We start from the raw sequence: 139,718 nt of genomic DNA, 5'->3' as shown, positions 1-139,718 counted from the left end.
CACACACACACACACATGCCTAGCTCATGGAAGAGCAATGGAAGGACCACGCAACAAGACCACAGATGCCCCATCTAAATGCCGCCGGGCCAGAATGTGGATCCAGCGAATATCGGGCCCCCCAGTCATTCAAGAAAATCTGGAAACCACAATTTTAATGTTTAAAACTGTGTTCAGGGCGCCTGGGTGGCTCAGTGGGTTAAGCCGCTGCCTTCGGCTCGGGTCATGATCTCAGGATCCTGGGATCGAGGCCCGCATCGGGCTCTCTGCTCAGCAGGGAGCCTGCTTCCCTCTCTCTCTCTCTGCCTGCCTCTCCATCTACTTGTGATTTCTCTCTGTCAAATAAATAAATAAAATCTTTTAAAAAAAAAAAAAACTGTGTTCAGATAGCTGGTGATTATACGTATAGTGAGCACTGAGTAATTTATAGAACTGTCAAATCAATACATTGTATCTCTAGAACTAATATAACATTGTGTGACAATGATGCTTCCATAATGAATTTAAAAATTAATTCATTAAAACCAAGAGGTATAGCTCTAAAAATATTACTAATGAAAGAAAAAAGCAAGACTGATTTTTTTTAAAAAAAAGTATTCAAATACCTCCTAATTTTAAAAACTTTGCATGAGCTAAGAAAAATATCAGTGGGCCAGATTTTGCCCCTGACCCTATGGGCTTCATAACAGCCAAAGTCTCTGCTGATTCTGATCTCTGAATAAGAAAGAGGACAAGGGAGGTGCTGTCCCCAACTCCAATTTAACCAGACAGAATTAGGATGAGTTGCACAAAACAGAAAATTCTAAAATAACAGTAGCCACAACAAGAGAGAAGTTTATTTCCCTGTCATGTAAAAGAAGTCCAAAGGTGGGCAGTGCAGGCTGGTATGGCAACTCTGTGAAGACAGCACCTTCCACCTCTCTGCTCCGCCATCCCTAGCATGTGGCCTTTATCCTCATTGTCCACCATGGCTGCTGGAGCACTGGCCATCACATCTGCAACCCAGAGAGCAGAATGGAGGAAGAGCTCTCCTCCTCTAAAGATAATTCCTGATTTCCTCACAACCCTTTCACTCCTATAGTCAAATGGTCACACCTAACTGAAAACGAGACTGAGAAATGTCCGTAGCCGGGAGACAAAGTAGCTAGCTAAAAAGCGAGGTTCGGTTACTCAAGAAGAGGATAGTAGATATTGGGAGGCAATGAGCCGTTTGAGCCACATCAAAGAGCCTGAAGTGTGAGGAGGGCGTGCGGATAGGCAGAGGGGTGTCCTCAGGTGGCCAGACTCTGCGGTCCACTTCACCTCTCCCTCCTCCTACATCTTTGAGGCTCTGTCTGACCGAAAGAAAATAAAAGGACCAGCCCGAAAGAGGCCAGCTGAATATAACAGTGAGAGCTACAGCTTCCAAGGACAGCTCGAGTCCAGGCCGGGAGCGGAGCCCAGCACAAACACGACCTCAGATTCGCAGCGTCGGGGCTCTCTGCTGGGTGAGCCTCCTGTGGTGGCAGGGACGGTCCTGTCCTGCCTGTGCCAGCCAGGCAGGGAGCCCCGGAAACCCGCTGTCTTCCCGACGGATAATCACCCACCTTTCTGTTTCCCATCCTGCCCCTCACCTCGGTCTGTGGAGGTTTTTTGTCTCCCTCATGCCTGAGCCTACCGGACGGTCTTCGGTCGTCCTGTGTCCTGATGGCTCCCCGGAGCAGTCAGTCAGGTTGCAGCTTTCTGGTTTCTTCAGTTAGCCCCCACTCACCATCTGCTCCAGCTTCTAGAATTTGGTTGACTGCTCTCGTCTGCTGTTAGCTCCTCACATGGTCTCTTTCTCCCAGTGGATAGGTGTGCATTTTTTAAAAATGCTTTTTGGGGGGCGCCTGGGTGGCTCAGTGGGTTAAAGCCTCTGCCTTGGGCTCTGGTCATGATCCCAGGGTCCTGGGATTGAGCCCCACATCGGGCTCTCTGCTCAGCAGGGAGTCTGCTTCCCCCTCTCTCTCTGCCTGCCTCTCTGCCTGCTTGTGATCTCTGTCTGTCAAACAAATAAATTTTTTAAAAAAATGCTTTTATGCCATTTTATTATAATTTCAGAGAACAGGGGAGGTAAATGCACGTGTTCAGTCTGCCATGGGAAGCCAGCAGGAGCCTCCGGCCTGCATTCTTGACCAGGGACACCCCAGCATGCGGGGTGATCTCTCCCTCTGTTCTGTCTCCCTCTCTCCCTCCTTCTGCTCTCTCTCCCCCTCTTTCCCTCCCTCCTTCCCCCTCTCTCTTTCCCTCTCTTCCTCCCTCTCCCTCTCTCTGTCTCTGTCTCTGTCTCCCTCTGCCAGGCACGTGTTTCTCTCCCGCCTCCATAGCCCAGACCTGCTTGTCAAGGGCAGGCGCCTTGCCTCCCTCCACTTTGCACTTGGACAGGACTGGGCAGGCCTACGGCAGGTGGATAAAAGTCCTGCGTGTGGCTCCTTCCTAAGAAGTCAGGTGTGGGCTTTAACAAGCTGAAATTAGAAGGTAGGGGTGAGAGCTAGTCATTTCTGAATGTAAGTACCAGAGTAAATCTCCCTGCAAAGGAATATTCCCACTGTGTTTACAATGGCGTCCAAAGTCAGTGCTTAAGGGGAAGGCCGGATAGAGTCACACTTGTCCTTATAAACCCCGAGGCGGGTGGCAGCCTTGAAGACAGACACCCTGCTTCTCGGTGAGTCTGACGTAGCCCGCGTTTCCTCCAGAGTTTTCTCCCAGTGTCTTGGTTAAGTGCCTGCAGGAGATCCTGGTTTGGGTTGAGAAGCCATGTTATGTGAACATACACATCTTCAGACCCTGGGATCCCCCTCAGTGGATCGGACGCTTGGGACACTTATAAGAGGGGAGACACGTGGTCCCCAAGAACTAGGGTGACCAACCATCCCAGTTTGGTGGGACTGAGGGTTTTCCAGGGACACAGGATGGTTCCAGGGCAAACTGATGGTTGGCGGCCTGGAGTACACCTGGAGTATGGGTCTACTCCCCACGCAGCCTGCGGGCCGCTTACTTGCTGCGGTTTACCGCCCTACCCCAGGCAGAGGGGGGCATGGTCCAGGGAGTAGGCTCTGGAGCCAGGATGCTGGCGTCCAAGCCCCAGCTCCAACGCTCACCAGCTTTGAGGCAAGTCACTTCACCTCCCCCTGCCTCAGGGTCCTCGTCTCTAGAATGGGAATAATAGTAATAAGGAGTTCTCCTCCATAGGGGTATTGCGAGGAATAAGCGAGTTCATAGATACATAGCACCTAGAATGTACACAGGCCACAGTCTCTTATCTCAACCCCGATACCTCAGGGCCTTCACATGCTTTGGGATTTTGGAAGTTTGAGGTTTTTAGAAATCACATACTAGGGGTGCCTGCCTGGCTCAGTCACTGGAACGTTTGACCTCAACTTGATCTCAGGATTGTTACATTCAAATCCCATGTTGGGGGTAGAGATTACTTAACAATAAAATCTGGAAGGAAGGAAGGAAGGAAAGAAAGAATGAGCAAGAGGGAGAGAGGGAAAGGAAAGAAAGAAAGAAAGAAAGAAAGAAAAGGGAAGTAGGGAGGGGGCAAAGGAAGAAGGAAAGAACACACTATATGTCATGTAACACATCAGTGGGGTCTGGATTAACATCCCATAATTAAACACATTAATATTCCTGCAGAACATAATGAGTGAATATTTACATACCTGTTCAGGCTAGATTTTTTTCCACCCTATGAGTTTTGGTGCTAATCTTCAATTATTTCATTCAGAATTTCCTGGATTCACAAGCGCAAGGAAGACATTGTAGACACAGGTACGGGTTTGCTGGGTCATTGTTTAACACACCTCTGGTGTAAGTGCCGCATAATTGCTTCTTAAAGACAACTCAGGCTTTTGTGCCCAAGGTCTCCGTGGGTCTGTGAACCTTCGTAGTAGGACCTTTGCACAGCAGCTCTGAGAGGATACGCTCTTTCCTTCTTTCTCTACCCAGATCCTCAATGTAGTAGTTTCTCTCTGTTCCTGTCAATATGCTGACAGTGGGTGGTGGTTGGCTGCGGGGTGTTGGGTTATTAGCGGTGATTGATGGTAGTTGGTGGTAGGGTTTTTGGTTGTTGTTGGTGGTGATGGTTGTTACTGGTGGTGATGGTGATGGTTGGTAGTGGTCGCGGTTGGTGGCGCAGTGTTTGGCGATTAGCAGTGGTTGGTGGTGGTTGGCGGTGGGGTGTTTGGCGATCCGTGGTGGTTGATGGTAGGGTGTTGGTGGTGGGTGGTGGGATGCAAATTCAAGTCTCCAAGTGCCTTTCTTGGTCTGAGCTGGGGAGCCCGCTGGGCCCAGTGGCCATGTTGAGGGGTGGGGGTGGTCATAAGCTGTGGGGAAGTGAGGAACAAGCTGAGCTTCTGGCAAAGCTTCCGTGGATTCCAGGCCGTGGTCTGGTCTGGGCAGGTAACGGCAAAGCCGAAGGATTCATGGCCCTTCCACAGCTGCTGGGCGTCTACAAACACCTCATGGCAGGCAAGTGTCAGAGGGGACTCTGGGAGGTCCCCAGATGGGGTAGGACTTGGGCCCTCCAGGAAATGCATGCCTTGGCAGGTGCTGGGGTACTAGGGAGTTCTAGTGGCTGCAAGGGGGCAGGGAAGTGTCTCCCCTCCTCCCCCACCCCTGCAGAGCCGCTGGGAGGGGCTCACCCAGACCATCTCTCCAGACCTCACAGAGCACCCTATCCCGCTCCTGGCATTCGCCAACTCCCTCGACACAGGATTGTAAATCCTGATTGTAAATCATTTCTTTCTGGATTGGATTGTCTGGAAAGGCAAACTGTCTTCTGCTTCTTTGTAGTGGAGGTTTGGCAACGAAGGGCATCGGCCCTTTCCCAAGAGGGACAGAGAAAGGGAGGGTTGGGGTCAGGCGTCCACACCAGACGCAGGTCTAGCCCCTTGGGGAGGGGCGTAGTTTTGCCTGCTGAGCATTTCCAAGCCTTCTGCCAACTGGCATCATAGAGCAGTTACGGTTCCCCCATCTTTCCACCTCCTTCACCATCTGGGGTGCCCCTTCCCTTCCTGGTCACCTTGCTCTCCCTTCACCCCAAAAGGGTGCTAGACTCTGAAGCTCTGCCTCTTTTCCTCACTTTCTACTCAAACCTCCTCTCCGCTCACAAGTGAGAAAGATCTTGAGAAAAACCTGGAGTACTAGCTAGGAGAACTTCAGTCCAATACACCGTGACCTTGAGCTGGCCCCTTATCTTCCATGTGCCTCAGTGTCCCTGGATACTGAGTCGGGCAGATTGAGATCAGGGATTAGGGGAGCTAAAAACCCCAGCCAGGCTGAAGGGTGCGACAGCTAGAAAATTCCAGCTCATCGCTGCCCCCGGGAAAAGTAAGCCCAGCGCTGCACCCTGCCCCCACCACCTCTGACTTTTCAGAGGAAGCCACATTAGTCAGCAAAAGCTGCTATAACAAGCAGCCCAAAGCTCAGGGCTTTACCACTGCAACGGTTTGTATCCTGCTCCCACCGCAGTCCAGCATGGGCCAGCCCTGGATGGGCCCTGCCCCACCCCCTCCTCAGGCCTGGGAGTCCTCCCCATGCCCCCCCCCCCCCCCCGCCCACGCAGGGTCCTCCCCCTGGATCTTCTGTCTCTGGTAGCAGGCAGGAAAGAGAGGGTGCAGGGCTGGGAGGGAAGTTTGGGGGCCCAGGCAGGAAGTGGTGCCTATTACTTCCACCCACCTTCCATTGGCCGGACTCTTGTCACACGGTCCCGACTACCTGCAAGGGAGGCTGTGTGCCTGGAAGAAAAGGACATGGGTTTGGTGAAAGCTAGCCCGTCTCTGGCCACAGACTGGAAACCGGGATCCTGTGTGAAAACTTCTAACCTTTACAGATAAGCAAATCATTCGAACTTCAGAAAGGTATCGTATAGAATAAAGAAATCCTGCGTGTGAGCTGGGGGTCCCCCAGGCCTGTGACCTGGGGCTGAGGCAGCCTCCTCCTACAGCCGGAGCCGTGATTCTCCGCGGGGCCAGGCGGCGGCTCTCACCCTCCTGCCTCAAACGGCCGCTGCAGTCCTGCTCCACGCCGGCCCCACGACAGGCAGTGAGGACCTGAGAATGGCAGAGGAAACCATGCCTTCCCTGGAGGAGCTCACAGCTGTTTTTATCTCTGGGTAGAAAATAGTATTAAATTTTTAAAGCGAAATGTTAGAGTGGTTTGCCATAGCAGTACATTTTGGCAGAGGAGTGTTCCTTAATGGAAAAGAATGATTCCCTGAGGGGGAAGTGCCAGGCATCTCCATTTCCGGAAGAGCAGTGGGGACAGTCCCCTCCGGGCTCTAGTGCTCCTTGTGGGGACAGGTTCGGGCAAGTGCTTTGTCCTGGCTGAGCCTCAGTCTTCCCCTCTGGGAAATGGGGATAATGGCACCTGTCTTGCAAGGCTGTGGGGAAACAAGAGAAGCCCGTCGAACAGCGGAGCAGGGCCCGTGGAACACTGTAGGCACGCGTCCCACGGTCCCCAGTGGCCACTGTGGTGAGTCAGGGGTGACTGCCTTGGGGGGCAGGCCATGTGTCAGCCTCCTCCCTAATTCCCAACCAGCGTTGACAGGGTGTGGCCCTGGACCAGTCCCCGGGCTGGGTGCTGGGGGCAGGTGGTGAGGGAGGTCTGGCCCCACTGAGAGGGCTCAGTCTAGGGGCAGCTGCCTTCTGACTTCTGTGGCGGGCGGGGAGCGGGGTAGGATCCTAGCCCTCCCCTGACCCCTGGTGGAGGTGAGCCAGCCCTTGCCCTCCAAAGGAGAGGTAGATGGAGGAACGCATGCGGATTCCAGAGTCCCTTGGCTATAACAAGCAGGTTGGTATCTTGGTTGACCTCAGCAAGGCAGCATCTACAGAAGCTTAGGGAAGATCACTGGGCTGGGTGTGGGGGCGGGGGAGGGAGGAGGGAAGAGGGAAAGGCTCCTGCTTTGGCCTCACCTCGCAGAGCTAACGCTGCACAGGCTGCCGCTGCTCCAGGACCAGAGCACTTCTGCTGAGTTCACATTATCTACAGTCCCCTCACTCCAGGGGAGGAGGTGCAGCCATAAAACCCATTTTACAGATGAGGACATCAAGGTGCCAAATGGTGAGGCCAAACTGCTCAAGGCTACGCAGCTGCTAAGGAGTGGCCTGGAGGTTCAGACCCAGGTCCGCACTCCCAGGCACGGCTGGAGGGAGATTTCCGTGGAGGGGCTCAGAGGACCCGCGCTCCGGGTTCCTGATCAGCTGTGCAGGAAGGAAGAAGGGAAGCCGGCCAGCGAGGGCTCCGAAAGCATCTGGCAAGGAGCGTATCTCTCTGAGGTCCGCAGTTCATCTGGGAAGCGGGGTTCCTCCCTTTCCTCCTTCCTCCCAGGCTGACTCCCGGTTCTGGCGGTTACCCTCTGGGTGACCCTGGCAGGTCACTTCCACCTTCTGGGCCTGGGATTCTGCTGTGTACCAGGCACTGCTCAGAGGAGACTAAGGGCGCCAAGTGAGCCAGACAGATTGGTCTCCCGCCTCCTGGGACAACTAACGGGCTCTGCAGGCCTCCTAGAAGAAGTGATGCGTGAGTGGAGGTGGACCAGCTGTGCTGCCCTCGCACCCATGGTGGGGGGAGAGGCATTTCCTGCCAGGGAGAGGGGGCAGTGGATTCCCAGGCTTACTGGGAAAGTCACAGAGCTTAAGCCCTGGAACCCCTCACTTGCTGGGCATCCTCCTATGACTTGGGAGAGGCCACGCTCACTCAGGATCACGTGCCGTCCGAGTGGGCCAAAGTAAGCTATTCTCACTGCCTCTCTCCCCTGCCACTTCCTCCCTGTCCTACATGCCCTCCCTTTGGACGCTGCTGGAGCTGCTGTGGCATTTGGGGGACTCTAGCGAAGGGGAAGTTGTCACAGAATGCGACATTGATGAAAATCTAAAACAAAACTCAAAATGTAAACAGGATGTTGGCAACAAGCTGGTTGGTAGAGGCTTCCATTCAAATGCTGTTTAAGTTTCGTAAATCAAGGAAACATAAAAAGTCTTGTGACTGTCTATATAAGATCCTCGATCCGGATCGAAGTTTTTCTAAATAGGACAGTAATCCTAAAGCCTTTCACGCTACCAGTAATGAGTTATGAAGTTGAAAGAAACCTTTTGAAACTATTAACAATGGTGGGGGGAGTGTTGGGTCCACTGTGCTGGAGAAAATTGAGATATCTTCTTATTCTCTCTAAAGAAAATGACAGTACTAAATCAATGTCAAGTGAAGAGGTTATCCCAAAAGTACATGACCCAAATGTAGGAATAAAAGTATTATGGAAGCATATAAGGGGGTTAATATAAGTATAATATTGTTTTTCTGGACACTGTATTGTGTTTGTCTGCTTTTTATATGTTGTGGTTTTGTTTCTCATTCAAAATACTCACATTTTTATCTGATTTTGTGTTTTCCTTTTTTTAAAAAAAAAAATTTTATTGATTTATTTGAGAGTGAGAGAGAAAGCATGAGAGCACACAGGTGGAGAGTGGGGAGGAGCAGAAGGAGAGGGAGAAGCAAGCTCCCCACTGAGCCTGAAGCCTGAAGCGGGGCTCCATCTCAGGACCCTAGGATTATGACCTGAGCCAAAGGCAGATGCTTGACCAACTGAACCACCTAGGCCTCCTTTGTGTTCTTTTTTCTTAAAGAAAGTCTCCCAGCTTTATAAGTTTTAGGCCTACAAAATCTGGATGCAATTCTATGGAGAGAAGGTGGCATGTGCAAAGGCCCAGTGGCAGTGGGGTAGAACTTGGCTGTGTTTGAGGAATAGAAGCAGAGAGAGGACAAGGAGAGAAGGAGAGGAGGTTATTTCCCATAATCCTACTGGACCTCTCACTGGCTATATGGCCAAACAGGGAAAGGAATTTGGGGATCATTATCCAGAAAGAACAAGGACAAAGAAACGACCCTCATAAGTCTTTCTTCAACCTCCAGCTAGTGCAGGAATCCTCTCTCTGACAGCTGCCCACTTGACTATCTCTACAGACTTCCTGCAAGGAAGAGCTCATCCCCTCCCCTAAACCCTAACTATGGGAAGTTCTTCTGTCAATCTTCTGTCACCCTAACCACTAACTGTCTTCAGTTCCTCCTTGGGTCCTCATCTTCCTTCAAGCCCAGAAATAACTGGTGGCTCTCTACTTCCTTTTTCTTTTTTTTTTTTTTTTTTAAGATTTTATTTATTTATTTGACAGAGAGAGAGACAGCAAGAGACGGAATACAAGCAGGGGGAGTGGGAGAGGGAGAAGCAGTCTTCCCGTGGAGCAGTGAGCCCGATGTGGGGCTCAATCCCCGGACCCTGGGATCATGACCTGAACCCAAGGCAGACAGTTAACAACTGAGCCACCCGGGCCCCCTGGTTGCTACCTACTTCTGCCCATTCATTTTAGCTCTCGGGACACTTGAGGGCGGTGCTCAAGTTCTATTCTTGCCCAAGATAACCTGGCTTCCTTCAAAGATTTCTCTTGTAACTTGACTTCCAAAGTCTTCCTTATCCATTAACTCAATGGTTTCTTAGCCGCTCATACGCATATGATGATGAGATAAGAGGGAACACGAGTCAAGTGCCCCGCTGTGTACGAGGCTCTGTGCTGGGTGTTTGTTTATGCCTCATCATGAAGGCAGTCCTACAAAACAGGTACAATTATGAAACCCATTTCACAGACGAGGAAACCGCGGTTCGAAGAGACTAAATGAACAGCCTAGGTTACAGAGCATGAAGGTGGTGCCATCGGGCTCTTTGACTTCAGAGCTCATGTTGTGAGTCGCATTAGATGGGTAGAATTAGGGGCTCCGGGGTGCAGAGGAGAAAAACTCTGCTGCAAGTCTGTAAAACAGGGGCGCCCGGGTGACTCAGTGGGTTGAGCATCTGCCTTCAGCTGAGGTCATGATCTCAGGGTCCTGGGATGGAGGGGAGGCCAGCATCAGGCTTCCTGCCCAGTGGGGAGTCTGCTTCCTTACCTCTCCCTTTGCCTCCCCCTCTACACGTCTCCCCCCGAGATAAATAAATAAAATCTTAAAAAACGAACAAACAACTGTAACACAGACATCCTGAGTGTCCAGTCTGTTGACCTGTCCAATGGATTGTGGATGGACTTGCCTTATAACTGTAGGAGCCAACCCTTAAAACCCGTCTCTGTCCTCCACCTTCCTCTCCACTCTCTATATACACACCCATAGCCCTACACACACATACATACCCACGTGCCCACACGCATCCACACCTTCTGTTGGTTCTGTTTCTCTGGAGAACCTGACTGGCAATGGTCCTGTCTCCCCACCTCCAGCCTGCAGGTGTCTTAAAGAGGCATCTGAGCTCACCCAGTCCTATCAGCACAATATCACCAATAGATTAGACCAGTGCGGTCCTTGTGGGATGGCGAGAGGGTCCCACGGAGCTGGAGCACTGACCCGCGGAAGAACGGTGGTCACCGAGCTGCTGTCCCCACCAGTGACATCAAACTGATGTAGGAAAAACGCTGGGGCTCAAAGCTGATGGCCAAGAAAGAATTCTTGAGATGTCTTTAGTGTGAAACGTGCTTTTATGAAAGCCCAGAACAGGACCTGTGGGCAGAAAGAGCTGTGCTGGGTCATGAGGAGTGGCTGATTATACTTGCAAGTTGGGAGGGGGTTAGGGATAGTGTAAGTCTCTAAGGAATTTTGGAAACAAGGTTTCCAGGACCTGGAGAGGGCTAGCTATGGTTAGGAAAATGTCACTTATTACTGTCTAATAAAACCTGAGCCATGAGACCCTTCAGATGTATATCAGTGGGCCATATGCTTGGAGAATGATTGCCAACATGCATCTTGGGGGTTAGAGATAAAGGAAGTTTCCATAGGACTTTTTATATGTTAACGTAGACTTGCAGGATCCTGGGGTATATGTGTGTGTGTGTGGGGGGGGGTCAGGTTAAGATTGCATCTTGCCCTTAACAAAATATTAACGTCGAGGCAGCTGAGTTCCAAGAAGAATGTCACTCTGCCTGTTTCAAGGACTTGTCAGTGGGCTGTAAGAAGTAAGGAAATAAGTTAATTTTTCTTTGGCTTTTGTTTCCCAACAAAAGTATGGGAGTATTAGTTCACCAACTGTGTGATCTTGGGTAAGTTCCTTCCCTTCTTCCAGTCTGCTTTCTCCTCTGTAAAATGGGGTTCGATGACCTTCAAAGACCTTGTTATTCCTTCTAATCCTCAACGGGTGGGCAGGCCCAGGGGCTGTGGGCTATTGACAACCTGTCAGTTTCTCTCAGGTTTTTTTCTTCCTTGAGAGACGGAGCTGGTAACCCAGCCCTTGGTCAGCTGTGCCGCTAAAATGCAGCCTGAGGCGGTGAACACCACAACGGAGGGCACCGACTCCAGCAGGTGACTGGACTTGGACTCAGCTCTCGGCTGTGAGCGCACCTCGAGCCACTCCCTTCGCCTCTCGTAGCCTGTGTCCTCGTCCGCTCAACGAAAACCAGCATCCCGGCGTCGAAGGACTGAGGATGAGCTTAGATTCTAGTTCTAAAGTGCCTGTCGCATCTTACCTACCTTTCTAGGTCTCCTTTCTCCCGGAGTCAGAGCGGTCACAATCTCGGAGCTCCACGGTCTTCACACACGGTCCTAGAACCTCCTAGTGACCTCACATACTGCTTTGATTTACTGCAAGTGTATCTGCAAGACAAAGGCTCACAATCTTCTTTTCCACTAGGGAAACAGGAATGAAATGAAGGATAAACACTCCAGTCCCTTAAGCACTGGGTGGGGGTGGGGGTGGGGAGGGGAAGTTTGGGCAGGAATGGTCCAAAAGAGCAGAGGGGAGCCCCTGAGGACTGATTTTTGGAGCCTCTGGCATCCTATTGTTCCCTGGGGTCCCTTCTGGGAGGAGAGAAATGAAGTTTGTAGCAAAGAGAGACTCACAATAGGAAAGGCACCCGGGTTGGTGGTGCCCCGCCGCCTGACCCAGGCCTTCCTGGCTCCGACACTGACCCCGTGGGCAGCCCCTCCCAGCCTCAGCCGGGCTCTGCTAAAGGCCAGGCTGCACCGGGAGGCAGTGAGCTCAGAGCAGGGCCTGCAGAATCTAGCCAGGTGCAGCCTGGGGCAAAGTGGGAACCAGCCTGCCTTTGTGTGCCTTCCTCTCCTGTGCCTACACCTCCTGCTCCCGATGGGAGCTGAGTCTCACCTGCCACCGCAGCCCATTACAGCAACTATTTACACCTGCTCTGCCCCTGCATGCTTCCCCAAACATGCTTCCTGCCCTGGCCCCACAGGACCCTCTAATGGCCGGCAAGGGAGGAGGCAGAGCAGGGAGAGACTGGCAGATGGCCACCTTCATCTTATAGTTGAGGTGAACAGGGCCCAGAGTGGGGCCAGTGTATGTGTCTGCCTCCTTCACCAGAGCAACCTGAGGTGAAGAACCAGGTCTCCATCCATGGGTCCTTGATCCCACGCAGAGGAAACAGCAGGTGCAAAGGTCCTAAGGCAGGCATGTTCCTGGCAGGTTGGAGCATAGTCTCTGTCAGTAAGCAGAGAGCTGTGAGAATTACAGGCGAGTTGAAGAAGTGGGCCCTAGCCAGGTCACATGAGGCCTTGCAGACCATGAAAACAAGTCTGGCTTTTATTCCAGTTGCTGAGGAATTCACTGGAAGGTGCCTGCTCTGAGAGTAGATAGATACTAAGAAGACAATAGCCAGGAAGACAATAGCCTCATGTTCCGGCCTCCAATGTCGGAAGCAGACAGTCCCAGAGAGTGTGACCACGTGCTGATGTGGGCCTCCCTGGGGCTGTGGGAGCACAGAGGGGGCCTTTCCCAGCCGGGGAGCCAAAGAGCACTTCTGGCAGTGGGGGCGGGGATGGGGCGAGTGGAGAGGGCGCTTCTGCTGAGACCCGGGGCTGAACCAGAGTCAGCCAGTTGGAAAGAGAATGAAAGGGAGGGTCAGGAAGGGACGTTGCAGGCAGAAGGAGAGGCAGGTGCCAAGGACGCCCGAGAAGAGAGAGGGTGGCGGGGGCTTGGGGGACATTTGGGGACCTCAAGGAGTTAAGTGTGGCTGGGCGGTAAGATGCAGTCTGGGGCTGTCTGGGTGGCGGGAGGACAGTGGGGGCGGCTAGCAGGGGTCTGCGGCCCTCACCGAATGTACTGTGAGCCGTTCTCTATGTCCGTAAGCCTTCTACTGCAAGAGCTCCACGGGCCGCCTCTGATCCCTCCACTGCCTGTCCCCTTGCATAGTGACCAGTCCCTGAGTGCTGGGCCTTTAGGTTCTCTCTGGTTTTTCTCTTACTACAAACAATGCTGTGATGGGGCGCCTGGCTGGCTCAGTTGGTTCGGTGGCCAGCTCTTGGTTTCGGCTCATGATCTCAGGGTCCTGGGATGGAGCCCTGCCCCAGGCTCCACGGTCAGCGGGGAGTCTGTAGGAGGATTCTCCCGCCACCCCTGCACTCTGTCCCCACCCCTGCTCATACGTGTGCATGTGCATTCTCTCTCTCAAATAAACAGATCTTCAAAAAAAAATGTTGTGACAAACACTTGTCCTTATATCTCTGAGCACGTGTATGAGCACGTGTATGAGCACGTACAGTCTCTGTACAGGAAAGATGGGGGGAAGTCTTGGGGGCTGCCCCGTGGACAGATCTGTTTGCCAAACTTGTCCCGGGGCCCCTCGGGCTCTTTGATGGATGTGATGGGTGTCCACTTGAGGGGTCCTGGACAGGGCGATGCTACGGAGAAGGCTTGAGGCAGTGATAAAGGACCCAGACCATGAATGACCGCTGGTGCCCAGGTCAGATAAAGGGCAGGGAGGAGTCCCCGATCCTGGGTCCCCCATGTCCTGTTGCTCTACGTTTATCTGTCCAGCTGGCCCGGTGCACCAGCTCCTGGCCTCTCCCGAGCAGGCAACAGAAGGACTCCAGGTACTGGTCTTAAAAGTTGGGGTACCAGATGTGGGGGTCACCTCCCTCATTCTTCAGGGAAAAGCTCGGAGGTCTTGAGTTCCCTCTCCTTTGTGGGTCTACTCACCAGGGGTGAGGTCTGTGGCGAGAATCTGTCTTAGCATCTATATAATAGGGAAGATAACCCAACAGGCTTATCGTGGAAGTTAAGCGATATTAACAAGTACCCGGCCCATGGTCCAGGCTCACAATAAATGACAGTATATATTTCCATTGTGGCCTCGGGTCTCCAGCCTTTTTGAAAAAGCTGTAACAGCTTTATAGAGAGAAAACTCACATGTCTTACAATGTACTCATTAAAGTGTGTGCAATTCAATGGTTTTTGGCGTATTTTTCACAATCACTTTTGGAACCTTTTCATCACCCACCCCCCCCAGAGAAACTCGGTACCCACTGTTAGTCATCCTCTAGCTCTCTTGCTGAACTCCCTCCCCCTCCAGCCCCAGGCAACACCAGTTTACTTCCCATCTTTATGTACTTGCCTATTCCGGACATTTCAAATAAATGGAATCCTGCACAATGGAAATCTTACTAAGTCTTTTGTGATTGGCTTCTTTCACTTAACACAGTGTTTTCACGGTTTGTCCGTGTTGTATCACGAATCCGTACTTCATTCCTTGGTTTTACTGGCCAATATTCCATTGTGTGGCAAGACCATGGTTCATACATCCATTCATCAGTTGAAAGACACTTAGATTTTTTTTTTCCCCCTTTTGGGTCTTATGAATAATGCTGCTGTGAGTATTTATGTATGAACATGTTTTCATTTCTCTTGGGCACAGACCTAGGAGAGGAATTGCTGGGTCATATGGTAACTGTATGTTTAACCTTTTAAAGAATGGCCAGACTGATGTCCAAAGCAACTGCATCACCTTCCATCCCTAGAAGCAGTGTATGAAGGTTCTAATTGGTTCTAATTTCTCCACAGCCTTAGCAACACTTGCCGTGGTCTGTCTTTTTGATTTTAGTCATCCTCGTGGGTGTGTTGTGGGATCTCACTGGACTTTGGGCATACATTTCCCTGATGGCCAATGTCTCCATCTTTTTCAACGGAATCTGCTTCGTTGCCAGGGACAGATAATCTTGGAATATCCCTTTCCTGATTTGGAAACACGAAACTGTCCCCTGAAAAGGAAAAAAAATCTTCCATGGAAAGAGCTGTCCGTTAAGACTTCATAACATTCCTTAGGCTGGCTCTCCATAAAAGGGTTATTTCCCTGTTTGGGGACATTAGATAGTTTCTAATCTTCTTCTATTATCTCCAGTAATGATAAAGACGGGTTGTCACCTGGGAAATGCTTGCAAGAAGTAAACAAAGGCAGGATTACAAAAATACTCAGTTTAGTCATCATCGCTGAAAACAATGTATGTTGGTTAATTCATCCCAATGTGTTTTGACCACCATGGTGGGCTCCAAGCCCCAAGCGAGATGACAGATGGGCAAGGTCTGGAAAGGAACAGCAATGATGCAGAGACTGCTTGTTGAGGCGGGGATGGGGGAGGGGGGAGGGGGGGAGGGGGGAGGGGGGAGGGTGGGACCCTGGGTGACGGATTCCCCACCCTTCCCCACCTCTATTTCTAAACCTCTCTTGACGCTGTTGCAGTGCCCGTGCAATGCTAAGACTGAGGGAAAGAAGATTGAGCTGAGGATCATGGGTGTAATATTTCTTGAGCCAGATCCTTCAAAGCTATTATTTTCTGGAATCTCCAGCAACTTGGGAGGTTGATAATACAGTAGTAACTATTATGGCACTTATGGTATGCCTGGCGCTGTCCCACCAGCGAGGTGCCACTGTTGTCCCCACGTTACACGGGAGGAAGCTGAGGCAGGGCAAGGAGATGCAAAGCCTTCTGCTTTGGAGGTCTGTCTTTGTGCATTACCCCTACATGTGCAGAGCTGCACAGAAACTCAAGTTCACACCCAGGTCGGCATCATCCGCACCCTGGGCCACACCCAGATTCCCACGTGCACTCACATGCAGGATGGCTCCTATCCATAGGCGTGACCACGGGAGCCCCACGCACACATATGTAAATATGCACCCTGGCCCTACACTTTTGGACTCAGGTCTTAAAGTGGGAAAAGGAGTGCAGATAAAGGGGTCAAAGTCTAACTCTTGTCTTTTTTTTTTTTTCCCTCCACCCTCAAAGCACCAGCTGCTGCTAGCGGTGTAGACAGGACGGGGTGAAGCATAGGCTATAGGCTTTGAGCCTGTCTACAGGCTCAAAGGGCAGCGATGACCTTGCACTAGAAACCAAGGGCCACCTACTAACTTCTAGATGGGCTTACAGCAACCAGAGGACCTTATCTGCCTGGCGGGTGGGGAAAGGAATGCGGCCAGAGGGCCTGAACTGAGGGCCTACAGACAACACGCCTCACCTTGTGCCAGGAGCTCCAAGGACTGCACAAAAGAAGGCACAATCCAGGCCCTCCAGGGGCCCCCAAGGAATCAGGAAGGCAGGAGTCCCACCTAGAGGTGGCTTCACATAGTTGTCAATGGCAAGCATTTTAGTGACAGACTGCAGGGCTTAGAATCTTGGCTCTGCCATTCACTGGCTGTGTGATCTGAGCAAGTTAGTTGACTGATGGGGTCCTCAATTTTCCTGTCTATAAAATGGGGGAAATTCTAAAACTACCCCTTAGGATTGTGGCTTAACAAGTACTACACATACTATATAAGTAGGAATTTGCAAAATAAGCTGTTTGGGGCAAAGGGGGTTTGGGGATCAAGGACAGGCACTGAGTATAAAGAAATTTCTCGGGATATGGGCCCTGCGTCCCACAAGTTGGGTAATCAAGGACAAGTCACAAAACCTCTCTGAACCTTAGCTCCTCATTTGTAAAGTCTGCAGAAATCACTTTTGATCACTATAAAAATATTTTTTGGAGGACCTACTATGCGCCACACACAGTGCTAGGCACAGAGAATACGGCAGCGAGCAAGGCAGACAGTCCCTGGCCACAGGGAGCCTATGCATTTGGAGGGAGGATAAAGGAAAAATATCCAGTGCATAGCAGGTGCCCGTTCCTTCTTTTCACCCTTGTCTACTGTTGAGAAGACAATGCATCAACATTGTAGAGAGTTTGGAGAATACAGAGGGGCCAAGGTGGGGGAGACCTAACACCCAGAATCTCACGACCCCTAGCAAAACTATTAATTTCATTTTGCTAATCAGGCCAGTACAAGGCTTGCCTCACAGGGAAATGCTTTAAAAGCATATGGAGTAATCAATCCATCGCATTTGTGATCAGCAGAAAACAGCTGATTACCCTGTAGCGTTCTTGATGGAAAGACACAGAAGCAATTATGACCCGCCCTCTGCACACAGAGGCCTTTCCCTTCTAGGCTGCTGTCACATTTCCATTTTACAGAAAATGAAGCTGAGGCTCAGAGAGGGCAAGTCACCTGCCCAAGAGCACACAGTCAGATGTGAAGAGTCAGCTTCAGAAGCTGGCGCTCTTTTGCCCACACGGTCTTGGGCTGTGGGATGCAGCCAGGGAAGGATGGTAGGGCTTTGGGCATGGTGACTGCGCTGCCCTTCATTACTTTACTGAAGCTCAGTTTGGGGTTTGGGGAATCTTTGTGCACCAGGCTTAGGAGCACAGGATAATTGCCATGCTCTCAGATGGTCTTAGGGGTCTCTTCTGAGCCCAGAAACCCCTCACTCTTACCTCCTTGGGAGCCTGGGGGCCTGCTCAGCCAGGGTCAGAGCCCTGGACAAGTGCCTGATTTCTGGTGCCCTCTAGTGGGCAAAGAGCGCAAACCTCTGGATTCCCCAGGGACCTGGGGAGCCTGCGTGGGGAGGTCAGCAGCTCCTGCTGCTGCTAATGATGGTTGCCACCAGTGCTTACCCGGTGCGGGCACTCTGACACCTAATCTCCTGTAATTCCTGCACTCACTCTCTCAAGGTGGGAATCACTGTCACCACTTGATAAAAATAATCTGAGACTTGGGAAAATGACTTACCGAGGACACATCGCAGGACAGGGGCAGAGCCGGGAGGTAAGCCCTCGGTGCCCATAGGAGAAAGCATCATCAAAAAGGCTTCCTGCACAGAGAGACCAAGTTTAGGCTACAGTGGCCTTGAATGTCAGAGTGGCATACAAGCTGGATTTCTTTGCCAGGCGGTGGGGGCGCTGTGGGAAGTTTTAGAGCAGAAGGAGGATTTGAGTATAATTGTCAATTACACAGGAGTTGAATGTCACATAGGACGGCAGAGCCCTGTGGAGAGGTGGCAGGGGTCCGACTGGCTCAGGGGGAACCGCCCTCTCCCAACACCTCCAAACAGCTGGTGCTCAAGCGATGTGGTCGTGGGAGTGCCCCCCTCCCCCATCCCGGCACCCCCCCAACCCCGTTCGGGTGATCCTGTCTACAGGGACCCTGGGAGGGAGGGCCCAGGCTAGGAGCGTCCAAATGCCTCGGTGGGTGCCCAGCTTGGGTTTGTTCAACATTCTTGTGTGCCCAGACCCGTGTGGGAACAGATGGGGGTCCAGGTTAGGTATAGAATGGTACGGATGTGAGGGTCCCAGGCATGGCGGCTCGTCCCAGCCTCTTGCTCTGAAATGAGGTGGCCATTCCCCCGAACAGGAAACAGGCCGTTCCCCATGAATGTCCAGCTGCACCTGTGCCTCCTTTACTGGGCTCCACGTCACCCTTTCTCGCTCCTCCAGGAGCAAAAACCTACCAACCCCCACCCCTCAGTACCTTTCATTTAGTCCTTGGACATGACACACCCTGGGAATCTCCTTCATGTCTCATCACTTGAATATCCCCCCAGCAAACCTGGGATCAGAGAAATGGAAGATGATTTCCATGTTACGCGCAGGAGGTGCAGCTCCCAGAGGGGTGCGGTTGCTCACCCAGGTCACAGGGCAGTAAATGGTCGTAAATGGTGAGATGGAGCCAGGCTCCAGCAGCCCCGCCTCTTCTGCTGGTCCAAGCCGAGGCGGCAAAACTCACCACGGCCAGCAGAGGGAGCCACGTCCTCAAAGATAAACCCGGCGTCCCAGGACCTGGCAGGTAGAATTCTTGCAGGAACAGGATTCTGAAACACCTGGCCGCGGGCGCCCCCTGCATTTCAGGTTCAGGTGGGGCCTGAGGAATACAAAACAGTCCTCAAATGAGGAGAGTCTGTGGTTCACAGAAAAGGAAATACATGGCTTTTTAATATAATAAAATAAAATAAGAGATGTTTAGCTCCTTCCTAATCAGAGAAACCTGAGTTAAATCCACAGCAAGCAGGCTCTTGTGATCTATCAAACTGGCAGGTGGGCAGACGAGAGAAATGCAACCGCATACATTGCCAGGGGGATTAAAACTCAGTTTAAGGGGCGCCTGGGTGGCTCAGTGGGTTAAGCCTCTGCCTTCGGCTCAGGTAATGATCTCAGGGTCTGGGGATTGAGCCCCGTGTCGGGTTCTCTGCTCAGTGGGGAGCCTGCTTCCTCTTCTGTCTCTCTCTGCCTGCCTCTCTGCTTACTTGTGATCTCTCTCTGTCAAATAAATAAATAAAATATTTAAAAAAAAATAAAATAAAATAAAACTTGGCTTAATACCTAGGGAAGGCAACCTGGCAGGATCTCTCAGAAGTGCAAGTTCAGGGCGCCTGTGTGGCTCCTTGATGAAGGGTCTGCCTTCAGCTCAGGTCATGATCCCAGGCTCCTTGCTCTGTGGGGAGCCTGTTTCTCCCTCTGCCTGCCTCTGCCTCTGATTGTGCTCGCTCTCTCTGACAAATACATTTTTTAAAATCTTTAAAAAAAGAAAAGAAAAGAAAAGAAAAGGACAGTAAGATCACACGCATCCAACAGGAATGCCTTAGACATGAATAAAGACGTGTACTAGCCCTGCAGTATCCAACATGATACCCACCAGCCACCTGTGGTTATGGGGCGCTCAGAGCTGGCTAGTCCGGCTTGAGACACGCTATAAGTATAAAACACACACCAGATTTTGTTAGTGTGCAAAAAAAAGTGAAATAACTCTTCAATCGCTTTTTAAAAAAATATTGATGCTGCGTTGAAATCATATTTTTGATAGATTGGGTTAAATAATTTTTCAAGGTAACTATACTTGTTTCTTTTTACTCTTAAAACACGTCCGCTAGAAAAACTTAAAGTTACATCGGTGGTTTGCATTTGTGGCTTCAAATTTTCTTTTCTTTTCTTTTCTTTTTGTGTGTAATAAAACACACACAATATTAGATTTATCATTTTCACCATTTCTAACGGTACAGCTTAACAGCATCAAGTTCATTCACACCGTCGTGTAACCATCGCCGCCAACGCCTCCAGAACTTCTTCACCCTCCTCTACAGCAGCTCTGCCCCTTTAAACAGCAGTTCCCCATTCCCTCCTCCGCCGGAGTCCTGGAAGCCACCATTCTAGTCCCGGCCTCTCTAAATCCGACTGCTCTAGGTAAGTGAGTCGTACAATATCTGTCCTTTTGAGTTTGGCGCATTTCATGCAGCATAATATTTTTAAGGCTTATGACGTGCAGCACACGTCAGAATTTCCTTCCTTCTTAAGGCTGCACGACATTCCATCGTATTTATGTACCCTTTTATCTACTCATCAGCTGGTGGATCTTGGGGTTGCTTTTTCACCTTAGGGCTGTTGTCAAAAATGCTGCAAAGAGCGTTTATGTACAAATATCTATTCAAGTCCCTTCTTTTGATTCTTGAGTATATATTGGAGGAGAATGTGGATGGACAGCACTTCACAAGTACTGTTCATAGCAGCCCTGTTGGAAATGTCCCCAAACTGGGAACGGCCCAAATGCCCAACAACGGTAGCAGGGATAAGCAATTTCGGTGTATTTGCATGCAACAGTGCCGTGAGAATGACCGTGTGTCCGCTGCGGTGCGGACGAATCTCACACAGAACACCGTAGGTGCCATGTGTGTCCACTTACACAAAGTTCAAACGAGGCAAAGTGAACCTGTGCTGTCAGAAGTCAGGGTGATGACCGCTCCTCTCTGTGGGCCACGAGGGGGCTGCTGCGGGCTGGAGGGCTCTGATGATCAGGTCCTGGCTGCTGGAGCCCCAGTGCTCTGTGAGAAGTCGCCAAGCTAAACACTCAGGATTGGTGCTGGGTTTCGTGTATAGGTTAGGCTGTTATAAGCTTCGCAAACAATGCACAAACTCTTTGGTCCAACAATTCTAGTTTTAGGAATTAAACCATAGATATGGGTTTACATGCGTGAAATAAAGTGTGTACGAGATGATCCACAGCCGTTTCTTACCGTAGCAAAACACTGGAAGCACGCCAGCTCACACCTCTAGGCTGGCTACTGTCAAAACAGTGAAAATGGGGGTGCCTGGGTGGCTCAGGGGGTTAAGCCTCTGCCTTCCACTCAGGTCATGATCTCAGGGTCCTGGGATCGAGCCCTGCGTGGGGCTCTCGGTTTGGCAGGGAGCCTGCTTCCCCCTCTCTCTGCTTGCCTGTCTACTTGTGATCTCTCTTTCTGTCAAATAAATAAATAAAATCTTAAAAAAAAAACCAAAACAAAACAATGAAGATGGGACTCCTGGGTGTCTCAGTCAGTTAAGCCTCTGCCTTCGGCTCAGGTCATGATCCCAGAGTCCCGGGATCGAGTCCTACATCAGGCTCCCTGCTCAGCGGGGAGCCTGCTTCTCCCTCTGCTCTTCACCCTGCTTGCATGCTCTCTCTCTCATATAAATAAATAAAATATTTAAAAAATATACTTAGTGTTGGCGAGGATGGGGAGAAATGGAACGTTTGTGCCCTGCTAGTGGACAGAAAATGGAGTCGCCAACTGTGGAAAACAGCATGGCAGTTCCTCAAAAAACAGAAGTCGAGTCACCATATCATTGGACAATTCCACAACTCCCGAACGACTCGAATGTCAGCTCTTACGCAGATATTTGTACAGCTGTGTTCTTAACAGCATGATTCTTAGGAATCATAAACGTAGACGCAGCCCAGGTGTTCGTTCACGGGTAAACGAGCAGCATGTCTGTAAAACCACGGAAGACCACTCAGCCATACAAGGAGAGACAGTGTGACTACAGCACCGGCGAAGCTTGAGTTCACTGTGCTCAGTGAGACGAGCCCGTCGTGGGACAAATGGTCCCACTTGGAAGCAGCACCCAGGGTGAGGCACGTCACGGACACAGGAAGCAGAAAGGGGGGTACCAGGGATCGGGGGACACGCCGGGGGAGTTGTTCAAAGCCTACAGTTTCAGTATTACAAGAGGAGAAGGCTTCTGGGGATGGATGGGGTCAGGGGTAGGGCCACAGTGCGAATGTACTGAGTACCACTGAACCATACACCGAAAAATGGTTAAAAGGGCAAATTTTATATTACGCATGCACATTTTGCCACAATTAAAACTTCCAAAAAGGGAGGGGTCTCTAAGGAAAGGTGAGAGAAATATTCGAGATACAGCGGGTAATAAAAGTCAAGGGGAGAACAGATTGTACGGGGTGTTCCCATTTGTTTAAATATATCAAAATGTTAAAGAGAAGACAGAGGGATAGGACAGAAGTGACCTTCCAGACCAGATCACCACGTACAAAGGAGTCCCAAAGGAAGCGGCTGGGACGCGTCTCCCCAGTCTTCACCCCTCGTCACTTAGAGAAAGTGGGGGGGACTTGGTGAGGTGCTGCATGGGAAGAGAGGCCTGAGGGACCCCCACCCCTAACTGAGAAGGCCAGAGACTGTGCATCCAAATGCCAGGCCGGGGACCTGGAGGGATTTCTGGATCAGATCGGGCTGGGGTTGGGGGAGCTGGCAGGGGGTCATCTTGGGTCCCAAGAAGTTGGAGATGGACTTGGGATTCCTAGGGTTGAGCAAGGAGTGGCAAGTGACCCCCCAGGAGGAGAAGAGCATCCACCAAGGTCAAGAGTGAGAGGAACCTGAAGCAATGACCAAGTTCAGGGAGCCCCCAACACCATCCCACGATGGAAAAGGGGCAGTTTGAAATGTCTTCTGCTAGAGCACTGGAGGTCCGCCAGGATGGCGGCAGCTCTGGAAAGATCTTTCCTCTACCCTGGCCGCCTCCGCCCAGTCCCCTCCGCCCCACCTGAAGGGAAGGGAAGAAGGAATGGAGAAGGAGTCCCCACCCCACCTCCCACCGTCCCCAATACAGGGAAGAAGCAGGGAAGAAGGTCTAAACCCAAATCAAATGGGCAGTTCCCCTGAGTATCCTGACTGGACATTGTAGATTTGAGTGGAGACCATGTTTGTACCTGAGAAAGTCAGAGAACTGTCTGTTACCCAAAAGCTGTTGAAATAACATGGTTCCAGTCCATGTGCTCTCCCATTGTTCGGGGGCAGGCAGAGGAACGAGAGGAAGCAGAGAGAGGGAGAGAGAGAGAGAGAGAGAGAGAGAGACGGAGAGGGAAGCGGAAAGGTCTCTTAAGGCCACGTCCAGAACCAGCACAAGGTTGCTTCGGTCACATTCTGTTGACCAAAGAGAAATCCAAGGCCAACCCATATTTGAAGGAAAAGGGGGAATAGGGGAGCTAGGTCAAAGTCACATTGCAAAGGGGCATGGGAAGAGTAGGAAATGGAGACTTGAGTCCACTCTCATAACTACTCTACCAAGAAGGCCTTGCTTCCCTTGCAAGGGAGGCTGGGAAATGTAGGCCGGATGTGTGTGCACAAAGAGCCCTGCGTAGGCCAGGCTTACTTGTCTCTGCCACACCTGCCCCTTCCCTTGCTGATGCCCATGTAGGCACATGCCTGTGTAGGCACACACCTCCTGTGCTCTCTGCCCAGCTGAGGGCTTAGTGAGAGCCTCTCTCCTCCGGGCTAGATGTCCTGACTCCCTGCTGTGCGACCACTCACTTCTGCTTCCAGGAGCTCCATTTCCTCATCTGTAAAATGGGGATATAACAATCACAGTTGCCTCCCCTTGACATGATGGTGATGAAGGCACACTTCAGCTCACGAAAGCCTCATATTTTGCAAAGAACCGGACAACACTGTGCCCTCCAAAACATTAGGTAACTAGAGGACACAAGAAATCAAGACCTGTGTGCAGATCTGGGGAGATGGGTTACCAGGGCCTGGGGGAGCGATCAGAGGAGCTGCTGCAGAACTGGTTTCTGCAGCCAAATCTTGACAGGTGATGAGTAGAATCAGAATAGACCCAGGAGACAGAGCAAGGCATGGCAAGGAAGAGGAACGGCATATGCAAAGGCGTAAAGGCTAGGACACACGTGGTAAGTTAACAGGTCCCATGCCCTACTATTTAAAGCAGAAATTCCCAAAGGGTGGGATGTTGGCTGGGCCAGGAGCTGACGCACACTTACATGCTTGTTCCTTGGCAGGATGGGTTTGAAAAAGGGGGGAAAAAAGATCGAGAGATTGAAAACAGATTATTGGAGAGAAAAGCATTTCAGGCTTGAGACAACTGTCTCTGCAGCCTCTGGCTCCTGTCCCACCCATTCCCCAGCCCTGACACAAGGCCGGCTGGAAGAAGGTGTTTCTCCCGGGATTATTCAAGCCGAGGGCCTGGCTGGCAAGGGCTAACGCCTACCCCATTCCTGCCTGGGTGCCAAACTCTGCACGAGGCTTATATAAACCCACAGCCTGACAGCGTGCCTTAGGCCACGTGGAACGCTCCTCAAGATATCTTCTGTTACTGTTCCCAGTTCCCAGATGAGTACATTGAGGCTTAGAGAGGTTAGCTGGCTTACCCACCGCCACACAGCCAGCCAAGGTTGAATCTGACCAATTCCATTGCCTTATCCTGGGCTTGGGGTGTAGTCAGAGCAGGGTGATGTCAAAGCAGTGAGAAAGACTGTTGCAGGGGGTACAGGGTATAGTGGGCAAGGCGGTAATGTTCAGTGAGTGTTCAACTCAAAAGTCAGATTTGGGGGCTGTTTGTTACAGCAGCTTGACTTAGTTTATCCTGACTGATACACATCATGATAAACAAAGTTACATGTAAGTCATAAAAAGGTTAGGACTTCCCCATCTTCCTCGCAGAAGCAGCATTATTTTTAAAACTGTAGTTTAAATTTTATTTATTCTTTTAAAGATTTTATTTATTTATTTGACAGAGAGAGATCACAAGTAGGCAGAGGCAGGCAGAGAGAGAGGGGGAAGCAGGCTCCCTGCTGAGCAGAGAGCCCGATGCTGGGCTCGATCCCAGGACCCTGAGATCATGACCTGAGCTGAAAGCAGAGGCTTTAATGCACTGAGCCACCCAGGAGCCCCCAAACTGTAATTTAAATAAAAAAAAAAGGTTTGTTTATTCATTTGAGAGAGAGAGAGAGTTGGGGGAAGGGCAGAGGGAGACAAGCAGACTCCCCACAGACCACAGAGCCTGATGTGGGGCTGGATCCTAGGACCCGGGATCATGACCTGAGCCCAATCAAGAGTCAGACACTGAACTAACTGAGTTACCCAGGCGCCCCTAAAAACTTAACTTTTGAATGTTGCCCAAATACATGCAACATAAAATTTTCTGTCTTAACATTTGAAAATGTCCAGGCCCATGGCATTAAGAACATTCCCATGGTTATGCTACCATTGCCACCATCCATCCCCAGAGCTCTCTTCATCCTGAGAAGCTCAGACTCTGTTCCCATACATGGACTTCTCATTCCCTTCCCCCAGCCCCGGGCCACCACTCTTCTACCTTCTACTGCCCTAAGTACCTCACGTAAGTGGAATCGCACAGCATCGGTCCTCTTGTGGCTGGCTCCCTTCACTCAGCAGAAGGTCCTCATGGTTCATCCATGGCATAGCCTGGGTCAGAGTGTCCTCCTTTTTTAGGGCTGAGTACTATTCCGTTGCATGTATAGACCAAATTCTGTTTATCCATTCATCCGTCTATGGACACTTGTACTGCTTCCACGTTTTGGCCTTTGGGAGCACAGATATCCAGGGCAGCATTTTTAAGCAAAGTTGTTGGGGGGATACATGCATTGACCAAGAAGCCAGGAGACTTGAGGACTCCAGGCTCCACCACTAACTTGCTGTGTTGCTTTGGACACATGGATTTCTGCATCTGATTCAAACTTTCCTCACTTTGCTGCCTACCTTACAGTAGCGAGCGAGCTGAGACCCAGTGAGACGGTGCCGTGTGGACGCTCTCTGTGAAGGGAAGCCACAAGGGACCGTTCCTGCTGTTACTCAGTGTGGGGGAGGGCAATGATTTCCCAAAGGCATGAGTCACTCATGGTGGAATTCCAGGCATCAGGAGATGCTGTTCTGGGCAGCAGAGACGAGATTCCACACAGAGCCGTGATCCTGACCCTGACCCTGAGCCTGCCAGGGAGCCACACCCTTTCTCCTTGGCTGCTGGCTGTCGTGAGGAAGGAGTCCGTGAGTGTCGTATCATACGGTCCATAGGGTAGAGCCCACAGTCCCATTGCCTCATATGATTGTTAAGGAGGCTCAGAAAGGCTGATATACTTGCCCAGGGCTACACAGCCAGAGAGCAGTGGAAGCTAGGCTAGAACTTGAAGCTCCCGACTCCCAGGCCTGCACCATACTGGCTCCCACGTGGTTCCGATTCTAGGAAGAGGGCATAGGAGCTGGAGTCTGGAAGAACAACTGGGGCAGGGGAAGAAGGGGACTGAAACCCGGCCTCCAAGGGAAGGTGGAACTTTCTTCTTTGGTGTCTCATGGAGATTGACCTAAGAAACTTTCAACTTACAGCACTCTCCGGACTTTGCAAAATCCTGAGACCACTAGTGATATAATAGCTGCTACTATTGTCTGAACCCTTCCCAAGTCCCAGGCTCAGAGCTGAGCATGTCACATGCCTGATCCGCTTTCATCTCCCCTAGGAGCTAGGAACCAGCATTATACCATTCGAAAGCCTCCCTAACCTTAATTCAATGGTATTCTTAAGGTCATAAAATGCGAAGAGGCCACCGCTGGCTTTGAACCCAGGGCAGGGTGCCCGTGGACTCTCTGTACTGAGGCGCAGTGATTGGGTACAGCTGTGAGGTGGAGGCAGTGGAGACCTGACTGCGCCCATTGTTCAGGTGGGAACATGGAGGTTTGGAGGAGATGAGTGGCACGTGGGCAAGAGGTGGACTCGGGGCTGGGCCAGGGCAGGCTTCTGTCCAGGGTGTCCACTCCGGGGAAGAGAAGGCTCTACCAGGAGTGCCTGGCCCCTGCCAAGCCTTGGTAAGATGGGGAGGGGGCAAGGACAGAATGTGGTCCCCCGCCACCCAGCAGTAACCGCAGCGGCCAGATGCAAGGAGCGCCAGCTGGGCTCGTGGTCTTCGGCTGGACACTTTACCTGGATTATTTTACTCCGTCTTTACCCATGTTGAAGGAATCCACTTTCCTTCCCCTGATTTGAGTTCGGGAGGGGAACTCATTTGTCCAGCGGACCAGACTAGAGGTTGTGGAACTGAGGTGCTAACGTCGGGCCTCTTCATCTGTCCTGCAAGTTCCCCTCCCCAGGCTGAGGCCCCCAAAGCAGCCCGAGCCACCCCTGCTCAGCCCGCTAGGCCCGAGGCTCTGGAAAGTCCATTTGCCAAGGGTCCCCAAATATATGGTTCTCAGAAACCCACATTGCTCGGGTGGATCTGATGGCCTCCCCGGTTCTCTGCTGGCCACAGGATGATCCACAGGGTGTGGCTAGAGGGCTGAGCCAACAGGGGGGCCGGTGACCCCGCTGACAGCAGGTCAGCCCAGACAAACGTGGATTTCTACAGAAGCCTTCCCTGCCCTGCACATGCTCCTCTTAGCAGCAGCCTAGGAGGAAGGCTGTGTCTCCCAGGCTCCATCCTTCTGGGGCTCTGGAGCCACCTCCAGTCCATAACCCATTGCCCATTCGCTTTCCTGCCTCCAATCTTCTCTCCACAGCCTTGCCTCTGTTCTAGTATGGGGTGGGCAGTGTGCCCAAGAAATCTCTCCTCCAGCCCCAGGGGCTAAGCCGTTCAAGCTTCTCCAGTCCCGTTGGCTGGTTTTCAGGGACCGGCATGTGTATTGGCTGGGTTAAGTCATGTTAGCCGCTGTAACAAATACCTCTAAGATTTCAGTGGCTTTCTGCCACAGATGTTTGATTTTTTTCTCCCATAGTCTTGGCAGGAGGACCGTGCTCTCTGCCACCATTTAGGGACTGAGACTCTTCCTTCCTCATCTGTCCGAGTCCTCTCCATTCAGCGGGCAGATGGGGAAAGAGCAAGGATCATAGGCCAGACCTGAAAACAATGCACTTATTTTTGCTCCTATCCCATGGGCCAAACTCAGTCACATGACCAAACCTAACTTCAATGGAGGCTAGGAATTGCAGTCTCACTGTGTGCCCAGAAAGAAAAAGGCTATTGGTGAGCACTAGCGGGCTTCCATGGGAATGTAACCCAGTTCTTGCCAAGGAGACACAAAGTTTGCTGGGGTTTCTGAGCAGGGCTTGCCTCAAGTTTAAGAAGCCATGTAGGGAGAAGTTCCTCCATTCTTCCCCTTTAGGTGGTTGTGTGAGGAAATGACGTCTGAAACTTTGGCAGCCGTGTTGAGACCATGAGGTACCAAGCCTGAGCACTAAAGCCAGTACACCAAGGATGCTGGAGCTGTGGTATGCTTCCTGGGTGCCATCACTTGGCCTCTGGACTAACCAATCCTGGAATGACCCAACCTGCAGATTTCTTGACCCCAAAGGTCCTCACAGTTGAAGTCAGGAATATTGGGTGGTTAATTCTATCACTTAGATCTCAAATCTCCTACCTGACCTATGCTCGGGAATGAATGCTGAGAACACCTAAGCCATTCTACACGGTATTGTGCTTCTTTAGGGGAAGGGATGGGGAAGGTACAGCAGTTCAAACACAACATGAACAACTACGTGCCGGGCCCTTGATATACAAAGGGTCTGTCTATGTCTGGATTCCAATCTTGGCTCCATCACCTCACCAGCCCATGACCTTGGGCAAGTCACTCAACCCAACCTCTCTGTGCCACAGTTTCTCCATGACTAACACTGGGGTGCTTAAAGACAGTCCACCTACCTAGTAGAGGAGTAAATGTCCAATTCCGGTCAAGAGTTTACCACGTCGTCAGTGAACATGAACCAAACAATCCTGACCAGACCCTGGGAGGTGTGAGGAATATCAACCCCATTGGAGAGATGGAGGATCTGAAATTCGTGGAAGTGAAGCCCAAGGGCATACACATAAGGAGATGCAGAAGCTGGATCTGCACCCAGGTCTAGCTGAGCACCTACTATGTGCCCAGCATGGTGGTAGATGTTAATTTCATTAGCCCACTGGATGAGCACAGGAGATGGCATTCTTGTTGCTATGACTACTTATTCCTACCGAACACAGGGGAAAACCATGGCTCAGGGAGGTGAGGAAACTTGCCTGCAAGCAGGGTCTAGAAGTCAGCATTTGTACTTGGGTCTGGGTCCAAAGGTTTCTGCTTTTTGCTATTTATAAGCCTCCCTCACGGGGACCCACAGACTGTGAGAGTGGAGTCTCGGGCATCAGACGAATATTACTATTGGCCCCCAGGGCTGTTCAGGGTCTCCTGAACTCCTTCCCCAGAGCTGGCTGCCAGTCCAGCCTGTCTCCAAGGTTGCCCTGGTGATGGCTGTAGGAAAATAACCGGGATCTGGAGTTGAAGAGCCTGCAAAAGGGAAAGTTTGACTCACTTTATAAAAGCAGAACTTTTTTGAGCTGATCCGTAACAGAATAGGCTGTCCTGGGAGGTGATGAGTTCTTCGGTCCTGGGAGAATACAGGCAAAGACTGGCGGCCAGTCTTCTTCTTCTGTGAAGAAGGTTGTAGAGGTAACTCCTGCTTGGAAAATGATACTGGATTCAAAGGGCTCTCGGTTTTGAAAATCTGTGATGGTCAGATTCTCAGACTCCGGTCTAGGATGGCACAATACTCAAATCTAGGAGTCTTGGATGGCATTGTTTTCCCCTTTTGTGTTTTCTGTTCCCCCTTTAGATGGTTGGACTATGGAGCAGCTACTGACTCAGGAAAGGGATGTTCCAGTGAAAGCAGAGCATCGCTTTTTAGGTTTCAAAAGCCTTTGGGACTGTGGCTGTTCCATCGGTCTGGATCCTGGGGTGAGGGGCCACAAAGCGGCAGAGGCCTGAGGGGGCACGCAGCAAGGATAACTGAGAAACAAGCTTTGGGGGTGGTTGTTACTGCTCTGTGACCTAGCTGACCCTGACAGATACACATCTCCCCCGACCCTGCCTCCTGTCCTCCTCCCAAACAAGCAAGCCGGGAGGGGAGCCAGAGAAGAAGCTATGAGTGAATATTTTTTGAATTGGGTGGGTCAGCCTGACCCCAGACAGCTTTGAGGACTCCAAAAGCAGAGTGAGACATTGAAAGATGAACTGGTCATGTGGTGTGTCTAAGCCACGGCCCGAGACACCCTTGCACGGAGACACAGCCGCGGGGGAAATGCACGCACTTCCTCCCTCCCCACCACCCCTTCTTCCCTCCTGTTCTTTCTCTATCTCACTTCTTTTTCTTTTGCACTTTGTAATTATAAAATATTTCAAACACACAGTTAAGCACAGAAAACACCCATTTGCTCTTTGCCCATCCCCTAGTTTAACTGCTGGTAATGTTTTACTATATCTGCTTCATATTTTCTTTATAACCAGCATTTGCTAAAGTAAATAATATTCGTCATGATATTTCCTCTTTAAAATCTTGAAGGCAGAGAGTTTTGTCTCCTCTATTCATTGCTTTATTATTTGGAGGCCCATGGTAACGGTTGAGTGAATGGGTCTCATTTAATTAATCCTCATGGGGGACGCCTGGGTGGCTCAGTTGGTTGGACGACTGCCTTCGGCTCAGGTCATGATCCCGGAGTCCCGGGATCGAGTCCCGCATCGGGCTCCCAGCTCCACGGGGAGTCTGCTTCGCTCTCTGACCTTCTCCGCTCTCTGACCTTCTCCTCGCTCATGCTCTCACTGTCTCTCTCTCAAATAAATAAATAAATAAATCTTTAAAAAAAAAAATAATAATTAATCCTCATGCAAGTTGTTATTATCATCTGCAAACAGGCCCAGAGAGGCAAAGTGATGTGTCCGAGGACACACAGCTAGGAGGCAGTGAAAGCGGGACGGGAGCTCAGGCAGGCTGAGTCCAGAGCCCAGGCATTTCCTGCGCTAGAACTCTCTATGGGGCTTCCTCTACGGGGATGTTCCTTTGCATTCTCTATCCACCAGTCCCATCTAACCACCATCCACAGAGGAGACCCAGGGGAGGCAGACCAGGGTGCACAGACCAGGCAGGAGCAGGTCATCCCCATCCGGGCACCTGGGTGGTCTCCGTAAAAGCTGGAGCCCTCGCTCTTGCCCAGGGGTGGAGACGGAACGCTCCTTCCCAGATGAGTGACCTTTGGGGTTTGTTATGAGTAGAGATTCTTTCTGGGGAACGTGATGGCTGATGCTGGGAGCCTGGGTCCCCAGACTTAACCCATAGGAATGTGGGGCGGAACCTTCAGGCCTCTGCCCTGCAGGCCAGCTCTCTGGGCCGCCTTGGGCCGCCTTGGGCCAGCCAGAGGAGGGCGGTTCCAGGCAGCGGTCCTCGTCGCTGGGCCTTCTGGGGAAGTGAATCGGGACCTTGGCTTCCTAGGCTAGAAGGCAGCTCCTTAAGGTAATAGAGGTCCAAGCTTCAAAATCTAAGAATCCTGGGGTCTGCCTCTTCCTAGTTGTATGACACAGGACAGGGGCCCAGCCTGGCTTGGTTGGTTTTGACATCCATCAGACGGAGCTAATCATTATCTCAACTCACAGCAGACCTGGGACTAGGAAGAGGCGGGCCGAGTGCCCAGGACGTGACATTTAAGGAGGCAGGAGAGATTCCGTGCCTCGTAAATTAGGTCCCTCTGTCATCTGACTGCCAACCCTAATCCCGGCCCTTCCTCCCAGGGCTGTCGTGGGAAAGAAATGAGCTTTTCTATGCAGAGCCCACGAGCACCGCGCCTAGCACACGCCTCGGGCACATTCTGTGAGAAATGCCGCTGCTTGTTTGTTATTCTTTCTGACTGGTCTTCAGAAGGAGGCTGGGCCGCTTCCCAGCCGCGGCCCCGTTTCCCGGCTGTCTCCATGGCCAGCGTCTTCGTGCACCTGTGCATACAGCCCAGTTTTCAAGATTTATCGCCCCTTCTTCTGGAATTTAATTGCTGTGAATTTCCTGACCTTTCTTGTCTTATGGCTCCTGCTTCACAATGATGGTTAATATTTACCACGTGCTTAGCACGTGCCAGGCCCTGTGCTAAGTGTGTATATACCCCCACTCCTAATCTTTTTTTTTTTCCTTTTCATTTGAGAGAGAGAGAGAGAGAATGAGAGAGAAAGTACAAGCAGGGAGAGGGAGAAGCAGGCTCCCCGGGATCAGGACCTGAGTTGAAGGCAGACGCCCCACCCAATGACCGCATGAGGTGGGAACTGTGATATGTCCATTTTGCAAGGGACATTTTGCAATGCAAAGGAGCCAAGGCACTGGAACGTGAAGTAACTCGTCCTGGGATGGACTGTGGAGGGCGGGGGCTCAGGGGAGGCCAGGGTGGTCTAACCGCACAACCCGCGTGATAGAGCCCAGACATGAGCCCTTCTGCCTTTCACCAGCCTGTGCCCTACGAGGTGCAGGCACATGACTCAAGCCAGGGACCGCCATGCCCGCTGGGGGAACGGACTTCCCTGAGCTAAGTCACAGGGGGATGGCCCAGATGCCTTCTGGGCCTCACCAGGCCACAGCGGGCAGCTTCTGAGCTCTTCCCAGACCAGACAGCGGCTTCTGCCTTCAGGCTGCTGTGGTCATGACCCTGAGTTCGCAGGCATAGAGCATTTGCCCTGAGCCAACGGCGTGCTCCATGCCCCACATCCAAGACCCCAATCAGTCCTCACAACATCCCTCTCATTCATGACTGTCTATGTCATGAACGAAGGAGACCTCCAGGCACCTAGCCGAGGACACAGCCCACATACATGACAGGTCCAAGAGTGAACCCCCATGTGTCTGAATTCCAGGTGGGCTGGGAGGGGGGTGAAGACTTGGCTGCTGAGAACCTTGTAGACAGCTGCCCCTGGTCACACATTCCGGGCCCCCTCCAGCTGCTGGCCGCCACGGTGAGCAAAGTGGGATTAAGCCCAGGAGTCATTCATCGCTGGGGCTAGGGCTGAGGCTGGGCTGGAGAAGAAGACATGTTTCTGGGCTGCAAGGACTCCCGGGCTGGCCACTCCATGCCCTGGCCCTGCGCCCCAAAGGCACACACACGTTGCTTTGGATGAAATGGAACACGGGGCAGGAAAGGTCTGATCTGGGCGAGATAGCTCGTCGCCAGCAACAATGCTGAGGTTTGTCATTTGCACCAATTGGTCCCCCCCGCCCCCCGTATCCTAACTCCTTCCTTGGTAATTATCTTTGATCCTGGCCACCCAAGTGGGCATCCCATCTGGTCACATGCAAACTCTGCTCAGGACTGGCCCGGGGTTCACACCCTGCAGGAGAGTCTGAACCTTTCCCTGGCATTCTAGGCTGTCTGCAGAGATCCCTCAGTCCTCCCCGCTGTTGCTCGCGCCACTCCCACACCCCGGCCCTGCATACCGCAGTCTTTGCTAGTGCACAGGCAGCTCATGCTAGTAGTACGGTGGCCTGGGCCTGTCTCTTTGCCTCTCCACAGGCGAGTCCCTCTGCCTAAAGGGTCCTCCCTCCCCCACAAGGCTTCTGGATGTTCTCAGGCCAGGCTGGGCACAGCTCTGAGCTCCAGGCCAGAGGGCTGCTGTGCAATTTAATACCGCACTGATGATGGGGAGCTTAGTGGTTAAAAATGCAGGCTCTGAACTTCGGCATGGGTTCAGACCTGGCTTTGCCACTTACCCACTGTGGGACCTTGGGCTGGCATCTCTGAGCCTCTGTTTGCTCCTCTGAACATAGAAAGAATGACACAACCCACTCCATCTGGGAGCTGAGGAGCTGGAAGGGTTTCACGCTGGGCTCAGGGCCTGCCACCCTCCAGCCCTCAGAAAGCATGGGTGTTTGTTTACCAGCCTCCGTGCCCGGTGTAGAGGTAGAGGCTCGTGTGGCCCCTGCTCCCACAAACAGAGACAGAGAGGGAGATGTTCACCCTTTCATATCCGTTGTGACTATGGTCGTTAGTCCCGACCCTCTCGCCCCCGACCTCCCAACCCCCCAGATGCTCACCTTGACCTTGAATCTCGCTGGGGCAGGAACTAACTCAGATTTCTCTCCATAACCTCAGCATCTCAATCCCGGTAGGGACGCTCAGCAGATATTTAAGCTGAAAAGACTTCCGTAACAAACACGGCCCTTGGGGGCGTGACTGGGGCAGTACCCGGCACATACAAGATCATTCCATTCTAGCAACATCTCCATGAAGTGCGTGCTGTTATCGTCACCCCCATTTTACAGATGGGGAAACTGAAGCACAGAAAAGTTGAGCGAACTCTCCAGAGTGATACCGCCAGTGAGGGCCAAGCTCCGGATTTGAACTCGGGCAGCCTGGCTCCAGAGTCCACGGGCCATGTACCTCTCTTACATTGATGCCATTTTCCGGGGGTGTCCAGAAAGGGCCTGACCCCCCTGACCCAGCTCAGGAAGCTGGACCAGGAGGACCCAGGGTGGGCCTGAAGACCTCACCCCCTATTCCCTGGGGAGCTCCTCAGCCTTCCACTCCCCAGGTGTGCCGGGAGGAAAACAAGGCCTCAGCGGGCAGCCTTTGCTGTCCCCCCAGAGGCTGGCACTTTGAGGCCTGGGGGTGCCTCCGGGGATCCCAGCCCAGCAGCTGGGCCGGCCTCAGGGCCAGTGTTTCCGTAAACACGCCAGCGGGCCAGCCCCACATGGCCAGTCCGTGGGCTGTTGGCCTCGGGGACCGAGGTTTGGCTGACCCTGTGAGGTTTCCTCTCGCACGGCCACTTCCACCCCCTCTGCCTGGCCGGGCTTCCAGTAATGAAGTGTTTTCTCTGGGGCTGGTGGGGCGGGGGCGCTGGGGGCCTCCCTGTCCCACTTCCTGCCCTGGGCTCCTGGAAGCTGGTCCGGAGAACCCTCACTGTGGCCTTGGGCAGCCCGTATGCCCCTCCAACGTCTGAGGGTGACTTTATCTCTGAGGGGGGCAGGTCTTGGGATCCTGAGAGTGGGGGCTGCACCCAGAGGGAGGCTGTGGCTCGTCCTTTCTGAGGGGTTGTGGGGTTAGAGAAATAGCTTCTCTTAGAGACAGAGCCAGGCAGCTTGAAAATGGAAAAGCAAGTCTCAGCTGTGGCTCTGGCCTCTTACCCGCCCGAAGCCAGCGGCTGCAAACTTGGGGAAGGACTGGTCGGCATGAGCTGCCACCCCCTGAGCACAGCTATCCCCCAGCCTGTAAGTCTCAGGACAACTCTGCTTGGAAACTGAGGCCCAGAGAGGTGGAGTGACTCGCCCAAGGTCACACAGCGAAGACAGAGCCAGGATGTGACTGGGTCTCTCTCTTCCTTCTGAAACACTTCTATCTTGTTATCTGAATCCCAAACAGTAGAAACCAGGAGATGCTTCCAGACCACCTTTAAAGAGGCTGGGGGGGGTGGAGAGGACCCAGAGCCCCAGCTGGGGGCCCCCACCCTCTGCTTCCTACCAAACCAATTAAACCATTTTCCTTGGGCCTGTATTAAATATTAGAGTTTTGTATGGGAGTTTGTTCTGAATGGAGGTCTGCTGTCTTGGGGAGGGGGCTCTGGGGTGACAAGGAGCTAGGAGTAGCGGTTCCTACCTGGGGACCCTGGGCCCGAGCTGATGACTGGCTGGTGACTCATTTCCTGCTTAGCACATCCTTCCGTCCCGTGACCTCGAACCCTATGGGGGCGGTCCCTAACCGGGGTCCTCCTAACCAATGCCCTCCCCACCCCCAACACACACAGGGACTGGGAACAATTAACTTGTGCCTCAGGCCAGGCCAGATGTTCACGTGGGTATTGGTTTTGCTAACCACATGTGACTCAGGGCTCCCTCAGAGCTGGAAGGCTCCCAAGAGGCCACAGAGGGCCACCCTGTCATGTCACAGTGGGGAAACTGAGGCCCAGAGAGGGCAGATGACTTCCCTAAGGCCACTCAGGAGTAGACAGGAGGAAGGAAGGCGGCATTCTGATGGCTGACCCGGAGCTTTTCTACATCTCTGCTTGTCTCTGGATGTCTCTGTCCCTATCCCCACCCCCAGCCACAAATGTCTTCCCCAGCTGACACAGGGCCCTCTGCGTAACCAGGCCTCTCCAGCTTTATCTCCGTCTGCCTCCCACTTGGCTCTCCAGGCTTTATCCGGACTCAGCTATGCACAGCTCCCCCAGTGGCTCCTGCTCCCACGCCACCTCCAGGCCTTAGTTCTCCCGTCTTCTGTTTAATTAATTGCCTTTTTGCCTACACAACTCCTCCTCTTGCTTCATGGCTCAGCTCAGCGGTCACCTCCTCCAGGAAGACTTACAAAGCCACCTCTCCCACCTCCCAGACTGGGTTAGGTCTTCCTCTCTCATTGCTTTCCCACTGACTGTGCTGTAATTACCCACCCTTATCTCTCTCTTCCCCTCTAATCTGTGAGCTCGTTGGGCAGAGACCTTATTGTAATTCTTTATGTATGAGTAGGGGATGGCCCACCACATTCAGTGTTTGTCAAATGAACACGTGGGCGGATGGATATACAGATGGATGGATAGAAAGATAGATGGATGGATGGGTGGACGGATGACTGGATGGCTCTATAGCTGAATGGATGAATGGACAGACAAATGGACCAATGCTCGAACAGATGGATGAATTGATGGACAGATGGATGGACGGGTAATGGCACCTGTTGGGACGCAGACTGTGAGAGGTAAGTCCCTGGAGACTGGATATCCCCACGGATAGAGGGGCTCTCTTGGATGGAGAGGGAGTAATCTAACTTATTATCTGCCTCCTCCAAGAGATAGCTGGCCAAGAGCAAAGCTAGCTCTTCCCTGACACCCAGTCCCTCATGAGCAACAACTCATTCCAACTCAGTGGGGTCTCCTGAACGCTGGTAATCAGTCGACATCAACGAGTCTATAGGAACCCCCTCTGCCTCCTGATGTTCTGGAACTCTGAATTCCTTAGGGCCCTCCCTCCATGCCCCTCTCTGGGTCAGAGCTGCCACTCCGTGCTTCTGGGCACAAAAACAGATTCCTAGAGCCAAGAGGTTGTACAAAATAGGAAGTTTGCCCCTCTCCTACTTAACAGACGAAGAAAGTGACAACAAGCAAGGCCAAGGAACCGGCCCGAGAATGTACAGCTACAGAGCTGGGGTTAGAGCTTTGGTCCCCCGGTTCGTTCATTCATTCAAGCACGCACCAAAGCCGTATCTAGCACCTAACGCTTGCCATGTTCAGCGCCTTCTCCTTGGCATACTAAGTCTGTAAATAAACCCTCGTGCCAATTTCCAAAGCCCTTTCCATGTCCCGTCATGACTTCCTCCCTGCTCCCCAGCAGGCTTATCAATGTTTCACCAGCTCTACCCTTGGCACAGCCCGGGGCCAACCCCCTCACCCAGCAAGTGAGAACCAGCTCATTGCCAGGCCTCCCGGGTCCCAGTGCTATGGGCAGCCGTGTGCAGAGGCAATCCCATGTGTGTGCTGAGAGCTCCATATCCCAGCCCCTCTTTCGGAGAGCACCATGCTGGTCCCTGCACACAGAACATGGGCAGCGCAGACTGAAGCCGGGTGTTAGACTGTCCAAGCCCCACAGCTGTCCCAGGGGTGGGAGAAGGAGCTCAGCACGGTTGAGATCTGGGATGTCAGGGTCAGGGGGCAGACCTCTGAACTCCCGTGCAGACTGGGGAATGTGTGGAAGAAGGGGCCGGGGAGAGGTGCCGGGGGTGGCGAGTCTGGTGCTACCGGCAACAGGCAGAGCTCCACCAGCTCCTCCCAGTGTGGCCATCAGCAAGGGCAGCATGGAGACGGCCAGTCTTGGAGAGATGGGGCCTCATGTTCTGGGGCAGAAGCCCAGACCTCGGCAAGCCATGGCCATTCACTGGGCCCATCCTGCGGACTTCCTGATGGAGGTGACCCTGCTGAAGACATGGAACAGGTTGGCATCTGAGGGCCCAAATGAGGTCCAGCTGCACAGAACAGAAAAACTTCTGGGGACAAATCAATGAACTGGAGAACCAAAGAAGAATGTGGAAAAAAAACAGAACCCAAAGCTGCTCCTAGGATAAAATTCATACGGCACAGACTTGGCCAAGGAAGCACAAGCAAAGTGCTGGGCATGGCCTCTGGGTGGAGGCAATGAAGAACCAGCGTGCCTTCTCCGCCCTCTCCTCCAAGGTGACCTTGGGTGACTCCCAAACAGAAACGGCATACAGAACATCAGTGGGCCTCCTTAAAATGCAGATTCTGGGGTGCCTGGGTGGCTCAGTGGGTTAAGCCGCTGCCTTTGGCTCAGGTCATGATCTCAGGGTCCTGGGATCGAGTCCTGCATTGGGCTCTCTGCTCGGCGAGGAGTCTGCTTCCTCCTCTCTCTCTGCCTGCCTCTCTGCCTACTTGTGATCTCTCTGTGTCAAATAAATAAATAAAATCTTTAAAAAAAAATGCAGATTCTGCTTCTGGGCGAGGCCTGGGATTCCACATTTCACAGGAGCACCTGGAGGGCGCTGACACCCCAGCACACACGTGGGGAGGGAAGAGCCACAGGGGCAGCTCCAAGATGGAGAAGACCTGCTTGACCCCACTGGACTCTTCGGGAGCAGACATCAGCCTTCCGTTGGGTCAAGCCGCCGAGATCTGGGGATTTGTGGTCTCAGCATAGCCTAATGTACCCCAATTAACACATTAGGAGGAGGGAGTACCATTGCATCAGGCAACCAGTGTTCACTGAGTTGCTGCCATGAACTCATTTGGGGCCGCAGGCGCCACCTTCCTCAGGCGACACTCCCTGCCCCGGGGGCTCAGCACACGAGGTCTGGGCACCCGAGAGGGACGGACCCTCCCGGGCCACTCGCTCGGGGTATCTAGGAGCACCTCTTACCACAACCCAATCCCAGCACCGCAAGTCAGGGCGGAGTCAGGATTCGAAGCCAGGATCTTTGGATTTAGGAGCCCGTGCTTTATTCCAGTAACGCAAAGAGCAGCCGGGCTCATTCTGGGGTCTTGTTGGGGGAGCTGCAGCTGCCGCCAAGAGCCTCATGGGTTCTCTGGACTGTCTCATCCCTCTGGCACCAAGCTTGGCCCTTTGGGGGGCCTGCCCCTGTGTAAGCCGTCAGCAAAGTGGCAGTTCTTGCCGCAGGACATTCGACACCCCGAACCGCATGTGGGAGGCTCATCTCTGACACTTGTACCACCAAACACCCCGATGCCAGCCCGCGTGCTTCCGGGACTGGCCAGGCCCCAGGGTCTCCTGCTGACCGCATGCTGCCATCCCCAGTGACGAGAGCAGACACGTTCCAAGCACACAGCCACACTCTGACTCAGAGAGGCCCCCGGGGGCAGGGGTGGGGGGAGGATGGTGCAGGGAGCACTTCGAGTCATCTCTTGTCACCTCCCTGGCCCTCGCTGACCCATGACTCCTTCACTGTCCTGGGAGCCCACGGCAGCCTCACCACCTGGCTGTCAGCGGAGGTCGTCCCTTCCACGTGGCCGTGAGCAGTGTGCCTCCCGCCAGCTCCTCCCCACGTCCAACTTCTCCTGTCTTCCTTCTTGCTTCAGACGGAGAAGAGGTTCCAGGAAAAACTGATCAATGATGATAGAGGTCAGAAGAGTGAGTACCTGGAAGGGGCATGAGGAACCCTCTGGAAATGTATCTTGCTCTGAGTGGTGGTGACAGGGGTGTGCACGTATGGGAAGAGTTGTCAAGACGCATACGTCACACTGGCACATTCCCCTTGAACTAAAAAATATATGCCACCGAGAGTTTTATAAGCAGTAGCCAAAATAAATCACAACCAAAACCATGACAGAAGATTTGGGAGCCCCGGGGGGACCTGCACTGAAACCTGGTTCTACTTTCTCGCTGTGCAACCTTAGGCGAGTTACTTAACCTCTCTGAACCTCCCCTCATTGAGGCATAGATTGTGAAGATTAAAACACCACTTTTTATAAGAAGTACTTAGCCCAGGGCTGGCTTCCTCTGCGTGCCTTTTATGTAATCACTTTCATTGTTCTTAAAACCAGGGGTCCTAGCAAGGACGGGTGGGGCCCGGGACTGGTCTTCCCTGAGCACAGACAATAAGATGGGCACAGGGTCTGCAGAGAATTTAAAGATAAAATGAAACCGAGGAGAAGTCAGTATATAAATAGAAACCGTGTCAGTATATAAATGTAAATCCTGTCCATCGTAAAGTACTTTGTCCTGAAAACATCTTGTCTTGGTCCAAGTTCTCAACAATTGATGTGGTAACTGTTGAATTTTAATTAAGCTTCGAATTTAGCACATTTTAATTTCTTATCCTATTTTTTTTTTCTTTTAGAGAGAGAGTGGGGGCAAGAGAAGGGAAGGGGCAGAGGGAGAGAGAATCTCAAGCAGACTCGGTGTGGGGCCCAGTCTCACAATCCTGAGATCACGACCTCAGCTGAAACCAGAGTTGAACACTTAGGCGACGGAGCCACCCAGGCGCCCCCTAATTTCTTACCATTTTTTAAAAAGTTTTATTAATTTATTTTAGAGAGAGCAAGAGAGCACAAGTGGGGGAGCAGTGGGCAGAGGGAGAGGAAGAAGCAGGATTCCTGCTGAGCAGGGAGCCTGATGCAGGACTCAATCCCAGGACCCCGGGATCATGACCTGAGCTGAAGGCAGAGGCTTAACCAATTGAACCACCGAGACTCCCCCCATTTCTTTCCATTTAATAAACCTATCCTACGTGGAAGGGAACTTGGAGATCTCTAAGAAGACAGCGGCCCAGCGCCCATGAACTCAGGAGCACGCATTCTCCTGACTGTTCAGAATCTTGCTCAGCCCTGTCTCCAACCCTGGGGATGCGGTTCTGCACCCCAACAGTAGACTTGAAGCGAAAAGTGGTCACAGAGGATGGTGAAGATACAGGTATTTCAATTCTCTCATTCTATGTGAGTCCTTGGAGTTTGGGTTTGTGCTTAAAATTTAAAATAGTGAGGGATGGCTGGGTGGCTCAGTCGGTTAAGCCGCTGCCTTCAGCTCAGGTCATGATCCCAGGGTCCTGGGATCGAGTCCCACATGGGGCTCCTTGCTCGGCAGGAAGCCTGTTTCTCTTGCTGCCTCTGCCTGCCGCTCTGCCTGCTTGTGTGTACTCTCTTTCTCTCTCTGGCAAATAAACAAAATCTTATAAAAATAAAAATAAAATTTGAATCGGTGTGACTGCAAAGGTTGGGGGGGTGTTTATTTGGTAAGTGCAAGCTTTAGTTCATACATGAAGACAATTTGTCTCATCTCAAGGCCATTACTGAAAACAGTCCTGCCGTGCAAAGGAGTGGGGCGCTCAGCCACGAGGAACGGGGCAAAGAGCACCCAGGCTTACCTTGGACTAAAACACAAGCATGGATAGACAAACAGATGTATCTCCTTCCCTGCCCACCTGGGGACACCGCCGTCCCCACCCCGCCCTCCTCCTCCAGCCAGAACCCACCGAGACCGAGCGTGCATGTCCATCTACGTCCCCCATCCCACTGCCCCTTCCCCAGGACTAGGAGGGAGTCTCCCCCTCAGCAAGTCCCTCCGTCTGACCCTGTATCCGGTCACTCTTCTTTTTCCTTACCCACCACCCGTTCTGGAAGCCAGGGCCCTCACTTCAAGGTTTGGGGTCCTGGTGGAGATTATGGGGGCCAAAGCCTTCCCCAGCCCCTGCTCGACACTCCCTGTTGTGACCTTTACCAAATTCTACAGTCCAAGCCCTTGTCCTCACAGCCCTTCCCCCTGCTGGCTGGAATGTTGGAGATGCCCCCAGGAGTGGCTGGTTTGAATTTGGGTGTTCTGCTCCCCGCCATACAGCACCACTCCCCACTTCCCCCAGCTCCAGCCACACCTTGGCTCCCAGAATAGGCACGTTACCGTTATCGTGCTGACTCCTGCCTAGGCGTACGTGCTGTTCCCTCTGCCTGCGAACCCTGCCTGCTCTTACCCCCTCTGTCTCTGTAAAGACACCTCCTCCAGAAAGCCATCCCTCACTTTCCCTCTCAACAAGGATCTCAGGATGCCCAGGAATTTCACCTGTTTTCCCGCTGTCGTCTCCCTCTCTGGGCTTTGTTCCAAGGTCACCACTGTGTCTCCAGCTCCCACAGAGGGGGCCTCGGAGATGGCCAAATTCAACACAATGGATTTGGTTCTTCCAGACCATCCAGCAGGGCCGGCACACAGTAGGTCCACCCTGCACAGGCTCATGCACCGTGGGCCACCTTCCAGAGCCCAGGAAAGCAGGCGGGAGGGAGGCCCCTTGTTGCCAAAAGCAAACAGGCCGCCCAGGGAAGTTTTGCTGCTCTGGGTCACACCCGCCTCTGGGTGGCTGCCAATCTTCCTGCCAGAAACCACAGGCCCAGCCGAAACGGCCCAGAGTCCAGGCCACAGGGCTACGGAGGACTTGGGTCAGCGCTGCAAAGGGGGGTGTCCTGCGGAGCTCCTTCTGGGTCCACAGCGTCCCGAGGCTCGAGGCTCGGGCTGGGGTCTGGGGCAGGGCTGCGGCCGCCACCCCCTTGGGCTGGGAGGAGCAAGAGAGGCCCCTGCCAGCCTGTCACAGGCTCTTGGCAGCCTGTCACTGGCTCTGGCTTTCACACGCTCAAACACACACACACACACACACACACACACACACACACACACACTGGCAGGCACCCTCTCGGTGGCCTCCGCGGTCTCATCTTCAGGTAAATGGGCTCATCCGTGGGAGCATGAGGATGGGGACAGGAGGGGGAATGCAGAGGCCAGTGTGTGCGCACACGTCTGTGTGTGTGTGTGTGTGTGTGTGTGCGCGCGCGCGCGCCTGGGAGTGACCTCACAGCCGCCGGAACATAAAATCTTAGAGTAGGTCCTGCCTCCCAGGCTCAGAGCTGGCTCCGTGGGGGACACAGTGACATGAGAGGCACACCACAGACCCACCTTCTGGCCTTCTTCCTCCTCTGCCTCCTCTCAAAGGTAAGGGGGCCCCGGGCCCCAAAACGTCCTGCTGACTTCCTTGGTGTGGTGGGAGAAGTGTGGGATCATTGCCAAGGATCCCCTGGAAGATTTCCTGCAGGTCCCTGGTGTCGGGCACAGCCCAGCTTCCCTCCCCGGTGCCCAGACATTTGTCTCTGGCCAGCTCTGCGGTGCTGCCTTAGGCGAGTCCCTTCTCTCTGAGCCTCAGCTGCTCCCTCAGTTAAATGGGCATAATGATCGCAAGGTCTTTGCGAAGATCACAATGGTAATTCATCAGAAGTGCTCAGCACAGGACCTGGACTGTGGCAGGTGTTTCAAAAGAGAGGGCCATGACTACTGGCGGTCCCCAGAGCCCTTCTACAGCGCTGAGGGGGGGTGTCCTCATTATATATGGGAAGATGCAACCTACAACCTGCTTTGCCTACCTGGAGCCAGGATTTGGATGGATGTTGGTGTCTACCTCATGGGAAAGTTCATACCGCAAGGGCATTACTGCTATTGGGTGTGAGTGACCTGCAGACCCAGGCTGAAGAGGGGACAGGGAGACGTTCATGGGATAGCAATCTCCTCTCAGAGAACATTTTTCACAAGGTTTGTGAAATATCTACCTTGCCTAGCATATCCAACAACCTCGTAAGGAATTATTATCCCCTGTTTTCGGGCAAGCAAGGCTCAGAGAGGGCAAGCAGCTTGCCTAAAATCACACAGCAAAGAAACATCAGAGTAATTGAGGCGGTGGAGCCCAGGTGGGCTTGACTGTGTGGGGAGTAGGGAAGGGGCACTTCTATTTGTGTCTCTCCTGCTGCCCGTGCCTTTTCCCCTACCTGGACCCAGGCCCCAGCTGCCGAGCCCCGTCATTCCTTCAGCAAATGCTGAGTTCCCGATGCCATGGAGACTGGCCCCACCACAAGCCACAATCTCATTGTATGTCATGCTTCTCTGAGGATCATGGCAGGAGCGTTTCTCTCCTAGATCCTCAGTAGGAGTAGGGGGCAAGGCTGTGAGCCCAGCTGGCATCCTGACCCCACTGTTTTTCTCCCCCAAGGGGCTGAGCAACACCCGATGCCCGGGTGGGTGGCTTGGGTAGTTGGAATAGGGGACTTGGGGTTCCGGGGCCAGGCTTAAATGAAAGACTCAAAGGAAGCTTTCTGGGACTCACTGTCCACCCCTCCCTTATTCCCTGTCCCCGGGAGCTGGGTGGGCGGCATCCCGCACAGAATCAGGGACTTAGTCATCATGAACACAGAAAGCCACAACCATCCTCAGGGAGAGAATTCTAAGTCCTCCGGCAGCCTGCGGGCTCCTGGGCTCAGGTCGGTGAACAGGGGCAGGTGACAGAGACCCGGAAACGGACAAAGTCACCGTGACCAAGAGCCAGCCATGACTTCTTTTAATCCCTGTCCCCATTTCCAGATAGGTGGTCTCACCCCTTTGAGAAGGAAACAGCCTCCTCCCCACGAAGCATTTATATGGTATGTTGAAGGTCACACAGCCCATCCAGGTACAACCTGGATTTCAACTCTTTTCTAGAATATTCCACATCCAGGGCTCATCCCTCTGGTGACTGCAGCAAGGCTCTGAGGAAACAGCATGAGTCTCCCTGGAGATCCAGGGGGTCCAGAGAAGACAGGTCTCTCCTTGGCTGGGCTCCCTTGACCTCTCACTGTCCCTCCTGAATAAATAGGTAAACTGAGGCAGAGGCTAAGCTGGCAGCAGAGCTGCCCAAGGACAAAGGTGGGTTGTGGTGATGAGAGCCTGGGCCTTGGATTCCCGTGGACCTGGATTCCAGTCCTGACTCTACCTCTTACTGGCCTCGTCCCCACACTGTTTTGAGCTTCTGTTTCTTGGTCTTTCCTGTGGACACAAAGCGAGTGCCTCATCTGAAAGGGTTGAATTAGCACATTACAGCTCACGGCATGCCCATGGTCAATGCTGGCCACATCATCGGTATAATTAGTGGCCCCACCTGGGTGTCAGGACCAGCACATCCCCCTAAGCCAAGCTCACCCCGTAGGCAGCTTGGGGCGAGAACCCAGGTACAAAGCAGAAGGCTTGTGGCCTGGCACCCCTGCTTTTGGGCGGGAGGGACCCAAGAGCCAATTCTGGTCAGGGACTCCACTTCTCACTAACCAAGGGAGCCCAACCTCTGCTTTGCACAGGGACCCCAAAGTCTGGCTGATGGCTCCTCAGGGTGATTCCATGAGGATTGTTTCCAGATTTATTACAGTGCAGCATTGGGTTCATAAAGAGGCGCCCTAGATGCTGCCGTAGACTTCCAGACAAGCCGGATGCTGCTGGTCCGGACCAGGCGTTGAGGGGCAAGGTTAGGCCATCTTCTCTAGAATCTCTTCAGTATCACCCAGTCTGCAGCATGGAATTCCTGCAGAGATGGCCACTCACTCCCCTGCGAGGCCTGGGGGCACAGAGCTGCCCGCCTGCCTCCTGACCAGTGCTGTCCCTGCCTGGAACCACCATCCCCACCCTGGCCCCCCTGGCTGGTTGGCCGGTCTGGGGCGGCCTCTGGTGGCTGGGGTGCAAGCTGCAGGCCACTGAAGGCAAGTTTGCAGGACTGGGGGATCCGAGGGGTAGAACAAAGAGGGCCAAGGGTTTCATTGCCTGCTTTGGGACCACACAGAAGTTTGGAGGTGATTCTATTTTTGTAAACTGTAAGCCTTCCATCCTCCAGATGAAACCCTTTGGTCCTCTAAAGATCCTATGGAACTAAAGATCGGCCCCCCACCAAGGGGGCTACCTGGGAATATCTTGAATTATGCCTGCCTCTGGGTCCCCACCTTCAAATGGACATATGGGGAGACAATGGCATCTGGCTTCTGACTTGATTGTTTCTCTGTCCTGAGTGCGGAAGAACAACCAGGACACTTGGATCAATACCTTGACCCTGTCTGCGGGGGATGGGTCCCTGGCTCAGGCTTTTCCCAATTACAGGATCCTTAAGGAGGAAGTGGGCTCAGCTCTGCGGCTAACACACTCTGACTTTCGGCAAGATGCTTTCTCTCGCTGGAGCTCAGTTTCCCCCATCTCTCCCTGGCAGAGGTATCAAAATCCTAGCTATGCATCAGAAGCCCCAGGACAGCCCGATAAAAACACAGATTCCAGAGCCTGTCCCTGGAAGTTATATTTGGGAAGTCCCAGGGGAGGCCTGGGGATCAGTATTTTACCAAGTTTCCTGGCGGATCTGATACATATCCAGAAACATATTCTGGATTGTTCCAAAGATCAAGAACATCTATGATACTGTGTGATTTATTTAGCTGTCAGGACAAATATTTCCAGTCTACATGCTAGAAAATGTGCAGTGCCCTGCTACTGTAATCCTTTGTTTTGTTGATTTTGCCTTTTTGTAAGCTTCTGAGGGCAGGGCCCGGCTCATCCCTTGTAATTCCCAACCGTGATCATCACGGCTAAGGCAATGCACATCTACAGCATCGGCTCTGTGCTCAGGGTTTAACACGCATCATTTCATGTATGAAATCCTGAAAACAATCCTCTGAGTTCAATATTACTGTTGCCCCCTTTTTACAGATGAAGAAACTGAGGCTTGGAGAGCTTGAGTAACTTGCCCAAGGTCACTCAGCTAAGAAGGAGCAGAGGCAGGACTGCGACTCTAGGCCAAAGTCGTTGCTCCCGACCACAAGGCCACGCTGCCTCTTAGGGAAGGGTGTCACCACACTGCCAAGGTTCAAGGCCAGGTCTGTGTGACCCTGGGGCCAAAGCATGGACCCCTCACTGCCCACCTGGAATGCCCGTGGCCGAGTGACATGCTCTATCTCTGCAGGTGTGTGCCCAGCTGTGCCCGACGCCCTGTGCCTGTCCCTGGCCACCACCCCGATGCCCACTGGGGGTGCCCCTGGTGCTGGACGGCTGCGGCTGCTGCCGGGTGTGCGCACGGCGGCTGGGGGAGCCCTGCGACCACCTCCACGTCTGCGACCCCAGCCAGGGACTGGTCTGCCAACCCAGGGTGGGCTCTGGATACCAAGGGGCTGTGTGCCTCTGTAAGCAGGTTTGCCGGACGGATGCGGGTGTGTTTGGGAGGGTCAAGGCTGAGGGGTCCTGGGTCCAAGAGAAGCTCTTTTCTATCTCCTCACTTAAGGCGCACCACCTGGTGGCCCACGTTTCCCCAGGCCCTCCCTCGGCTCCTCCCCTCTTGTCTTGGCTTCCACCACGCCGCCCACCTGGACAGCGTCGCCTCATTCCTATCCGTTCAAACCACGACCTCACATACTCCTCCCCCGAGAAGTCCTCTCAGATTCCTTAAACCAGGAATCACTACCCTTTCTCAGGACCTTCCCCACACCTCTGAGGAAATAAAAGTGCAACCGTTTACTTGGGGGGGAGGGCATGGAGTAATAGGCGTCGGGCGGTATGCTGAAACCTACCCCAGGACCCTCATGTAAATCACATAATCCTCACAAGGACCCTTCGACCTAAGTCCTTCCTGACTCACTTTACAGATGAGCCAGCTGAGGTTCAGTAATATTTACTGGCACGATTACTATTATGCAGCTCGGGACTGGACCAGCTCGGGGTGGTGGCCAGGGACAGGCACAGGGCGTCGGGCACAGCTAGGCACACACCTGCAGAGACGGAGCATGGATCACAGGTTGTGATGCAACATTTCATTCTGCCTTCCTCCTGGAGTGGGAGCCCTAGGACCTGAGTTCAAATCCTGAGTTTGCCATTTACTGGTGACCTGGAGCATGTTCCCTCTCCCACCATTCCAAGCCTTCGTGCCCTTGGATGCTTTAGATCAGAGTTTCTCAACTTTGCTTTTTGGGCCCGACAATTCTTTGTTATCATTCTATATTGGGGGAGGGGAGCTGTCCTGTTCCTGGCAGAACCTTCAGCAGCATCCCTGGTCTCTGTTCCCTGGACACCCCTAGCATGTCCCTCACCCACAAGTTGTGACACTCTGTCTCAGACAAATGTCCCCTGGGGAACAAAACTGTCTCCAACAGAGAACCACTGCTTTAGAGAAATAGAAAAATGGGAGGGTGTTCCTTTTTTTTCTCAATAAGTCTTATAGAGCAATCTATATCTTTCATCTGTTTGCATGTATCAGTTTAAAAAAAGAACAAGAAAGAGAAGGGCTCACAGATCACTGATAATGAGTCCACTTATAGAAAAAAAGCAAGTTTTAAAAAAACCAACAAGACTGATAGACATAAAGTTATCAATACTAAATCTTTGTTAAACACTTTTTTTTTTTAAAAAATCAGGGGAGTATAATCATGAGAAGATAGTAATTTGTTTTATAAACTCATAGATGATTGCTGAGAAAAATGTATCTAGGGAAAAAAATGAGATAAGTATCACTTATCTTCCCAGGCTGCTGTTTCAATGAGCCAGGACACATCTAAAGCATTTGGAAGCATTTTATTTATCGAACACTTTCAAAGCCCTTACCATGTGCCAGGCACTAAGGGCTTCACAAATACCACCTCATTTAATCTCTGGAAATCATATGAAGTTGGTACTAATGTCATCTGCATTTTATAGATGGGTGGAAACAAGAGGCACAGAGAGGTTAGGCAACTTGCCTAAGGTCACACAGCTCATAAGTGGCTGAGCCGGGATTTGAACTCAGGGAGCTGGCTTCACAATCTTCATGTCCGTCACTCTACTGCCTGACCCTCAGCATATGATTAGTCCATATTGGCTGTTCCCGTCATTAAGTTTACTAAGGGGCTTTTCTTATTCCATCTTGATTCAGACTTTAGACTGTAGCTGGTCTTTGCTTCTTCCTACAACTCCCAGCCGTGGTTGGGCAACACAGTGGGTGTTCATGAGCCAGATCCAGAGGCTGGTGAACCCCACAGATAAGACCTTACAGAGGCGGAGTCTAGGTCTTAGCTCTGCGGGGAATATGCTGCCTCAAACTCTCCAGCCAATTCCTAGCCGGACAGACCTCTGACAGCGGACTCTGAGCTGTGTGCGTGTCCACCATAAGCTCCCAACACCCCACACCCCGAGTGTGCAGCCTCCCCAGCTCAGCCAAGGGCATCTCCACCCTTCCTGCGGCTTGAATTCAAAACCTTACAGTCATGAATTACAGTCATTCTTGATATCTGTCATTTTGTACACCCCACATACGCCCACCAGCGAAGTCTTCACAATATTCTAGAACCTGACATTCTGGCCCCTTCTCAGTCCCTCCACGGCTATCAGCCGGGTCTGAGCCTCACCATCACGTGCTGGCTGTTGCAGAGGCCCTATAATAGTTTCCCCGCTTCTGTCCTCACCCCCTACTCTGTTCCCAACACAGCAGCCACAGGGCTCCTTTCAATACATACATCAGATCACATCCCTTTTTTTAACTCAAGGCCTCCAACAGCTTCCCACTGCCTCCAAGTAAAAGCCAGCCCTCTCCGTGGCTACAAGGCCCCGTAATGTCCTGCTCCTGTTTTCTCTCTGACCCTGCCTAACTCCCCCTCTCTCTCCTGCTCTCTGCTCCAGCCATGCTGGCCTATTCTGTTCCTTAAATACCCTAGGGGAGCTTCCACTGCAGGGCCTTTGCACTGGCTGTTTGCTCTGCCAATGTTCTTTCCCCCCAGATATCTGCGTGGCGACTTCCTGCATCTCCTTCTCATCTTTCTCAAATACAACCTTCTCTGGGAGGCCTTCCCCGATCACCATATTCAACACTCCTAAACCTTGCCCCCCATTATTTTTCTAGCTCTAATCACCACTGGACATCATAAACTCTACTTGTTTATAGTGTTTATTTCCATGCCAGCGAAAGCTCCAATGAGGGCAGGATTTTTGCCTGTTTAACCATTGTTGTATCATGAGTCCCTAGCATGCAGTAGGCCCCCAGTAAATAAGCACTGACTGAATGAAACAACAAGAGTAAAAGCTCCGGGGAGGCTGTAGGAACAGGAAACTTTCAGGGCGCGTGTCCCGTGGGCACGACCTTTACACATGTGATCTCATTTTACCCTTAATAAGGGGTAGGTTCTATTATTAAAATGACTTTGCAAATGAAAGAACTGGGGTTCAGAGGGGTGAAGTCACCTCTCTGAGGTCACACAGTTTGCAAGTGGCCAAAGGGGAGAAAAAAAATCCTCTGTTGTTCCTTCTCCTGCAAGGGACTCTCCGAGGGAAAGAGGGACGCAGAGATCACCAGATGACAAGACTGGGCTCTGAAGTTATTTGAGGGAGTTTGCCGGACAAGGGGGCATTGGAAGGACCTTGAAGAGGAAGTAGGATTTTGGCAACTGTATGTGTGTATGGTTGGCAGGGGGTAGGGGCTGGCGGATTGAAGAGTGAGTACCTTAGGAGGTGCCTCCTGGTGTTTGGGACCCCGCACAAAGGTACACAGACCCCAGGGTGGGGAGTGGCCGCCCAGGGATCCTCAGCCCCACCCCCAGCCAGCTCTGAGGTGGAGGACTAGGAGAGGTGCCAGGAAACCTTGCTAAAATTATCACCCCTCCAGCTGACTTTCCGAAACAATCCCTCTGTTTACCAGATTCTCCCGGAGACCAGGACCCAGGGCTGTGGCCCCAGGAATCTGGTGGGAGACCCCTCAGGATTAAGGGGCAGCTGCCCCTAGTCTGGCGGCCACATGATCCAGGCCCAAGGTCAGGGATTTGGCATCAGAGGACTGTGGCCTGGAAGGAGCTGGGAGAGAGCTGGCTCTTGTTCTGTCCTCCCCGAGGAACGGACATTCCCCCACTCCCGTTCACTGAGCATCTGCTATGTTCCAGGCTTTTGGAAAAATGCCTTAAGTACACTAGTTCCTTTAATCCTCCAGTGGCCCTGGGAGCCGGGTAATTTGGCTCAGAGAGGTGCAGTGACCTGTCCCAAGCCCCACAGTTAGCAAGTGGGAACAGGGGCTGGCACCCACATCTGCGCAGATCCCAAATCCCTGCATAGGTCCCAAATCCCTGCGTAGGTATGGGCCTGTTGGAGGTTTTATTCTGAAGACCTGGGAAAACCTGCCTTCGGGCAAATCTTTCCCCAGACCCAGCTGAACTGCCCCCGGAGTCTCCAGGACTTTCGGCTCCTCCTTGCTCTGCCCTCCCCGGGCGGCTCACCTATGCCTCTCCTTGGCTTTTCATTCTGTCTGGCAGATGGTGACTTTCACATCTGTCCCCTGCCTGGTGCTCCATCTTTCAAGACAAGGACTACGTCTTAGTCCTGTCTAGGATCCCAGTGGCTTGGCACTCAGGAGGGGCACACGACACATCTCCGGAACCGTAAGAAAACAGAACCCTTTTATGAGTGTCTCTTCTTTGCTGGGTCTTGCACAAGGCATTCATTCAAATGACCTGGGTGTGTCCCAGCCATGCTCTGAGCCAGCATAGGGCGGCCCTGGCTCTCAAGGAGTGCTTGCTCAGTGCAGGAAGTGGGAATAACACCCCTATCTTGAGGGTTTCACTTGAAGAGTGTCCCTTGAGCACCTACTGTATACCTAGCACGGTGTTAGAAGTTATGGAATATCGTCTCCCGTACCTGAAGGCATGGAGCTGTTCTCATCATTGCTATTGTTAAGGTGACTCAGAGAAGTTAAGCAACTTGTCTAAAGTCACAAAGCCAGCAGGTTAAGCCCAGGCCTGGCAGGGGTGACTACAGCCTGGCAGAGGCACATTGAAAGTGTGTTGCATGAACTCTCAGTGCGTATGTAAGTTATATATTTAATAGTATAGTATATAGTAATTAATTACATTAATAATAACAACAGAGCATCTGGGATCTGTTGAAGGTCTCTTTTATGTTGCATTCATTACATATATCATTTCATTTGGTCTCTACCACAACCCTGTGAAATAAGTGCCATTATAACCCATTTTGCAGATAAGGAAACTGAGGTAAGAAGAAGTAAAGTCGTTTGGCCAAGCTCCATAGCTAATAAAAAGCAGAGTGGGGGCTCCAGCCAGGCCAGTGTCCCCACAGCCCCTATGCCAGGATGCGGTACACCACACTGTCTTCCCGCGGGCCCCAGGGGAGGCTGGCGATGGGGACCGGCTGGAGCGCCTTGGCTGCGAGCAGATGCCGAAGGGACCGGGTCCCCAGCAGGATCTTGGCCAGCTCTGCCGAGAGACCGGGTAGAGGATGCGGCTGGCACGGTCTTGCCCAGGGAAAAGCTGGGGGTCATGGACGGGGGTCCGGTTTCTCCTCTGCAGGGGGAGAGGATGACGGGATGTGTGAGGCGAACGGCCGCCTGTACCGGGATGGCGAGACCTTCCAGCCCCACTGCCGGATTCGCTGCCGGTGTGAGGACGGGGGCTTCACCTGTGTGCCCCTGTGCAGCGAGGACGTTCGGCTGCCCAGCTGGGACTGTCCGCATCCCAGGAGGGTTGAGGTCCCCGGCAAGTGCTGCCCTGAGTGGGTGTGCGACCAGGGAAGGGAGCTGGGGGTCCGGCCCCTCCCAGCCCAAGGTGAGTGCTGGGGGCGCCCAGGCTGGGGCCAGGGCCACCCGGGGGGTGGGGCTTCCCCGGAGCCAAGACACTTGGACTTGTCAGAGCTCAGGTTTCCCTGACCGCTGCTGGGAGGGGCTGGTGGCTGAGGACACTCGGAAAGCCCAGCGGGAGTCACAAGACTTCTTTAAACGGACAAAACAACAAGCAAATAATTCTAAATCATAAATAATGGAAAATAAAAATTGGTGGTGGGCAGGGAAGGGAAGGGAGGGCTAGGATACTTGGATCGAATGTTCCCATTTCATAGCAGAGGTATACTATTATGATAGACACTAGTAGTCTATTTCTAATATAGCGATATGCATTAATAATACATTCATATAATTTAAATATTATGTAATATTATAAATATGTAGTTATTTGGGCCTATCCAAAGGGGAACTCAAAACTGAAGCAGGTGAAGTGGTTGTCTCTGGGATGTGGGTTTAGGGGTGGTCAGAGATGGAGGAAAGATAGTTATCTCTTGCTGTAAACTCTTTAGTTCTAGAGAACTTGTTACTGTTACATTAGTGGGTTATTGTAATTATATGAACACAATCTTTTTAAAGAAAGGCAGCTGAAAAGAAGGCATTGGTTCATTGATGTTGGTGCCGCATCAGAGTAGAGCAGGATGGGGTTCAGCATGGAGTCTGTCTGGGTTCTAAGCCCAGCTTCTCTATTTCCTAGCTGTGTGACTGTGAGAAAGTTGCTTAACTTCTCTGTGCCTCAGTTCCCCCAACTATAAGATGAGGGTAAGTGTGTCTAACTTGCAGAGCTGTTGTAGGGGTCTGGATGAGTAAGCCCAAGGAAAGCAGTCACAGCAGCAGCTCGCACAGAGCACTCCGTCCGTGGTGGCTGTCATTATCCCTGTTGTGGAATGGAACACATTCACTTAAATACATAGGAGAATGCCAGTGAGTTCATCTTATATATGAAAACTCTGGGTGGGACACTGTAAATGCAATCTCATCTCCATTATGTGTGTCTGTAAGTGTGTGTGTGTGTGTGTGTGTGCGTGTGTGTCCCTGTACGCCCTCCACACACACAGGTGCATATCACACAGGCTTTCTCAACCTGGGCACGAGTGACACTCGGGCTGGGTGACGCTCTCGTAGGGGAGCTGCCCTGTGCCCTGCAGGGTGTTTAGAAACATCCCTGCTGGGTTCCAGTAGCCTCAGTCCCAGCCGTGTCCATTAAGATGTCTCTGGACATTACCAAAGGAGGGGAGCACAGTCACCGCCAGCTGAGAACCATTTGGTTAATAAGGACCGGAAGAAAGGACACCACAATATTAAGAAAGCAGAATAAGATGTGAGGAGGAGGAGAAGCCAGACGGTGCCGAGCCCTCCCATCTTGTTCCGGGTACAGCCTCACAACCCTAGCAGCTTTGCCACCGAGTCCCAGCACCTCTACTCACAGGCCGCAACCTTCTTCCTGGAAGATACCATGGGGTGCAGAAATGAGAAACCCACCACGTACTGGGGGACCATCACAGCCGGCACCATCGTAGCTGCCTAGTACCCGGCACAAATGAGGTGCTCACAGCACCGTGCTAAGCATGCTCCCTCCGTTATTTTACTCAGTCCTAACTATCACCCATTAGAAAACTTACATGGGAAGAAATTGAGGTCCAGAGAAGCTAAGGGACGTGACCACGAGGGCGCCGCTGGCGGCTGGGTTGACTTGGCTGCCAGGCCCTGACCTCACAGTGCTGACCTCTCTTTCTTCCCCCAGGACCCCAGTTTTCTGGCCTTGTGGCTCCCCCACCCCCTGGCGCCCCCTGCCCAGAGTGGAGCACAGCCTGGGGCCCCTGCTCAACCACCTGTGGCCTGGGCGTGGCCACTCGGGTGTCCAACCAGAACCTCCTCTGCCGCCTGGAGACCCAGCGCCGCCTCTGCCTACTTGGGCCCTGTCCACCTGCCAGGGGCCGCGGCCCACGGAACAGCACCTTCTAGAGCAGGGCTGGGGATCTGGGGGCTCCGGGACCGCACTCCCCAGCAGGCAAGCCAGCGCTTAGGCCCTGAGCAGAAGGCAGATGGCCCCTCCTCACGCCCTTGGCTAGGCAACGGCATCCAGGCCCTGGAGGACCAGAATGTTCACAAGCCGTCTGCTCCATCTGGACCCTGAGATAGAGCCGGGATGTCTGCCCCAGCCCTCTTCCTCTACCTCATGGCCTAGGGGGCTGGCCAAGGTTTCCAGGGTCTTCTGCTCCATTCCCAACAGCCTTTATCAAACATGTGCATAGGCAAGCTTCCCAGCAGATAGGGCAACCAGCTGTCCCTTAATCATCAGGCCGAGGCAGGTGCTGGGCTGGATGGCTATTTTTCTGGGGGTGTGGTTAAGAGGGGCACACAGATATTCTGAATCTCCTGCTTCTTTTCCAGGAGTGACATAAAAATGTCCCTGTATACGTGTCTGTGCAAGAGCTTGTAGGTCAGGCTTATGCTGTCTGAGAAAGCTCCCCCACACCCCACCATCTAGGGTAGAATTCAGAGGTCGCCTGTTTTGTGAAAGTCACAAGGTGAAATCACACTGTCTGGAAGAAAGTCGGAAAACAGGCCTGAGAGTGATCCGTTAAACCCGACTTGTATTCATAGGAATGAACCTTTCTCAGGCACCTGCAATGTACCAGGCGCAGAGCTAGACACTTTATATATAGGTTGGTGCTTTGCAACATTTGAGACCAGAGAAAAGTAGGGGAGCATGAAGGATAGCCCCCTGGGGACTGGGAAACATGGCCTGAAATAAACCAACCCAAGTGTGAAATTCTGTCTGAAGTCTCATGTTTTATTGCTTTAAAAAAAAAAAAAAAAAAAACCTATGTACAAATTTTCCATCCTCCTCTGTGATCTACATGTTATGTTTAAAAATAAAAACTGTGTTTTCATCAGACTCCAACCAGGAAATTGGAGAGCACTCTCTGTATTTAAACACAGATTTCTTCTTATTAAACTAATTTTATGGAGGCGCGGTTTACATGCCGTGAAACACACAGGTCTTGACGCACGGTTTATAAAGTCTTTGCCAATGTGAACACCTGTGTGATCAAGACCTCCATCAAGGTCCAAAACATTTCCAGAATCTCAGGAAGTTTCCTTTGGCCCCTTCCTGGTCATCCTCTCTGCCCCTAAAGGCAAAACCTGTTCTGAGTTTTATGACCGAAGAGGATGGAAAGCCGGTTCTCGAACCTCACATCAATAGACTGGGTACTCTTCTATGAATGGCTTCTTTCACTTGGTACCAGCTGTTGGAACGGAGGGTTTGAAGGAGAGCCCAGAAGCTGGAACCTGCCAGCGGAAGATGGAATCACAGCAGGTCCCTTTACCGGGAGCAGGTGCAGCCTTACAGAACTAACAAAAAGCCGACAGTGCTGGGGAGGCAGACCTGGCTTCTGCTGTCCACCACCCCCTGCCCCAGTTTCTAGGGGTGCCTCCCATGGGTCACCCCCACTGGGAAGGTAAGAGGCAAGGGAGCCTGGGAGTGTGGGGCGATGAGGTATGAAGCTGAGCAGGGGAAGGACAACCCAGCTCCCAGGATGCGCACGACCCGCCCTTCGGAACAGCTGCCCCCGGCACTTTGCTCAGGGACCACCTCTTCCCAAAACCCCAGATTGAGAATCACAGGCAGCATCTGACCACCCAATCTTCACAGAATAGAACTAACTTCAGGGCACAGAGGAGGACTCTGCTTGGGAAAGTGGTCTGTCCAAAAGCTGGTCTGCAGCTGGGGAGAGATTTTAGCCCACACCAAGCTGACCTGACTCGAGACTGGGCTGATGGTCTCTCACACGCTGAGAGTTTCAGTGGGTCAGATTCCGCAAGGTAAACTCTGAACACATGGCCAGGAAAAATTCAGATATTCTCTCTAGAAGTGATGACAGTCAGGATGAAGACAGCTGCTAGGAGCTTTCCCCACAACTCTATGTTGTACTTGGGACACCCCCTGAAGGAAAGTGCTACTGATGTTCCCATTGTAAGGATGGGATAAATGGAGAATTGGAACCATGAGTGAGTTGTCCTGGGGTTGTGGTGCTGGACCCCTGGCCTGCTGGCTGCAAGGTCTGTGACCTCACTACCCAGCAGCTTGGAACAGAGCGGCACAGGGTGGGCTCGGCCATCTGCCCAGTCTTGGCTCTGAGGTTTCCTAGTGCGATCTTAGGCAGGGTACCAGACTTCTTTATGCCTCAGTGTCCTTTCCTCTAAAACAGGGATGAGGGCAGTACTCTACACAGAGGGCTGTTGAGTACTATGTGATTTAAATAACAATTGTAGCCATCATTCTCTGGACCTTTCAGGGCTTTAGTCTTTCCACCTGTAAAATGGGCATAAATAGAAGTGCCCGCCCTATGCGATCACTGTGTTGAGCGAGTTCCCATCACGTAGTGGTGTTGTATCAGGTCAGTCGTTCCTCTGTGTTCACTTGAAATATAATCTGTACAATCCTGCTCCACGATTCTTTACAAGTCAGAGAGTGTTATGAGGCAAAGGCTGAGAATTTTCTTGTTTATAAACAAGAGAAGGTGGTGTTGGGGGCAAGGTTACAGGTAAAAATCAGACTAACCCCCACTGAAACTCATAGCCCAGAGGTACTGGGCCCAGCCATTCCCCATTATATATTTATTTGTACTTAAATTAAAGATTTTATCTTTAAGTAATCTCTATACCCAACGTGGGGCTCGAACTCACAACCCCAAGATCAAGAGTCGCACTCTCCCCGAAACGAGCCAGCCAGGCACTGCCCCTCCCCCAGTTGTATTTATATTATAGTATCCATGTTGTCACAAGTAACAAGAGTACATCTCTTCTCAACACTGGGTGGCATTTCATTGCATGAATATGCTACACTTCATTTATCCATTCTATACTTCATGGGTAGTTTCCAGCCTGGGCTATTACAAAGCCTGGTCCCCTTCTAGCTCACGTCTCCTGCTGGACATTGGGGAACGTTTCTGTTGGATAAACATCCAGGAGCAGAACTGCTAGGGTCTGCACTCTTTATCTTGGGTCAGACTATCTCCCAGTACAATGCAGGTCTCCATCCAATACATGCTCAGTAAAGACTTACTGCATAAGCCATAAAGGTAGGAACTAACATACATTACGTTCTCACCACATGCAAGACTCTGTTCCAAGCATCTTCTATGTAATCACTCACTTGACCTTCCTAATAACCATCTGAAGTATAATTATGCCCATTTCACAGAGACCCTGAGATATGGCAAATGAACGAAATAGCCCAAGTTCACAGAGTTCATAGTTGGCAGGACCAGGATTCAAACCCAGGGAGTTGTGCTCAAGAGCCCACACCCGTGGCCACCAGGCTCCCCGTGTGCAGTCACTGTAGGGTTCAGGGATAAGGCAAGCCAGCCTGGACAGGTGGTGGGAGCAGGAAAGAGGAAACGGGAGAATCGCCACAACCTGACATTTCCTGTGGGGTCTTGTTTGAAGGGTGGATGTGAGCACTGGGGGTACTGGGGGTAAGACACCCAACATGACCCTAGGCTTTGTGCTGGAGGATGGCAGAATGGAGGGGCCACACTGCCAGAAACTGGGGTGAGTGGGGGAGCCCCTACAGGTGGCAGATGGAGGGGTGCCTTGATGTTTTGAGTTTGAGGATGAAGTAGTCACCCAGGACAGTGTGGCTGGAGGCCGCCAGATATCAAAGATGGGCCGGGGGACATGGACAGACATAGAGACAAGAGTTCGGGTTGGGAATCAGAGTCACTCGCACAGAGGAGTTATCAGATTGCCCTGGCCATTTAGTTACAGAAACACAGACAAGTATGTGTGTATGCTGGTGTGTTAACCTCTTACCACCCGTGTCTTCCCACTGCTTCCCCAGCCAAGGCCACCACCGTCTCTGCCCAGATGACCCCTGCAGTCTCCTCTTGCTCTCCTGGCTTCCTCCCTGCTCCTTACAGTGTGTGCCAGAGGGATCCTATGAACACCAAGCCAAGCCACGCCACGCCAACCCACAGGACCCCACTCTGTGCCCCAGTCACCTCTCTGCTCTCAACCCCTTGCTCATGCTTCTCTGACCTCACTGTCCTCCTGGCTGTTTCTTGAACATGCTAGACACACTCCCACCTCAGGACCTTTGCACTGGCTCTTCCCTCTGCCTGACATCATCTTCCCCCAGATACCCCTATGGCTACTCCCGTTGCTTTCTTTAGGGTGTGACTCGCAAGCTAACACGTCATGGAGAGCCCACCTCGGCCACCCTCTTCTATCCTCCCGATGTATGTTGCCCAAACCATGCTTTAACACACTACCTGACTTGTTCGTAACATTTATTATTCATTGACCCCATAGGTGCTGGCTGGGGCTTCCTTTTTCTGCTTTGTTGCCTGATATATTCCCAGGACCTAGAACAGTACCCAGGACAGAACCAGGCTTGGTCCTTATTGAATGAATGAAGTAATAGCTCTTCCTTTTGAAAAAGCCCAGGTGACAGGGGAGGGAGGGATTTCCCAGTGGCCACGCCCCCCTCCCCACCCAACATTCAACTTCAGTAGTTCTCAAAGTGGGGTTCCCAGACCAGAAGCATCAGCATCAGCATCACCTGGGAACTGGTTAGAAATGCAAATATCTTGTGTCCCACTCCAGACTCACAGAAACTCTTGGGATGGGACCAGAATTCTGTGGGTTAACACGTCCTGCATCTCATTAAATTTTAAGATTTCTGGAGTGCGGCTGGGGAGTGGGAGAAGACAGTGATGTGCTGCTGCCCCCTTGTGGCACTGCGGTGCCTGACAGGACCAGCAGCCCGAGTTGGGAGGCAGCCAAGGACGTTGGAGGGAGGCAGGGACAGAACTTGGCCTGGGATTCCTCCCTGTTTGTGTGATGCCGCAGTTCCCTTTCCTTCAAATACTACAGAGATGCCTGTGAGGACCCCTGCACTGCCCTGACCCAGAGCCCCTTCAGCTGTCCCCAGACGACTCCCTGCTCCTCTGCACGCTGCCCAGCTCCCTCCTCCTCCCCCCGCCAGACTGTGCAGCCAGAGGCACTTTCTGGAGCACAGTTGTGGTTAGGTCACTCTGCTCAAACCCCTCTGAGGCTCCGAGCTGCCTTCTGGGATGGGTCCAGGCTCCTTCCAAGACTCAAAGGCCTCCTCGGTGCCCCACCACACTGGGGGGTTGGAGCTCCCCACTCCAGCTCCCTGGGGGCAATCTCCCTACCCCCTACTCCCATCCAGCCTGGATGTCCCCTGATTATTCTCCCTTAGTGCCAGTTACCATGTCTACCTGAGGCCAACCCTCCCTTTGTGCACTGGCTCCCACCCCTCTTGCCCTCCTGGGTGATGCAGCCCTACAAGGCCCCCTTTCCCCTCCTGTGCCTTCCATTTCTCCCTCTCTTCCAGATCATTCCCATCAACATACACATGTATTGGCTACTCTGCTAACAAGAGGCAGGAGGTCTTCTTCAAGGGGCAACTCCAGCAGCCTCATTGGGGGTACCAGGTACTATAAAAAAAAGTCCACCTGCCTCTTGATGGCTAAAATGCGGTCTAGGATCTCAGCCATGTTCTCAGCAACAGGGTTGCCATTGAGCCAATTCTCAAGAACTTTCTCCTCTTCTGCTACGATTAATGACAACATCAGGAGGAACCCAAGGGCAACAGCCCTGGCCTCTTGGACACCCTGAGGTTGGTCAATGAGCACAGTTGTAAGTGTCCCATCACACTGATCTGGTTCTTATCTGTGGCCCATTCACTGCCTCCTGGCCCCTCACTACTGACTTTCCTGAAAGTATTCCGAATCGCATTGCTGGGAGAGGTCTTTTCATCCACTCTGGGTGGGATGGGCAACATTAACCCAAGCTGCAAGCCAGCGGCAGCCAAGCACAGGTGGTTGACTTTGACCTTGACTCTCTTCTCCCCTCGAGGACTGGACCTCCATGTCCACCTCCATGTCTTGATTACCCTTCTGCATCCCCCAATCCCAGAGACATCCTCTTCACACTCCGTGGCCCTCCTGTCCTCTCCAGGTCCCTGCCCTGTGCTCCACACTCACCCCCATCGAAGCCCAAGGTCTTGAAACCAGATGCACCATCTCACTGCTTACTCCAGATGCCCGGGCAGGCCCCTGATGGGAAGTCCCCCTGGGGCCTTCCACTCAGCAGGTTACTCAGCCATCCGAATTTGATCTCCAAAAGAAACTTACACTTACTTTAAACTTTCACGTCAACAGTCCTATTTGTTATGTTTCCTTAATCACTGTGGTGTACATATGGGTCTTCATCATATGGCTACTTAAACCCCGAATCAGGTCTTTATTAAACTGGGGTGAACAAGAGTCCAGTAGTAAGGAGTCCCCCACCACCACCGTTGGGAGTGTTCTTCCTGGGGAAGGAATATTGTAACGCTGGCCATGTTTAGATTTACTGGTATGGGGTGAGGCTAAAAAGCAGATCGAATCTAGCCAGTTTTACTTTAGTTTTAAATGTCTGTAAAGACAAGGCTCCCCTTTGTTACCTGCATCTGGGGGCAGACCACCCCACCACCATGACCCCCTGCGGCACACCACAGCGTAGTGATTAAACCACAATTTCTCAGTTACATAACATTCCTAGCAGGTGTTTCTGGTGGGTGGTCTCCTCCACAAAATGATTATGAGACTCAGCTTCCTTCACTTTTACGGCTCCACCCCACCCCCTCCTTACCTGCATCCAGAATGGCACCAACAGGTCAGGTAGGCGGTTTGGCCATTCCGTTCAAAGCCTCAAGACTGTTTCTGGAACAACTGGGATAGGGTTACCATCATTTTGACTCAAGTAGCCAAAGGATTACAGGGTAAGACTTCGGTTGCCAGAATCTATGTCTGCCACCCTGAGAAGAGAGTGCCTGAAAATTAAAATCACACAGAGCCAAGTAATTAAGAGAAACAGATGCCAGGCAATAGGGTTTGAGCTGCTGGATCCAGCCATGCCTGAAGTTATACATCCCTTAATGTTTTGGTTATGTGAACCAATATAAATTCCATTTATATTTAAAAGAGGCTGAGTTGGGTTTCTATCACTTGAGCTAAAAGAGTCCTGATAAATATAATTGTAGAGGGCAGTGTAATTACCGGTCTATTCTTGGCTTTTCTGTTGGGCTTTGCTCACTAGAAGCCAAGTAGATTTCTGATTCATCCTTGTGTCCCTGAAGCCAGCACAGGACCTGGCACATGGTAAGTATTTACCACATCCCTGATGAATGGCGACAGACACTTGGGTTCCAGCCCTGATTCTGCCTCTGGTTTGTGACCTTGAGCATGTAAGTCTCCTTTTGAGCCCCATTTCCAGCTGTGGTGGAAATGGTTGTCTCTGCCCTGCCTTGCTCGAGGGCTGCGGTGAGGACCCGATAAGTCCAGGCTTATGAAAGTGCTTGGCAAACAAAAGCTCTACATACATGGGAGCTATAATTATATTTTCAAGGATGTACATTTTGTCCTAATTTCACCAGTCCCCGACAGACTGTGGATTCTTGGGACACAAAGCAGACGGCATGTTGGAAGAACAGAAGGAAGATGTGCGAAGAACAGCCTCAGCGGGCCCCAGCACCACCTCCCAGCAACATTTGATTTGATGCACCTGCAGATCAGATGAGCAAGATGGGCCCCTGGTGCCCAGCACCCGCCTCCCACAGAAATCACGGAGACAAGGGGTCCTAGTGCCTCCTCGAATTTGAGTCCTTATAAGTGACATGATAATGGGGCGAAGCCTGGATGCTTGTTCTCCAAACTGTCTGTCTTTTCCTTCTGGGAACCCAGAGAGAGACCACATCTTCTTGGCAGGTGACTGAGGTCTGGCCATGGGCTATGATTCCAGATGTGAACCATAAGCCCCTCTCCCCTGCACCGTCCAAGCTACTGCACTCGCTCTCTGTCCTTGTTCTCTGGTCCCAGGCAGGGGACCCAGTGGAGGACTTCAAGTCTCTAGAACATGGTTCTTAACTCTTCTTTATGAGCCTAGGTCTCCTTAAACAGCTTGTTGGGGAACACAATAAAAAAGACGACTGCAGGTTGATCCCTGAGCTGTACCCGGAACTCAGAGACTCCCCACCCCCACCCCTGTCCTTGTAATGTGGGTTCCACTTGCCTTTCCTGGGACCATTCCAAGGATACAGCCTTGAGATGCTGATGTGGCATTGAAAACACCTGCATGGTGTGTGTGACTGAGCCCAGGTAGGACTTCTTTATAAGATTTTAAGATCTGGGGGGCAGGTGTAAGGCATCACTGGTTTTGCTGCTGCCCAAGACAAGCCCCATATGGGAGTTTCCCTGGCTACGATTAAAACTGCCACCTACCAACCAGGAGTGTCCTGCTTCTTCCTTCGGTCTCTCCCTGCTCTCTGCATATGGGGACCTGGCTTCAGTCTATACCCAGAAGCACCCAAGAGAGTTGTGAGCCTATGCTGGTAAAATCTATGATCTCCTTCTCAGAGTAGTAATAGTAAATGGATAAAATAAAATATATGGCATTACAAGGGAAACAAATGATCAAAATACAGTCACTAAAATAAAAAAAGTGTGTGAGACAATTATGTATGGGCTTCTTTTTTAACAAGATTGAGTCTAGTTGTCATAATTTCATAACTTCTGCTAAATGCTTCTGGTTAAGGAGGGTCAGAGTACTTTGTGATGTCTGCTGCAACTGCAGTGAGATAGGAAAGTGCCTCTGATTTCTACTGGCAACAAGTTAGTAGGGCTAATACTACTTTAAATTCCATCCACAGAGCCCTCATCTCCGGGATAAAAATCTCTGTGTTCAGGCATGATGGAACTCAGGAAATAAGGAGCCTGGGTCCCTGGGTGACCACGTGGAGCAGAGGTCCCTATAACACGTATTCAACCCAGAGGAGAAGATGGATTTTTTCCGGGAACATCAAGACTCTGGGGCCAGCTGTGTGAATCTCTGGACCCTCTCTGATCCTCAACACCCTCATCATGAAAGTGCAGGAGACAATCCCAGTCCTACAGGGCAGCCATGAAGACAGGGGACAACAGCTCTAGGTGCTTGCAAAATCTATGTAATTGATATCGGAGGTCTTCAGACACCAGCCAGTGAACTGGGACTAAAAATAAGGAAAACACAGTGGAATGTCATTAAGTCAAATGGACACCATCTGTAGGACGATCCTTTACCCTGAACTGATGACCTTCCTAATCAGAGAGGTGATGAAATTCATTTTTGTATAAGCTGAGGATGATTATAAACAATACCCATGGATTCTCCCCCCATTGTTTTTACTTCACAAACAGAGTTAGGAGTGTTACCTAAATTCATACATATTTTATGAAATTTGGTGGTTTACAAAGACCACCAAGTAGGAGACCACAAAAAAAGCTATTCATATTATCACCCCAAACTAATCAAGCTTAGAGAGGATTTGATCCCCCACCTGGAAGAGGTTTGAATAACAATGATATTTAACATGTATTGAGGGTTTCAATGTGTCCCAAATTGATCTAAATACTTGACCTGTATCTCTGTTTTATTGACCAATTTGAGCTTGGTGAAGGACACACAGAAATGGGTTGTTTTTCTTCAGTCACGGTCCGTGAACACATTCACTCAAACCTCTCCTTGTCCATGCCTTTCAATCTAGGCTTGAACATCTCATCATACCCTATTGAATGCTTCTGCTAAATCGGGACTGACTTTTCACCTCAAGAATACATTGTTATTTAACTTAACAAACAGTTAAGTGGCCTAACTAGGTGGACTTTGAAACACTACGTGGCAGGTACTATTATTAATGGCATCTTACAGATACTAAGGCCCAGAGAGGTGAGGCAACTTGCCCCAGGTCACACAGCTATTAAGTTATAGACACAGGATTCAAACCCAAGCTGTCTGGCTCCAGAATCTTGCCCTTAATCTCTGCCTTGTAGTTCTCCACAGCCCTGAGAGCAATGTGAGGGTCCCTCTCACACCTTTCTCACCCCCAATCCGTCTAAGTTCTAGCTTCTCCTGTTTATGAGGCCTGAAGGGAGCAGAGAAGGAAAGGGGGCAAAAATCTAACTGGCATTGCTTCAAGTCCTCTCAGGGGGATGGATTCCTTCTGCGTGGCAAATGTTCAAAGGCTGGTATCACTGGGCCATGTGAGGAGCTTATTCAGGGCCCTTGTAGTGGTCTCTAGTCTATTGGGGGGAGACCTAGGAGCCCTGACTTCTCTCAAACTCTTGTCCCCAGAAGTACAGTTCACAGCCCCTTTTTGCCAGAGTCCTCTTTCCTGGAAAGCAAAACGATCATCCCTTTTGGGCAAGATACCGAGCAGATGGCCCAGCACCTACTCAGCTCATGGGAAGCTCGCCCATCCTTTCGTGGCCAAACGGTTGGGAGTGCAGAGTGCTCTCCCCACCCGCCCTGACATCTCTCTTGAACCACTTTCTCCCAGCTCAACAAACACTACGGGCAGATGAGCGAGTCTGTCTGATAAGCAGTCAGAGAATCAGATATCACGCACTACTTCTGGCAGGAACCCCAAATATCTACCAGCAGAATCTGTCAGGATGAGGGGAGTACCCCTCTCTTCTTTCCCTAAGAAAATAGAAAAAGGAAAAGTAGGTCATTTCTCCTTACTCTAAAAATTCATTCTCAAATTCAAATCTTCTGCTTACGGGGAAGAATCTTCTGCTTATGCTGAGGGGGCCGGGATGGGGAAGGGTAAAAGCTGGCATGGCATCCTTCAGAAGGTCCTACAGACATGGGTCTTGTGGCTTTCTGGAATATGGGGGGCATTTAGCATCTTGTGGTTTTAACTGGAAATATGAGGCAACAGGAAAAGTCTCACTGAAGAGTCTGTGATGTGTCTGTCATCAAATTTCATCCTCGCAATAGCCCTATATGGTAAGTTTATTAATTAGGATAATGGCAGTTGCTATAACAAGCAAACCCCAAAATTCAGCTGCTTCACGCAACAGAAATTTATTTCTTACTCACATAATATTCCAAGGCAGGTGGTTTCTGGTTGGAGATCCCTCGTGTGGTCAGCCAGGGGCTTACAGGCTGTGGTTCCACCAAACTCCTGGGCCTGGGAGCCTTCTGCAGCTAGACTGCAGGCAGGGATGGAGAAACTCACCTGCTCCCTAAAGGCGTGGAGATGATGTGTGCCGCTCCCACTCCCATTCCATTGGTGGGAACTAGTCATGTGATTATGCTAAAACGCAAAGAAGCCTGGGAAATGTAGTCTCTCTGGGCAGGTATCTTCCAGAGACAACGCCACACTAGCCTTTGAGTTGGTGTGACAAAGAAGCTTTCTTTCTTTTCTCTTTTTTAAAGATTTTGTTTATTCATTTGAGAGAGAGCATGAGGCAGGGGAGGAGCAGAGGGAAAGGGAGAAGCAGACTCTCCCCTGAGCAGGGAGCCCAATGTGAGGCTCCATCCCAGGACCTGGAGATCATGACCTGAGCTTACTGCAGCTGCTTAACCACCCAGGGTCCCCAAAAAGCAGCTTTCTTTACCAATGTCTGTTTAATCAGCTCACCAGGCTAACCTGTGCTCCGCAATCCTTCCGAACACAGCTTCTGCCCCAGGCATAATGGATGCTCAGAGCTGGAGGGCCACTCTCTGGCACTCTTGCCTCCCTTCCGCTCCCCACCACAGAATGACGTTTTGGATCAAACGTTTGTACACGCCCCACCTCCAGATTCCTAGGTTGAAATCCTAATCCTCAATGATGGTATCAGGAGGTAAGGTCAAGAGGGTGGAGCCATTCTGCATGGGATTAGTGCCCTTACAGGAAGACAGATGAGAAGGTTTGCTCCCTCTCTCTGATCTCTGCCCTAGGAAGCGAGAATGAGAAGACCGCTGTCTGTAAACCAGGAAGAGTGCTTTCACCAAGACCCCGGCATGCTGGCACCCTGATCTCTGACTTCCACCTCCATCACCGTGCGAAGTAAGCCACTTAGTCTGTGGTGTTCTGATCTAGCAGCCTGAGCTAAGACAAATGGCACATTTAAGAGTGTTCCCAAACCAGTTTGCACGGGCCACGCTTGTTATTGTAACGATATTCCACACGCAGATGAAATATGAGTGCAAAAAGGGAGAGATTCGTTTTTATGAAAATTCGATAGAGATGAGTTGCTAAAAAATACTGTCAATTTAGGCAAGGAAGAAACAATGACAAGAGAGCCAGAAAAAAAGCAGCCATGAGAATCTAGAGACTTTCTGTGCTCAAGTGGCTGTACCGTGTCTTCAAACGCTTGTTCCGCTTGAAATAAACCCAAATCGGAAATCAGATGAGAGATTCAGTAGCTTATGTAAGGAGGGTGACGTGAAAAGCCAATTAACAGCTCCACACTCAAAGATAAGAATGGCAAACGTTCAAGGTGTATTCGCAAACTAACCCTGGTCGCAGCTGCGCTGGATATGGAGGGTTCTCCGGGATTATTAGCCTCATTTTACAGGTGAACAAACTGAGGCCCAGGATAAAAGCAGCTAAATTGTGGAGCCGAGATTCAAAAGCAGCTAGTCTGGTTGCAAAATCTGTGCTGACTCCCTGTAGCAGCGAAGTCCAATGGAAGATTCCATGATGACGGAGAAGTTCTGACCAGCTCTGTCCAATGTTCCAGCCACTGGCACTTGTGGCTGATGAGCACGTGAAATGTGTCTGGTGTGACTGAAGAACTGAAAATATTTTTTAAGTTTTGTTTTTTTTTTTTTAATTTGACAGAGAGAAATCACAAGTAGGCAGAGAGGCAGGCAGAGAAAGTGGGGGAAGCTGGCTGCCCGCCGAGCAGAGAGCCTGACATGGGGCTCCATCCCAGGACCCTGAGACCATAACCTGAACTAAAGGCAGAGGTTCAACCCACTGAGCCACCCAGGTGCTCCAAAGAATTGAATTTTAAAGCTGAATTGAATTTTGATTGATTTTTTTAAAAGATTTTATTTATTTATTTGACAGAGAGAGATCACAAGTAGATAGAGAGGCAGGCAGAGAGAGAGAGGGAAGCAGGCTCCCCACTGAGCGGAGAGCCCGATGCGGGACTCGATCCCAGGACCCCGAGATCATGACCTGAGCCGAAGGTAGCGGCTTAACCCACTGAGCCACCCAGGTGCCTGAATTTTAATTGATTTAAAGATCAGTGGTCACCTAGGGCTAGTGGCTACCACAGGGGACAGAGCGCCTCTGTGCTACACTAACTTGAACACGTGCCTTGCTGAGTATCTTTTATGTCTTTGCCTTGACCTTTCCAGACAATGATGTCTTCTGAAATCTAACCCTGTCCCCTTTGATTCAGATGTCCCTTAATTCCAATCCATTATGCTGACAGGGGAATGGGAGGGGTGGGCATTAGTAGGAGAAGGGACAGGCCTGAACCCCAGTTTCCATATGGCCAAGACTGCCATCTTATCCTGGTACTCTGCTATGCTCCTCAGGGCAGGGGAAGTGTGGCCTTTTGGAGCAAGAGCTTGCCAGCAGGACAGGCTAGGACGGCTCCCTCCCCCCTTGACAGTTGCTTCCTCCCTGGGAGGTGGGATGGAAAGTCCTGGTGTGAGGATGACCTGAGGAGACACCTGCTGAGCACCTCGCTTCCTGTTTGGGTCCTAGGAACTGCTCAGCAAATGTCCTTCCAATTCACTCCAACCCACAGAGAAACCCTCCTGTGGAAACCAAAGGGGGATGGGGATAAAGAGAGAGAGAAAGGTTCTTTTAAAAATCAATTTTATTAAGAAAAGTCTCCATCGTACATGAAAGGACACAGAATGGCTTAGTAACTTCCTGTACTCCTATCACTCATTTAAAAAAAATTTTTTTAAAGATTTTATTTATTTATTTGTCAGAGAGAGAGAAAGAGCGAGCACAGGCAGGCAGAGTGGCAGCAGAGGCAGAGGGAGAAGCAGGCCCCCCTCCGAGCAAGGAGCCCCATGTGGGACTCGATCCCAGGACGCTGGGATCATGACCCGAGCCGAAGGCAGCCGCTTAACCAAATGAGCCACCCAGGTGCCCCTCATTTTTAAAATTATTAACCAGAGTAAAGGTTTTAATTTCTCCATTAACCCAAAGATGCTCAACTTCAGGAAAGCGGAGAACTCCCGAAGGCTCCAACCAAATGGCTACAGATTCACGCTGGGAATCCTTTGAGCATCTCTGGCAGGTCCCAACAGTCAGAGACAGGGTCATGCTCCGATAGCTGCCACTTGACTTGTCCCCTGAATAGTGTCTGCACCAGACTGGGAACCATGGTGCCCCCCGCCCCCTGCCCTGGCACTGGGTATGGCTATGTGATTCCCTGATGTAGGTTCCAGCTCTCCAGCATGCCGGGTTTCTAGCATACGGTTTGTGTGCCAGTGCCTGGAAGATTCTACAAGAAAGAACCCCAGATCTTGCCTGTAGTGTTCTTTAAACTGGCAAGAGGCAGCTTTTGATTTCTTGCCGCCCGGATCCCTAAGTGATACTCGGGCTTCAGAAAGGTTACAGCTGCCTTCTCGAAGGAGCTGATAGCTGAGGCCAAAATAATCCATTCTTTTAGGACAGAGACAAGAGAGAGATCTTATCAGGAAAAACACCTGGGCCCTCTGGGCTTGTGGAAAATTACTGAACTATATTCTAACTATAAAAATCAATCCTTTAAGATCCCAGGAGGCCTGGGGAATAAGCAGTGTGGAAAGGGGAAGGAAAAAACTAATTGGATAGAAGGGGTAACACTTCCTGGGCACCCATTCTGTGTGGAGCGCTCCTTCACATTTTCATTTAATCCTCCCAGAAATACTGAGAGGCTGATATCTTTATGCCCATGCTACAGATGAGGAAACTGAGGCTTGCAGGTGAAGTCGCTTGTCCAAGAGGGAACTGAGGCCTGCCTTCCTCAGAAACTCCCATTCTTCTGCCCTGCGCTCTGTCACCCTATGTGGTAGCTGCTTCCACTCTCTGAGTCGGTGTCTTCTCTCTGACATGGGAGCGGCACGGCCTGCCGGACTCACAAAAGCTTTCAGAAGGCTCTAGACTCACAGGGATGCAGAATGCTTTGAAAGGCACCCAGGGTCTAGTGGGTGACTGGGATCACCTTCCTCCTTATCCTCCAAGCCGGTGGCCCTGAGGTCCTGGAAGAGGACCCAAGGCCTCGCTGAGGGACCCCACGTGTGACTCTGGCATAAAGGGACAGAGGAAAATCACTGGGTCCCCTCAGGTTCCCGAGGGAGGAAGGAGTGGCGGAGGCAGAGGGAGGGGCAGCCCAAGGGGGTGCCTTGGAGTGCTGCTGTTTTTGGTGATGGCAGCTGACAGTTTTGCAAGCAGAGAAATACACACCCACAAACTCTAACCTCTTCTGGCTTAAAATAGAGCTGCTGAACCCAAGATGCCAAGCACACGGCCGAGTCACCTGCCTGGCAGGGCCAGACAGTTCCTCCATGGCCCCAATAATACCCACCCCCAGCGGGCTCAGCTGTGTGTCACGGGGGCCCTCACGGTGCTGGGGGCAGCCAGCGGGGGGTCCTCCACTCCAGCTTAGAGATGGGGAAGGAGGAAGCCAGAGAGGCAATGGGAGGGGGATAGAGCTGGCGGCATGATGCCTGACGAAGTGGCGTGGTGCCCTGGAAGGATTGTGACCTTGGGGACGACATGGCCCTGATTCAGCTGCCACCTGGCCATCAGGACCCGGCAAGTGGGGTGTCCTCCCGTCTGTGCCTTGGTTTCCCGCACTGGAAAGTGAGGGTTCTGTCAGGAAGGTCTGTGAATATGCCTAGCACAGACAGGCGCTTCCAGAAAAAGAATTCCTGACATCTGCAGGCAGACAGTGAGTTGTACAAAGAGAGGAAATGCCGCTACTGCTACCGGGCTCCTGGGAAGCGACACACAAGATCCTTTATGTTCTCGGCATGGTCCCCACGAGGTCATTACCACCAGCGTGTCTCGGATGGGAAAACCAAGGCCAGAGGAGAGTTCTTGCAACACTCACGCACCTAGAAAGTGGAGGAGCTGGACTGTGAGCCCAGTGTCAGTGGCCAGGACTCATTAACTGTCCCCGGAAAGCTCTTCCCAGCCCTTTCTCAGGCAGTAAATCCATGATGTTCCAATCCCCAGCCATCGAGACTGTGACCCAGGCTCCGGCTCCTCTGAAAGCTGGGCAGGAATCAGGAAAAGCAAACTTGCTGAAGCCACTTGCCAATATGGTCTCTGGGCCACAGAGCTGCAGTCCGGCTTTCCAGAGGGGTAGAGAGGCAAGTCCCCTGATTCGGCCCCAGAACTGAGTCAGAACACATGGTCTCTGGGGGCCTGGGGGTTTCGCTCACTTGTGATGTTTGAAACAGTGGCTAATGCTTCCAGATGGGCCCTCAGGGCCAGAGGCTGCCCTTAGCGCTTCCTGCCTACGGGCTCCTCCATCCTGACAATTGCTGAAATCATTTCCCGCTGCCGCTCAAAGAAATGATCACCAGCGTAGCGGCCTGAACACCACCCACGTGCCATCTCACCTTCTATAGGACGGGAGGGCTACAAAGGTCACACTGACCTAAAACTGAGGGACTTGCAGGACTCCATTCCCTTCTGGAGGCTCTAGGGAGGCATTTCCTTGCCTTTTCCAGATTCTAGAAGTCACCTGTTCTCCTTGGCTTGTGGCCCCTTGGTCCATCTCCCAAGCCAGCAACATCGGGCCAATGGCTTCTCAAACCTCCTAGGTTGTCCCTCTTCTGCCTGCCGTGTCTACAAATAAGGACCCTTATGATGACACCGGGCCCACTTTGATACTCCAGGATAAACTCCCACCTCCAGGTCAGCGGATTAGTAACTTTCATTCCACCTGAAGCCCTCCCTCCACTATGCTGTGTATCTTACCCTATTTATAGGGTCCAGGGAAGGAACATGGGCATCTCTGCAGAGGGGCGGGGCACAGCACCTTATGAGATAGGAACTTTTCTAACCCTGCAGCAGACTGAGATCTGAACCCAGGCAGTCATGCTGCAGAGCCCATGCCCTGAACTCCTACGGGCCGCTGCTGCTCATCTGTCCACAGTCACGGGAGGTGTGCTGTGCCAGACCCGGGTGCCGGGGAGAGGAAGATGACCAAGGTAGGATCCCTATCCTCCAGAGGAACACAGATATGGAATGGGAAAATCACAGTGCCAGGGGCCAAAGGCAAGAGGGCTGGAGGGCTGGTCAAAGACCAGCACGAAAGAAGGCCACCTGTGGGGTAGCCAGGGATGGCCACGTCCAGTAAACTGGGAGCTGAAGGAGGAACGGGGCATCTGTCAGCCATGCCTACAGTGTAAGGAGGCTGCTGTGACAAAATGCAATGATACCTGCAAAGAGCTTCACCGGGCATTTGGTTCCTGGCAGTCATTCAAGAAATGTGGGCTATTGAGTGTGATGGGAAGGGGACTGTTCTAAGCAAAGCAAGAGTTTGTGCAAGGAGCTGATAGTTCAGTGTGTCTGAAGCAAAAAAAAAAAAAAAAAAAAAATCACAAAGGGGCTGCTGGGAGAGAGGCGGAGGAGAGAGGCGGAAGTAGAGATGAGGGGTTGGGGGATGGGTGCCAAGGCTGCAGCAGAGACCACGCCACACAGATGCTCTGGACACCTGCAGGAAAGGCTGCCGGGTGCTTGCCCAGAGTGTCCACAAAGACCTACCCTGGACTCTGGTGCTGGGCGGCAGCAATGACCTCATTCCTTGGGGAGTGAGGTCAACGGAAAGCGGTCCAAGCACCCAGCTGTTCAGGCCAAAGACCCAGCGTCATCTGGAGTCCCCTTTTGCCCCCTACATCCAGCCCACCAGCAGGTGCAGCTGCTTCACGCATCAGGGTAAGACCAGCTGGGGTAACAGACTGAGCACATAGCTCAGGGGCTCAACACAACAGAAGCTCAGAATCGGTGCTCCTGGCATGGAGGCGGCCTTGCAGGGTCATTCGGGTGCCCGGGCTCCTTCCACCCTGTGTCTGTGCCTTCTGCTAAAGACTTTACCTCTCTTTACCTTTACCATTTACCATTTAGCCCATTTACCATTTAGCTACCTTTACCATTTACCATTTAGACTTTACCTTTACCATTCAGCCCACAGGTGGGGGCGGACAGGTGGAGGACAGCATGGGAGGGGGCTTATGGGCCAGGCCTGGGAGTTGACACAGGTCACTTCTGCCCACAGGCCACTGGTGACAGTTGTAAGTGCAAAGGAGGCTGGGAAATATGGCTAGCTGTGTGCACCCAGCCCCAGCTCCCCACCCTATTTCCCATCCATGGGCTTCTCCGTACCTCTGAGGCCGTGTCCCTGGTTGATGCCACCCCCCCCACACCCCCACGCTCCTGGACTACAGAGTTTCCTAAGCGGCCTCACTCTTAGCCTCCACCCCTTTACCATGGACCGCCAGGACACTCTTTTTGAAAAAATGTCAATCAGATCACTGGTGTGTGTTTGTTTTCCTGCTTACAGCTTTTCCGGGCTAATGGCCTGTAAGACCCTGTGTGAGGTCCCCTCTCTGTCCTCCTATTCCCTGCTCCTCCACCCCCCAGCACCCCGTTTCCCCGGTACCAGCTCATGTAGGTTCTCTGCTTAAAGGATTGCACTTGCTGCCTGGACACTCCATCCCCAGTCATCCCTTGGAGGCCTTTCCCACCACCTCGGTGGGGCGACGCCCACCTCCCCCAGAGACTAACTCCCTTCTGTCTCACGCTTGTCTTCAATGATCTTTGTGAGTCTGTTAGCCAAACCTCCTTTCTAGGATATGGGCTCCGGGTACCCCAGGATGGTAGTTTGTCCCAGTAGGTGCTCAGTAAAGTTCTGCTGGCTGACTGGCCCAAGGTCACAGGCCCATAGCGGTGGAGACCGGACATCTGCAGACCTGGGCTTTGGACGCTCTGATCCAGCGGTCGCTGCTGCTTAGAGACACCTGCGCCCAGAGCGCCGGCGGGTAAACAAAGGCAGGTGTCGCGAGGGGGCGGGGCAACGGGAGGAGCCCTCTCGGTCCTCCGCGCCCCCCCTCGAGGCCCCGCCTCCGTCCCCTCCCCCCACCCCCGCCCGCGAGTCCAGCGGCCCGCAGCCCGCTCCCGCCGCGGGGGCCGGAGGGCGGAGGGCGGAGCGGCCGTCGGGGCGCATGGACGGGCCCGGGGCGCGGGGCCCGCGGCGCCGCCATGAGGAAGCAGAGCGTGCGCACGGCCGCGCTCATCCTGTGCATCCTGTCCTACCTGCTGGTGGGCGCCGCCGTCTTCGACGCGCTCGAGTCCGAGGCGGAGCGCGGCCGCCAGCGGCTGCTGGCCCAGAAGCGCGGCGAGTTCCGCAGGAAGTACGGCTTCTCGGCCGAGGACTACCGCGAGCTGGAGCGCCTGGCGCTGCAGGCCGAGCCGCACCGCGCCGGCCGCCAGTGGAAGTTCGCCGGCTCTTTCTACTTCGCCATCACCGTCATCACCACCATCGGTGAGCGGCCCCGCGACGCGCCCACCCCCTCCACCCCGCTCCCCGGGCTCGAACCTCTTCTCTGCCCCTGCTCGCCTGGGTGGCTTTGGACTAGTCATTTCAGCTGCCCTTCGCCGAAGGGGGCCGGCGTCCCATGCGGGCGGGGCTGGGAGGAGTCGGGAGCTCACGTTCGCCCAGAGGTGGCACGCGGGACAGCTCAGGAAACCTCCGGGGGCTGGGAGACAGAAGGAGCGGGCCGGAGCGCGCGAGTGGCTGGAGATGGAGGCTTCCTTGCCTGGCTCTATCACCCTAGCTGTGTGACCTCAGACAAGTTGCTTAACCTCTCTGAGCCTCAGTTTCCCCCTCTGTAAAAAGTAGGGCTGCTAATAGGCCTCCCTTATCTTGGGACTGAGCTGAGATCATTATTGCCGAGGAGATAATGCATGCGGAAAGTTTTAGCGCAGGGTCTGACACACACAAAGCACTAAAAAAATAGAGATTGATTTTTGTATTATAATTATTCTGTTACTCCACGAGAACGGGATCTAGTTTGTCTTAGTCACTGCAGTGTACCCAGCCGAGCGCATAGTAGACACTCAATAAATATTTGTTGAAGGAATGACTGATTACCACAAGCTTTGGACCTCACCCTCGGGGATCCAGAGCAGTTTCTCTGCAGCATCTGGACCTTCAGCCGTTGCCATGGCTACCGTCTGGCTGGTACCTGCTGAGCAGAAGCCTGGGGAAACAGGAGAGGAGGGAAGCAGGCTCTGCAGGGCTCCAGGCCCGGTGTCAGGCCGGCCCAGGTCCCAGTTGTGGATATCTAGGCATGCCCCCCCACACACAACCCCAGAGCTTGGATCACCACTCTGGAAGTCCGAGCACTGGAGAAAGTTTTTTCATAATGTCCTTGCAAGTGGATGTGAGCTGTGGGTTAAAAGCCTGAGTTCTACAATCACCTAGCCCAGAGTTCTGTTCTCATCTCTGTTGCCTCCTATCTTCTCTGGCAATTGGATGTACCTCTCTGAGCCCGAGTTTTCTCGACTGCAAATGCAGTTCTTGCTACCTTACTGGGTGGTTGCCAGGTTTAAATGAGGTCAAGTGTGTAAAATGCCTGGCGTGGTGCCTGAGGCTAAAGAGGCACTATTAATTAGTAATAACAGTTCATTGTTTGCCAGCTGTGGGCCCAGCTCCCATTCAGCCCTTTATGCCCTCTTGTGTCAACACGGGCACCCCTGCTTCCCTACCTGGGCTCAGCCCAAGACTCTCTGTTGCCGTGTCCAGTGGGTGAGACCCCATCCACCCCTTCTGCCCACCCCCACGCTATCTGGAGACCTCTGGAGCTGGGTTTGGTCTTCTCTGCCCTGGGTTCCTGGCTGGCATCTGCGAGCCTGGGAAAGAGACCTACGGAGTGGAAATAGCCGGAGTTTTGCCTTTTCTGGCCACCTGGGGGCGCCAGCTTGCGCCGTGTGATCGGGGCTGCACAAGTCAGCCTTGCAGAGAGCCGGCAGGGGATCTTAGGCTGTATACACGGTTCGGTCTCTTGCCTTTTTTCACCGAGTATTTTTTGGTGATTTAAAAAAAAAAAAAAAAAAAAAAAAACAAACCTAAAAAACTGTGCCACCGTGGGGCGCCCGGGTGGCTCATTCAGTTAAGTGTCGAACTCTTGATCTCAGCTCAGGTTTTGATCTTAGGGTCTCGAGTCTCTTGACCCTGCATTGGGTTGCTTGAAAACCGTAATTGACCTTGGCATTATCCAACTGCTGGACTGGATAACCCCGTTGAGGGGCCGCCCCGTGCACGGTGGCCTCCACCCTGTAGATGCCAGTAGCACACAGCCACTGCCTCCCACTTGTGAGAAGAGGTGTCTGTAGACACAGGCAGATGTCCTTGTCAGGGACAAAACTACCCCCGCTGGAGCCACTGCTGTGCATCCCCCTTTCCATGGGCGCTTAGCTTGTCCAGTTTTCACCACGAGCAGCGATGCTTTGGTGATGACCCACGTGCCTCCCTCACTTTGCCCACGTGTGTACCTCATGGGACTGACTTGCTCCCCGTGGCACAGCACGGTTCCAGGGTTTGTGTATTTGAGTATTTCCATTTTGGCAGGTGGTGCCCATCTGCTAGAGGAGGGGTGTTCTTTTGGGGGAAGGTCCACCTGACTGTTCCTGGGTTATGGGCCCCTTTGAGAATACCAAGAAAGTGTTGGCGCCTCTCTCTAGGAATGTCATTCCCTGGCGATGGCACAGTGGTCCAGGATTCAAGGACGCCCAGTGGCGCATAGGTCCCCCTATGATAGAGAACATGTGCTACACCAGACTGAAGAAGGGCTTAGCAAGGGCTGGCTTGGAGCAGGATGTGGGAAGGAGAAGTAGACCAGGGGGCAGGGTGCAGGGCAGTCCAGAGGAGGAAAAACGATGAGATGAGGCATGAGGAGGTGGGACATGTGGGTTGGGGAAGCAACACGGGGTGAGGCTGGACCGGTGGGAGGGGAGTTAGATCCCTGCAGAGCTCGGACACCGCGAGAGAACTGGTGGATACTTTCTCCTGTGGGTACTGGGGCCCCGTGGAAGATTTTGCTTTATTTATAAATCAAGGCATAACTTACACAGTGAAATGCATCATTTTCCAGTGTAGCAGCCTTCTACGACTTTTGACAAATGAAGGCCTGACAGGTAACTGCAGCCACCACCAAGACATGGTAGGCTTCCATCACCCCCAAATTTGTCTTGCCTCTTTCTGGTTACCCTTCCTCCAGCCACCAGGACTGGCAACTACAGATCCCTCTCTGTCCCCATAGTTGTGCCAGAATATTTGCAGGATGTCATTTCAGTGCAACCATGCAGGATGTTGTCTTTGGGCTTGGCCTCCTTCACTCTGCCTAATGCAGCTGAGAGCCATCCTTTGCGGCAGCAGGTAACCCTAGCTCATGCCTCTCTGTTCTGAGCAGAACCGGGCTGTGTGGATGGACCGCAGGCCCTTTGCCCTTCCCCGGCTGAGGGTGGATGGGTTGTTTACCGTTTGGGGCGATTAGGGATAGCCACCCAAGGGTTCAAAGGCGGAGATGGCCTAGTTAGAAGCCGTACTTCAAGATGCTACACAGGCTCCGGGGCTGAGGAGGGAGCCCAGGCAGGGTGGCCATGGCCGGCGCTTACCCCCACCCCCCACCCTCTGTTCTCCCTCCAGGGTATGGCCACGCCGCGCCAGGCACAGACTCGGGCAAGGTCTTCTGCATGTTCTATGCGCTCCTGGGCATCCCCCTGACGCTGGTCACCTTCCAGAGCCTGGGCGAGCGCCTGAATGCGCTGGTGCGGCGCCTCCTGCTGGCGGCCAAGCGCTGCCTGGGGCTGCCGCGGCCACGCGTGTCCACCGAGAACATGGTAGTGGCCGGGCTGCTGGTATGCGCCACCACCCTGGCCCTCGGGGCGGCTGCCTTTGCGCACTTCGAGGGCTGGACCTTCTTCCACGCCTACTACTACTGCTTCATCACCCTCACCACCATCGGCTTCGGCGACTTCGTGGCGCTGCAGAGCGACGAGGCGCTGCAGAGGAAGCCACCCTACGTGGCTTTCAGCTTCCTCTACATCCTTCTGGGGCTCACGGTCATCGGCGCCTTCCTCAACCTCGTGGTCCTGCGCTTCCTGGCGGCCAGCACCGACGCTCCCGAGCGCGCAGCCCGGCGCTCCAGCCCGCTCCGCCTGGGGGCGCCCGAGAGCCGCGGCCGCTCCCCGCCCCGCCGCCCCACCCGCACCCGGGGCTCCACCTCCGTGTCCTCGCGCGTGCACCAGCTGCAGATGGGGGCCTGCGACAACCTGGGCTTCTCGCCCCCCTCCAGTCCTGGGGCTGTGGGCAGCGGCGGGGCGGGCAGGCTCCCGGCCCGGCGGAAGTCCATCTGACAGCCCAGCTCTGGCCTGGGCCCGGGGTCACCTGTCCGTGCACCCTCCTCAGAGCTCGGAGAGGGGTGAAGGGCTGTGGCCTCCAGGCCGTCTTCAGCCACGGGCAGTCTGTCCTTCCCTTTTGTGGCCAGCCCCTAAAGCCGCACCATAAGCACGAGGGCCACGCTTCAGCTGCCCCGTAGGCGCAAATCCCTTGTGGTTCAAATTGTTTCGGGAAGGCGTGGCCACATCAGCACCCCCCAGGAGAGGCTCTCCACCAGCCCGCCCTCTGGAGTGGGAACAGGTGGCCATTTTTCTGTTGCGAGAACAGGCAGGTTTTCCGTGTTTCAGGGGAGAGAGGCGACCTTCAGCACTGGAATCAACAGTGAGGCCAGCCGCTCACAGCGCCAGCAGCACAGGGATCCGTGGTCGGCAGGAAACATCTGTGCAGTGGGGAGGAGTGGCAAATCCGGACTATTTAAATGATCGTTCATTCTCTCGCTGTTTGGTGTAGAGTGGAACTGGCCCATGTGTGAATGCAGCACACCCTCCCCTCCTCCTCATCTGCTGCTCTTCATCCTTGGCCATGCCACCTCAGGATGAGGGGGGCCTTGCTGACAACCCCCACACCCCTGGGGCACCTGGACGCAGCATCCTGCTGTGGGAAGAGCCCTCGTCTGGGACCTGCCCATCATGTGACCTTGGGGAATATCATCTCCTACCTGGGCTTCAGTTTCCAGCTCTGTAATAGGACCGGAATCCGCCACCCCCCCTCCGCCCCAGCCGCCGTGCATCTCTAGAAGGTTCCGCGCCCACAGTGGGGCGTGCTGGCATCCTGCAGCATCTGCTCCTTCACACACCCAACTACCCCTGGCTTCCCAGACAGAACTCTCAACACAAAGCAGAGCGAGCCGGGTTAGAAAAGCCAAAAACTTTAATTTTCAACATGAGCTACATGGTCATAAACACAATGCAACGTGAGCCGCACCCGCCCAGGGGCCCCGGAAACCCTCCCTCCCCAAAATCCCGAGCAGCTCCTGCTCCCGGAGAGGGAGTGAGGGAAAAGCGGGCGGATGGAAAGGCCCCCAGCCTGAGGACCCCGGGGTCCGGCCTCCCTGCCACCCTCTTAGGAGGCAGCCGTGGAGTGAAAGGGTTCAAGATGTGCTGCCTGAGGCCCCAGGTTCAAGTCTCCACTTTGCCCTCACAAAGTGCCACTCCTCATCGCTGGGAGTGCGGTGGGCACAGTCCGCCTCCCCCACAGGGCGTGTGAGTCAGACGTGGCGGCTTTCCGTCCACTCTGAAGTGCTGCTATACAGACAGGGGGCCCTCCCAGAGAGCCAAGGGGATCGTTACTGGGGAGCGGGAGGGGGCATGGTCCCCTGGGCCCGGCACAGCGCTGCTGCTCAATAAATAAATGCAGGTGGCCTTGCCTGACGCAACAGCTGTGCTCCAAAGGGGGGGGGGGGTTGCTCAGCGCCGCCTCTCAACACTGAAGGGTGCCCAGCAGCTCCTGGTTTAAGGAACTGGATGGTGAATCAGCTTGTAAAGTGTGTAACCACCCCCTACACGATCTGCCTCACCTCCTACAGTTCTCCAGTGCTGGAGAACTGAGTTCTAGTCCCGACGCAGCCATGGCCCCACAGTGGGACCTTAGCTGATGCCTTCCCTCCCCGGGGCCTCAGCTCCCTCCTCGCTAAGGTGGGCTGAGAATACTGGCCCCCTTCACTGCCCAGGGGCTCTTGGGAGCGTGTGCTTGACGTCAATGCACTTTGAAAGCAAAAGTCTGAGAAGCACAACAGGAAGGTCAGATATCGTTATATCTGAAGGCGTCGGGAGGCTTCAGATTCGGTGTACCACGGCCTCCTCGCTCCCACCCAGCCCCAGGCAGGAAGTGGTGCTTCTCACATCCCTCAGGTTGGTCCTATGGGGCTATGGCCCCTCCTGCAGCGGGAGCCTCTGCTCAGACAGACTCCGAGGCTTAGACCAGATCCCGTGTACCCGAAGTCAGCTGGACCAGACCTCAGGAGAGCTAAGTCTCTATGGCAACTCTCTCCCCCAAACCCGGGCCCTCGGAGATGGAACCAGGCAGGGCTGGGTGGCCCAGGGCTTAAAGGCCCCAAATACTTATCAAGGCAGACCTGCCTGGTCAGTGGCTTCAGGTCCCAGGAAGGAGCGAAGCAGGACAGAGCCCCTGTTCTGTCCCCATGGATCATTTGTTGAAGGGTCTTGGGCAACTCACTTCCTGATTCCAGGCTTTAATTGCCTCACCTCTCAGAGGGGCTACAGGGTGCCCATCTTTTCTGGGCCACTGAGAGGTTCTACAGAGAGAAGGGAGGAGAAAGTGTTGTGTGAAACGGCGGCCTCACTGGGTCCCACTCTGGCTGCAGCTCAGCCTGGGGTTGGAGAAGACCCAGGCTAGGGGGCGCCACTGCATTCCCAGGTGATCCCAGAGGCAGGCCTTGCCTGGCCTCAGTCCTCCTCTGTAAAATGGACTTCACCAATGGTCCCAAAGGCCCTTTCCCATCTGTATGAAAAGCGGATTCTGGCAAAGGGAAATGGAGACTTCCTCCCACAGTACCCTTGCGTGTGACTTTTGGCCCAGTGATTGAGAAAAGAATCAGCCCCTAGCACGCGGCTCCCAAACCGCTACGGTGCCCCGTCTCTGCGCCTCTCCAGGAGGAGTGTGAGTGCGCCGAGGGTCAGGCAGCAGTGGGGACAAGCTAACATTGAGAACCGTCACCCCCTCCCCCAAAACCCCATCTCTTGGTGAGGACAGACAGTGGTTCCCGCACTAAATGGTCAGAGCCCCTTGGAAGCAGGGCACGTGCTCACAACAATTAGACAAAGAAACAGGGCTCCAGCCCCACCCCACCCCACCCGAAGGTGAACTGAGATTTCACAGAACAAACAAGAAAGTCAGTGAGGGGGGCCCTCGGTGACCACCCCCAGATGTTGTTATTGCTTTGGAGCGCGTTCTCTCTTTATAAAGGCTGTGCGGACCCTGGAGGGTAGGCTCTGGCCGGGTGGGAGGTGGGGGGGCACCGAGTCCTCTCGCCCTCTGTGTGGGACAGCCAGGCTCTGCCCCGTCTTTGAAAAGCTACCCCTGAACAACCCGAGCAGTGACGGCTAGAGAGAGAAGGCGCTCTCCTGGCTCAAAATATTCCAAATGGTGAGTAATAAACGAACAGCGGAGAAATCACACTGGTTAAAAAAAAACAAACAGGGGAGGGGCTGATTTGGGGCCTCAGATGGGAGGCCCTCCAGGGCCCTGGCGGCCTCCTGCCCCAGCCTTGGGATTCCACTCAGCACAATCCCAGGAAGCTCGGGAGAGCTCATCGAGAAAAGAAAGGGGCATCTCCGACTCCCCTTCCCCGTGCAGCATGGGAAGCTCCATGGAGGCAAGATAACTCTTCTAGAACGTTAAAGGCTCCCCAGGGCTTAAACAGGCAGAGAGAGGAGGGGAGGGCGGGCTGGGGAGGGAAGGGGTTCCGGGTGGAAGGAATCGCCTGGTCCACAGCCTAGAGTGAGGCCGAGGAGAAGGCGGGACTGAACACAGCTGGGCCTCCAGGTGGAAGACGGCCTCGTCTGTCCCACAGAGCCCAGACCTCTCCACCGAGGCCCACAACCCTCAGGAGTGCTTCACAAATAAAACCTGTATCAAGGATAATACATCAGAACGTCTGAGTAGAAGGGGCAGCTCCAGCTACAACCCTGGGGGTGGGGGGGGAGGGAAGGGGAGGAACGGAGGGCCTCCCACGACCCCGGCTCCAGGCCCAGGCCCAGGCCCAGACCAGCAGGGAGACCGCCACCCCCTCTCCGCCCCTGTCCTGGAGCTCTGTAAGGATTATATGCAAGCTAAGAACAGGCCCCGGGGCCTGGAACACTAAGTCTACCCAGCTAACTTGGACTATGCCCTACACAGCAGGGACTGGGTAATGAGGGGTGGTGGGCTGCTGGGTGCCTCCCAGGGGGAGGTGGCAGAAATGTGCTTCTATAAAGAGGGGCCAGCCTGTGTCCTCCCAGCATGCAAAAGGGCTTCCGTAGGCCTCGGGGAGGGCCGGGCCAGGAAGGCAGCTACCCAGGCCTGCTTGAGAAGGAATCTCCTGATTCTTACACTCATGAGCCAAGGTAGTTGAGGCCAGGGCAGTGGGTTCTGCCCTTAGTATAGGATGGTTTGTTTAAAAAGACTAAAATAGGGAAGCTCTGTTGCCTCCCCAGACCCCTAGCCTGGAGGCAGAGGGGTAGACAAGAAGACCTTTGACCTCATCCAACGAGGAGGGATTCTCCTAATTTGAGAAACCCTTGCCTTGGCACCACCAGTCCCAATTCCGACTTTACTCAGACTCCCTCTCCAATCCAGCATCCCCAAAATTCAGAGGCCGTGAGCTCTCTGGAGTTGGGGTTCTCAAAAATCAGTGTCCCGCAGCCCCTTCACCAAAACGCAGACCATCCAGTTCTTTCCAGTCCACCATTTTCAAATGAGCTTGCTGCGGTCCCACGGAGCAGGGCACCCTGGGGGTCTGTGCCAGGCCCAGGGCACTGCCTCCTTTCCTTTGGTCCCTGCTGGACCCCAATTCCTAGAGCCACCGGAAGAGGGGCAGGCAGGAAGGGACAGACAGATGGACTCAGACAGGCTGCGGCAAAGCTCCTTCCACGGGCAGGAGGAGGGAGGCCAAGCTCCTCATCAAGCGGGAGGCTCTGGGCCCCCCGGAGCTGGCTCCGGATCCTTGCAAGGCTGCCCCATCAGCTTTGGGGCAGGAGTAGCTGCCTGAACCCGGTGCCGCAGGAAAGACACTTGCTGGTAATTGGCACCATGGAGATGGCCGCTGGGTTCTGGACTTGGCTCCGGGCAGCGAGCTTCCGAGGAGGCGAAAAGGGGGAGCAGTCGGACAGTGTCTGGGACAGGAGGATGGTTCGCTCTGCCACCTCAGTCTCTCCTTTCTCCGGATTGCAGCCACATCCACCAGGGCAAGAACCGGCCAAGTCAAAAGTGCAGCCAATCCCGTTGGGAGAGGGAAGGTCTCAGGGGATAGGAGGCAAAGAGTGGGTGAGGAGGGGCCCTGGGGGGCAGGTTTCCCCATTCTGCTTCCCCACTGTGGGGGAGAACCCCATCCTCCTCTGTTCAATGTGCCCCTGGGCCTGGGGTCCCAGGTTGGGGCTGGGCGTTCTCCAGGCCTTGTCGGGGGGCCCCCCCAACCCCGGCCCTAAGATCGCTCACCACAGGGCCCCACGGTGCTCTCGAGGGACAACTGGGACGCCTGCCGGAGCAGGGGCCCCGCAGCCGGGTCCACCATGGAGGAGGTGGGGAAGAGCTTGTACCAGCCCACGGCGAGGGTGGTCAAGTCCAGCTCCTCCAGTAGCACACGGGCCACACCCATGAACTGCTTCCGCTCCATCCGCCCATAGTTCCCCCACACGATCACCTGCGGGGCAAGAGACACCGTGGGTCAGACCCTGCCAGGGCTGCTAACAGGTCCAGAACCAGACTCCAGGTCACCCCCACGCCCGCACCTCTGAGTCCTGTGGATGTTACCGTCTTAAAATGGCTCGAGCCTGACCATGTTTTCCTGGCTCTGGTGCCACGGTTACTGTCCGCCTGGACGACTGGCTTCCTGCCCCCCTGCCTCCCAGCCAGCCCTCTCCACTCCACCTTCCACACCCTCCTCTGTCTTGGATGCCAAGCCTTGAGGGTTGACCCTACATGGGGAGTCCCCTGCCTGGTCCCCGCTACGACTCCCACCAGGCGCTCTGCTTCCAGATCCTTGGAAACCCCCCACGTGAAACCAAGTTCTTATAAGTGGCTGACGATGCCCTTTCCTGTGTCCAACAGCCTCCTTTCTGCAGTGCCTTCCCTGCTGTGTGGTTTACACTGTCTCGGGGCAGCCAGCTGGGGGGTTCCTGTGCTCGGGTCCGTCCCCTCTCTGAAGGTGGGCCGGCTCAGCCACCCCATAGAGCCTGTCAGAACGCACGCACGGCTTCCAGGCTCAGACACACATTGGTCCTGATCCCAGTCCTGGCTTAATGGTTCGGGCAAGGCATCTAACATCCTGGGGTCTCCGAATTCTTGTTTCTAAATGAAATTACCCCCAGTTTCCTTCGCAGGTAAGGAACAGAGGAGTGGATGTGAAAGTTCCCTGTGAACTCTTAGCAGCTCCTCTAGCACACGGGAGGGGGGAGATGAGAACAGTGTGAGCCCATGCCCCCATGCACAGTGTCGGACTGCCCCAAGGTGATACTGGCCTTAGAGGCCATCTTCGCAACAAAAACGCTCGTTTCAGTTGCTTCAACTGGGAGAAGCTAAATCACTTGCCCGAGGTGGCCCCCTGGCAGCTGAGCAGGAGCCCACCTCTAGTGCATGCATGGATTCATTTTAAACTGGAGTTGTGGGCTCAGCTGTGTTCCCCCCAAATTCATGTTGAAGCCCTAGCCCCCAGAGTGCGACCGTGATTTGGAGACAGGGCCTTAGATTCAAATGAGGCCATTAGGGTGACCCTAATCCAGTCCCACTGGAGTTGTAAGAGATCAGGACACATGGAGAGGCCATAGGGGTACACGTGTGCAGAGCAAAAAGACCACACGAGGACCCACAGAGGGAAGGTGGCCGTCTGCAGGCCAAAGAGAGAGGTCTTGGAAGAAACCAAATACCTTGGTCTTGGGCTCCTAGCTCCAGAACCATGAGAAATTTCTATTGTGTGAGTCACCCGGTGGGTGGCACTTTGCCACGGCAGCCCCCGCACACTACCACAACTAGCATTTGGACCTCGAGTATAGTGCCGGTGGGTCTGTCCAGCTCTGGCAGTGGTCAGAGCACTCCGCAGCAAGGACCCCTTAGGCTGTCGGTCGCCCCGCCCCCTCCACATCCCAGGCAGGGCGTTCTCCAAAGCGTCTTCTCCAAAGACACCCAGGCCAGAAGGCACGACCTTCCTATAGCGGACCCGATGTGGCCCCTGGGTAGTCTTCTGGGGTTCGACATTGTATTTACATGCCTCTAGGCTGGAAGACTTTCCCCAAGCTTTTCTGACAGGGACATACAGTAAGAGCTTCACAGCGTCACGGGGTGCAGACAGGGGATTCCCAAAGGAAGCAAGAGCCTCACCAGCGACCACTTGTCTCCGGAAGAACAATACATGTTTCCTTTCTCAGTCCAGCCCATTAAACAAGCAAACAAACGTGTTGCGAGCCACCACACAGATTTCACAGCTCAACGGATGGGTCTTAACCCTCGTGTTGAAAAGCTCTGCCCCAGACAGGCCCTGGGCTTCCCCGCTGGGTGGAAGTCCCACTGCCTCAGCCCCTTGCAGCGGCCGGGCCTGCCCACGTTTGCTCTGCCTGCCCCGGTCAGAAGCAGGCAGGGAGGCATCAGCTTGAGCTGCCCAAGCCGCGGCTCTGAGACGGTGGACACGTGGTTCCCACAGGCGTCTGACCTGGGCCCTGTCGACGCCCGCGATGGGCGGCTACTTCCAATTCCTCGTCCGAGTCAGCCCGAGGACCTCCTAACGACCAGGAGACCCTCGTTTCTCTGGCCCCTCACCGCCTCCCAGCGGATGATCTCTGTGCTCCAGGCCAAGCCCCGGCTTCCAGAGCCGGCTGCGCTGACGTGAACCAGAAGGATGGTAGCAGCCACGCGGCATGCTCCCTGTGGGCCAGACTTACACTTCTCTTGCACGAAGTACACATGCCACTGTCACAGGGATGTTCCCTGGAGGTAACACAGGCACCCCCTCACCCCCCCCTCCATCTTACAGAGGAAGCAGCTGAGGCTCAGAAAGGAACCTGCTCCAAGCTAGCTGTACTGCGGCACTCAGACCAACCACAGTGCTCCACTCCCTCCAGCTGCACACCGCGCCCCCGCCCCGCCCTCCCCTCCTTCCAGGAGTGCCACCCCCCCACCCTCGAGAACTGCGCACACACCCCTGCCCCAGGGCCCCTCACCTGCAGGACTTTGCCCTGGGGGCTCTCAGGAAACAGCAGCACCTGGTTATACAGCGGGTCCAGTGACTTGCGAGCGACTTTGGTCTTCTTCTTGGCAATGCAGACGCCGTTCTCCAGCAGGTAGGCCTTGATGTAGGCCGCTGAGGACAGAGGCCAGGAGGTAACTTCCAATCGGGCCCCAAACGGTGGGCCCATGGCACAGCAGAGGGATGCTGCCTAGTCACTGCTGGGGGTCAGGCTTCCCCCCTCTGAGGTTTGGGTAGGCAGCCACAGGGTGGGGACAGCCTGCGTTGGGCAGTTGCCTGCACTGACCTCTTCCTTCTCTCAGTCCCTGATTTGCTCGCCCCTTCCCCAGCTTCCACACTCATCACGGACACAGCTGCTCAGCCTGACTGTGCCAAGGCTGTCCTCCAGAAGCTCAAACCAGTGGAGGAAACCAATAAGGTCAACTGACAATCTCAAGTGCGTCCTCAGAACAAACCCTAAACCACTAGTCCCATGTGAGTCACTGGGGTCGGGACAAAGGGGTCCCCCTGTAGTTGGGCCCAATTTTCTCTCTTCTAGACCCAGATACTCTTCAGGACCTCCTCCCCGACGTCCACCCCTGCCTTGCAGAAAGAAGGGCCGTCCCCACACCTGGCAGTGTCTTGGAGCCTGGCTTGGCCGTTAGTCCCCGAGCCTGGATGATGTCCACTTCGAGCTGGCCATTCCGCTCCTGCAAGCCGATCTCCACGTCCCCTGCAAGAGGCCCCAAGTAAAGCGACTGGGAAGTAGCTTAGAAGCTCACCCAAGGGTTCAGCCCCTCCTCTCTAGAGAAGAAACCCCCTTACCCTGCTCCCAGCGCAAACAAGACCAGAAACAACTCTGACTGCTTGAGGGCCTGGCAGGTGGGACCGGGCTCTAAGCTGGGTGCTCAGTGGATGCAGCCAAGGTAGAGGGAGTGAGGGGAAAGACCTGGAATGGTCTCGGGGCACTCACCCATGGGCGTCGTGGCCAGGGTCTGGCGGCCCACAAACTGCGCCGGCCCCATGCTGCCGAGGAAGTCGCTGAACTGCGCGTCTGACGCCAGGCAAACTCCCCCGTAGTTAAGGCTGTGAGAAAGAAGGAGGCGACAAAACCAAATGTTCCCCGGCTCTGACTGGGGACTCTGATGACTCAGGTAGTCACCTCCAGAGCTCCTCTCAGTCCCCAGGGATTCTGCCCATGTCCACCTGCCGGCCACGGGCAGACCTCGTTCTCTCTCTCCCTCCTTCCATGTTCATGGTCCTAACACCTCCACATCATCTTCAAAATTCTCGTTCTTAGCTTTTGTGTCTTGTACCATCCCCTCACCTCCCCTCACCAAGCCTCGGGCTCCACCTCCGTGAAATGGGTCTGATGATACCTGCCTCTTGGGGTGGTTGTAAGACGCGTGGGAGGTGATGCTGTCATGCCTGGCTCCCGGGGCTTAGCGCCACGGTGCTCACTGTGTGGTCCAAGGACCAGCGGCAGTGCCCAGGAGCTAATCAGGAACAGATCTGCACCCCACTCCACCACTACCTGCTGATTCAGTCTGCCTTTTAACAAGAGCCCCAGCAGACCTGTCTGCACCTGATAATTTGAGATGCAAAGGACCCATGGCTCAGCCTCAGCGGCCTGTATTTGTTGCTATTATGGGGCTGCCCAAAGGCCACTGCCCTTTCTGTTGGGAATGAGACCTCAAATCTTCTTTGAAGAGCCCCCCTCCCCAAGGCACCAATTCCCATGGGATAGAGCAGAGCAGGCCCCAGGGTCCAGGTGTGAGCTCAGCCTGGCCGATCAGTACATTTCTTCCCTGGGCCAGAGAGCTCTGCATGGCCCAATTCAGGCCATAAGAATCTAGTTAGGAAACTTCCTGTGAACTGTGGGGAGTGAGAAGCTCTCTTTTCCCACCAGACTCGAACCTCAGACAGAAGACTGGAGCCATCTCATTACCATCCGGAACCCAAAGAAGGAAGCCATCAGACAGGCAGAAGGCCTTGAGTGAGCTCCTGGATCAAGCTCTACCTGAAGCAAGATACTTCAACTCTTTTCTGATTACATAAGTCAACAACAACTATTATTATTACAAATTATTATTATTTTGCTTCAGCCCATTTTAATTATGGTTTTTCTCTCTTATTTCTGAAATGGGAATAATAATGTTCCCATTTCCTAGGTCTGTTGTATTAAATGAGATGAGTACTGTTATCTTTAGGAGCAAAGCCCTGGCAGCCCACTTCCTCATCTGACCCTCACTCCTACCTCAAGAGGTTGGTGGCTCAGATTTACCACCACTATTCAGATGAAGAGGAGGAGGTCCTGCTCCGCCTAAAGCCACAGAGCTCCCAGGGAGTCAGCACTTGAATATAACACTTCCAAGGCCAAGCCCTGGTGACTTTCCACCTGGGCAGGTCCCAAGAACACTAGTGAACTTTTAACAAGTGCCTATGGTGTGCCAGGTTGCCCAGAAGCAGCCAGGGAGGTCCCTGAGCAGGAGGAGGAAACTGCATTGGGGCCTCGGGGGCACAGCACGCTTGGTTCACTGCCAGAAAGCACCCCCCACCCCTGCCAACCAAAGCTTCCCCTCTTCGGAAACCTGCTGGGATCTCAACCTGAAGGAGCAAGACGAGCTTCCAAGAGCTTCCAAGGAAGGTGGGGCTTGGGGATGCACTCCACACACATGCCCCCTCCTGCTTCTGAACCACCGGTGCCTTTCCCAAGAGACAAGACCCTGCACACTAGGAACCCACCATTTTGCTGGGGGAAATGTGTTGCTCCTGAAGAAATGACCAAAGAGGACAATATACCGAGTCACACCCAGTCCCTAACCCACCTACTCCGGGCTGGGTACCCCAGTCCCAAGGGCTTACTATGTGCCAGCACCCCTTGGGGCTCCAGGGCTTATTGATTCCTGTCCTCATGGGCCATACCCTCTGGTGTGACTTCTGCAGTGGATCTAGGGAAACAGGCATGATTTTATTGAGCCAATAACATCAAGGACACTGGGGTTCAGCGAGGGAAAGCCACTTGCCTACGGTCACACAGTAAGAGGGTGGAGAGGCCGAGTTAGAACCCAAGTCAGCCTGTGGAAGACACCTTTCAGGCGGCTGCCACGGCATACAACACCTTCCCCAGTCCAGGACTGGTCCCAGGATGTGGGGTGAGCTCCCAGAAGCCCGGTATGCCTCAGTGTGGTGGAGGCTCTCCTCATCTCTTCCTTCGGGAGAGACATCTCAGTCTGTCTCCCAGCCTTGTAGCCAAGGCTGGCCCTGTGAGCTGAAGGGGTATAGGCCCCTCCCAGGCCCGTCCCCCATGCCGTCTATTGTGCCAGTCCCAGCCTAAGGACAGTAACGCCCTAGGCTAGAAATGTCTAGAGCACTCAACTGGGCCCCCGCGTGCCTGCCACAGACCTACCCCCTCTCCAAACCAGTGTGAGGACTGGACCAACCCTTGTGGTTCTTGCTAAGATGGCAAGATACATCAATCACCAGGGAACTTTGTTGTTGTAAACAACAATCACCAGGGAACTTTGGAGAAATAAAGGCTTATAACCTACAAGACCTGAGAAACTGCACAGCACACCTGGGGCTACACAGCGTGGCCGTGGGAAGAGGGAAGGGGGCGCGAGAGAGCGCACGGACCAGGGGTTCTGCTTTTGTGGGGGTCCAGGGTGGGCGCCTAGGGGTTCAGGGCTCACTCTTTAGTGGTGAATTTAAAACGTAAGAGCAGGAATTTAAAGCATGGGAAGAGAAAAGACAAGTGGCCCAAATGGTCAGTTACCGAAATCAGTCAAGATCTCTAAAACAAAAGAGCCTCAACCGTGGAGGAGGTAGCCCCGCTCTTTGTGTGGCTGACAAATTTGTTTGCCTCTTTGAAATGAACGCCTCAGCAGTCAGAGCTGAAGTCGGGCACTGGCATTACAGAGACAAAACAAAACCAAACCAAACCTGCCAGGGCTCACAGGATGCCATCTCACACCCATTGAAATGGCTACTATCAAAAACAAAATAAAATTAAGAAAACAAAATAACAAGTGTTGGCAAGGATGTGGGGAAATTAGAATCCTTTGCACTGTTGGTGGGAATGTAAAATGGTACAACCGCTCTGTAAAACAGGATGGCAGTTCCTCAGAAAATTAAAAATAGAATTACCATATGATCCAGCAATTCCACTTCTGGGTGTATGCCAAGGAAATTGAAGGCAGGGTGTCTGAGACACATTTGTACACCCTTGTTCATGGAAGCGTCATCTGCACTAGCCAGAAGGTGGAGACAACCCAAGTGTCCATCAGAGGACGAAGGGTCTATACATACAATGCACTATTATTCAGCCTGAACAAGGAAAGACATTGTGACACATTTTACAAATGTGTAAAATTTGTAATGATGAGTCTTGAAGATGTCATGCTAAACAAAGTAAGTCAGTCGCAAAAGGGTAAACACTAGATGTTTCCACTGGTAGGAGATATTCGAGCAGTCAAATTCAGAGACTGAAGGACGGTTGCCAGGGGCTTGGGGCTGGTTGGGGGGAGGGAAAAATAAAGAGTTCATGTTTTCTGGGGACAGAGTTCACTTTAACAAGATGAAGAGTTCTGGAGGTGGACGGTGGTGATGGTCGCACCATGTGACTACTTAATGCCACTGAACCAACACACTTAAAAATTGTTATGATGGGGGTGCCTGGGTGGCTTAGCCAGTGAAGTGTCTGACTCCCGATTTTGGCTCAGGTCATGGTCTCAGAGTCGTGAGACTGAGTCCTGTGCTGGACGAGGAGCCTGCTTAAGATCCTTTCCCTCTGCCTCTCCCCAAAACCCTTCCTCTCTTTAAAAAAAAAAGGTATAATGATGGGGAAGGGGAGGGGGTGGCTCAGGTTTCCAGCTATGGAACCCTAAGTCCCAGGCGGAGTTGTCCCATTGCTATGTTGTACGCCTGAAACCAATGTAACGCTGTGTCATCTCTACTTCAATGAGAAGAACTGTTACAATGTTGGTATCTTGTGTATTTTACCACAATTCGGAACCTCCTATACCTTCTCTCCTCCCCCATCGGGGACCCTAATGATGGTGAGGCCACAAGAAAAAGGGAGTCTGGGCCCAAAGACCAGAAACACCTGCCCTGAAATTGACATGAACCAGAAACGAACGCTGTCATTCAGTCATCGACTAAAGAGGCCGGTTATGGTGACTGGCTTTACTTAAATACAGGGCCCCTCTCCCCTGGGCAGAGCTGACGGATCCACGGCTTAGACGCCTGACCCAAGCTCACACAAAAACTCTCTGGGAAACAAGAAAAGAGAATCCCAGAGACTGAAAGTCATGAGGATGGAGCCCTGTGCGTGGCCCTCCCGAAGAGCCCCGAACCAGCCCCCCAGGCCTCACTGCTCATGCTGCTCTCTCACCATGGGCGTGCCAGGAACTTCTCTCTCTCTACTCAAGTTACTGGCAGGCTTGATGGCAGAATGATAATTGGACACTGTAGCCTGACTATTTTTCCTTTTCCTGATCTCCGACCATCCCTGCCGCCCTCTTCCATTCAGGCAACAGCTTCAGATAAGTGATGAACCAGTAGAAGGCAATGAACAAGCTGGTCAGATTCTTGGCCTTTGAGTTGCAAATCCAAGAAGAAACAGACTTAGAGGGATACATGCAAAAACCAGGCTGTCCTGTCCCCAGATACATGGCAACTCCCCAGCCCCAGGGAGCAGCAGAAGTCAGGGAAGAGGGGAGAGCAGGGATGCTGGAGGGTCGGTCCTCAGGGAAGGCCTGGCTCCCTGGACGGGGCTGGAGGTGCTGAGACCCATTGGGAACCCCCACACAGGCCTGAGGCATCTGAAAGCAGAGGGGACTTGTGCTCATCCTTCCTATTGGATGGAGCTAAGAAAAGGGCATGATGCTTTGCAGAAATGGCTGCCTGGTGTCTTGTCAAGTGAACCTGTGAGTCTGAGGCTGTGTGTGTCCCTCCAAGTCCAAGAGAAGCATATGTTCCTGGCACACCCGAGAGAGGGCCAAACCAAGACAGGCAGAGGAGTACTGAATCCAAGCAGTCCGGCTTCTGAATCTATTATCTCAGCAATTATGCAACAGTCTCACAGAGAGAGTATGGGGGAAACAACTTAAATATCGAGGGATAGAAATGTGTATCTATTATTCTTGCAAAGATCCTTAATTAACATCAAAGCTAAGACCTAGACTCTCACGACTGGTGACATGGGCCTTCCTCCTCGGCCTGGTCTCTCTCTCACCCCGTGCTCCCGGCCATCTGTGGGGTCCAGGCTCCCTTTGTAAGGAGAGTCTGGGCTCCAGAAGCCCAAGAAATAGTGGTGCCTCTTAAGCTCCAAGTGACTGAAAGGCCCAGCCTCCCAGGCAGAGCGAGGCTTCTGCAGCCTGAAATTGAAAGTTCCCTCCAACATCACCATTGTCTGCTCCTCGGTTCCTGGTGGGATTGTGAGCAGACAATGGGGAACTGGCAGGCCTGGTAATTAGCAGTAATTGTTTATAATATCTGGGCGGCTGCCTGATTTCCCATCCCAGGGTGCCTCGCCGGCTGCCAAGGAACCAGGCAGATGCCCCAGAAGCCCTGAACGGGTTATCACATCCTCCATGGGGTTGGAGGAAGGAAGAAGGGATAGTGGCAGGTTCCTGCTGGCCTGAGGGTCGACTGTATCAAAGATCTCACTACACCTTGGGGTCTTCCCTGGAGTAAGACAAAAGGCAGAGGACACAAAGTCCAAGCTGGTTCTAGTTCTGGTCGCCTGCTTGCTCTGTGATCTCTGGTAAGCTGCTGGCATCTCTGTGCTTAAATTGTCTCATGTGCACACAAGACCACTCCCACCTTCCTCTTGGACAGTGTGCAGTGATGCCACCCATGGCTGCCTGTGCTGTATCAGCTTTAAAAGTTTCAAAAATCTCTGTTCATAGGGTCCATTCGCAAAGGGGTGGGAGAGAGTCTGCTGGATTAAATACCATATACGTGCCAGTTCCTGAACCATGTCTTGTATGTAGCAGGAACTCAATAAATGTTCTCTGTCAGGGGCACCTGGGTGGCTCAGTGGGCCAAAGCCTCTGCCCTCAGCTCAGGTCATGATCCCAGGGTCTTGGGATTGAGCCCCACATCGGGCTCTCTGCTTAACAGGGAGCCTGCTTCCTCCTCTCTCTCTCTGCCTGCTTCTCTGCCTACTTGTGATCTCTGTCAAATAAATAAATAAATAAAATCTTAAAAAAAATGTTCTCTGTCAAACCCTTCAGCTGGTCCCAGACTGGGAAAATACAGTGGCTGAGACAGACCTTGGATTCCAGTGCTGTGCAACCTGGGATAAGTTTTGTAACCACTCTGAGCTGCTGTTTCATTTCTATGCAATGGGGGATAAACTGGGATCACTTTACTGGGTTGTGGGGAGAGTCAGCGAGAAGGTGCAGGCAAGGTACTCGGCAGGGGCCCCAGCACATGACATATGCTGGGTGAATGAACACGGCCTCTGCTGTCTGTGCTGGAAGGACCTCTCCTCCCTCGCCATGGTACTTTCATGGCACTTCTGACTCCAGACCTGTTTGGAATTGCAGCGTCTGGATGCCTAAGACCAAGGCCAGGCTCTGAGGAGGTGTGTGTGTTGTGGGTGGGGGGGGGCGTGTAGTGAGGGGAGGATAGATGGGTGGAATATGGAGGAGGACCGCAGCGGCTGGTCCCCCCCGAGGACACACACCAGCCGCGTGGGTAGAGGCCCAGGCCTGAAACAGGATTACAACCCCTGGGCCGCTGGCCTTTTATTTTGTGTTAATGGTGAAATAAGATTTCCTGCATTTCAAATCTTGTTAGTTTTGTTTGCAGAACTGAAACCCATTTGTCTTTTTATTATTAACCTTTGAGCTCCGTTTGGCTGGAGCTCTGTGGATTTTCTGTGCTCTCGACAGTTAAGGAACTAACTGGGTTACTTGGGGGCTGGCTCTTCTCTTTTCCGGATGGATCACCTATGTCAACTGCATCCGAAATTAAAAGGCTGCACAGCCCTCGTGGTGATTATAGGTTATGTGGCTCTGAAAGGTTTTAGTGGTTTACGGGTTCGCTGTTCTCCCATTCACTGCCTGCCCCCCTGTTTCCTCCCATCCATCCGGCCACCCACAGACCCGCGGAGCCTCCACTACACTCATTTGCTATCATGCAAACTAGCATTCCTAAAAATCACTCTGCAGGGCAAAATCCTCCCAGAAGAAATCACGGAGCTTTGGGGGAAAACAGGGTTAGGGGCACACCAGCCAAACACTATGTCAGTATCATGTATATACACACACACACACACACACACACACACACAACAGGAACATAGTAAAAACAGTCTTTAAACACATTAAACGGTTACGAAATGCATATAGACTACAATAAATACGGTGCTTTACCGAGGCAATGACCTAAAAGTTTGCTTGTGGAAATGAGTGCCGGAAGGATCGCAGCCCGGGCTGTCTGAGACGGGGAAGAGAGCTGTAAGGCCCAGTGTGCAGGGGGCAGGGGGCAGGAGCCGCGGGAGCAGGGAGCGGCTGGAGGGCTGTATGGGTGCTCCCGCGTGGGGGCTGTTTTCAGCGTTCCCCTCGTGTTTCTCAGAATGAAACGCACCTCAGCAAAAGCAAAATCTGTACTGTGCTCAAACTATTCCCTAATACTTCAACTGTGTTGGAACAAATGCACGTTTTCAAAACAAGCGGTGTCGCAGAATTGGCTGTGTGCCAGGAGACACAGAATCCACAATCCCAACTCCATCTCCAGCTTCTCAAGCACCCAGATGTTTCCACACCTGCCCCCAAGCACATGAGTGTGGCTCGCGGGCCTGATGCCAGGGATTTGACTTTTTTATTTATCCAATAAATAACAGAATGGGAAACCAAGGCATAGAAATGTTACATAACCCCAAGATCACTCTGCTAGAAACTGGCAGTCTGGCTCCGGAGTGCATCTGCTTAACCACTCTGCTCTGCTGTGTCTACACGCCCCGGGGAGAGTGTCCCCTTGCCCAGAGCCGAGCCCCAGGGTCTGTAGTCTGGGCTCCGGGTGGGTTAGGCAGTCCTGGATTGGGAGCCCCGCCCCGCATGCCACGCCCACCCCCGCTTGTAGCTGTGGAGACACATCTTCACCTCTCTGAATCCGGGTTTCCGTTTTGGTGAGGCAGGAATAAACGACAGGGTGCCCTTCAGTGCCGTTGTAAGTACTAAGCAAGATGAACTTCTGAGAACTCAATCTGGCACAGCCAAATGTGCCATAAATACTAGTGTTTACAAAACAGAACAAAACAAACCCCCGTGTCTCCTAGCTCACAGCCCCAGCCAGTCCCGGTCCATCCTTCAGGCACGAACCGTTACAGAGCAGAGGTGGGCAAGGGAAAGGGGGTCCCAGCCACCCGCCGGACCCCCTGGGGCCTTTGGTGACCAGGGAAACATAGACTTGGCAAAAACATGACCCTGAACCCAGCTGAGGTGGCCACGCACCAGTTCCCACACCCTGCTTTCCAGGGCTGTGGGCACAGTGACCCAGACGCCCAGGGAGCTGGATGTCAGTGACCCAAACGCCTCAGGACAACAAGGGACAGAGGGAAAGAGGACAAGAGGCTTTGGGAGCTGGCTTCAAGAGCTTCTGGGACCCAGAGAAGATGCTGAGGCTGTGATTCTGTGTGATGGAGGTTAAGGAAGGGCAGGAAGGAGTGGAATGTGGGGGTGCTCCTGCTCATAGCCCCTACCCACTATCCATCAGAATTTGCAAAATATCACCTGTAGTCCAGGTCCTAGACTGGGCAGCACTGAACTAGATACACCCATGACCATTAATGACCAAGTGGAGGCTGCCGTGGGGGGCCAGAACAGACCGTGGAAGCAGCTGACGCAGCCAGAGGAATGGCTGACCTCGCCGTTCCCCCCTCCTCTGCCCACTCCCAGGGCAGACATTACTAGTCAACCTCCACACTCCTGCCAAGGCTGGACGAGGCTCCAGAATCCTTCTCTGCACAGCATTCCAGGCAGCCAGTATCAATTAGCTGGAGCTGGTGCCGGAGATGAAGCCTATGTGCCAGTTCTGAGCTGAGATCTGGAGGAGGAATGAGTCAGAGGGTGGAGAGGGAGGAAGGTGGGAAAGGCAGTGCCAGGCAGAGGAAGCGAAGGCCGAAGCACAGACCGGCAGGGGAGACGGAGGGAGGTGCAAGACATTCAGGGCACTGGAGCAGGGGGCACATGGTCGGGGCCTGGGGGAGGCTGGCAGGGATCAGCAGAAGGAAGCGCTGAGTGACAGACTGCGGAGTCTCGACCACAAGGGAGACTCGCGAGCATGCAGGCAAGAGTGATGAGTGGCCTCACCGGGGTTGGGGGGGGTGGGAGGGAGAGAAATGGATGAGTCAAAGACAGTTAGGAATAAACTGGAAGAGCCCAACGGGGGGCTGGATATGGAAATGGAAAGTGAGAGGGGAAGCCGCCTGGGAGAACCCCAGGTCTCTGGTTTGGGCAGCCTGGAGGAGCCAGTGGCGCTGTTTGCTCCTTCCCCGCCATCCCCCTCCCGACCCTCCCCTCATCCGCGCTCACGGACTCTCTCGGACTCTCCCTGCCAATCCCTGTGCCCCTCCTGCCTCTAGCAAGCACTGTGCTGCAGGGAGGGTAGCAGGGTCCCCAGAAAGCAGCCACCAATCCCTAAGGAAGGAGGGTCAACTGTGACTACTTCGGCTCCCCCTACCGCGGGGGACAGCGCTCAGGTGCACGCTCCACCTGGCTCCCAGAGTCCCTATAAGCATCAAGCTCTAGCCTACAGTGGCAGCTCGCTTCTTAAAGCCCGTGTTTCTGGATGCCTGCTCTGCTCCGCTCCTCTCACACGCTCCTCCACCGTGGTTTTCTGGAATCATCCTCAAGTGAATGACTCGCACTCAAATCCACCTCTCGGGTTTGGTTCTGGGGAACCCAAACTGTAGCGCTCACCAAGGGAGCAGCTCAGGTTCAGGGGGTGTGTGGGAAGGCGCTGTTCTCGTGGTCCTTTCTCAGGGGGCGTGAACCCCTGCCCTTTATCTGGAGAGACGGGACTGCTGGAGGAGGGGTGGCGAGCTCGGCTCTCCCGATCCCAGAGCTGTTCCCTTCCGTCCTTAACATAGAGAACTCCAATTTTTCCACCGGGCAGAAAGGGGCTCTGGGAAGGAAAGCCCCTCCCCAGCCCCAGGAGACAGACCAGGGTCGGTCCGACCTGCTGAGATCTTGGGAGGGAAAAGATGAAGGGACTCCCTGAGCCACCACACCACCCTGAAGTGCCCGCCTCCCGAAATCCTGATGAATGCAACCATTAAGTGTCAACCAGTGAAGTGTAAAGGTCTTAACCAGTCAAGTGTAAAGATTAAGGGCAGATTCCAAGGCCCAGATCTGAAGCCTGGCATATGAAGCCACTTACTGGATGAGTGACCTTGGGCATGTTCATTAACCTCTTTTGGCTTCTGTGTCCTAGTCCGTAAAATGGGGACATTCGCAGTCTTGGCGTCATCAGGCTGTTGTGAGGATTAAATGGGCCAACACATATAAAAGCACTTTGCACAGTGTCTGCCCAGAGCAAGTGCCCGGTAAGGGATAGCTCTAGAACGTGACTCCCACCGCCAGGGCCTCTCAGCCTCCATGTGCACACAAGCCCCCAGGAGAGCTTGTAAAGCTTCAGCTTCCAATTCAGGAGGTCTGGGGTGGAGCCGGAGACCCTGCATTTCTAACCAGCTCCCACGGGATGCCATTAATGCCGGACTGGGGGCCACACTGGGAACCGCAAAGGCTGACGTCACTGCCAGCTACCACCACGCAGCCTGGAGCCCAAGGAACTTCAGTGACAGAGCAGCCCCACCCATACGCACCCCATCCCTAGCCCAGAGACCTGGTGAGGATGCAGGGTTTCTTATGTTCTCTACGCCTGTCCTTGGAAGCTCTTAACTCACTGCGAGTTGCTCGGTCAGTGCCAGGCAGGGCCTCCCAGGTGTCCAGCCCAACTGTCTAGCACACCGTAGGCACTCAGTCGCGTTTGCTGGAAGAAAAACCCCTGCGCCCACTTGCAGGAATACACACGCCAGTGAGCCAGGGCACAGGCAGACAGGTCCAGCAGCGCCAGGGGCTGCGGGCTCGCAGGGGCCGCTCCAGCCCGCTGGCTCGGCGTAAGCCTCAGCTGGGCTGGCAGGAGCCCAAGGGGAGGACAGTCACACCCCTTCCTATTTCAGAGCCTGGCATCTGGGTCCCACCAGTACCCAAAATACCTCCAGAACAAGGAGGAGGCCGGCCACAGCTCCACGTTCCCCCGTCCTTTCTATGCCCCTTCCTTGCCCCGGTGTTAGGTGGAGTGGTGGAGCCTGGCTGGGCTCCATCAAGACTCTCTCCTCTGCTGGAGCCGGTACCCTCCAACCCACCCGACCCTTCCTCAGCTGGGCTCAAGATAGCCACCCAAACCTTCTGACAATCCTAAATGTCACAACAAACATCAAGGCCGTGCTTGCTCTGTGCTAAGTACTTTGCAGACACAGCTGCATCTGGGGCAGCCCCTGTATCCAGCAAGATACAGCTGGACACAAGGAGCAAAATACCCAACTAACAGGGGCGAACCAACAAGGAACAACAAGAATCACAGCCAACAATAACAGACTAATAGTGCCTGCTAGTGCCAGCCTCTGTCCTAAGCGCCCATACCTGTGTTAATTCACGTAAGCCACACAACAACTCTGAGAGTCTCTGTGTGCTACTACTGTCCCCTTTCCACAGATGAAGAAACTGGGCTCACAGACGGGAAGTAACTTCCCCAAAGTCACATAGCTACTAGGAAGCAGAAATGAGGCACTAACCAGACCTATCTGACTCTAGGGTCCAGGTTTGGACTCTAACTCAGACTTTCCGGTCCCTTAAAGCACATTGTAACAGATGACACAAGAGCCACCTCCCAAGCACCTGTCCTGTGCAGACATCAGCTCATTTCTCCTTCACGATGCCCTCCTATGCTGCTGTCCTTGGACAAGTCACAGGGCTTCTCGGAGCCATCCGTAAAATGGGGCTCTGCGTTTCACCCCCTGATCTTACTCCCCACACCACACCACCCTCCCCCCGAGCTGCCTATGAGACCAACAGACCAGATGTTTGCCAGCCTCCTGACACTTAAGAGGCCAAGAGATGTGCCCAAGGCCACCTGGTGGTCACTGGCAGACCCAGGACTAGGACCAAACCTCCTGACCCTCTGGAACTCGGCAGAGACCCACTGCTACCCCGAGGCCTATGATACCTTCCTGCAAGCATTGCCGCCTTGCCAAATTTCTCAGGTTAAAGAAAACATTTGTTCCCTTCCTCCTCCTCCTCTTCCTCTCCCTCCCGCCTGTCCTCCTCCTCTTCTCGCCCTCCGGAAAGCCTCCCTAGGAGGTGGGTGGAACGCAGCATCTGCCAAGGCAAGGCCATTCACAGAGGCCGGAGATGCCCAGTTTAGGAGGGGCTGGGGGTGGGAAGGCTTCCAGCCAGCAGGAACCCCCCGCTGGGAGGTAGCGCAGAAGGTGGCGGCTGAGCCCCAGCCCTGGGCCCGCCCTGGTGTCTGCGCCTGGAGAGGCCCCTTAGCCAGTGCTGTCCAATGGCACCGTCTGCGAGGGCAGACATGCTCTATACCCGCGCTGTCCCAAACAGCAGCCACGGGGCACGCACTGCTGAGTGCTTGGAACATGGCCAGCACGGTGGAGAAACAGAATATTTCATTTCATTCCATTTAAATCAATTTACATTTCAATAGCCACATGTCTGGCGTCCACTGTACTGGACCCTCCCCAAGCCCCAGTGTCCTCATGAGGGTGATGAGAACCCCCACGACCCTGGCTGAGGACAGCTAAGACAAGGGAGCGATGTGCTGCCACAGAATAAGCCCCCCACCGGGAGTCACGGGACTCGAGTTCCAGACATGTTAACATGCTCTGTGACCCGGGACAAGCTCCCCAGCCTCTCTGAGTGCCCTGGTCATCTGTACAATGAGAAAGTCACCTGCGAGCCAAGTTTCTTTGCTAAGAATCCATGGATGGGCTCTAGGGGAATCTGGGAACCCGCTGGAATTATGAGAAGAGTATGCTTGTACGACTGTGTGCGAGAATGAGTGTGAATGTATGTGTGAGAGAATGCGTGTCGCTGCGTGTGGGAATGAGTGCGACTCCCTGACTCTGTGTGTGTGTGTTTCGGTGTAGGTGCACATATTTCTTAGGGGAACGAAGGCCCAAAACTTGCCCAAAACTCTCAAAGAGCCCATCATTGTTGCAAAGACGAGAACCCTCAGTCTAGAATATGTTCCCTCAGGCAGCCCTTAAGAAACGGAGTTTCGGGCGTCTGGGTGGCTCAGTGGGTTAAGCCGCTGCCTTCAGCTCAGGTCATGATCTCAGGGTCCTGGGATCGAGTCCCGCATCGGGCTCTCTGCTCAGCAGGGAGCCTGTTTCCTCCTCTCTCTCTCTGCCTGCCTCTGCCTGCTTGTGATCTCTCTCTGTCAAATAAATAAATAAAATCTTTAAAAAAAAAAAAAAAAGAAGAGAAACGGAGTTCCGAGCTCCACTCCCAGAGGCTCGGACTCAGGGCATGGGGTCTGCAGTCTGGATCGGGAACAAATACCCTGGGGGGCTATGTACCGTCAGGGGAGAGAGAAACTGGGCGAGGACACGGTCCTATCTAATATTTCGTGGTCTGACATGTGTGAAACTCCTTATCCAGCAGGAATCTGTATCTTTAAAACCAATCATGATTTCAGAAACTAAGAAAGTAAAGAGCAAAGAGTAACATCACGATAAAACCCCTCTCGAACCCCTCTTTATTTCCCAACACTGACATGCGGCACTCACATGCCAACGCTGTCCTCCGCTCTCTGTACGTGCGAACCCACGGAGTCCTCACAACACCCCCTCTGAGGCCGCCAGCATCAGCCGGTTTGACAGATGGGCAAACGGAGGCGCAGAGAAGGACTCGCCCAGGGCCGCGCGGCCAGTGTGCTCTGCTGCCCCCTTAGAGCTTGCGTGCTTCGTCGCCTCCCTTCTGCAGGCCTGAGGCTGAGTCAGGGCTCCAGATAGGGTGGCTCGGCCCCTCCCACCCACCCCCACAAGGGCCCACGAGAGTCAGCAGGGCTGACAGCAGGCCCGGCCCCACACTCACTTGCCCTCGGAGCCGTAGCTATTCATGCTGTCCTCAATGGACTCGTGGCTGGCCTGGCGCAGCGTCCGGCTGGGCATCTCCACTGCCAGGCCGGTCTCCGTGCTCCTCTGGATGGCTCCCTTCAGCCTCCGGCTGTCCCCTTCTAGGCGGAGAGGCCAAGAGCAATGGGGAGAGAGACAAGGTATGGGAAGGGACAGAGACACAAGTCATCTGGTTAGTGTCTGGACCCTGCCCAGGGTCGGCCCGCACCCCCAGTCCCTCCTCCTACCACCAGCCTCACCCGCGGCCCCTCCCTGGGTGGCCCTGCCCTTCACACCCACCCCACAAGAAGCAGCGCAGGAGTCCTGGTAACAGCCGGATTCATTTACAGCTACGTTTCCCCCCTTGGATTCACCTCCCCACTGCGACTCTCTACAGGTCATGTCTCCTCCTCCTCTCCAGTTACTCTTTATTGAGCACCTACTCTGTGTCACACTCTGTCGCATGCTTTGCTTGCATTTGGACCAGGTTTTCCCCCACCTCAGCACAACCGGCAGTTTAGATGGGATCCTGCTTAGTTGTCGGGGACGTCCTGTGCATTCTGGAAGGTCGATTGATATCCCCGGCCTCTACCTACCAGACGCTAGTAGCACCCTCCAGTCCAGGGTGGCCATCTAGAATGTCTCCAGACATTGCCAAATATCCCCTGGGCGTGGGGGTGAGGGGAGCAAGTCACCCCAGATGGAGGATCACTGATTGAGACCACTGGCTCTGAAACCAGCCTGCCCAGGTTCAAGTGTGGATCTCTTTCTCACTGGCTGTGAGACTTTAGGCAAATCACTCAGCCTCTCTCTGCCTCTATTTCCTCAACTGTACAATAGGAGAACAACAGGCTTATAACGAATGGCCCTCTGCCCTTACTATTCCCTCCCCTCAAATACCCTCTCCTCTGCTAGCTTCCCTTCTGTAATCAAATGTCATCTTAGATGACCTTCCTTGCCATTCTCTAGCCCCTGCCACCCACCCCGCATCCTGTCGCCCTGATCGGGCTTTCTTCCCAACACCACCCCAGACATGTCTGTGCATTACTGGCTTACTGGCCAGTTTCCTGCCCAGGGCAGGTGAACTCAGGACATGGTACTCTGCTTTGTTGACCGTTGAAGCCCCAGGGCTAAGAAGAGGGTCCCACCACAGCACGTGCTCAGTTAATAACTGCTGGCTGAATCGAGGTCTGCCCTGAGAATGGTCTTACTCCTCAACCCCCACATAAGAGAGAGGAGTCTGTTCTCCCACTTAAGCATCAAGGACACAAGACACAGAGGTTAAGCCACTTGTCCACACTCATAGAGCCAGAAAGGGTAGGGGGGTGACGGCACCAAGAGTTGAGCCAGGAGGGTCTCTCTGCTCCACGCTCCACAGCCCGGTTTATCAGGGTGGGTTTTACATCCCTGGCACCTGGCAGGACTGCGGGTGCACTAGAGGCGGGGCTAGGTCTTTAGGGAGAGCTTCCCCAGGTCTTGACAAAGGCTGAGATGAGCTCATAAACCTCAGGGGCTTCCTCAGTGCTGGCTGGTCAACCTGCTGCAGAGAAGCCGTGTCACCCAAATCCCACCATCCTGCTCAGCAAGAGGTAAGGGCCCTGGGGCTGCATGCCAGGAGGCAGAGCAAGACCAGGACACCTCCCACTGGCCTGCTCCTCCTTCCCTCCCACCCACCCACACCCACCCACACACACACACTCACACATACACTGTGTTTCTCAGTGTGTGTGCCCACGTTTGTCTCCCACATGCATCTGCATTATTCAGGCACAGAGATGTCCACACACTCAGAAAAATACATGGTAGCACACACACGTGCAGGAATACACATGCAAACACAGAGCACACTAATGTATGGCTGAGCATTGGTATTTGTGCGTTTCCGTGAGTCTCCATCATGCTGTGCTTCTAAGGCTAACTGGGTATGTGCCAGTCATACACACAGATGCACAGCCATAAGAAGTATACGCCAACCCACTCAAGAAAGCACACAGAGAAACTGACACTGTGCATTTCTGTGTATGTGTCACCTGGGTGTTTCTGGACACGTGGGGAAACACGTGTGTCCCCGTCTCTGTGCTTCCCTTCATCCTAACATTTGCTCTTTCGCTAAGCTGGATCTGCAATCCACCCAACCACTTCTATGCTCCTCTGTGTGTAGCAGGTGCTAAGACAGAGTAAGATCCAGAACCACACACATGCTCACTCAGCAGCACAGACTCACAAGCACAGAGAGATGTCCCCCAACTCACACACACACAGTGCAGACATATGTCCAGGGACGAACCTCACTCCTCCACATCGGGGGTACAAACCCACAGCCCGGCACCCAGCAGGCAGGCTGCAGACACCCGCCTCGGCTTTCTACTTCCCTACAGAGCCCCCGTTCTGGAGATTCACGCTGGTTTGTCCCCGCCCACTAGGGTCTGAAACATTTCTCTTGGAAGAGGGATAACCAAAGCATGACCCAACTCAGTCCCCATGGGGGCTAAGGAGGCGCTCTGGAAAGGTGTGCTTCACATCTGTGTGGCATTCTTCAGGACCAAAGCATTTCACAGCCAAGTACCCTATATGGGCCTCAGGTGAGGCTGGTGTTGCAATCAGGTGGATTGCAGATACAGCTTAGGGAAAGAGCAAATGGTGGGATGAAGGGAAGCACAGAGACGGGGACACACGTGTTCCCCCAAAGTGTCCAGAAACACCCAGGTGACAGAAGTGCAGGCACAGAGTCCCAGCTCTGCAACCACTGGTGGCCAGACCTTGGGCAAGTCAGGCAGCACCAACCCCATGGAGCTGTTGGACATCTGCCACAGAGCCTGGCACAAAGTAGGTGTGAAACAGAAGTAGCCACGGTGACTGTGGAGTAAGACCTCTCAACACTCCCCAAATTGGCTCACACCAACCATCTTCCATTTCCCGCAATTTGCCACCTTCCCCACCGTGGGCGTCCCCAACCTGGTACCCAACCCCACCAAGTTCTGCCATCTACCCTCAGCCATCTCATCCTCCATTGGCCATCTCTCGATGACTCAGTCAAGGTCCCCAAAGTGACTGTGCCAATGCTTTCTCTCCCCAGCCCGTCACCCCATCCAACGACCTTTCCCCCCACTTGGCTGAAAAGATGTGTCTCTGTGACTTGCTCCTTCCCGCTTCCAACCTGCATCATCCTCAGACCTTTCAACACGCCCCTCGACCCTCCCCTGCTCTCTCAGAGGACAGAGCAGGAGGGGGTGACCCTTCTCCTGGCCGAGGCTGATCCACCACCTGTTCTCCTCATCCCACCTCCTCCCACCCGCACCAGGAACGCATCCTCCCATTTGTCCTCTCTGGGCCTTGAATCTGCCACCTCTCCCTCTTCTGGTTCTTTCCACTCCTCCTTTAAGTCTGCTCAAGGCTCCGCTTCTTCCACCACCCCCTTCAAACAGCAAACTCCTTCTGAGCACAGACAACCACATGTTGCCATTTTGGGCAGTGTGGCTTCCATTCCATTCACACAGCTTCCTGAGCCAGTCTCCAGCGGCTGCTCGGGACCAAGGAACGAGGACAGGGCCTCGCCTCAGCCCCCGGCTCCTGTACTGGGGTGCTTCCAATTCTCACAGTGCCCGTCTACTGAGTGCCTTCTGGTCCGGTGGGAGGCCTTCACGAAGATGTGAAATGTGCTTCCAAGGGCTGGTTTCCACTGATAAAGTGCCCATGGACGGAAGACAAAGAGGTGCTTCAGCCTCTGCTTTGGGTCCATCAGGTCCCAGGAAAAGACCCAGGCTTGACCCGTTGTAGCAGACAGTGCTAACGCTCCGCCCAGACCTCACAGATCTCCCTTTTTCCCACTCCTGTGACCCCCTCCCCCAACTGGCTCCTGAAAGCCATCTACCTGCCAAACTTTCATTTGTTTCTCAGTCTTCCTTGGGGCTACTGAGCCCACACTGCCCCCTGATAGACAGAAGCAGAAGTGCCTGGAGGTTTATAACATGTGATCCCCCTAGTCAAAGCCTAAATGGAACAGGAGAAGGAACCCTCAATTCAGGTCCTATGCCTCAAGTCAGAACAACTCTGAGGCATTACACAGGCTCCAGAGGAACCCAGTAGGGGGCGAGGGGCTGAAGCTGCCCTTGTGGGATCTGCCTGACCCCACACCCCACGTGCTTCCTGCTTCCTCAGTCTCCTGTGGGGGCACTTCCGTCAACGAATCTCATCTCAGCATACTTTTTGGGGAAACCTGACTTAAGATACCTGCCTTGACTGGCACCCTAAGGAAGTCGAAGTTCAAAAATCTTTGCACTGGTGGGTTCCAGCATCACAATGGGAACACCGTTCCCTTCGTGAATGCGGTGATAAAAAGAGCTGGTGCATAACGAGAGGGGGCATGGGCGAGGGGAGCAAAGGAGAAGCTACGTTGTTCCCAGTTATCACAGTGCCTCACTGGAAAGGTTTGGAGTTTGAGTCCTATAGGCTTTGGGCACCAACTGTAGCCGGCTACTGTAATGTACAAATAAATGGGAGTTTGGATGACCCACTTTTGGCCACCCACTCACAACTTGCTGTACCCAAAACTTGAACTGAGCAGCTTGAATTTTCTCCCACAGGGTCCTAAGTATCCCTCTTCTCCCAATTTGCACGGTGGGGGTGGGGTGGTAGTGCAGAGTGTGAACAGCAACAACTTGGGGTACCAACACCACTGTGTGCTGAACACCGTGCCTCACGCTGGAGCTAGGACAGTATGAGTGGCATGGTCCCTGCCTCCATGGGGCTCACAGTTCAGAGGGGGAGGTGGACCCTGAACAGATGATCGCACAATTAATCACAAGTGCTGTAAGTGCTTTGGAGACCAAGTACAAAATGGAGTGACAGCACCCATTGGGGAGCCCGTGGGAGGGGGACTAATGCATGCTACTGATTACTGCAGCCTTTGAATTAAGTCACCTCAGATTTCTCCTTTGACTTCCCTGACAGTAAATTTTATGAATCTCCTCCGGTCCCTCTGACTACTGTCTCCATCTCTATACATGAGGCCCTCAGTCATGCAGTTCTTGGGTTCTCTCTGTCTCTAGACCTTGCCCCCTGATGATGTCATTCCCCTCCCACAACCTGAGGACCATCCTATGCAAATGAATCCCACCCCCAACCTGAACCCCTTAACTCTGGCCAGAGCAATACTTCTGACGGCATTCTGAGCATCACTGCCTGGGTGACGAGCAGAATCCCAGGAGGCAACCTGGCCAAAACTAAACCCACCTCTGGTCCTACTTCCCCCAATCAACTCAGCTACCCAGACTCAGAATCCCCTCAGGACCTGACTTTTCCCCCTCTCTCATCAAACGGCAGGTCTTATAAGGTCTTTGCACATAAGAGCTCTTATCTCTCCCCTTCCTTGTCCATTTTCACAGCCAACCACCCTGATTACCTCAAGTCTAAACTATGCCAGCAGCCTCCTAACTGGTCTCCCTGCTTCCAACCCACCCACCCAACAAGTCATTAAGAGATTAACCATCTTAAATTGTCACTTCAGACAAAGATATTCTACTCCCACTCATTTATTCTACACAAATAGTCACAAAAGTACACAAAGATATGCATGAAGAGGTTCCCCATGTATCATTTACACCAGTGAAATGCTGGAATTAACTGTCCATTGGTAGGGGACTAGTTTACTAAATGACCCATCTCCACAATAAAATACTGTATAACAGTTAAAACAAATCATCTAGGGGTGCTTGGCTGGCTCAGTCAGGAGAGCATGCAGCTCTTGACCTTGGAGTTGTGAGTTCGAGCCCCACACTGGGTGTAGAGATGACTTAAAAATAAAATCTTTTTTTTTAAAAAAAGAATCATCTGGATTTTACACACACAGTGACACAGAAAGACTGCCTCAACATATTGTTAACAAAGTACACTGCAGGACACTATGTAAATCATAATACCATTTTTGTAAAGCTATAGATAGCTTATATATATTTGGGAGGAAATCTGGGAGGATATGAACTGAACTGTTAATGGGGAATAACTGTAGGGAGAAACACTGTCAGAAGAGGGGTATGACAGATGTGTTTCTGTAACTTTCAAATCCAAGTACTACAAGATCTATACAGAAAAGTGCACAAGGGGCGCCTGGGTGGCTCAGTGGGTTAAAGCCTCTGCCTTTGGCTCAGGTATGATCCCAGGTCCTGGGATCGAGCCCCACATTGGGCTCTCTGCTCAGCAGGGAGCCTGCTTCCCTTTTTCTCTCTCTGCCTGCCTCTCTGCCTACTTGTGATCTCTGTCTGTCAAATAAATAAATAAAATCTTAAAAAAAAAAAAAAGTGCACGAACTCAAAGCATACAGCCTGATGAATTTTCACAAAGCAGACATACCTATATCACCAGCACCCAGATGAAGAAACAGAGCATTGCCAAGACTCCCAAAGCCCTCTGTGCCCCATCTTCTGGTCTCTCTCACTATACAAGGGAAGCCACTATGGTGATCTCTAACACCAAATATTAGTTTTGTTTCTGAACTTTATAAGGCAGAGAATGGTCTTTTGGGGAGGGGGAAGCTGGCTTCTTCAGTGTTATGGTGAATGTATAAGATCCAGTCACATTGTGTGTAGTTGTAGACACTTATTATCACTGCTATACAGATTCTACTGTATGAATATAGTACAATCGATTTATCCATTGTATAATTTAGGGCTTTTTTTTTTCAGTATGGGGTTATTAGGAACAATGTTGCTATGATTACTTCAATGCTCGGCCTTTAGGGAAGATTCACACACATGTCTCAGAAATATACCTAGAAACAGAACTTCTGGGTTGTAGGGCAAGCATTTGTTCAGCTGCCAAATGACTTGCCAAAGTAGTTTTACCAAGTTACACTGCAACCAGCCCATTGGGAAAGTTTTATTTCTCTTTTGTATGTTTCTATGACCTTTGAATTTTTTATAGTTAAATGTATTAATTCTACATATAAGTGAAGGTGAAATATAAATTTATAAGTAAATCACTTCAATCATGCCATGATCTTATTTAAAACCTTGGAATGGCTCCCCATTGCATGTCAAATTAGGTTCAACCTTTGCATCCAGGCACTCAAGACGCCATCATCTGATTCCTAGCCCATCTGCTACTGGTCTCCCCCATTCTTCACACCCCAGATACATTCTCAGCAACTCCTCACCTTGGTTTTCTCTCCTTTATTTTCCTCCCTTCCTCACCTTCTCTATCAAAATTCTAGCTATCCTCCAGAGCTAAATTTTAAATAACACAATTTACTCAGCACTCAGCAAACTCAGGGCTGTTATGAAGATTAACTATAACAATAAAGTAATATAATAACACTAACATTTAATCTTCAGGATGTCCTAGGTGGGAGGTGGCATACCACAAGCACTTGATAAAGATGGCTATTACTATTATTATCACCACCCTGTCAGATGTTGTGCCCAGTATTTTAAGAGGCATCACAGCATTTAACTGTTACAATAAACTGTGAGCAAAACAGTTACTGCCCCATTTTATAGGAGGAGAAAATAAGAATACAGGAGGCTAAGGAACACTCCCAGGGACACACACCTACTAATGACAGAGGTGGAATTCAAACCCAGGTCTTTCAAACTCCAATAACCATGTTTTTAATGAACCACTAAACTAAACCCACTAAGCTCTACCACAGAACTCAAATGTCATCTCTTCCACAAAGACTTCCCTGATTAGAATCCTGGAGTCCCAGGGGGCACTTCCTCTTCACCTCTCCTGAAGTTATCTATTCCACTGAACCTTGAAACACAGTTCTTAGTCAAACTAGTGGGTACCTATGTCTACAGTGTAAGCTCATTCCTCCCTTACTTCCCTTCAGCACCAAGGACAGTGCCCAATATGTCTAATCCCCATGAATAGTGTTTAATCACGATTAGGCAGAGAGGCATGCAGGTGAGGGGTTGGGGGGCCTGCTCCCTGCTGAGCAGAGAGCCCAATGCGGGGCTCCACCCTAGGACCCTCAGATCATCACCTGAGCTAAATAAATAAAGGCAGAGGCTTAAACCATTGATCCACCCAGGTGCCCCAAAACTGGCTTTATTTTTAGGACGTGCTGCCAAGAAAAATGCAAATCTTCCAATAAAGAAAACAAGTAAGTTTCACTCAGGTATTTATACCTGAATATAAATGTGTTTAATGTACTTTCTCCCAAAAACAAGCATTCATAAGGAACGAGATAATAAAACAATCATAAAGATAAATTAAAAATTAGAGTAGATACCATCATTCTTAGAACTTACCCTGTGCTAGGCACTAGATAGATAGATATAATTTAACCAAAACTCTGAGAGTCAAGTGTTGGGTATCTTAATTTTACAAAAAGGAACCAGGCTCAGAGCAGTTTAGCTACCTATCCAAGTTTACGCCAGGCAAGACAGAGCTAGGTTTTAAACCCAGATCTGTGTGAAAGCAGATCCTATACTCTTAACCACTAGAGATTCCAAGAATGTGCTGGTGGGAGGTAGAGGGAGGAAGGACTACAACTATTCTCCACTTTGACATTTTATCGAAGATGGGTCTTCACAGCTGTTCTCCAGATGAGGAGCCCAAAGCTGAGAGAGGTCCTATGACTTACCCCAGGTCCCCAGGCTCTAAAAACCCCTCACCACCTCACTGACCAGAGTGAATTCCTGTCTCTGTGAAAGGCCCACTAAAGATCCATATCACAGTCTGTGAAGTCCCCTGGACACAGTCTGGGTCAGTCTGTTATTTATTTTAAACCAGGATCGGAGAAGTATCATGGCCCCTGGGACTCACTGCTCCCCCTACCCACTAGCACTGCCCTTCTTATTCCTCTGAGATGAATACCCTGGAAGCTGCTGCCTCTTCTTCCTTCATGGTCAACCTCTCCCTGGACTACTATTCCAAGTGACTTCAGCTTCATATGTCTCCCTTGCCCATGCCTTAAAAGTCATCGGAAAATCAAGGCTGAGATGACATGCAAGCATTCAGACCTCCTTAGGCCTGATGTTGCCTCTGGCTGTCTCCAAAAACAGGCCAAGGAAGCATAAACCCTGATTGAGGGCGCTTTACCTCCCCATCTTCTCTCCAGAGCTGTCAAAATCTGTCATCCATTAAAATCATAGAAGATTCCATTTGGAGGGAACTTGGGATCATCCAGACTAATATCTTCCTGTGTAGAGGGGCAACTGAAGTCTACAGAGGGACATGCGGCAATGACTATATTGAAATTAGAATTCAGGTCTCTTCACTATCAACCTCTCAGTCCCTTTCACCATAAACAGCCATTCACTACTATTTCTGAAGCATGTCCAGGAAATAGCAAAGTCTACTCTTGCAGAGTAGTGACTAAAACCATGAACAATGGCGCCTAATGGCCTGAGCTTTATAATTGGGCCTGGTCACTTTATTAGTAATGTGATCTTGGGCAAGTTACTTACCCTCTCCATATCTCAGTTTCCTCCTCTCCAAAAAAAAAAAGGAGAAAACAATGGCAAATTCCTCATAACATTTTTATGAGGATAAAATGAGTTAATATTTGGTAATTTAAAAAAAAAAACACTTAAAACAGGGTCTGGCACATAGTGCTATTAAGTAAATGACATATAAGTATTTGTTAATTAAGTAAACTGTGTCTCCACGCCTCTTTCTGGGGACTCAAAATCAGCCCTACTCTGTATCAGCAAGGTCACAGCCTTAGCTCACTCCCTAGCCTTATCTTGCCTGGACTGCTGCAATAGTCAATGAATGTAGAGGCTCTCAAACAGCCACCTGGAGACCAGTGCTGATCTGACAGTCTGGAATACATTGGGAACTTAGCTAAAAACCCGGTTTCCTCTGTCTCCTCTCCTGGGGATTCTGTTTCAGGAGGCCTAGGGTGGGGTCTGTGAATCTGTAATTTCAGAAGATCCCCAGGTGCCCCGAATGCCTGGTCAGGTGGTCAGCCTCTACTCCAACTAGTGTCCCAGCACCAGAGCATTATCTTCTGCCAGTTCCCCACCCTGTGGCCTGCATGAACTTTCTAAACCTCAATCCTGAGCATGTCATCTCTTTGATTAAAAACCTCCAATCATACCTCAATGCTTGCAGAATAAATTCCAAAGGCCTTAACACAAACTGCCTTTCGGATTTGCTTCCAATCTACATTCTCAGCCTATTTTTTCCCTTTTCTCCAATGTGCTTTCCATTCCATTCACACTGAATAATTCAGGTAATTCCAAACAACCCATGTGACCAACTACCCCCAAATGTCTTGCCAATCATCCTGCATATAAAATTCTCACCATCCCCTTCTCTTCTGGAGAAAGATGCTTTTAAAAACAATTGTTTGGGGCGCCTGGGTGGTGCAGTCACTTAAGCGTCCAACTCTTGGTTTCTTTTCGGCTCAGGTCATGAGCTCAGGGTCGTAAGACTGAATCCTGCACTGAGCTCTGTGCTCAGCAGTCTGCTTAAGACTCTCCCTCTCCCTCAGCCCCTCCCCTAAAATAATAAATAAACCTTTAAAAAAAAAAACCTGTTTGTTGAATTGCTGTGTGTGTGTGTGTGTATACACACAAGTATATATAATATATATGGAAGTGTACAATTATATGATGTACAATTTTAAGTGTATAACTTAATGAATATTACAAAGTGCACTCATCTCTGGAACCAGCACCCAGATCAAGAAACAGAACCTTGCCAATGCCCCAGAAGCCCCTCATGAGCCATGGTTACTTCTCCAAGAGTAGCATTATCCTGACTTCTAACACCGCAGGTTAGTTCTGCCTCTTTTGTACTTCTGTATACACAGAATCATCTACTGTATATTCTCCAAGGTTGACTTCTTTAACAACCTTATGTTTTTGAGTCTCATTCACACTGATTGTTTCAATGCAGCTCATTCATTCTCATACTCTTATATGTCAAAACTCTACTGCTGATGAACATTGTAGTCTCCAGTTTAGGGATAGTACCAAAGGCTCTGCCAAAGACATTCTCATATATGTCTTTTCTTGACCATTTGTGCACTTTTTCTAGGCACAAACCTGGGGGTGAAATTAAGGATATGCATTTAAATGAATTAAGCATGATGTGGACTGGAAAGGTTAACACAGATTATCCTTTACCAGGAAGCAATGTTCTGAAGAAATGAGGCTCAGAGCTAAAATATTTGGGGAAGAAAGATGTGGGAAAACTGCTGACCAACTGTCTATCTGGCTCACATTTATATTCCCCAAATGTAACATTTGTTAAGTAAATGTGTAAAGGGCAGACAGCACCCAAGACAGAAGAGGGAGGGGCAAAAAAGGCCTGGAACTCAGTAAGCATTCAATAAATGCTGCCTATTAAAATTAACCTCTTTAAGGGTCATCGGCCAATGGTTCACTGATACCACCTTTCATATATTGTCATTATTTCATTGATTCTAAGACACACAATTTTAAGACTTCTGAAATTCAGATGTGGATGACAACCAAGGGCACATCTGTTAAATTCTGACGTTTTATTTCTTGAAGGTGTGTAAAATAAAGTTGTGACGTGGAAGTGAAGGTCTCTTAGGGCCATTACAGAACAGGAACGGAGTAGACCTACGTGCTGGGAACTGTCCGTGGTGCTGACCCAAGTGCTGAGGTCCTGGCTTGCCTGGGACAGAGGTAGCAGCTCACGCGGAGGGAAGATCTCAGGACAAAGCAACTCCCACCCCATGTTAGTTTTTAAGCCACAATTCCTTTCCACCTGCTTAATAATGTCTCAGATTCCACCCTTCCACGTAAAGACAGGAACTCCCACTTACCGAGCTCCCAGAGCTCAACCTACGTTACCTCATTTAATCCTCAAAACCACTACTGTTTTGATTTCCAGACATGAAAGTTGACTCAGGGAGGTTAATGAACCTGCCCAAGATGGCAAAGCTGTTAAGTGGGAGAATGATCTCGGTTCAATGCAGACCCAAGTGTAATTTGCCCTTTAGGCTGCTTTACACTGAAGGGATGAGAGGAGAGGGCTGTGTGTGAATTCCTCAGAACGTTGTCCAAGAGGATACAAAGGGGGAAGTGGGAGAGATCATAAAGACACAGACTGAAATTGGTGGGAACAAGGAAGGCAAAGGGCATGTGATAGGAACCTGAGAACACTAGACAGGGAGAGTCTAAAGATTCTGAGAGAATTAACTGGGTAAAGTATATGAATGTGCCTTGTAACTCTAAAGAGTTCTGCCCCTGGAAGGAAATAACTGTTCTCATTTGTCTGATGAAATATGCATTTATGGAAGCTCATTTCCTATCCCATGCTTTTCCTGGCCTTGGAGATTAGAAGACTTGTCCTTAAGGAGCTTACAGTTGGCAGAGAGGGATGGGGAAGATAACAGATAAGTAACTGTCCTTCATTCAACAAACTCTTACCAAGTGCCTATTCAGTGCCAGGGCCTAAGCAGGAGACTCCTAATACAGATGAATTAAACCCAGACATTGTTGAAACTCCCAGTCTATGGGGAGACAGACAAGTAAATGGGCAATTATAACACAAGCTGTTATAATTACAACATACAAGAGTTCAAGGACAGAGATATACACATGGTACTGGGGAACAGAGGAGTAATTAATACAGCACTGGAAGTAGAGGCAGTGCTTCAGTTTTAAGAATTATTATTTCAATACTGAGCTATATACTTGGTTGCAAATAAAATCATAGTGAGATTTTTATCGTAGATGCAAATGCTACCTTCTGGGAGTTTACAAACAAAAGCCATATTGACAAACATGTAGGGAGAAGGCAAAGAGGCAGAACCAAAATGTCAACTGAGGACAAAGAACTCTGAATGCAGAGTAAATGCATTTGGGGAAGAAGGGATCCCACACTTATCAGGATGGTCACTGGAAGGAAGACAATTTACAGCCCCCACATGTGGCTGCCTTTCCCCATGAAGCCATTCCCAACAGCCCTTGGGGCAAGCCAAGCAAGCTCTGGAAGAAGCTGGGTTGTGGGTAAAAAGGTAGAGTCTATGGTTCCATCTGGCACTGGGAACCCTCACAATTCCAGAACCTGCCCCAAACCTATACTACAACTCTGACATCACAAACACACCAGGTGGTCTGTCCACACTGCATCACTCATCATTAACCAAACACAGCTCACATACTTCCATCTCTTAAGAGCACAGGCTCAGAAGCCAGAATAACAGTTCAGGATTTGCACACCCTTCTGCTACTTTCTGAATAAACTAAAGAAAATTACTGAACCTCTTTGGGCCTTGGTCCCCTCATAAAAAAGAAATAATAGAACCCACTTCTCATTGTTGTAATATTGATCAGCTCTCATTAGGTTATGCTAGAGTAACAAAAGACGCCCAGATCTCAGTGGCTCACAAAATAAATTTTAGTGCTTGCTCACATGAAACATCCCTTACGAGTTAGCTGTGGCTGTATCCCATGAATTCTTCTGGAATCCAGGAGGAAGGAGCAAACCCTGTCTGGGACATGCTATCTCATGGCAGAGGGAAAACAGAAATGATGAAACCGCGAGGCAGCTCTTCCAGCCGCTGTGCTTTTCTCTATGTATATTTAAGCATGTTTAAGAATACACAAAAGCATAGATAAGAAATATGTCCCCTAATAATGTGAGAAGGCTAAGGGTATAGAGGAGTGGGGGGAGCTCTCTCCCCTGCACTCACACTGCAAAGAGAACCCATCAAGCCACCAAGTGATTTGTTATAACAAGGCAATGTTTTAGCCTATATTAGCGCAGATTCACATTAATTGTGAAATAAATCCTCTCATGTCCCATGCGGGGCTGACCTCGATGACAGAACATATGTACAGTGACTGTCTAAGTTAAAGGCACTCAGTAAATTATAGGCACTATTCTCAACAATATTCTGAGATGGATACCAGTGTCTCCAATTCCCAGAAACTCTCAGAGAACCAAGGCTCTGAGAACTAATGTGGCTTGCCTAAGATCCCACAGCAAGTTAGCAGAGGGGCAGTATGCAAAACAGAACCACGCAACCACATGAAGAGTTGAGCGCAAATGTTCACAGCAGCATTATTCATAATAGTCAAAAAGTGGAAATAGCCCAAATGTTCTTCAACTGATGAACAACTAAACAAAATGTATTTTACATGTACGTGTACATATATATATACACATGTATGTGTATATATGTTTATATATATTTAATAGAATATTATTATTCAGCCACAGCAAGGAATGGAGAACTGATGAATGCAACAACACAGATGAACTTTGAAAACAGGCAAAATCAAAGAAGCTACATGACCCATCAAACACCACATAGTCTATGACTATTTATATGAAATGTCCAGAAGAGGCAAATCCATAGAGATAGAAAGATTAGCCATTTCTAGGGGTAGGGGTGAGGGGAGACAGGAGAGTGAATACTACTGGGTATAGGGATTACTTTCAGGGAGATGGAAATGTCCCACAATTGGGACTGTACAATGGTGAGTGTGCTAACAACCCCTGAGCTGTCCACATTACATAGTGAATTGCGTGGTCTATGGTTATAGCTTTCTTTCCATATGCAACCATTTTCTTTCCCAGGCCCTGCTCTTATCCCCTATTCTACACAGACACTCCACACAAAGCCAGTAGCTGGGGGGTGGGTAAGGCTTCTGCAGGTCAGCGCAGGCCTCCAACAGGAGCAGCAAAGGGCTCCAGCTGAGCAAGAGGCCCGCATGGGAAGCCTGCTGTGAAGGCCAAATGAGGCCTCTGGACCCGAGGTGTGCCATCTTCAAAGTACACCCGTAAACTCACAGCCCCACAAAGGCACCCAGATGAAGACATGCAGTGGGCACATGGGAGGGAGAGAAGGAATCCCTTACTCCCAGCCCTATGGAGGCAAGACTTCTGTTTGTGCCTCTGGATCCACAGTGGCACCTTCTTCAGTCTACATATGGTCAGCCGGCTTCAGAGCCTACTGGACTCAGAAGAATGAACTAGAATCAGCTGCGACCAGTTAGAACCAGCTGGAACCACCAGCCCCAGCACTCACCAAAGCAAACCCACCTTCAGTGAGCTGTTCTCAGCACCAAAGGCCACTGGTAAACCTGGCCTCAAACCCTGGCCCATCCAAGTATCATGGATGCTTAGCACCCAGGCCCCCTCCACACTGCTCTGCAGGAGGGAAGCTAACCAGGAGCCCACTAAGGCTTTCCAGCCAAGGCCGTCCCCCCACACCTGCTTAATGCACGCTGGAGGGAAGTGCTACCCTTCATCTTCCAACACTTTAAACAAATACCTCCCTTGATTTGGCCTTAGCAGAGCTACAGAACACAGCTGGGCCCCATCCTGGCCAAGGAGCCTCAGTGTCTTTCCACTCCTTCAAATGAGGGCAAGGGCTGTGTCTTCCCTGCAGACTTGCAAAAGTGCCGGCCCTCAGCAGGCGCTCCATACACTGGCGCAAATCAAAGGTGGAGCTTCCAAATTCCAGCCCCAAGCTTCTCAACCTTTAATGTGCACATGAAACAAGGGATCTGCTTACAATGCAGACTGGATTCAGTAGCTCCTGGGTGGGGTCTGGCATTCTGCATCTCTAAGTCCCAGGTGAGGTCCCTGCGCTTGTCTGAGGCCCACACTTCCAGCAGCACTTGGATTTCTTCACCATTCCTGATTGTGCAAGGAGCCTCTTGAGAAGCTGACAAGAGCTATTCTCTCTTCCTTAGAAATGTGCTTGTCAGCACATATATACACATAGTACGTTGCATAAAATTCTGAGGTTTGCAGTCCAGTGAAAAGCCTTTCTTTTGGACAGACACACTTTAGTTCTCATTTGGAAAAAAAAAAAAAAAAAAAAAAAGGAGATGCAATAGGGGACAGAGAACAAAAAAAGCCCCAGCAGAGTTAGAACTCCTGGGGTCTGGTCCTAGCTCTACTACAGACTTTCTGTGTGACATCAAGTAAGTTTCTACCCCTCTCTGAGCTTCAGTTTTCCGACCAGGAGGGGGCTGGACTAGATTACAATGATAAATTGGTTTTCTCTTCTTTGCCAACTCTGATAGCTATTGCCTGAAATACTCTGGTGTTAAGAATTCTTAGACTGTGTCTGGACTTGGCAGAAAAGGGTGCTGTGATTGATCGGTGATGCCTGCCATGTGCCCAAGAAAGAGGGGCTTTAATTGATTGGTGATGTCTGCCAAGGTCCCAGGCCTGGAGGCGACTGGCTTCCTGCCAGTTGTCAGCCTACTCCCTAGAGTCCCTCCAGCTGTGACATTCCATAGCTCATTTAGAGTCATCCCAGATTGGGGAAGAGAAGTCCATGCTTGTCCTCGAGGGGGCAAGAAGGGATAATTCTTTAAGCCGCTGGTTTCTCAAACCTGCCGCCCCTTTTGAGATGCGGCAGCAGAATCCCCACTCCATGGCAGAGGACAGCATGTCCTTGCACTCCCATCCTCAGCTATTTTTAACTCCAAGGACAGAGGCCCAGGCAGAAGCTGAAATACAGAAGGGCTGCGGCGGGCCACCCAGCCTCCTGATGGAGAGGAAGCCACCATCCTCCCATGGTTCCCAAGATGCTGCATCACTGGCCAAGTAAGAGTTAAAGTGGGCTGCCAAGGGACAGGAGAGTGTTCCTCTCCTCCCATGTGAGGGAGGCTGTGTTCTTCCTCAGCGCAGCCACAGACCCTCTGCCAGTCCCTACCCCACTACACCCTGTACGTGCTCACTGACACACCCTGCACACATGTGCGCCGGCCGCTGGTGAGGGCTGAGGGCACAGCATGGAGCAAGGCAGATGGGGGCCCTGGTCCGCCGGACCCTTGCAGGACAGGGTGGAAGACAGACCCCAGTGTCGTAGCCCAATTCCATAGTTACAACTGAGGGGACTACACTGTGGTCACCTCCACATCTGTGAGCTCTCCAAGAGCTGAGATGTTCTTCATCTTTCTATCCCCAGAACCAAACACCTAACCTGGCACAGAGGAGGGTTCAGAGAATATATGTTGACTGAAAGAATTAGGAGACATTTTCTGGAGCTTGAGGAGCCTACAGGAGCCTACCTCCGACTGAATGAGAGCCAATCGTTCATTCACGGACTCACTAAGTATTTTTCTGAGCACCTTCTCTGTTAGGGCCTGTCCTACGCACTAGAGCTAGACAGAGCAGGGAACAAAATAAGGGACACAAACAGCCCTCCTGAAGCTCCAATGTGGGAGAGAGAAGGAAACACTGAACCACCCAAACACATGAAGATACGGAGGGTGCTACAGGGTGATGAGTGGAGGGACGGGTGGTCAGGAAGACCTCATTATAATATGCAGGTGAAGACCTCAAGGAGGGAACGGGCCGAGCCAGATGGATGCCTGGAGGTACAGCCCTCCAAGAACACAGACCCGCAGGCAGACATATGTCAGGCCCATCCGACAAACAAGGAGGCCTGAGCAGCGGGAGTGGAATGAGCAAGGGACAGTGGTACGAGGTGAAGTCTGAGATGAGGCGGCAGGAGAAGGACAGACTTTGGCAGACAACACAGCTCGCACCGGGCCTGTCATGGAAACAAGGGGTGCAGGTTGTGTTGGTGACGATGACGATGACGATGTCAGAAGCAGCCAGCATTCACTGGACAATGATCACATGCCCAGTGTGGGCTACACAATGAATGTGGACTCATTTATTTAATCCCTACAGCCTCCCATGAAAGAGGCCCTATCTTATCCCCATTTTACAGATGGGGAAGCTGAGGTTCGGCAATATTTATTCAGCTTGGAGGAGGCTGGCAGTCTGGGGCCAGAATCCTCCGTCTTCCTGAACACACCAGCCCTGGTGGACACAGACCGTGAGGACCAGCTTCTTTCCCTCCCAGAGTTCTTAAACTTCTCAGACTCCTTTGAAAATCTTCTGAAAGCTGTTTATTAAAAAAAAAAAAGTCTGGTTTTCTCCAGAAAAAAAGTACAGGTGCACAATAACACAACCTACACATAATTTCAAGAGGTTCAAGGTGATAAGCCTCTGGCCCTGAAAGCAAGCACGTTTTACACATTTGTAGCAAAAGCAAGAATTATCAAAGTTGTCCAAAGAGGCAGGAGAACATGGGCTCCTCTAAGATCAGCCACAACTACTTCTACTATTTGTCAAGAGCCTACTGGGAGTGGGTCACCTGTAGATTTGTTTTATCTCATTTAAACCTCATTTCAACCCTGTGGGATGACTGTTATTATGCACCCTTTCCAAAAGAGGACACTGAAGCACTGAGAGGTTAAGTGACTTGCCCAAGACCACACAGCTGGTTTTGACAGAGCTGGAATCTGCCCCAGATCTAGCTGGCTCAGACCTCAGTCTCTACTCCAGACAGTCTCCCTGGTTTCTCCAACTGCACCCCTCCATAGTCCCAGAGAGGGCAAGACACTTGCTCAAGGTCTCACAGCTCAGCACACACAGAGCTGGTTCTGGGGCTGTGTTGTCCAACATAGTAGCCACTACTATACTAACTACACATCAAGAGCTGACACAGACACATGGGGCTACTGCTTACCCATTCAGGTAGTACAAACACAGAACATTCCCATTATCACAGAAATTTCTGTTAGATAGCATTTGTCTACAACTCAGTCTCTTGACTCCTGACCTAGAGCTTTCCCGCAGTCAGAGGCTACTAGAAATGAGATTTGCCAGATGAATGAAGTGGGTGGAAGGGGAGGCAGGAACAGGGCAGCTGAAATTGTACAAGACAGCAAATGAGCTCAGAGAAAGGCTCATAAGAGGGAAGCTGAGATCCACCTCTAATACAGGATAAAAGATATGTGAGTCACTGGCTTGGGACCCACCTCGCTAGCAGCAAACATCCCTGAATGTCTGTTTACAGGGACCCTCTTTTAACTATAAGGCTTCTCATTTCCTTGCTGATGTCCGGGGTTCCTTACCAGGAGATGGGGCCTTTCATCTACTGGAGAGAGATGAGGCTAAATGACAAGCCCCCCGGCCCTCGCCCGGAAGAGAGAACTCAGTGCCCGAAACTCCTGCTCACCTTCCCGGGACGGTGAGGAGGCCGAGAGCAGACGGCGTTGGACCCAATCAATCCGGTCAGACCTGGACTCAGGAAAGTCCTGCTGTGGGCATCGGGGGGTGACTAAGGGTAGAGTGGGGGCTGTACCCGCAGCTGCCAGAGCAGATGTGAAGACCCTAATCACACTCAGGCTGCAACCCCAACCCAGCAGAGCCAGTGAAGCAGCCAGACCCTACACTTCTCCCCAAGGGCTCCTTTATGACTGCAAGATGCTCGAAGGCTCCAGCAATGCTGAAGGTTCAGGTGACATTAACAATACTGATGACGACTGCCAACAAGTGAGAGCTTTTTCGCGACGTACCACATCACCCACCGTAGTGCTGGGCACACATCAAGCGCTCCGTAAAAACCTTGAATGCTGAGTGTAAATGTCTCACATAGTAGAGGTAAAAATAATGACGACGATTATGAAGTTGGTGTCTTACTCCTGTCCCGAGCCCGTATCACCCTCTACTCAGTCCTTCCATGACCCCTGATACTACGATTATGTCCACTTAAGGGATGAGGACACTGAGACACAGAGAGGTTCACTGGTTTAAGGACACAGCCAGTAGAGCAGGACAAGAAAAGAGGTAAGGTTTTAATGCAGGTCCCTCTGAATTTAAAATGTGGTTTTGCCTCTCAAATTAAATAAGTAATCGTGTAGACAACAAAGGGCTGTGCAAATTTGATTTTCAGCATCATTATTGTATTAGGATTAATGGTGAAGGTGACTCTGGGCACAAAGGAAGGACTTTCTGCCATCGAGCTGTCAATGGAAGGCACTGCCCTGAGCAGTTAGGACTGTCCCTCACTGTCACCAAGGGAGACTGAACAGGGGACCAAGGTGGGTCCCCAGATGGGACCAGATCAGTACGGCAAATGCAAAGAATCACCTGCGGAGCTTGAGACGGGATAGATTCCTGGGTCCCACCTGAGAGTTACAGTTGAGTAATCGGGCTGGAGCTCAGGATCCTGGTGTCAGGTGGAAAAACATGACCATGCGGGCTGGGACTCACTGGACAAGTGAAACGCTAAGCACCTTCCTTACCCAGGACTGCGGGATTCTAGAAGCCACAGGAGCCACTGAAGGAAGCTAGGAAGTGCCCTCAAGAAGCATGCAATCGTTGAGTAATAACAAAACCTTGCTCGGTGCCAAGCAGCACACCCGTTGCCCCAGAGACCCCTCCTCTCCGGGGCTCCTGTCTCCTCCTGCCCTCTTTCACCCCAGCATCCCACCCTCCAGGACGGGGATGCCTTTCCCCACCCCCAGAGCTAGGGACCCCTCTTTGGGCTTCCATAATGACAAGGTTTCCACTTGCAAACATCTGTGTCTACGTCTACCCCCCACCGCCCCAGGCTGTGATGGGAGCCGATGGCTCAGTCGGATCCACGTGGCCAGCACCCAGGGCCTGGCCCGGGATAGGTGCTCCCTGAACACCTGCCAAGAGGGACTTGTGCCACTCCATGAAGGATGGGCACAGGAGGCAGGGAGGAGAGCCATCGCTGCAGGAAGGAAGTAATCCAGGTCACCAGGTTGGGAGGAAACAGAACCTACAAATTCTCCCCGCCACTGTTCAGAATCGGCCTGTGCTATTTATAGCTCACAAGCCTTCTGCTTCTCGCATTTAAATGCGGGGCCGGGCATGGAATAAAATCCTGGGTAAGTCTGTCAGTTTTTGATTTATTTATTTATTTATCTTCTACAAGAACAAGAGCGAAAAGCAAGAACAAAAATGAGCCACGGCTCTCAGGGTGAGTGGCCTTGTGTTGTCCCTGAGCCTGCCTCGGCTGGGCTGAGGTCTACAGATGGATCATACACAGTTCTAGACCTGATCCTAGAAATCAGAGCGTCCCTGGCGGGGACCAGACTGTGAAGGTCCTTTTAAGGTGATTTTTAAGTCTTGGCTTCAGTTTACAAAATAGTATCACAGCATGACCCTGCCTTGGTTTAAACACATTCCTGCAAACACACACACACACACACACACACACTCTGGAGAGAAACAGCCCCAGTGGTTCAACATTCTGCTTTTGGATGACAGAATGAGAGTCATTTTTATTTTCTTTTTGTGTGCTCCTCTGCATATTCTCAGAATCTCCACCATGGGTACACATGGCACTGACTGAAGATGTTAGGCCCAGGGAAATCGGCTCTGCTGTTGGCTAGGTTGTGACCTTGGGGGAATTCGGGCACAGCAACAGGACTGGACAGGACTGAGGACTGTACAAGGTAACATGTGTGAAATCTAGCACAGCATCTGGAACATGGTCTGTGCTAGCAAATGTCAGCTAGTGTAACACTACACGTGTTTGTGACTAGTCAAAGTGCAATATGGTTTTAAAAAATTAAAGTGATAAGGAGTGACTCTATCATACCCAGCACAGCAGGAGCCCAGTGAAGGGACTGGGCCATGGCCCAGGAGGGCTCAGAGGCCTGGGTCCCAAATCCATCCCAGCCAAAGACACAGCAAACCACCCACCCTCTCAATCTCACTTTTCTCCCTTTCCAAAGGTTGGTGGTGGAGGCTGGACAGTGAGTCTCTCCCCTGTCGGCAAGGGCTCAGGAAGCCTGAAGAGGATGAGAAAGCTCTAGTCTCCAAGTAGGGCGGGGGCACTAGCACCTTTCCCAATCACCTACCACCTCCTGATGTACCTACATCAGCCCCCACAAGACATCGAGAAACCATAGGGAGCCCCTCCCTGACTACATATCCTGATAGCCACATTCAGCACCCCCTGCTCAATGGGGTCACCCAGTTACCTGTTCTGCTCATTTTTCCTCCTTGGCTGAGGGAGGCCCGCAGCTTACCTTCAAACAACCAGCACACTGGAGCAGGGGCCAGTAAATATGTTGACTGCATAAACAATGCTTTTAAAAATGATAAAGGGCCGTGCATGGCAGTGGTCAGGCTAAGAGATTCACATGCCAGGCAGGCCTGTTTGACCTTCCTGCTGAATGACCTTGGCCCAAAGAGGAGCCTAGCCTCTCTGAGCCTCAGTTTCCTCATCAGTACAATGAGTAGGACAATTTTGCCCCCTTCATATACTGATGTTTCATAGGATAATCCAGGGAAAGTGCTCAGAGTACCTAGCGTGTATGAAACAAAATTAAACGTTTGCTATCACGAGCATGATTATGAAAAACGTAAGATGACGAATGATTCTCTAGGGACCCCATAGTTTCAGCACTCTCCCTATGGTCTTGCCCACGGCTGGTTCTCTGGTTCAGGTTCAGGGGTCCCTGCGGACTTCTGGGCAAGCTGCTGTCGGTATAAAGGTGCCCGACAGAGAATGGGCCCAGGGCAGAAATATAGCCTGTCTTCCTGAGCTGGCACTGGAGAAGGGGGGTCTTTTTCCGATTCATCCCTCTATAGGAGGTACCATCTCTTTACTCAGTCACCCAGGCTGGGTGTGAGAAGTGTTCTTCTCTAATTGCACAAACGTCCCATGCAAGCCATGTGTACCACAAATGGGACCATGAGAAGGATCATGCCTGGGCTGGTCTCACGCTCAGTTCAGAGAAGGACACAAAGGCCACCACCCGCCCCCCCTCCCCCATGCCCCTACTATTGTGGGGCCCAGGGCAAGAGTACATGGAGGCCCTCATACTTATTCTAAATATTTAAAAGTTATAAATGAGGCTATTAAATAAAATATGCTCTATCCTTCTATTCTGACAAATAGGCCTACATAATGACCTTGAAGGCCAGCCCAGGTTCAAATTTAGAATCCACAGTGTTCCGCGGCTGAATATGGAGTGAGGAGGGAGCCGGCCCTCAGCTGCAGCCTGGCCCTCCTTCAGCCCCACCCCCTCATATAAAGGGGCCCACTTTGCACATCTGTGTTCTGTCCTCACCTCCACAAACAGCTACTTTGAAGCCACTTAACGGGACACCAGCAACGTGCAGAGTCCACCCTCGGGAGGATGGACCCAGGGAAGGGGTCTGGACACACCCAAGATGATGACTCAGGGCCATCTGGACACAAAATTCCAGGGTCCCACATACCCTGAGGATGAGGGGGGTCCATGTGGGCATGGCCCCTTCATCTATAGGTTCCTCGCTCAAAGAGCCGCCCAATAATGCTGCAGGCCCCAGATCAGGGCCCATCCGGGCAGGTGTGAGGGCAGTAACAGCAAGGCCCACAGCTCGCCCAGCAGCCAGGGTTACCACTCACCACAAAGGTACCAGAAAACTTACCACAGCCTCACGTGGCTCCATTCTTTCAGGGACTGTGTCCTCATTTTACCAAAACCTTTCAAAAATCAACAGATTTGCTAACTACTTGGGGGTGAGGTGAACATGAGGCTTCTCTCCCCTCTTTTCCCTGGCAAAGCCCAGATTTAGGGGTTTAAGTTTCTGGGGTGGCCCTGGGTACCTGCAGACCCCATCCTACTCTGAAACCTTTCTGGGCCTGGAGACAAAGGGTCCCCACTCCCAATTCCTGGTTGGGGCTGGGGTTTCAGACAACCCTTCCAGTCCAACCTCTACCTACAACAGTGACATTCTTTTATGTTTTAATTTTAATTTTTTTTTTAAGACATAGACATTCACCTCTGGAGAGAAATTATGGGTTTCAAGAGTTCTTGACAAAGAACTTCATTCTAGAAATGTAAAGCCGGCATTTTAAATTTGGATCTTATTCACGGCTGGGAAGTATCAGAATGAAGATTACAAATTTAATAATGCAACACGGCAGGAATTGGCCCAGCCTAACCTCCAGGAGAGTAATTTGTTCCTGCCTTCAAACCAGCACTTCCCAGCCTCCCAGCATCACCAGACCAGGCTGGTGACACACTCCTGACTTTTTCGTGTCTTGCGCTCTAGCCCACGCAGCCAGCCCAGACACGGGAAGATCTTCACTGCCACAGTCTGTGGATTTAATGCTGGAATGGTCAGACCCATTTAAGCAGAGTCGCTATAACCAAAAGGAACCATCCCTGGGCCTGTTGGCTCCATTCTTCCCACCTGCAGCCAGAGAATCTTTGCAAACCATAGATTCTGAGTCTGTAGCTTCCCTGTTAAAAACCCAACAGGGGCTCAACTGTCTATAAGCTCAAGTCTAGGATTCTTGACTTAAAGATCTAGTATAAGCCAGTCCTGATACTTTGCCAACTACATGCTCCTTTCCCTGGGCTTTCAAAACACCATGTTCCCCTCCCACCACGGGGCCTTTGCACAGCTCCCAGTAAGAACATGAGCCAATATTTACAGAGCACTAACTGGGTGTCAGGCACTATGCTAAAGGCTTGACAGGTGTCCTCTCTTTAATTTTCATTCCTACCTTGTGAAGTAGGTGGTAGAGCCAAGTGGTTAAGGTCAGATTCCGGAGTCACACAGCTGGGTCTGAATCCTGCCTCTGATTCTTACCAGTTGGGTTATCTTGGGCAACATACTTAATCCTGTTTCCTCAGCTATAAAACAGGCATAGTGATAGTACCTAGCTCACAAAGTGATTGTGAGGCTTGAATAAATTAATGGAGGTCAGAAAGTGTCAGAATATGATGAGTAGCATGTATTAATCAGCACCAGATTATCCCCATTTTGCAGAAGGAGGAGAAGCAGAACATGATTAAATCCCATGGTTAAGGTCACACAACTACCAGTGCGAGTGTGGTCTCCAGACTCTGAAGCCCTCAATTTTCACCATGACACATCCATTGTAGAAAATTTGGAAAATAAAAAAAACACCCAAACAACCAAAAAAACCCAAAACAAACAAACACCCCCCCCACCACCAAAAAAAAAAAAAAAAAAAAAAAGAAAGAAAGAAAGAAAAACCACGAAGTAGAAAACAAAGACACAGATTAAGAGAATCCAGGATTTGAACCCCCACTCTCACAACTGACTCCCAAGTCTGTCTTCTCAGCATATGGCATCCTATCTCACTCCCACCTCCTGTGCCTGGCGAACTCATCTACTCATCCCTTAGGTCTCAGCTTAGCTGTCCCCACCCTCTTCTCCTCCCAACCAGGACAGGTCAGTCCTCCCAGCTCCAGCCTTTCCTGGCACTCTCCAGTTGTCTTGTATGGCACTCACCACAGTAGTGATCGAATTTTAGTTGTTCCTTTGAGTAATATAATGCCTAACCCCTCCTCCCACCAGACTGTAAACTCCATGAGACCAGCAAAGACGGCGCATTTCCCGGCTCTTCAGCACCTAGGACAGGGCCTGGCCCCTCATCCAGTACTGGTGGAAAAAAAGGGAAAAGTGGAGAGTGTAGGGAGCATAGGAGGGAGGGAAGGGTTTGGGATTCAGCTCCACCTTTCCCAGGTCAATGGGGGGGATGCAGACAGGGAATCACACAGTCCCTGCCCTGGAGGGCCTCTCGGTGTGGCAGTGGAAGTATGAGAGAAGCCGCACTTTGCAAGACCAACTCCATGTGAGAGAAGACAGGTGTGCTTCCTGGAGGCAGTGGCATTGGAGCCCTGTAGGGAAGGGAGGGAGGGTGGGCATCCCAGAAAAGGGATCTGAAGCAGAGGCATGGAGGTAGACAATGAAAACAAAACAGCTGAGAATGGAGGAGCCAATTTTTCCTGAAAGGAACAAATGGCCGGAAAACCTGGAAACAGGAAGTGAAATAATCTGGCCCAACCCAAAGACGTGGTCATCCGGCCACCTTCTTTCCAGTCCACTCTTCAAACACAGCCATGCCCCTGAGCTGGCATGAGCGATGCTGGTGGTCCCCTGTCCCGTAGCCCTCACCTTCTCTACTTCACTACTGTCAGCAACCACTGGTCCAGGAACTATATACTCCCTGGCCTGAGGGCCCCCTCCTGGTAGTCGGCTGCAAATAACTGGAAGCTTATTATAACTGGCCAGCCCAGCCGCCATGGCTCCCAAGCCATGACTGACAGGAACTGGTGTAAATACCCCAGCTCCCTCACCCCTAGATGGGATAACCGAGGCTCATGTTGGACTCCAGGGTTCTGCACACTAACACCCAGGAGTTAAATTAACTCACTGCTTATTGTTGTAAATAAAGTTTTATTAGAACACAGCCTCACCCATCCATTTACATATTCTCTGGGGCTGCTTTCAAGCTCCAACTGTGAGAGCAGTGGTAAGAGACACCTTATGGTCCACAAAGACTAAAATATCCACTGTCTGGCCTAGAAGGCCCCAGCAAGTCTCAACTCCACTTGCCCTCAGTTAGGGGCAACTTGGCAGATAACACACTGCTTCCTCACACCATTCCCTGACTCACTTTCTCTAATGCCTCTCCTGCAGTTTCATCCATCACCTCCATGAACCACACAAACAACGTACAACTGTTTTAACCCCTAAAAATAGCAATTTCATGTGGCCCATCCTAATACTTGTACTCAAAGCCTTCTTTCAAACCTGGACAGCAGGGTAAATGTCACTGTGCCCATCTGACAGACAGGCCCTAATTTGAGACTGTTTCCTGTACATACATGGCAGAAGTCAGCCCTAGTCTTGAACTCCCCACACCCACACCAGTCAAAGCCTTGCCAAGTCCTTGCAGTATTATTAGAACACCTGCAGGGCTCCCTGTGGCTTACAGCCATGGACTTGCTTGTCCGAAGAGGAAAGCAAGGCTCAAAGAGGAGAATGACTTGCCCAGGGTCACTCAACTGGCAACCTGGCAGATATGGGGTCTCAAATCCAGGCCTTCTTATGACAAAGCCAGGGCTCATTCCTTGACAAATGAGCTACCCCTTAACCTTTCCCTTCAAGCAGGTTGTGAGGACCCTAGCCCACCTCTCTGGAAACAGGGCCAATTTTCCATGAGGATCAAGTGAGATCAAACAGGCAAAAATGTTCTGTCAAACCTGAAATGCTTGATTATCAAAAAAGACACCCTTCAAAGACATACTCAGAAATCCATTAAGAAGCTTATACAAAAAAAAAAAAAAAGAAGCTTATACAAACACATTCACAAAAGAGAAAAAATAAAAGAAAAGAAAGAAAAGAAAAAAGAAAGAAAGAAAGAAAAGGGAAAAAAAAAAAGAAATGCAGTACAGAGTGTTGGAGAAGACCATAAGTGTTGGGAGACAGACCAGGATGTGAAGCGCTGCGCTAGCCTTCACTAGCTGTATGACCACGGCCAAGTCAAGGTACTTGATTCTTCCAGCCCATCTACTGCAGTGATCACACACACCTTGTGGGACTGTGGGGAGGGTGATCTGAATTAGGGGTGGACACTGCTCAGCTACAAGTCCCCAGGCCAGCCAGATCCCCTTCACCAAGCAGGACACCCAACCCATGGCTGCTGTGAGTAGCTGCAGGTCCTTGCTCCCAGCTGCCCCTTCTGTGAACTGCTCTTAGATGGGAGCGACTTCCCCAAAACGTTATGTCCTGACCTTCAGGACTGCCCACAGCCAATGACTGATATGGGAATACAGGTGGCCAGTCAACTCTGCAATGCCACCTGCTCCCAAGAACTTCCCCTAAATCAGGCTGCAGCTGAGGACCCAGCTTTAACTGCTCCTTTTGCTGCTCTCATGCATCCTTCTCACAGGCCTCCCGAGAGCACCGCACAGCCCCTCACCTGCACAAGAGCCCATGTCTCAGTGACAAGAGGGAGAGTTCTCCCCTGTCCTGTATTCTTTTCCCCTTGAAGACTCCTGGGAGGAGCCTGAGCGTACGCCTCGTGTTCATTCCTCCCAAGCCAGCGGCACCCACCTAATTCCCAACAGGGCCAGGCTTCCCAGTTTGGGGGTCCCTCTGCCAGAACTCAGCGCACCCAACAGAGGATGGGCAAAAGTGCCAGATACCTGGGACCAGATGGCTTGGGGACAGGCTGGCCTGGGCCTGGGCGGCCCCAGAGGCACCTGGTCCAGGCTTGGTGTTGGGCCTGGGCAGATGAAAAGGTGTTTCTTGAGACGTTTGCTGAGGAACTAATTAATTTCCATTACAGGCCCCAATTAGGACACATTCTCCCACCCACTCCCCAGGTGACTCCAGGCAGGATTTCCCAGGGACACCAAGTGCTGGAGATGGAGGGTGAGGACTTAAAGCTTCAGGTGGAAATAGGGTCCAAGGTAGTCACTTGGGGTACCTCATAGGAGAGGAAATGGCCCTGGTTGGGAAATACAGAACCATCAGTTCTATTCCTGGCTTTGCCACAGACCTGCTGTGAGCCTTTGGGTAAACCATGCAATACCCCTCTGGGCCTCGCATGAAGATGAGCAGATGACTTCAGAGGGACTCCAGCTGGGAGGCTCTAAGACAGTAACAGCGGACACTCTTGACAGACTTTTACTGTGTGTGGGCTCCCTATGAAGCACTTTACAAATATTTACTCATTTAATCCTCATGATAGCTTCAGAGCAGAGAGGGGTTTTTATTAACCTATTTTATAGTCCTGGAAACTGAGGTTCAGCAAAGCTAACTAACTTCCTCAAGGACACACAGCTAATAGGCAGCAAAGCCAGTTTTCAAACCCGGTCCATGAGGCTGCAGAGTCTGTATCATAACCATTACCAAGCTATACTGCCCAGTCTAATCTGACCACTCTCATACCTTCACAGTGCCTGGCACAGAGCTAAACACCGCCACAAGTGTCTAGTTAGAATGTGGTATCTGGAAAATAAAGAAAAAGCTGGCAGCCTACAAGACCACGACGGTGTTGAGGGTGGGCCTGGGTGGCTGAGGTGGGAGGAGGCTGATGCTCCCCTTTGGGTGTCCACTGGTGCTGCCTGGCCTGTTTACTGTAACATATCAGTAACAGCAGAAAGAGCTGGAAACTGTGTTTGTCCTGGGAGAGTCAGAGGACGGAGGTGCCCAGGACACTTTTCACTAGATACTTTCCATGGCTTGTAAATGCTATACCATCTGCATTTATGACCTACTGCAAACAGCACTTAATCTTTTCCAAAAGTACTCCATGACCGATCAGCCAAGGGCCAGCCAGAGAGAAACTGCAGCAGGAGGGAATGCATTGGGGATAAAAATGACCACAGAGGGGCTGTAGCTGAGTTCAGGAAACATTCAAAGGAGGACATGGGGGGGGGGGGGTGGTACTAAGCAAGTGTCCTGCTTTCTGGGAGACTCTGGTTGTACGTAATAAACAAGCCCACTAGACCCCTCTCGTTCTGCAGGTGGGAATTCTGAGGCCCAAAAGACAAAGGGACATGGCCAGTGAAGACACTGAGATTCAGCGGCCGAACAGAGACCCCTTCTGACTCCTCACGCAGCCTCTGGGGCTCCCCTCAGCCCACAGGGAACACCAGTATCCAGACCAGAGCCACAAGGCCCAACCCCAGATGTGCGCGCCCACCATCCCGCCAGTCCTGCACCTGGGCAGTCAACCCTAGCAGGAAAGGTGGAAGCTTCCATTTCCCGGATGCCCTATGAGCAGTACACACATTATCTCTAATGCTCACAAGGTGAAAGTTATTCACTCTATTTTGCAAAGAATGAGGCTGAGCAGAACAGTTACATATCACAGTTAAGAGACTCATCTTGGGGGTGGGGTGCTGAAGTGGCTCAGTCTATTAAGCGGTTAAGCCTCTGCCTTCAGCTCAGGTCATGATCTCAGGGTCGTGGAGTGGAGCTCTAGGGTGGGCTCCTTGCTCAGCGGGGAGCTTGCTTCCCCCTCTCCCCAAACCCCACACCCAGCTCATGCTCTCTCTGTCAAATATAAATAAATAAAATCTTAAAAAAAAAAAAAAAAACCAACAACAACAAAAAAGAGCTTCAGCCAGTACACGGCAGAGACTCAAACCCAAAGCCTGTGTTCTTTTATGACCCTGAGCCACTCCTCTTGGAGTGTTTCCTATCAGTTTAAGACAAGTCCTGCCTGCAAACTATCTGTAAATGCCTTTGTCTTCAGACTCAGACTTTCATAGGCCTGGGTGGGAATCTTATCACATCATAAGGTTTGTCCCCTACTGTCTCCAACCTGAGCTAAATCTCAAACCTTCCCTCGAAAATTACCAGCGACCCTTTTCTTAGAAACATCTAAATTAAATGACTCAGTAAATTCCCTTGGTAGCATTTCCCAGCATTTTGCCCCTTTACATCCATCATTCCTTTGATTTACTTCTTCCCAGCGGAGCCTTGTCCTCAAATGAACCTCCTGGTTTTAAGACATAGCCCTGCCTTTCTCCAATTCAGGAAAGGGACTGTGTCCTGCTCCCTCTGGTACAGATGCTAGACATGAACTCCTCAGAATCCCCGAACTGTCTGAGCCTGATATCCCATAAAAGGATATTAAGGCCTGATGTGTTATTCATGTCGACTCATTTATCATTTATCTAGATGACTTCCAAAAGGATTTATGGGGTCCCATGTATTAAACCCGGTACAAAGCAGGGCAGCACTGGAGGCTCATTTAATCTAGAACCATGTGCTGGTGATAGGAACACCTGGAGACTATTCCTAGCTCTTGAATTTGGTACCCAGTGTCCCCAAATCTAAGACACAGGTAGGCAGGAGACATCCTAAGTGGAGAAGAACCCTTCATTTCTCTCCATCTTTCTTCCCTAACCCAGCAGTTCTCAAGGTAGGGTCGCTGGACTGGCAGCATTGGTAACAGCATCACCTGGGACTTTCTTAAAAATAAGATGCTCGGGGCACCTGGGTGGCTCAGTGGGTTAAAGCCTCTGCCTTCGGCTCAGGTCATGATCTCAGGGTCCTGGGTTCGAGCCCCACATCGGGCTCTCTGTTCAGCGGGGAGCCTGCTTCTTCCTCTCTCTCTGCCTGCCTCTCTGACTACTTGTGATCTCTCTGTCTCTGTCAAGTAAATAAATAAAATCTTAAAAAAAATAAAAATAAAAAAAAATAAGATGCTCTTCTTCTACTCCAAATTGAATGAAACATGCTGGGGTGGCACCAGCAATCAGTGTTTTTCACTAGTCCCTTAGGTTATTCTGACCCACTGAAACTGACAGGAACAACCACAACAGCAGCAGTTCCCCCTAACTGAGCATCTACTATGTGCTCAGCATGGAACACACGATCTCATTCATCCCTGTAACCAAGGAAACCTCCATTCCGCACGCCCTGTTCTGGACTAGGTGAGTTCTGTGCATCACGTCACGTATCCCGCACAATAACCCTTTGAAGAATGCCTCCCCCGTTTTAGAGATGAGGAAGTTGAGCCCCAGAGAGTGGAAGCCACTTGCCCAGAGTCACACAACTTAGAAGTGGCAGAAGCAGGATGCGAATTCAGGTCTGTTAGATTTCAAAGCCATGTAGTCATGTTCTTTCCATCCTATAAGAGAAGCTCCCTGAGGTCTCTCACAGCTACATCAGCTTAGAGAGCTATAAAGCTGGGTCAAGTGAGAGTCAAGGAGGGGAGATGGGCAGGGTGGGGGGCAGGGCAGAAAGAGCCCTGCCCAGACTACAGGGTGAAAAGAAGCCAAATGATGTATTTAAAGGCGCAGCCACCTATGTCCAAGGAACAAAAAAGGACAGGGGTTCAGGAGGCATGAGTTCTCGGCCTCTTTCTGACTTTACACAGCTAGGGGGCCTCTTCTCTTCCCAATTTGGACGGTGGTTTCCCCACCTGATACTCCTGATTGGCTGCAAGGTTGAATGATCTGCTCTCAGCTTATGTCTCTGACCTTGTCTCCCCTCACCCATTCTCTCTACCCACACTGGTCTGCTTTCTGTTCCATAAACACCCAAACTCACACCGACCTCAGGGTCTTTGCACCAGCGCTGCTACTGCCTGGATCACCCTCCCCCTCATAGTCCCACTGCTGGCTGGCTCTCTGTTATTTAGGCCTCAACTCAAATGTAACCTCCTCAGTGAGCCTCCCCTGCCTACCTCACCTACTGCTATCCGCTATCCCAACAGTTTTATTTTCATTTCACTTAATGCAACCTGAAATTACTTATTTTTTAATTGCTTCCCTGTTTATTGTCTGCTTCCCCCATCACAGAACATAACTCCATGAGCACAGAGACCATGTCTGCCTTGTTCCCCAATACATCCTCAGCACCTAGAATACTGTTAGGCACTGAGCAGCCAATTAAATATTGGTTAATAAGTAGATACTAAGGAAGAAAGCCTGGTCTCAGAGGCCAGAGCCCTGGATCCTTAACACATGACCTTGGCAAACCACTCTGCCTCTCTGAGCCTCAGTTTCCCTCCTTGCCTAATGAGGGGAATGGACCTGATGCTCTCCAAGGGTCCTTTGAAGACTTCCAGTCTTGAGAAGTGAGGCCTGGAACCCACCCAGTTGGTCCGGCCAGAAGAGGCAGCTGGCCAGGGTCCCTGCACAGCTGCCCTCCTCACCCCCCCTAACCCGTGTCCCTGCCCAGGCACGCAGTCATCTCACTCCCCCATCGCAGAAACCGTTAATGAAGTGCGCACTGCTAAATGCAGTTACAATTACGGGGGCTAAGAATAAGGCGCTGACATCAGCCACGTCAGTTTCCGAGTGAATCAGAAAGGGAGGAGGGAGGAAGGAGAAAATGGGAGGGGGGGATGACGCTCTGGAGCTGTCAAGTGGAAATAGCACAGCGTTAAATATAATCCAGCACTGGCCTACATCGGTCTGGAGAGGCAGGTGATGGCTCGGCCCCTAGGGCCACGGCAGACAACTGGATTCTTCAAGGAGGCCAGGCAGCCCAGTGATGGGGATCACCCAGGAAAAGAAGCCCAGAAAGGCGATCCAGCAGACTGGGGTGGACTGTAGCAGGACGGTGGACCCTGGAGGGGCACATGTGAATCTGAACAGGACCCCACACACCCCAGCCTCTGTCACTTGCTGTTACTTGCCAGCACAAGCACAGCCCCCAGGGCGTACACAGCCCTCTCCCACCTGGACTCTGGGTTCATGCCAAAAGGCAGAGTGGCCTCTGGAGTCAAACACACCTCAGGCTGAATCACCACTGTGCCACCCAAGCGAGTCACTAAATGACTCCAAGCTGCCTGGCTTTCCCTCGTCAGCAAAATGGGTACACCTGCAACAGTAGCAATCCCTTCTGGTTGCTATAGGATTCGGGAAGATCATGGAATGCACAGAGCATAGCCAAGCAACACTTTCAGTCATTTTATTTTTACCATCCTGAGAAATGCTCAGACAAGGATAAGTAACCCTTTTTTCTCGAAGAGGAAACTGAGGCCAGGGAAGGCTAAAGGACCTGTCTGAGGCCCCAGAGCCACAGTGGAGTCCAGTGCCAGCCCCATGGAGTAAACTGGTGGGGGAGAGAGGAGTTTGCAGTGTGGTCCCTCCAGGTGACTGGAGCTAGGGGACCTGGAGCTCTGAGAGAAAAGACCGTGGGATTGTGAGTAGCCCTGGGTGGGGGGGGGGGGGGGGCGCAGATTACAGTGCAGGACGCGTGTGTACCCCTGCGAACACATTCTCCACACCTGGCACTTTTCCAACAATTCTTAAAAGAAATGCTGAAACGATGGTTGTTAAGGTCGTAATGAAAAGTCGTTTGAGGAGGCAAAGTAAAAGGCTCAGAGCCTGGAGAGCAGGTCAGCTGACTCCGAGGCGCTCCCACCCCGCTCTCCTCCACACCTCCGCCCCGCCCTCACTCAGCCTGCCGGCAGAACCGGCTACGCCTCGGGCCCAGGCGGGTGGGGAGCGAGCCAGAGCACCACCCTCCCAGGGAGCAGCCCGCGGCGCGAGGAGCCCTCGTTCCCGCTTCCCACCCAACGGAACCAGACAGGCCTTCCTGCCTCTGCAAACTCCAGGAAGCCGGAGCCAGGAGTCTGGCTGCCTGGGGACAGGGAAGGTGGGGGGGCGGACGGAGCGGGATTTAAGGAAAGAGTGCTAACGGCATCCAGGCAGATCTGCAGGGCAGCGCGCTGGGGAGTGGGGGAAGGGCTGAATCCCCACGCACCCGATTTTTCCGAGATGCTTCTTTCAGGATAATTTGATTCAGATCAAGTGGTTTGGGTTCATACTCTCATCCCACCCCATGACATGAACCAGGGGAACGTTGGGTCGATTCTTTACCATGCCTCAGTTACTCAAATTTAAGAGAGTTCTGCCAACTCCCAAAACCAAAGAAGATGACAGCACTTGGTGGTAAACTGGAGGAGGGAGCGGGAGGGGGTGGGGGGGACAGGAAGTGGTGTGCCCTAGAAAAGAGGGTGGGAATGGAGGCTTCAAAACCTCAGGCTCACACCTGAAGTGCACCTGATCCCAAAGGATGCTTTAAGGCCTCTCCCTCACCATCCCCCCTTATCCACTCAGCACTAACCCCCTCTGAGGCCGAAGTACTCCCTTCTCATCCACCCTCTTAGCACTAAAGGGGTGGAACAGCATGACATTCTTTTTTCTCAGAAAAAGATCAGGTCAAATTTCAAGGACAAAAATTAGCACTTGGTCTGGGAAAGAAAACTCTGCCAAATGGAGTAAATGGGGAGGGGGGGACCAGTGCTATCATTCCAGGTGCCTCGGTGCGGGCAAGAATTAGAGCTCTAATTCCCTCTCCTGGGATCTGTCTGGCAAGATACAGGCATCTCCACCCCACAATCCAGGAGAAGAAACTCAGACAACCCCCTCCATTTCCCTCTGTCCAAAAACAGAGGGAGTGGGCTTTGGTACTAGTCTGTGGGATCCATCTACCATACCACCCCAGCCACCAGATCTGGCCTGAGTGGAAGAGGGCGGTGCAGTGAAGGGCTCTGCAGCCCAGAGATGTGGCCCTAACTGCTAAGAGAGGGACCGGTAGCCGGCCCGGTGTTGCCATGGCAACTTCCTCCTGTGCTGGATCGAAGCATCCTATGGGCAAATCAGAGCTGGCTGCTCCAGCTTCTCCGCCCTTCTCCCAGACCAGGGAGAATTGGATGCTGAAACCACTTGGTCAGACTTGGGGACACCATCATCAATTCCAGACACTGATATTAACAACTCCCTTTGGCATTTGTTGGAAAGTGGAGACACCCTTGCTCCCCAGCCATGCCCCAGTGCACCACAGCAGGGGTAGGACTATAGATGTGATGAAAATTAACTCTTCAGGAAGAACAGGGAAACAGGGAGTTGGACTGCTCCCCACCCTCTTGTTCCACATGCAAGCCCCCCAAATGCCCATCTTTAAACCCCTGCCAAAAAAAAGCGCATCCAACGCTGCCTTAACAGCTACAACAATGCAACAAAATTAGCTTCTAAAAATTATAAAAGCTAACATTTTGAGAATCCCACAGATTCTTTTTTACAGTCATGCTCAAAAACAAGTCTTATTTGATAATTACATGATAGCTAACTGTTACTAAGCCCTTTGCAGGCCACAAACAATATAATAATCAAAAGCATGGATGTTTCAGTCAGATACCTCAAGATCAAATCCTAACTCCCTCACTTCTGGCTGAGTGACCTTGAATGAATATTCTCTGTGCCTCAGTTTTCTTATCTGAAAATGGGGTTGTTAAATGTTAATTTTATAGGGTTGCTATGAGGAAAGAATTAATATCTTTAAAATACCTAGGAGGATTCCGCCTTTCGAAAGGTAATCATTTTAAAAATGTTCACCCTATGCAGGTCATCCTACGTGGTCCACGCTATTATTTTCTTCCTCATCCAGATGAAAAAGCTGAGGTCATGTATCTAACTCCCCAGTTACAAAGCCAGTGCCAACAAGGCTGAGCAATGATGACACCTACCCAATTGTGCCCCCAGGTCATGTCTCTCTAAAGTCCCCAGCATCTTTGGAAAAGGGACAAAGGCAGCATAAGAAATGAGTTCAGAGCGCAAAGAGAGGGAAGATGCTCCTTGGGAGGAATTCTAGGAGCCTACAGTGACCAGCATCCTGAGCCTCAGGGGAGGCAGGTGGGGGAGGAAAGAGCTGCTTCCTATGCCCACAAAACATCCAAGGCTCCCAAGCCCAATATAGGAAAGTACTCTGGCCCAGTTAAGACTAATGAGATAGGCTTCTCACAGTTTCTCAGGAAACCAGCTGAAGGGGCAGGTAAAGCCCTCAGATGGCTCTGGCTCAATCTGGGTGATGGACAGTCCACAGGATTTGGAAGCAGCCTCAAAGAAGAGGCACCTAGATGAGCCAGAAGCCATCAGGGACACACCTCTAAGCCATCAGACAGCCTGGCATTAATGGGCCAGGGGAGGGATCAAGGAAGAGGAAGGTGGAGGGAAGCCAGGTCTAGTAGCCCTCCTACTGAAGCAGTCTCTGTCCAGTATGTGACAGATTATTCAAACTGCTTTTAGAAATTAGTTCAGCACGGGGCTGTTCTAAAAGAATAAATCCAAAAGGCTTTTTTTAGGAGAAAATTAATGACTTTGAGAAGAACAAGAGAAATTAAGCACCAAGACAACGTTTCTTACTTCCGATTTTTCCCAGACACTTCATTAGTCTCCTGGAAATGAAACTTGACTATCTCCCTCCCCCTCCCAAATTCAAAGCATCCCTTAAGATGGGCAGACAATGAGCACAAGATGCCCACCCCAAACTCTTGGCTGTCGGCCGTTCCCTGGGGCCCCTCACCTGGGAACCATTTTCCACGCAGTGAGATTTGGCTTTTGAAAAAATCCTCTTTAAGACAGAAGGTTAGTAGTTTACTGGAAAGAGAACTAGAAACCTGATTTTAGTCTCAGCTTTGTGCCTACTTCATTGGGTGACCTTGGGTTACACACACACACACACACACACACACGCGCGCGCACATATTCATCTGAGGGCAAAAGGTTGGACAGGATGATGTCTAGGTCTCTTTCAAGTGCAAAACAAGAATTTGAAGAAACTTGTTGGAAAAAACATCAGGTGGGTCTTTAAAAAAAAATCTCTACTACTCATGAAGTTCTCTATTCTGACTTCATTGCCTGCAACCAGCAATGATAACCTGATCAACGACACAGAGCATGACTTAGGAGGAAAAAAGATCTATCCTGCTCCTACAAACCCATGCTCCTGCCCCACCGGTGGCCTGAGACCCAAGTGGCCTGCTGAACTTCAGTCTCTGACCATTAGGCAAAAGGTGGAAGAGTCAGCTCACCTGTGCTGGTGGGGGTCCCTCTCCCAGCCCTCATGCTAACCTGATTTCCTCCAGTGCAGGCCTGTGTTAGTCAGCATCCCACTTCCTCTCATTTTGCCCTGTCCAGAATAATGACCTCCCCCAGCTACCTCAAGCTCATCGGTGCTCTGAGCCTCACTTACTTTTTCCATAAAAGGGTGATTCTGTAAAATGGCTTTGCAATAACCATCTTTAACCCACCCCCAACTCTAGGTCTGTCAGGAGTCTGCCTCACGTACCCCTCATTCATTCACTTGGCCAACAAAGTCTTCTGGAGAATCTTCCGCCCACCTGCCTGCATCCTGCTCCAGCAGGAAGAGGTGGGCACCCATTACCACCACTCCATCCCATGTCTCACCAGATAACTTGGGAGACCAGAAAAGGGTCCCTGCAGGCAGAGAGTCTTAAGCAGGACCCATAAATTCCCTAAAACTGCAGAAAAAATTTTGAGGATGGTTCATATGTGTATGTTTGGAAGAGATAGTCTATATTTTCATCAGGTTCTCAAAAGTGTCCGTGAAGCCATTTTGCTCCTCCCTACCACAAACACCCCTCTCTGTTTTGTCCTCTCACTGAACTCAAATACTCTCAGATGTTCAGCTTCTGTTACCTCAGATTTTCAGAAAACACTTCTAACTGCATCATGTGTCTTAGGCGCTGTTATCCCATTTTACAGATGAGGATTTGAGGCTACGGAGAACATGACTTGCCCAAGGTCACAGCTAATAAGCAGAGAAGCAAGACTGGAACGTGGTTCTGACTCCCAATTTGCCACTCCTTGGGGAACTCTCACCCAAACCCTCTAGCTACCCCACCTGTTGGTGGATTGGCTTCCTCACCACAGAAATCTACCTGGAGCCCTCAGGTTCTATCTGTCTGGTTCCACGGCCCCAAAGAGCAGGTTTCCCTACATTTCCCCACCCCTCGGGCTCTGGCTGAGGCTGCGCGCAGGCCCGGGAGCGCGAGGTTTGGGCCGCTAGATGGTGGCCGGGTTCAGCCCACCGAGAAGGGCTACTCCAGCGACAAGAGCACCCAAGGTCCAGGCACATTCCGGGCGGTGCGCAGGTGAGGAGTTGGCGCCGCCCTACGCCTCCCTCTGGGACCAGATGGGAGGAAAGGCCGCACCCGGCTAGTCTCCCCGCGGTCCGCCCCAGTCTGATAGGAACCAGGAGTCTGGATCCCCAGCCTCCGGGAGAAGGGGAAGAAAGCCAAATGAGGACGCTTAAGGCCTTGGGCGCAGGGCGGGGGGTCTTGGGGGAGCCTCTGGACGCAGGCAAGACAAAGATGGAGAGGTAAGGTCTGCGCGCCACCTCCAGCGGCGGGGTGCGCGTCGGAGCCCCAGGGGTGAGGCGGCCAAAGCCCCGGGGCTCGAGGTGTGGGAGCGACAGGAGGGAATCTCAGGGAGGGTGGCAGGTCGGATCCAGGAGCAAGACAGGGGGCATCCAGCAGGCTCAGATGAGTAAACAGAGCTGGTCCAGACGACCCTAAGGGGCCCACCTGCGGGAAGGGGACGAATGCAGAGGGCCTAGGGGTCCCTGGGGGCGGCTGGAGGCTGGAAGGCAGACCTTGGGGCCCCGTGGGTGGGGGCGTATCCTGAGCAGGGCTGTGGGTAGGGAGGAGAGAGCGGGCCCCTCTCAGGGCGCACCGGGTCGAGCAGGGGGCCTCCGGCCCTGGCTCCCGGGGCCACCCCCCAGCACACACACACACCCCAACCGGGGATGGGGGCGGGCCGCGCGCTTACCCGCGTCCTCGTCGTCGAAGGAGTTCATGCACGGGAAGTAGATGGCGAGCGCCTCGAAGGAGGCGGACAGGCTGAGGCGGCTCTGCGAGCGCTCCATGCCCGCGCCGGCGCCGGGCGCCTCGGCCGCGCCGGCGGCAGCCGCGGCGGCGGGCGGCTTGGGCAGCTTGGCCGCCCCATTCTTGACGCGGAGTACGGCGCGCGGCGTGGTGGCGGCGGCCCGGGGCTAGGCCGGGGCTCCGCGGCGGGGCTGGCGGGCGCGGCGGGGCCGGCGGGCTGCGGGCGGGCCGGGAGCGGGCGGCGCGCGGAGCCCGAAGCGCGCTGTGCTCCCGGCGGCGGCGGTGGCGGCGGCGACGGTGGTGGCGGCGGCGGCGGTGGTGGTGGTGGTGGCGGCGGCGGCGGCGGCGGCGGAGGTGGCGGCGCAGCGCTCTGGCCCGCGGCGCCCCCAGCCGGCCGCGCGGGGCGGGCTCGGAGCCTCAGCCGCAGCCAATCGGCGCCGCCCGGGGGAGGGGGCGCCGCGCGCGGGGGCGTGGGAGCCGGGAGGGCGCAGGC

General features: G+C 52.2%; 3 protein-coding genes and 1 long non-coding RNA gene across 5 annotated transcripts; 3 read left to right on the top strand and 1 right to left on the bottom strand.

Moving 5' to 3' along the window:
- The first annotated feature begins 3,519 nt into the window (after positions 1-3,519).
- Positions 3,520-8,399, top strand: LOC116594925. Its single transcript, XR_004287462.1, has 2 exons — positions 3,520-6,813; positions 7,060-8,399. It is a non-coding gene; the product is annotated as an uncharacterized LOC116594925 (long non-coding RNA).
- Positions 8,400-42,319: 33,920 nt separating this feature from the next.
- On the top strand, positions 42,320-55,221 carry CCN5 (cellular communication network factor 5). The gene is made up of 5 exons (XM_032350570.1): positions 42,320-42,636; positions 42,812-42,904; positions 46,701-46,917; positions 52,048-52,302; positions 54,058-55,221. The coding sequence occupies exons 2-5, from the start codon at positions 42,845-42,847 to the stop codon at positions 54,276-54,278; spliced, it is 753 nt and encodes a 250-aa protein (XP_032206461.1). The 5' UTR covers positions 42,320-42,636; positions 42,812-42,844; the 3' UTR covers positions 54,279-55,221.
- An 18,043-nt stretch (positions 55,222-73,264) lies between these two features.
- On the top strand, positions 73,265-78,420 carry KCNK15 (potassium two pore domain channel subfamily K member 15). Its single transcript, XM_032350567.1, has 2 exons — positions 73,265-73,648; positions 76,814-78,420. The coding sequence occupies exons 1-2, from the start codon at positions 73,366-73,368 to the stop codon at positions 77,521-77,523; spliced, it is 993 nt and encodes a 330-aa protein (XP_032206458.1). The 5' UTR covers positions 73,265-73,365; the 3' UTR covers positions 77,524-78,420.
- Positions 78,419-139,449, bottom strand: RIMS4 (regulating synaptic membrane exocytosis 4). 2 transcript variants are annotated; one of them, XM_032350568.1, is made up of 6 exons: positions 139,170-139,449; positions 100,562-100,703; positions 86,413-86,525; positions 86,071-86,172; positions 85,435-85,574; positions 78,419-82,925 (listed from the first exon to the last, which is right to left on the bottom strand). In XM_032350568.1, the coding sequence occupies exons 1-6, from the start codon at positions 139,264-139,266 to the stop codon at positions 82,707-82,709; spliced, it is 813 nt and encodes a 270-aa protein (XP_032206459.1). In that variant the 5' UTR covers positions 139,267-139,449; the 3' UTR covers positions 78,419-82,706. The 2 variants fall into 2 exon arrangements, with proteins under 2 accessions (XP_032206459.1, XP_032206460.1); XM_032350569.1 differs by having other exon boundaries at positions 100,562-100,700; positions 139,170-139,448.
- Positions 139,450-139,718: the final 269 nt, after the last annotated feature.

The sequence above is a fragment of the Mustela erminea genome, chromosome 7 (assembly GCF_009829155.1).
Source record: "Mustela erminea isolate mMusErm1 chromosome 7, mMusErm1.Pri, whole genome shotgun sequence".
NCBI classification, from domain to species: domain Eukaryota; kingdom Metazoa; phylum Chordata; class Mammalia; order Carnivora; family Mustelidae; genus Mustela; species Mustela erminea.
Note: the sequence above shows the minus strand (reverse complement) of the source record. Positions and strands in the feature narration are given on the sequence as shown.

Bases quoted from the DNA above. Each gene is read 5' to 3' on its own strand.
- RIMS4 (XM_032350568.1), bottom strand. From the start codon at position 139,266: ATGGAGCGCTCGCAGAGCCGCCTCAGCCTGTCCGCCTCCTTCGAGGCG. The intron at 86,526-100,561 runs GTGAGTGTGGGG...TCTTTCTCACAG, and splicing joins AGCTACGGCTCCGAGGGCAA to CCTTAACTACGGGGGAGTTT. The intron at 82,926-85,434 runs GTGAGGGGCCCT...CTTGCCCCGCAG, and splicing joins CCCAGGGCAAAGTCCTGCAG to GTGATCGTGTGGGGGAACTA.
- KCNK15 (XM_032350567.1), top strand. From the start codon at position 73,366: ATGAGGAAGCAGAGCGTGCGCACGGCCGCGCTCATCCTGTGCATCCTG. The intron at 73,649-76,813 runs GTGAGCGGCCCC...TTCTCCCTCCAG, and splicing joins CACCGTCATCACCACCATCG to GGTATGGCCACGCCGCGCCA.
- CCN5 (XM_032350570.1), top strand. From the start codon at position 42,845: ATGAGAGGCACACCACAGACCCACCTTCTGGCCTTCTTCCTCCTCTGC. The intron at 46,918-52,047 runs GTAAGCAGGTTT...TCTCCTCTGCAG, and splicing joins CCAAGGGGCTGTGTGCCTCT to GGGGAGAGGATGACGGGATG. The intron at 52,303-54,057 runs GTGAGTGCTGGG...TTCTTCCCCCAG, and splicing joins CCGGCCCCTCCCAGCCCAAG to GACCCCAGTTTTCTGGCCTT.